Source organism: Gorilla gorilla, chromosome Y (assembly GCF_029281585.2).
Source record: "Gorilla gorilla gorilla isolate KB3781 chromosome Y, NHGRI_mGorGor1-v2.1_pri, whole genome shotgun sequence".
Taxonomy (NCBI): domain Eukaryota; kingdom Metazoa; phylum Chordata; class Mammalia; order Primates; family Hominidae; genus Gorilla; species Gorilla gorilla.
The window spans coordinates 27,092,477-27,236,655 of NC_073248.2; the positions used below are offsets into that span (position 1 = coordinate 27,092,477).

Sequence of the window (144,179 nt, forward strand, 5' to 3'; positions counted from 1 at the left end):
GAGCGAGACCATATCTCCAAAAAAACAAACAAACAAAAAAAAGAAAAGGCAACATTTGAACAGGAAAACAGAAATTCAAATTCTTATAAGGTAGATCTCATGCTGAAAATAATCTTACTTCTTTATTTATGTAGCTTAATTTGACTAGATAATTTTTTATTGGAAATTTTTTTCTTTAAAATTTTGAATAGAAGTTCCCTTCTTTACTGGCTCAGAGTTTCTACTGAAAGGTCTACCGTTAACCCGAAGGAGTTTCTTTTGTAGGTAACGTTACTTTCCACTTCTGTCTAGCTGCCTTTAGCATCTTTTTTTTTGTTTGAAACTTGCAGGTTCTGATAACTTTGTGTCTTGGGAATGGTCTCGTGTATTTTACTGGGGTTTTTTTTGCATTTCCTGAATTTGAATTTTGACCTAACTAGTGGGTTCAAAAAAATTTTCATCTTGTTATAATGAAATATATTATCTAAGTTGTTGCTGTTTCTCCCCGTTTTTCAGGAATGTCAATGAGGCATAGATTTGGTCTCCTTGCATAATCGCTTATTTCTCAAAGGTTTTATTTTTCTTTAGGCTTTCTTTATTTTTTCTGAGTTACTTCATAGATCAGATTTTTACGTTCTGAGATTCTTTCTCAGATTGGTGAATTCTGCTTGTAATACTTCATCGTATTCTGAAAATTTTAATTTTAATACATGATTGAATTCTGATATTCTTGGCCACTTTAATAATAGGGTTTTCTTAACCGTGAGAGTCCCCAGCTGACAAAAATGTACTGAATTTGCAGTGTCCACTGGAGGTTTTTTGCATTCCCTGAAGTACCAGGGGTTGACAAGAAAAAGGAATACAAACATTGAGCTTTACTCCCAGTTATGCAACGAATAAAAAACACTTTTATATGATGCATAGGTGTCTCATGCTTTCTATTAGCATTCATGAAATTAGAAGGTTAATACGTTGGCTTAAGAAATGAGTAAAATCTAAGAACCTTCATATTTATTGACAGTTTGGGAAATGAGATTGGGTTGTTGAGAGAAAAATGACTTTTTGGAAAAGAAATGGACACAGATCTTTGCAGGCCTGCTAAGGGAATATGAGAGGGCTCCCCAGGACCAGTAGTAAATTCTCTCAGGCAAGCGGTGCACAAGATGGGATAAAGAGCCCCACACTGTACTGTTAATGAGGCTTACGTGTATGTGAGGTAGGATTGAAACAAGGAACCCGAGTACTTTTGTTATTGTTTATTTTTCTCCTCCTAGGAAAAAGATAAAGGAGTCTCCAAAGCTGACCCTGAGTCTTTGGTGAATCTAAAGCTGTGGTAGTTGATGTGGTTGGAAATATGCCTTGTTTACCCGCATAGAGGTGCCCACTTTCTCAGCACTCCTTAGTATCTCCCTCCCTCTGTATCTAACTTTGTTAATCTTAAAGATTAAACTAAATTTAAATGGCTTTTTGACAGAGTGGAATAATGCAAACATTTACAGTTCTATTTGATACATGTGCCCAATTAAGCACCCTGTGTAGTCCCCCGGGATGCACAGGAGTTGTAGACGCTGAAGACTATAGGGTCTAGAGTGCTTCCAAGCAGGCAGAATGAACTAAGTTCTTGATCCTGGGTACTCTCAAAATGCTGGATGTACAAAGGAGAGAAGGCAGCACAGACCTGAGAGAAAAAAACAATGATGACCCAAGCCCTCTCCCCCATGCTAGCCCGTTCTGGACTCTTGTGTCCCCATGCCCTTGCCAAGGAGATGGTGCAATCCTATGACAACCCCTGACTAGACAAATGTTAACCACCATGGTCTATTTTTCCACAGAAGGAGTTAATCATAGAATGAATTGGGCTATGTTAAGAGTCATTCATGACTCTGTATACTAAATGACAAATTTGTTTGGGTGTCATATGAACATAAGAGTTTTAATTGGCATTATATGGTAATAATGGTTCTTGTATGATAAAGTACATATTCAATGAATTCTAAGCACAACTCCTATAGCATTTATTTTATTCTTAGGTCATCCTAGCAAAGTCAGCAAAAGTCAAGCCAGGTCCTTCTGCTTTGACTGGTGGTAGAGAGGCAGAGAGTGTGTGAGTCACCAGGGACTGAGGAATGGAGAGGAGCCAGCATGTGCTGTAGTTCACTGATATAACTGTCTTCCTCCTCTCATAGTCACTCTACAAAGTTCAGCAGTGTGGTTTTCACACCCTGTGACCCAAGGGATCAGGAGTTATGTGAAGACCCAGCTTGGCTACATCTTCAGGAAACACAATTAAGCATCTGACATGTACAGAAAAAGACGTATGCAGCTATTTATTAAGTACAAACTCAGTGTCAAGCACTGCAGTGAGCAGTTTACAGTCTCAAGTTGACTTCTGCTTGGGAGCAACTCAAAGATGAATAAACTCATTATCCCCATTTTACACGTGAGAAAAGTGCCACTTAGAAAAAATGAATATGAAAGATTACATGGCTGCTAAGTGGAAAATGGTATCTCGAAGTCAGACAATCTTATCCTGTACTTCAGATGAGCTGGGCAGCCTCTTACCAGCTGTCTTTGTAAAGGCCAGAGGCATAAGAGGGTGGCATTTGAGCCTTTGATACAGAGGTACAAATCTCAAAATTTGGTGCTGAAGGTAAAGGGGTTAGATAACTACACAACTTGATAAGATACCATTTTTTTAATTTAATGCAGCCCATGAAAATATTCATAAGACTTACATATGTTTTGAGACTATCACTTGGGACAGCATTTATTCAGAAAATATTTTCTAAGACATGTGTTTAGCCACTGATAACTCTATGTAGCTCTACAAAAAAATGTGATCATTAGGTAGATGGTGTTTCATCTAAGAATGAGATGGATAAAATTGTGTTTCTAAGAAAATATACTTATAAATAATCCCAATCATAAATATTTAATTACTAACAAATGGAACACGTGTCTGGGACAAGGATACATACATACATACACACATATATATATATATATATATATATATATATATATATAGACACACACACATATACATACACACACATATAATGTATATGTATACTTTAATAATATATAACATGTAAGTATACATCTACTATATTTTATTACATATACATTATATATTATATATATTTTTTATTACAATACTATATATATATAATTACAATATTACAGCACTTTCTGTTGCTATTGTGGGCTTCATTGCCCATCAGCTCCAAGATGTTGCCCATCAGGTGCAAAGTTGCAGCAAGAAGAACAGGTGTGGATGAGCTCAGGCACTGGGCACAGCTGATCTCCCACGAGGTGTCCACATGGCTTACAGGAACTGTAGTTCTGCTCATGCTGAGAGGGGGCAAGCCTGCTTCCTATGTCTTTGAGAGCTACAACATTTCTTTTTCCTAGTTCTGTAGTTTTGTGAATGCTATGATTTTGATGTAGACTGTCTACAACAAAACTCATTTTGAAATTCAATTCTCCATGGGACAGTGTTGTAAGGTAGGATCTATTGGAGATTTGGGGTCATGGGTGTGGATTCCACATAAAGAGATTGATGTATTCCTGCATTGTAACTTCTTGCTCTCATTTCCTGCAAGAATGGGTTGTTAAAGAGTGTAGATTCCTTGGTTTCTCTATCTCTCTTTCTTCCCCTCTTGCCATGTGTTCTCTTTGCACACACCGCTTTCCTTCCACTTTTCAACTTGAGTGGAAGCAGCATAAGTAGTATAAGGCCCTCCAGAAGTTAAGCAGGTGCCAGGGTTGTACATCTTATTTATTATTATTATTTTTTTGAGTCAGAGTTTAACTCTTGTTGCCTGGGCTGTAGTACAATGCTGTGACCTCGGCTCACCACAACTCTTGTCTCCCAGGTTCAAGCGATTCTCCTGCCTCCGCCTCCTGAGTAGCTGGGATTATGCACCACCATGCTTGGCTAATTTTGTATTTTTAGTAGAGATGGGATTTCTCCATGTTGGACAGGCTGGTCTTGAACTCCCAACCTCAGGTGATCTGCCCTCCTTGGCCTCCCAATGTGCTGGTATTACAGGCATGAGCCACTGTGCCCAGCCAATCTTGTAATTCTTAGGCTGTAGATCCATGGACTAAATAAACCTCCTTCCTTAATAATTTTTTTAGTCTCAGCTTCTGTTACAGCATCATGAAAAGGACTAAGTGAACTTTGCTCCAGTTGACCCAACTTGACTCTCCACGTGGCCTTGGAGTCTCAAGACAGCAGTGCTCAGTCCCACCCACTGTGTATCTCTGGGCCAGCCCCTCACTGGTTAGGGATCAGCCTTTGTGACACCCTAGACATTGGGATGCCATTGGTATTCATTTGGCCATGATCAGATCTGGGACTAGAAGTTCCCATGATAAAAACCTGGTCACCTTAATGATGGTACCCTGTTCTTGAGAAAACTGTAACTTTTCCACTTGACTTTTTATAGTAGAAATGTGTTCGTCAATGGTAAGCCTGAGCCTGTCTAAACGACACCACTCCAGGTTATATGATTCTAGCCTGCAATGCCATTGAGTGCTTTTACAGACCTTTGTAAGTTTTAGGTCACTGTCAGATGAGCATGGTGTCTTGTCCAATCAATTGTCTCTCCTTTCACCCTATAATGAAATGAGTTTTCCCTGCATTTTTACATTCACTTAGATATTCATGAATAATACTCTTCTGGCTGATAGTGCTTTTAAAAAAGAAAAAAAAAGATTATCATATCTGTTGGTCCTTCATTAGTGAAATATTATTTTACCATATGTTCTGAGTCTTATGACATTTTTTTAAAAATTATTTTTAAGAATATTTTACATTGCACAGATATACCTAGTTGATTCATCTACCAAGACCAGGTATATTTCTATGACACAGTTGCACTAAATACATGGTTGAAGCCTGAGTGTGTCTATTTTTGGCTTTCCTAGGTTACCCCAAAACACTAATACAACCTTGATGACTCGGCTTTGCTCATTTTAACTTTTCATTCTGTTCATTTAATGTTTCTCTGTGAGTGTGTGTGTGTGTGTGTGTGTGTGTTTTCTACACTTACATTTGCAGCTGGAAAGATGGTCTGCATTTTGACAACAATTATCTTGTTTATTTTTAAAAATTCATTTTATTGATATTAAAATCATATAACAAAAAAGGTGATCATGTTAAAATTTACAACTTAGTGTTTCTTGATGTATTCACAATTGTTAATATGAGTTAACTCCAGAACAGTATAATCACCCCCAAAATAAAAACCATACAAATTAAGCAGTCCCTTCCTACTCTCATTCCCCAAGCTGGCAAAAAATTAATTTATTTTCTGTTTCTATGAATTTGCCTGCTCTGGGTATTTTATACAAATGGATTCATAAAGCACCTGGCCTTTTATGTGTTGCTTGTTTCATTGAGCATGTTTTCAATCTCCATCCATGTTACAGCTCATATTGGCACTTCATTCCTTTTTATACCTAAATACTATTCCATTGTATGAATATATCACATTTGTTTATCTATTCCTCCACTGATTGTCATTGTGGATTGTTTGCACTTTCGGCTATAATAAATAATGTTTCTGCGAGCATTTATGTACAAGTTTTTGTGTGGCTGTATGTTTTTGTTTGTATTGGGCATATCCTTTGGAGTGGAATTTCTGGATTATATGGTAACTCTATGGTTACCTTTGGAGGACTTGTCAAAGTGTTCCCAAATGGCTGCATCATTTTACCATTTCACCAGCATTGTATTAGTCTCTACTTATCTCCACATCCTCACCCACATTTATCTGTCTTCCTAACTGTACCTATACTACTAGCTATGAAGTGATATCTCATTGTGGTTTTTATTTGTATTTTCCTAATCAATAAGGACGTTGAACATGACTTTATGTGTTTCTTGGGCATTTTCATTGGTTATTTCCATATCCTGATGTGCTGCCATCATGAAGAGTTGAAATGTTCTCTGTTAATTTTTTTCTAAGTTAAATTGCTTAGAAACAATGTATAAGTGTATAAAATGATTTCCTCAGTGAATGTACTTGTCTCATTTAATTTGTAATGTATTTGATGATATGATTTGATCCTCTTACTGGTATATCGTATAATTCTGAAATAAACCATTTGCTATTATTTGTATACTTAGATACTAGTTTTATATCCAAGTCCATAATTTATATTGGCCTAGTTTTAAATCTTGCATGTTTTGAGTGTAATAGCCATATAAAATCTTTCCATGGCTTTTCCCGTTTTCCTGATTAGTAAAACTGCTTTGAATAAGGAATACCTAGACCTTAAAAATGGAAAAAGAATCATTTAAAGTAATGAGAACTTTTGATTAATACTTCCAAATATTTAAAATTTGTTTTTTGAGTCCTCGTTTATTCTTACTCTGGTTTTGGTAGCCTATAATTTACAGAAATTATTATTGTCTCTAGTTTTCTAATTTATTCCTATGTTTGTTTTCCTTAATCTCTAGGGGTTTTACAAACTCTATCAATAATTTTAATGCTGTTTATTCTTATTAAGTTTGTCTTTTCACATTTTCCTCACCATTGCACTATGTGAATTTTATCTTAATTTTATTTTTGTATAAAATGTAATTATTATTCTAAATGTTATTATCTAAATTATAATGTATTATTACATATTACTTGTATTCAATCTATACTTCATTTAATAAATTTCAAAGATTTACCTATAGCACATATTGTCAGGCATCTATTATTATAGTACTTAAATTTGTAGCTATCTTATTTGCCTAAATACTATAGAATACAGTTCACAGCTTTGATATGGAGAATCTCTATTGTAATTTACAAACAAAGTAATTATTCATTACAAGTGTCCCAGTTTCAATTTTTACTATTTAAGAAATTTAATACAGCATTTCAAAAATATTATTACTTAATGGGTAGTGAGGCTATATTCTATAATTAGAAGGTTATAATTTGTTATATAAAATGTCATAATTTGTTAAAATTTTTGAGATGAAATAATTGACCCATATGTACTGAAAAACATAACACAAACCTCAGGTTCAATATATGTCAGTTTAGGACAAGGCTTTTTGTTGTTCAAATTTTTGAATGATCAGTAAATTTTATTTGTATTATGTAATGATAATCAAAAAAAGGTCTGTTAAAATTTTTTTACTATGGTCAAATACACACATACCCAGTTTAATTTTTTCAAAAATTTTTTTGAATATTTCAAACCAAAAATTATTCCTCCCCCTGCTGAAAAATGGTGCCATGACCTTCACCCCCAGATACTTTGTGCTCCACTCGTCCATGGACAGTGAGCAGCTCCAACATAGATTTACCTCCCAAAGTTCAGAATATGCAGTCCATCCTGCTCCTGCCTTTCAGAATAGGTTAATGGAGATTATCGCGTGATACAGAACACTTTGATGTCTTCCAAAAACCAGTTGGTTTTCTTTATAATTATCATATTTATTAGATGAAAATTTAATTATAGTTAAAACCTCTCAATGTGACCCTTGTGCTCACTTTGTTCTATGTCATTTTCTTCATTTTTACCTAAAATATTTTAAAATATGCTAATCTGCTAGAATATTTAAAATATGCTAAATCGCATATTTCAAATGACAAACTTTCTTCTTAAGACTGAAAGTAAATGGCCACCCCCATTTGCTGGTGTATGTATGTGTGAACAGATCTTGCTTTTGGTTGCCTACCAGCATGCATGTGTGTGCAACCTGCTGTGCCACTGCTGTTGGTGTCAGTGCATTTCACACCCTCCACTGGACTGCCACTGTCATCAGAGTGTTGGAGGGAATGAAGTCCACCAGTCCTGCCCCTGCCAGTGCTCCAAACCTGAAACAACACTGTTGCCAGCATAAAAGTAGGCACAGAAAACAGTGCAACCTACCACATCTGAGTGATCACCACTGCCCCCACAAATGCACAGAGAGGGCACACACAGTCCTGCATCCAAAAGAAACCTGCCCCCATGCTAACACCCACCAACACTACAAATATGCACACAATCACCAACTGCCCTCCACATAACCTCCCATAGTGTGCTGCCACTGTCAGTGCTGCATATGCTTTCATGGAGACTGGAAACCTAGCACCCACTGACACCCTGGCACAACTGATGAATGTGCACCCCATCATGCTGCCACTGCTGCTGCTGGTGGCATGTGAGCACGAGGATGAATCCTGCTACCACCAGCATATGAAGCACATTGGCTACTACCAATCATTAGAGTGTTGTGACCATTTGTCTGAGAGCATCTTGGTCCCTCCAGTGCAGAAGATTTCTAACCTCAGGGTGTAAAGGAACAAAGCCAAAGCTCATTCCCAGTCCCCAGAGTTACAGAACACCATCCAGAAATCCTGAGATAAAATATCTTTAAAATATTCTAGAAATAAAGCCAGTTGATTGAATTCACTGTTGCCACAAACCAACCCACTAAGTTATTAAATAGGATTTTTTCAAAAATCCAAAAGACAGCAACCTCAAAGACTGAAGAATAATCAGCCCATACAGATTAAAAAAAAAAAAATCAGCTGGGTGTGGTGGCTCATGCCTGTAATCTCAGAACTTTGGGAGGCAGAGGCAGGCGGATCACCTGAGGTCAGTAGTTCAAGACCAGCCTGGCCAACATGGTGAAACCTCATCTCTACTAAAAATGCAAGAAATTAGTCGGGTGCGGTGGTGGGCGCCTGTAATCCCAGATACTCAGGAGGGTGAGGCAGGAGAATCACTTGAACCCAGGAGGCAGAGTTTACAGTGAGCTGAGATCACCCCACTGTACTCCAGCCTGGGTGACAAGAGCGAAACTCTCTCTCAAAAAGAAAAGAAAAGAAAAGAAATCAGTACACAAACTCTGACAACTGAAAAATCTAGAGTGCCTTTTATTCCCCCCCAAATGGCTGCACTACCTCTCCAACAAGGATCCTTTACTGAGCTGAGATGGCTGAAGTGACAGAAACAGTATTCAGACTATTCACAGGAGCTAAGACCACTGAGATTGAGGAGGATATTGAAATCCAATCATAAAAAATTAAGACTAAAAATAGAAATAAACAAAAATAAAACAAAACAGGCACTGACGGAAAAAAATAGCCAGTATAAAAAGGGACATAATCGTTTGAAAGGCTGAGGTGAGTGGATGAGGAGTTCAGAAGTTCAAGACTAGCCTGGCCAAGATGGTGAAATCCTGTGTCTACTAAAAATAGAAAAATTAGCCAGGCTTGGTGGCAGGTGACTGTAATCCCAGCTACTTGGGAGCCTGAGGCAGAGAATTGCTTGAACCTAGAAGGCTGAGGTTGCAGTGAGCTGAGATCGCGCCACTGTACTCCACTCTGGGTAACAGTTAGACTCTAAAAAAAAAAAAAAAAAAATGGACATAATCAACCTGTTAGAGCTGAATGACACACTATAAAAATTTCATAATGCACTTGCAAATATCAAAGCAGAACAGACTAAGCTGATAAAAAAGGACTCAGAGGTCAAATACTGGCTTTCCAAAATAAGACAACAATAAAGAATAAAAACAATGAACAAAATCTCTGTAAAATATGTGCTTATGTAAAGAGACCAAATCTATGACTCACTAGCATTCTTGAAAGAAATGAGAAGAATAGAAACAACCTGAAAAACATACTTCAAAATATTATCTATAAGAAATTCCCCCATGTAGCTGGAGAGGCCAAAATTTAAATTCAGAAAACATAAAGAACTTCAAGAAGACATTTCACAGAAAGATCATTCCCAAGACACATAATCATCAGATTCTTTAAGGACAAAATGGAACAAAAAAATATTAAAGGTAGCTAGAGAGGCAGGTGAGGTCACCTACAAAGGGGAGCCCATTAGACTAACAGAATAGTTCTCAGCAGAAACTCCACAAGCCAGAAAATATTGAGGGCTTATACTCAATACTCTTAAAAAAATTTCAACCAAGAATTTTACATATGCTATATTTTATATATTCTATAAAGGCAAATTAAGCTTCACAGGTGAAAAATAAGATCTTTTTCAGAGAAGCAAATCTTGAGAGAATTCATTAGTACTAGACCTGCTGTATAAGATCTCCTAAAAAAGCACTAAGTACAGAAAGCAAAGACCATTATCAGCCACTGAAAAAACAACAACAATAACAACAACAACAAAAACTCTTGGCATACACAAACCAATGACATGATAAAGCAATAACATAAACAAGACTGCATAATAAGAAACCAACAACATGACAACAGGATCAAATCCACAAATATCAATACTAACCTTGAATGAAAATAGGCTAAATATCCCAATGACAAGGCACAGAGTGGTAATCTAGATAAAGAAGTAAGACCCCATTTTGTGCTCTGTTCAAGAGATACATCGCACATGCAAAGATATCCACAGGCTCAAGTAAAGAGATGGAAACAAATCTACAAATGAAATGGAGAACCGAAAAAGAGCCCAATCCTAACTTCAAACAAAACAGACGTTAAACCAACAAAAATTTTTTAAAAAAAGATAAGGGCATTACATAATGGTAGGTATTGTAAATACATACTAAGCCAGGAGCACCTAAATTCTTTTTTTTGTTTTTTGAGATGGAGTCTTGCTCTGTCACCAAGGCTGGAGTGCAGTGGCGCAATCTTGGCTCACTGCAACCTCCACTTCCTAGGTTCAAGTGATTCTCCTGCCTCAGCCTCCCAAGTAGCTGGGATTACATGCTCCACCACACCTGGCTAAGTTTTGTATTTTTAGTAGAGACAGGGTTTCACAATGTTCAAGACCAGGCTGGTCTTGAACTCCTGACCTCAGGTGATCCACCCACCTTGGCCTCCCAAAGTGTAGGGAGTACAGGCATCAGCCACTGCTCTGAGCCAGGAGCACCTAAATTCTTAAAACAAGTTATTAGAAATCACTATAGAGATGTAGACTCCCGCACAACAACAGTAGGAGACACCAACATTCCCCTGATAAAATTAGAGAGATCATCAAGATAAAAAATTAACAAAGTTATTCAGGACCTGAACTCAACATGGAGCCACACGGATCTGACTGACTCCCCCAAAAACTCTTCAATCTGAAGCAACAGAATACACATTTTTCTCATCACCATCTACTCTAGAGTCAACCACATATTTGGATACAAAACAATCAGCAAATACAAAAGAACCAAAATCATATCCAACATACACCGAGGCCACAGTTCAATTAATAGAAGAATACAAAAAAACTCATTCAAAATCATGCAATTACATGAAAATTAAACAACAAGTTTCTGAATGACAGGTAGGTAATTATATTAAGGCAGAAATTAAAAAGTTATCTTAAGAACATATACAACATAATACCAATTCTGAGATATGGCAGGCCAGTGTTAAGGGGGAAATTCATAGCACTAAATCCACATCAAAAAGTTAGAAAGATCTCGATTTCACAACCTAACATCACAACTAATGAAACTACAGAAACAAGAGGAAACCAACACTAAACGTAAAGAAGACAAAAAATAACCAAAATCAGTAATCGATGAATTCAGGAGTTGTTTTCTTTTGAGAAATTAATAAGATAAACTACTAGTTGACTAATAAAGAAAAAAGAGAGAAGATCCAAATAAAGACAAAAACAACAAAATGCATGTTACCACTAACAACACAGAAATACTAACAACCATCAAAGAATATTACAAAAAACTCTATGCACACACATAGGCCCGTGATGCCTGCCTTAGCCTCAAAACCAGCAAATTTTTATTAAGGCTTTCAAAAGGGGAGAGGGTGTAAGAACAGAGAGTAGGTACAAAGATCACATGCTTCAAAGTGCAAAAAGCAGAAGTACTGATAAGGGTCCAACAAAGATCACAAGGCAAAGGGCAAAAACAGAACTACTGATAAGGGTCTATGTTCAGCAGTGCACATATTGTCTTGAAAAACATCTTAAACAACGGAAAACAGGGTTCCAGAGCAGAGAAACTGTCTGACTACAAATTTACCAGGGCAGAGTTTTTTTCCCCACCCTAGTAAGCCCGGGGGTACTGCAGGATACCAGTGGGTATCTCCATCCTTATCTCAACTGCTTAGGACAGACATTCCCAGAGCAGTCGTTTATAGGCCTCCCCCCAGGAATGCATTCCTTTCCCAGGGTATTAATATTAATATTCCCTGCAAGGAAAAGGATTTAGTGATATTTCTCCTACTTGTACGTCCATTTATAGGCTCTCTGCAAGAAGAAAAATATGACTCTTTTTGCCCAACCCCACAAGCAGTCAGATCTTAAGGCTGTCTTCCCTTGTTCCCTAAAAATTGTTGTTATTCTGTTCTTTTTCAAGGGTCACTGATTTCATATTGTTCAAACACATGTTTTACAATCAATTTGTACAGTTAACACAATTATCACAGTGGTCCTGAAGTGACGTACAGCCTCAGTTTACAAAGATAACAGGATTAAGAGATTAAAGAGAGGCATAATAAATTATAAAAGTATTACTTGGGAAATGATAAATGCCCATGAAATCTTCACAATTTATGTTCCTCTGCCATGGCTCCAGCTCAGATCTGATCCTTGACAAAGTCAACAAGAACAAGCAATAAGGAAAAATCTCCATACTCAATAAATAGTGCTAGGATAACTGGCTACTTATATGAAGAAAATTGAATTGAACCCCTTGCTTTTATCATATACAAAAATCATCTAAACATATATTGAAGATTTCACTATAAGCCTAAAAATTTAAAAACCCTAGTAGAAAACCTAGAGAGTATCATTCTGTACATAGGCCCTGGAAAATACTTCATGACAAAGATTCCAAAAAAAAATTGCAACAAACACAAAAATTGATAAGTCAGACCTAATTTAACTGAAAAGCTTCTGTATAGCAAAAGAAACTGTAAACAGAGTAAACAGACAACCCACCCAAGGTGACAGCATATTTGCAAACAATGCATCTGACAAAGGTTTAATATCCAGCATCTATAAAGAAATTAAATTGCCAGGCGTGGTGGCTCATGCCTGTAATCCCAACACTTTGGGAGGCCGAGGTGAGCGGATCACCTGAGGTCAGAATTTCGAGACCAGCCTGACCAACATGGAGAAATCCCGTCTCTACTAAAAGTATTAAAAAAAAAAAAAATAGCCAGGCATGGTGGTACATGCCTGTAATCCCAGCTACTCGGGAGGCTGAGGCAGGAGGAACCCAGGAGATGGAGGTTGTGGTGAGCCAAGATCACGCCATTGCACTCCAGCCTGGGCAACGAGAGTGACACCCCATCTCAAAAAGAAAAAAAAGAAAAGAAATTAACTCACAGAAAACAATCCCATTAAAAATGGGCAAAGGACATATACAGACACTTCTATAAAGAATACATACATGCAGCCAACCAGCATATAAAAATGCTCAACATCATTAGTTATTAGAGAATTACAAATCAAAACACAATGAGAGGCAATCTCACACAAGTCAGAATGGCTATTACTAAAATACCAAGAAATAACAGATGCTGGCAAGGTTGTGGAGAAAAAGGAACATTTATACACCGCTACTGATTATGTAAATTACTTCAGGCATTGTGGAAGTTTGTTTGACGATTTCCCAAGTAACTTAGAACAAAACTAACTTTGACCCAGCAATCCCACTGCTCAGCATATACTCAAAGAAATGGAAATTATTCTATGATAGAAATACATATACACATGTGTTCATTACTGCACTATTTGTACTAGCAAAGACATGAAATTAACCCAGGTGTCCATTAACAGTAAGCTGAATTTTAAAAGTACATACATAAAAATAAATACATGCACAATGGAATACCAGACAGCATAAAAAAAGAATAAAATTATGTCCTTTGCAGCAACATGGATGTAGCTGGAAGGCATTATCCTAAGCAAATTAACACAGGAAGAGAGAACCAAATAGCATGTTCTCACTTATACGTATAAGCTTAAAACTGAGTACGCATGGAAATAAGACAATAATGGACACAGGATCTACTTCAGGGCGGAGGGCCAGAAGAGGCTGAGCAAAGAAAACTGCTTACAGCATACTGTGCTCATTATTTGGGTAACAAGATAATCTGTGCACCAAATCTACACAACTTGCAGTTTATCCATGTAACAAACTTGCATCTGCATCCCTTGAACCTAAATGTTTGAAATCTGAAAAGTAAAAAACAGAAATGAGCAACAAGTCATCTGAAGTTATAAAACTCAATGTTACTAGTAAATACACAAGTAGAAAATACTGTAATGTTACAATCATGTTGTCCAAACCACTCATATCTTTAGTAGAAAGACTAAAGAAGCAATATGTTAAAACTGATGATTACATCATTTAAAAGACAGATAATATACAAAGACAAGACAACCAAAAGACATAAAACAGAGGAGAATATAGTTAAAGTGTAGAGATTTTTACTTTTCTATGTTTTAAAATTTTGATTATAGTTGTTTTTATTTAAAATAATTGGTTATAACATGTTATATGTAAGCAAACTAGTAAGCACATATACAAAACCTATAATTGATACACAATACATAAAAATAAAGAAATTAAACCCTAGAAGCAGAAAAAAAAAGTCACTTGTATAAAACGACATGAGGAAAAAAATGACTAATAAAAAAATACTAATAAACATCAGTAGTTAAGTCCCTGCTCATCTATAATAATGAATGTAAATAAACTAAATTTTTTAACCAAAAGATGTAGAGTAGGTGAATAAATGAAAAGGGAAGACAACTACATGCTGTCTACAAGAGAATTTACCTCACCTTATAAGGACACAAATATGTGCCAACAGAAACCAAAATAGAGGAGCAGTAGCTATACTTATATCAGGTAAAATAGATTTTGAGACAAAAATGAGGCCATTAAATGATGATAAGGGGATCAATTCAGCAAAAAGATATAACAATTTTAAATTTACATGCACCCAATGCTGGAGAATCAAGATTTACAAAGCAAAGATTATTAAGCTAACGACAGAGATAGACCCCAACACAATAATAATTGTCGACTTCAAAACCCCACTTTGGGCATTTAATGGATCATTTAATGGATCATCTAAATAAATACTTAAACAATAACAACAACATGAGTAACAAGTGGCCAAGTGAACCTCCCCTAACACAGGGAAGTGGTGAGCCAATGTACACCCTGGGAAATAATGCTCGATGCTTCTCCTAAGGATCTTTTAACACTCCAGTTAGGAGATCGCCTCATGATCCCACTTCACTAAGGCCTTGGGTTTCATGCACAGAGCTGTGTGAAGTCTTGGCAGAATAGCTGCTCAGGTACACACAGAGTATCAGGAGAGGTTGGCACACTTTGGGTCCAGGATCACCAGCAAAGGTAGCTGCAACTCAGGCAAAGTGAGAGATGAGATTTTTGTACATAACCTTAGGAAGAGAGCTGAATCCAGGAAGCTGAGCAGCATCCTTCTGTGGGCCCCACTTTCATGGCACCTCACAGGATAAGACTCACCAGCTTGGAATTCCAGCCAGCCCCTGGCAACAGTGTTGGGCCAAGCTTGAATGGGGCAGAGTTCTTAGGAGAAAGGGAAGGTTGTCATCCTTGCTGTTTGGATGGCTCAGCTGTTCCAGCCTGCGGGTTTAGGAGAGCGCAAACAAAACTGACCAGGGGATGAAAGGGACTCCCTGGCACACCACAGCTGCTCTACCAAAATGTGGCTAGACTGCTTCTTTAAGTGGGACATTGAACTGCTTCTTATCTCTGGGGAGGGCCGGGCCTCCCAACTGGGGCCTCTAGCCACCCCCACCTATATTCTCCAGCAGTTTCAATTTCTCCCTGGGACGGAGTGCCCGGGGGAGGGGTGGGCCATGATCTTTGCTGTTTGGAAAACTCAGCCATTCCAGCCTGTTGTCTTAGCAAAGTCCAAACCATGCAGGGGCAGACAGTACCCTAGTACACACAGCACATTATCTCTATGAAAGCATGGGCAGAATTATTCTCTAAGCAAGTTCCTATGTGTTCCTCCTTACTTGGTGGGACTTCCCATCCAGGGCCTCCAATCACTCCCACTGATGTTCTCTGGCCAAGAGAGGTTTGAAAACTTCCTGGGACAGACTTCCTAGAGAGAGGAGAAATTGACTTTTTTTTTGCTTTTTTGTCATCTTAGCAATTCTGCCCTGCAGGCTTCACAGAGTCCAACCTGATAAGTTCTGCAGAACTCTGCATCAAAACACAACAGAATATACATTCTTCTCATTGTCACATAGCACTTCATCTAAAATTGATAAAATAATTAGAAATAAAACACTCGTTAGCAAATTCAAAACAACTGGAAATAAACAGTCTGTTAGACCACAGCACAATCAAATTAGAACTCAGGACTAAAAAATTCACTCAAAGCCATACAATTTGCATAGACATTGAACGGCCTGCTTCTGCATGACTTTTGGGTAAATAATGAAATTAAGGCAGAAATCAAAAAATTATTTGAAACTCATGACAACAAACCTACAATGTGCCAGAATCTTTTGGATGCAGCAAAGGCGGTATTAACAGGGAAATTTATAGCATAAATGCCCACTTTTAAAAAAAAAAACAAAAAATGGTTGTCAGGTTAACAACCTAACTTCATAACTAAAGGAACTACATAACCGACAGCGAACGAACCCAAAAGTTAGCAGAAGACAAGAAATAACCAAAAATTCTTTTGAGGTCAGGCCAAATGTTCCTATTCAGTCAGCCAAGATGGAAGAATAGGAACAGCTCCGGTCTGCAGCTCCCAGTGTGAGTGACGCAGAAGACAGGTGATTTCTGCATTTCCATCTGAGGTACCGGGTTCATCTCACTAGTGAGTGCCAGGCAGTGGGCTCAGGACAGTGGATGTAGCACACCGTGCATGAGCCAAAGCAGGGTGAGGCATTGCCTCACTCGGGAAGCACAAGGGGTCAGGGAGTTCCCTTTCCTAGTCAAAGAAAGGGGTGACAGATGGCACCTGGAAAATCGGGTCACTCCCACCCTAATACTGTGCTTTTCCAATGGGCTTAAAAAACGGTGCACCAGGAGATTATATCCCGCACCTAGCTCGGAGAGTCCTACGCCAGTGAGGTCTCACTGATTGCTAGCACAGCAGTCTGAGATCAAACTGCAAGGTGGCAGCGAGGCTTGGGGAGGGGCGCCCGCCATTGCCCAGGCTTGCTTAGGTAAACAAAGCAGCCGGGAAGCTCCAACTGGGTGGAGCCCACCACAGTTCGAGGAGGCCTGCCTGCCTCTGTAGGCTCCACCTCTGGGGGCAGGGCACAGACAAACAAAAAGACAGCAGTAACCTCTGCAGACTTAAATGTCCCTGTCTGACAGCATTGAAGAAAGCAGTGGTTCTCCTAGCATGCAGCTGGAGATCTGAGAACGGGCAGACTGCCTCCTCAAGTGGGTCCCTGACCCCTGACCCCAGAGCAGCCTAACTGGGAGGCACCCCCCAGTAGGGGCAGACTGACACCTCACACGGCTGGGTACTCCTCTGAGACAAAACTTTCATGGGAACGATCAGACAGCAGCATTCACAGTTCACGATAATCCGCTGTTCTGCAGCCACCGCTGCTGGTACCCAGGCAAACTGGGTCTGGAGTGGACCTCTAGCAAACTCCAACAGACCTGCAGCTGAGGGTCCTGTCTGTTAGAAGAAAAACTAACAAACAGAAAGGACATCCATACCAAAAACCCATCTGTACATCACTGTCATCAAAGACCAAAAGTAGATAAAACCACAAAGATGGGGAAAAAACAGAGCAGAAAAACTGGAAACTCTAAAAAGCAGAGCGCCTCTCCTCCTACAAAGGAGCGCAGTTCCTCACCAGCAACGGAACAAAGCTGGATGGAGAATGACTTTGACAAGCTGAGAGAAGAAGGCTTCAGACGATCAAATTACTCCGAGCTACAGGAGGAAATTCAAACCAAAGGCAAAGAAGTTAAAAACTTTGAAAAAAATTTAGACGAATGTATAACTAGAATAACCAATACAGAGAAGTGCTTAAGAGCTGATGGAGCTGAAAGCCAAGGCTCGAGAACTACGTGAAGAATGCAGAAGCCTCAGGAGCCGATGCGATCAACTGGAAGAAAGGGTATCAGTGATGGAAGATGAAATGAATGAAATGAAGTGACAAGGGAAGTTTAGAGAAAAAAGAATAAAAAGAAATGAACAAAGCCTCCAAGAATTATGGGACTATGTGAAAATACCAAATCTACGTCTGATTGGTGTACCTGAAAGTGATGCGGAGAATGGAACCAAGTTGGAAAACACTCTGCAGGATATTATCCAGGAGAACTTCCCCAATCTAGCAAGGCAGGGCAACATTCGGATTCAGGAAATACAGAAAACGCCAGAAAGATACACCTCGAGAAGAGCAACTCCAAGACACATAATTGTCAGACTCCCCAAAGTTGAAATGAAGGGCAGCCAGAGAGAAAGGTCGGGTTAACCACAAAGGGAAGCCCATCAGAGTAACAGTGGATCTCTCGGCAGAAACTCTACAAGCCAGAAGAGAGTGGGGGCCAATAGTCAACATTCTTAAAGAAAAAAATTTTCAACCCAGAATTTCATATCCAGCCAAACTAAGCTTTATAAGTGAAGGAGAAATAAATTACTTTACAGACAAGCAAATGCTGAGAGATTTTGTCACCACCAGGCCTGCCCTAAAAGAGCTCCTGAAGGAAGCACTAAACATGGAAAGGAAGAAGTGGTACCAGCCACTGCAAAATCATGACAAATTGTAAAGACCATCGAGGCTAGGAAGAAACTGCATCAACTAACGAGCAAAATAACCAGCTAACATCATAATGACAGGATCAAATTCACACATAATGTAAATGGACTAAATGCTCCAGTTAAAAGACACAGACTGGCAAATTGGATAAAGAGTCAAGACCCATCAGTATGCTGTATTCAGGAAACCCATCTCACGTGAAGAGACACACGTAGGCTCAAAATAAAAGGATGGAGGAAGATCTACCAAGCAAATGCAAAACAAAAAAAGGCAGGGGTTGCAATCCTAGTCTCTCATAAAACAGACTTTAAACCAACAATGATCAAAAGAGACAAAGAAGGCCATTACATAATAGGGATCAATTCAACGAGAAGAGCCAACTATCCTAAATATATATGCACCCAATACAGGAGCACTCAGATTCATAAAGCAAGTCCTGAGTGACCTACAAAGAGACTTAGACTCCCACACATTAATAATGGGAGAATTTAACACCCCATTGTCAACATTAGACAGATCAACGAGACAGAAAGTTAACAAGGATACCTAGGAATTGAACTCAGCTCTGCACCAAGCGGACCTAATAGACATCTACAGAACTCTCCACCCCAAATCAACAGAACATACATTTTTTTCAGCACCATACCACACCTATTCCAAAATTGATCACATAGTTGGAAGTAAAGCTCTCCTCAGAAAATGTAAAAGAACAGAAATTATAACAATTGTCTCTCAGACCACAGTGCATCAAACTAGAACTCGGGATTAAGAAACTCATTCAAAACCGCTCAACTACATGGAAACTGAACAACCTGCTCCTGAATGACTACTGGGTACATAACGAAATGAAGGCAGAAATAAAGATGTTCTTTGAAACCAACGAGAACAAAGACACAACATACCAGAATCTCTGGGACGCATTCAAAGCACTGTGTAGAGGGAAATTTATAGCACTAAATGCCCACAAGAGAAAGCAGGAAAGATCCAAAATTCACACCCTAACATCACAATTAAAAGAACTAGAAAAGCAAGAGCAAACACATTCAAAAGCTAGCAGAAGGCAAGAAATAATTAAAATCAGAGCAGAACTGAAGGAAATAGAGACACAGAAAACCCTTCAAAAAATTAATGAATCCAGGAGCTGGTTTTTTGAAAGGATCAACAAAATTGATAGATCGCTAGCAAGACTAATAAAGAAGAAAAGAGAGAAGAATCAAATAGAGAGATTCTCTATTTGAGAATAGAGATAAAAAAATAGAGAGAAGAAAAATAGAGAGAAAAAAATCTCAGGACCAGATGGATTAATAGCTGAATTCTATCAGAGGTACAAAGAAGAGCTGGTGCCATTTCTACTGAAGCTATTTTTAAAAACTGCAAAAAAGGATCCCTTCCCTAACTCATTCTATGAAGTCAGCATCACCCTGATACCAAAATCAGGCAGAGACACAACCACCACCACCACCACCACCTCAGGCCAGTATCTTTGATGAACACCGATACAAAAATCCCAAACAAGATACTGAGAAACCAAATCCAGCAGCATGTCAAAAAACATATCCACCACAATCAAGTAGGGTTCAGGCCCAGAATGCAAGGTTGGTTAAACATATGGAAATCAATAAATGTGTTTCATTGCATAAACAGAACTAAAGATTAAAACTACATGATTATCTCAATAGATGCAGAAAAGACTTTTGATAAAATTCAATATCACTTCATGTTAAAAACTCTCAATAAACCAGTTATGGAAGGAATGTTGTAGGATTCATTAAAAAATTACTATAAGCAGATGGGAGGGAAAGGGGTCCTTCAGAAGTTTTTTTTCTTTGAAAGCAGCTCCAGAAATGTTTCTTGTCTACCTGAATAGCCCCTGCTCAGAGAGCCGGGCAGCAAGCTATGATATGAAAATGCTGCCCATCAGAAACTGGGTCCACCCAAACATAACAATTCCTGCCCTTTTCTTCCTTTCCCCTACATGTGCCTGGCAAAATGACCACCCCCACATACCCTACGTGTGTAGAACATCATGGTGCCCTACATTTGCATATTAAAAGGCTAGGGTGGAAGGGCCAGATTTTTTCTGGGCTATGTAAATGGCAAGCCTGGTCAAATCAATCTCCTGAACCCTATGCAAATCAGACACCACCTCCACCAGCTTTCCCATATAAGCAGCAACTTTTCTCTGCACACAGGATTTTCTCTTTGTTAGAATCCTTCTTCCCCAACTCCATCTCTGTAAGGGTACCTGTTTGCTTCTTCCTTGCTTCTTTCTTATTAAAGTTTCCACTCTTTAAAACCACTCACGTGTGTCCGTGTCATTTTATTCAATTCAGTGCAAGAATAAGGATCCTAGTGCTACTCCACTTATTGGGGCCATATCTGGAACATACTTCAAAATAATGTAATGAAAGTCATGTATGAAAAACCCACTGCAAACATCATACTGAAAAGGCAAAAGCTGGAATCATTTTCCTTGAAAACTGGCACAAGACAAAGATGTCCTCTGACACTACTTGTATCCAATATAGTATTGAAAGTTCTGGGCAATCAGGCCAGAGAAAGAAATAAAAGATACTGAAATAGGAAGAGAGGAAATCAAATTATCCCTGTTTGCAAACAATATGATTCTATATGCACACAAATCCATCATCTCAGCCCCAAAGCTTTTTAAGCTGATAAACAACTTCAGCAAAATCTCACAATACAAAATCAATGTGCAAAAATCATTAGCGTTCTTATACACCATCAATAGTAAAGCCAAGAGCCAAGTCATGAACAAACTCTCATTCACCATAGCCACAAAAAGAATAAAATACCTAGAAGTACAGCTAACCAGGGAAGTAAAAGACCTGTACAGGAAGAACTATTAATACAAATCACTACTCAAATAACTAAGAGATGACATAAACAAATGGAAAGTATTCCATGCTCACAGATAGGCGGAATCAATATCACTAAATGGCCACTCTGCCCAAAGCAATTTATAGATCCAATGCTATACCCATTAAATTAGCATTAACATTCTTCACAGAACTAGAAAAATCTATTTTAAAATTCATGTGAAACCAAAAAAGAGACTGTACAGCCAAGGCAATTTTAAGCAACATAATCAAAACTAAATTCATCATGCTACCCAACTTCAAACTACACTACAGAACTACCGTAACCCAAACAGCATGGTACTGATAAAAGAACAGACACATAGACCAAAGGAATAGAATGGAAAACCCAGAAATATGACTACATGCTTACAAGTATCTGATTTTCAAGAAAATTTACAAAAGCAATGGTGAAAAGACTCTCTATTTAATAAATGGTGCTGTGAGAAACTGGCTAGCCATATAGAGAAAATTGAAACTGGACCTTTTTATTACTCCATATACAAAAATTAACTCAAGATGGATTAAAGACTTAAATGTAAAACCCAAAACTATAAAAACCCTAGAAGCAAATCTAGGCAAAACCATTCAGAATATAGGCACGAGTAAAGACTTCTTGAAGAAGATGTCAAAAGCAATTGTGACAAAAGAAAAAATTAACAAATGACATCTAATTAAACTAAAGAGCTTCTGCACTAGCAAATAAACCATCAACAAATTAAATAGACAACGTACAGAATGGGAAAAAATTGTAAACTATGCATCTGACAAAGGTCTAACATCTAGCATCCACAAAGAACTTAAACAAATTTACAAGGAAAAAACAAAGAACCTCATTAAAAAGTGGGCAAAGGACATGAACAGACAATTCTCAAAAGAAGACATACACAAGTAGACAACAAACATCTTAAAAAGCTCAACATCACTGATCCTTATAGAAATGCACATCAAAACCACAATGAGATACTATCCCAAACCTGTCAAAATACCTATTATTATAAAGTCAAAAAATAACAGATTCAGGTGAGGTTCTGGAGAAATAGAAATGCTTTTACACTGCTGGTGGGAGTGTAAATTAGTTCAGCATTATGGAAGACAGTGTGGCAATTCCTCAAAGACCTAAAGACAGAATTATCATTCAACCCCACCAGTCCCATTACTGGGTATATACTCAAAGGATTATAAATCATTCTGTTATAAACATACATGCACATGTATGTTCACTGCAGGTATTCACAACAGCATATGTACATTCACTGCAGCTATTCACGAAAGCAAAGACAATGGAATCAGCCCAAATGCTCATCAGTGATAGACTGGATAAAGAAAATGTGGTAAATATACACCATAGATTTCTATGCAGCCATAAAAAAAGACAAGATCATGTCTTTGCAGTAACACAGCTGGAGACCATTATCCTTAGCAAACAAATGCCAGAACCGAAAACCAAATACTGCATGTTCTCATTTATAAGTGGGTGAGTGGAGCACAGGAGAAGGGAGAGAAGCAAGAAATATAACTAATGGATATTAGGCTTAATACCTGGGTGATGAAATAATCTGTACAACCAACCCTATCACACAGGCTTACTTATAAAACAAACCATCATATCCTGCACATGAACCTCTGAACTTAAAAGTTAAAAAATATATGTATTACAATAAATGAAGTTAGCAAGGTGGCAGAACACAAGATTAACATACAAAAATCAATCATATTTCTGTGTATCACTAACAAACCCTTAATAGGGGAAATCTTTTAAAAATTTGATTCATAGTAGCAGAAATAGAATAAAATAATCTGAAGTAAATTAATTTCAAATATATATAATACATACTAAATACTAATATATGTAATATACCAAAAGCTATAAAACTTGGTTGCAGGAAACCAAAGAAGACCTAAATAAATTGAAATACATGCTTTGTCCATGTATAGGAAACTTAGATGGAAATATTTCCTAAATTTGTCTGTAGATTCAACATTTCTGTCTCAATCCCAGCTTGCTTGTCTGTAGAAACCCCAGCTTGTTTCTCTGTAGAAACAGGCAAGGTAATAAAAATACAAGAAACAAATAATAGCCAAACAGTCTCGAAAAAAAACAAGAAGAAAGTTGGGATTACTCACTTTTCCCAATTCAAACCTTCCACAAACTACAGCAATAAAAACAATATGGCATTAGAATATATACATACATATAAATATGGAACGGAATTGAGAGTCCAAGAAAAAACCCATACATTTATGGCCAACGGAATGTTATCAAGAGTGCCAAGAACAATTAATGAAGCAATAATAATGTTTCCAACAAATTCTGGGACAACTAGATGGCAACACGCAAAAATATTGAGTTGGATCATTACTTCACAGTGTTTACACAAGTTAACTCAAAATGTATCAAAGACTTTAATGTAGAAGCTAATATTATAAAGGTCCTAGAATAGAGTATAAGAGTACATCCTTGTGATTTTGGGTTAGACAAAATCCCCTCAGAGGCAACACTGAAAGTACAAGTGACAATAGAAAAAAGCAAACTGGATAAAGATCAAATTAGAAATCTTTCTGTTTAAAGTTTACGATTAGGAAAGAGAAAAGCCAGCTTACAGAATTATTTTTTATAAAAATCAAATATTTGATAAGAGAATAAGATAAGATTACAACTAAACAAAAAAAGACAAACCAATGTGAAAAGAGCCAAAAATTTTGAATAGACATTTCTCCAGAGAAGGTATATAAAGCATATGAACAAGCCAACAACCTTACAAAAAGATGCTCAACACTATCGTATCATTAGTAATTCAAGAAGTCCAACTCAAAACTCGATGAGATCTCATACACATTGTAATGGTCAAATCATAAGTCATGTAATTATAGTATTGCTGAGGACATGAAGAAACTAGAACGGTATTCCACTTTTGATGGAAATTAAATGATGAAAATGCTTTGGAGAAGAAAAGTTTAAACCTAAAGTTCCCATATAACCCACTAATTCTACTTGTAGGTGTATACACACGAGAAATGACCTAAGCATGCACACAAAAACCGGTACACAAATGCTAATAGCAACATTATTTATAATAGCTAAAAGTAGAAATTGAAATATCTATTTACTAATGAATTAATAAAATATAAAGCTGTATTATAATGAATTATCTTGAACTGAGAAAAAAGATCTGATCATTTGAAATAATACAGGCTTTATAACTAATTTTATGAAATAGAACTCTATAACTCTAACTATGAAATAGAAAAAGTATGTAGATAAAACTGGGAAAATGAAAGCAGAAAATTAAATAACAACTTTTGAAACAGGAATATACATGTAATGTAGCATAATCAACTCATGAAGCCGATAATCTAGATGAAATGGATAAATTGTTAAAAAAAAAACGGAAATGCCAAGAATCGTACAATACGAAACAATTGTTAAACTATCAAACGTTAAGGCACTTCTGGCAGTGCCCTTCCAAATAAAATCTACCATTTGATTTTTAAAACTTACCTTTTGTGTATTTTTCAAAAATATATGGAGAACAAAAAGATACTACAGTAGTGAACTGATTAAAAAAACAGAATAGCAATGTAGGGGGATTTTTACTCAACAGGTGTAAATACTGTAAATAAAATTATAGGAAATAAAGTGTAACATCTTGTTTTGAAATAAAACATCGCAATAAAGTATAATTTCCCTTAAAAACAGCATGATATTTCCACATCAAAAAACTGATCATTAGCAGTGTGTTTCTTTTGATTTATGGTACGTGTGTTTAGCGATGTTGAAGGTTTACTGCAATCTGTCCAGGTCTTTGTGATCATTTTAAAATTTAGGGTGCTCCTAGGTAATTTTTAAGGGATGTTTATCATGTGCAGTAAAGGTTTTATTCAAAAACATTTAGCACTTCTTTTCCCCGTCCTAAAGTCCAAGCTCGAGTTGGTAAAAAATCCAACGACAAATGTGCCCACTTGAAGTGCACTGTTAATGCAACAGTTTACAAGAACATAAATACATTGTACCGGCATCCTGCCTCCTAAACGTCTTGTGACAGGAACGTTCTCGAGCTGAGAACCCAGTGAGTCTTCAGAGAATGTTAGTAAACACTTTCACATGAACGGATATCGCCGGCGGTTTGTCCAGGCAGAAAAAAAAAAAAGGTGCGTTTCTACCGACACTTCCGCAAAAGAGGAATTTTCTCCGAGAAATCCTTCGTTGATCAGCACCACAGCCTTTTACGGTCCTTCCCTGCAATACGCAGGCGTAACTTGCGCAGTGGTCCCATTTTAAAAAAAGATCCGGCCATACTATTTTTATCTTGCTCTTTCGTTCTGTCGCAGTGCTCTTTAATATGAGTCCAGCGACTGCTCTGTGACTGTTTTCCTCTGGTAAAATCGCTCTTGCGTCCTCAGCGTTTATCTCAGGTGCAGAAGGTCTCACAGGTTTGGAAATAGCGCCGGAAAATCGATCCGCGGAGTGAGACGGCTCGTACCACACCGCAGGGCTCGGAGGTCAAGATGGTGGTTGTAAGACTAGGATCCCTGACGATTGGTAAGCAGCTACGGGATTAAAGTAACCTTGAAATTCTCAAGAAAATGAAATTTTCCTAGGCCTTTTAGTAGGAGGAACCAGCGCGTCATTAAAGACAATGTGATTCTTATTTTACAGCTTAACATTAAGGCCCGACATGGAACCGGGGTGTGACGAGTTCCTGCCGCCGCCAGAGTGCCCGGTTTTTGAGCCTAGCTGGGCTGAATTCCAAGACCCGCTAGGCTACATTGCGAAAATAAGGCCCATAGCAGAGAAGTCTGGCATCTGCAAAATCCGCCCACCCGCGGTAAGTCTTTGAAACAAAACTTGGGAATGGGTAGCCTTTGGTTTGAACGTTGGGGCAGTTTACCACTTGGCGAGGCGTTATTTACACTTATGACCAGAAACCCTTAGCACCAAATTTCTCATTTAACTTTTCTGACCAGAACAAGCTGGCATCAGAATATTAGTATCAGATCGCCACATTCCACGGGGTTCTAAAGATCTGACTGCTGTAGGGACAAAAATATAAGATTCAAATATTTCTACGTTCTGCTGTTATTAAATATAGTTTAGGCATACACAAGCTTTTATTACATTTAACCGCAAAAAAATTGCTTCCTCTGAAGTACTTGATCTATGACAGAAGCAAGTTATATAAGCTTGTGTGTTAACCACTTGGACTGGTGTTTTCTTTCTTTGATATGATCTTAGATGTATGTAGCAAATATAGCAAATAATGGGAGTGATGTGGCATCCTTTGCCATCAATTAAATTTATATTATTAAACGTAGACCATTTTGGTTTGCTATACTGAAAACTACTAAATGAACCTCGTAGAAGTTTGACTGAATTAAGAATGTAAGCTGAAATGAGCCTGGGCTGTCGTCGTAAACAACTAACAAAATATTCAGAGAAGTCAAAAAGTTTTCGCAGAGCATACAGCTTTTTTCTCATATATTGAATCAGGCTGCAACGTTATTTTTATGTGGATGTTCGCACTTCTCAGCATTTGCAATTAAACTTTTTCGTACTGCTGGGAGTGGGAAGAGATAATGGCTTAGGTTTTAAAAAATGAAACAATTTTTTATGTGCATTACATTTATCTTCATTTTAGTAAGGACTCATAACCCAAATAGCATAGTGTTTGTTCAGATGTGCGTCATTCCTTGGAAGTCGAGTCGCTTTCTAGCCTTGAGATTTTAGAGGGTTTTTTTTTTTCGTCTGTTACGAAGGACACATATCAAGGAGAGTTTTGGATTTGCAGGGTTTTTCCTTTTTTTTTTTTTTTTCCCCAGTTAATCTTGATTATGAAGAAGGAATCATTTGAGGCCCTTGTGTACACAAATGGTTACCAGAAGACTTTAAAAGAGTGGGAACAAATGATTGTGGTTTTCACTATCTTCATCCTTTACTGTGCCATAGTTACCAGGTCCTTACACTTTCTTCTAGGATTGGCAGCCTCCTTTTGCAGTAGAAGTTGACAATTTCAGATTTACTCCTCGCATCCAAAGGCTAAATGAACTGGAGGTAAGATTGGGAGGCACACTTTTTTTAAAGGAATCTGATCTTTAATCTTGCCGTTGTAATTTCATAATAATGTAGAACTTAAGTTTTGAAATCTAATGTATTAAATTTGAATCCGAACTCCACCATTTTCCAGAATACTGATGTTGGAGAAAGTCTTCTATAAAATACGTAATTTATGTCCACAAAAATGGTAGAATACAAAGGCTTTAAATTTCTGAGGAAGAATGATGCATTGTTTTGCTGTTCAATAGTTTCAGGTTAGAACTATCAAAATGACAGTACCTTTCCCATTTTGTCTTCTTGTACTCACATATTTAATGAATGAATTTTTTTTTTTTTTTTTTTTTTTTGAAACAGAGTCTCACCCTGTCTACCAGGCTGGAGTGCAGTGGCGGGATCTCGCCTCACTGCAACCTCCACCTTCCAGGTTCAAGGGATTCTCTTGCCCCAGCGTCTCAAGTAGCTGGGATTACAGGTGCACACCTGCATGCTCGGCTAATTTTTGTATTTTTAGTAGAGATGGAGTTTCACCGATTTGGTCATGCTGGTCTCCAACTCCAAAGGTTAGGTGATCTGCCTGCCTTGGCCTCCTAAAGTGCTGGGGTTACCGGTGTGAGCCCCTGCACCAAGTGTGACTAAATTTTTTTTTAGTTCTTTAACAGAAGCAGAGTTCAGACAAGAAATAGGATCTTTTAAATATCCAGCAACAGAGTGATGGTATTACATATGTTCTGCTTTAATAAAATCTCAGAGGCAAAGCTTGCTTTTTAAAGCAGTCAACTCAGTCTTCACAGTTTAGTATTCAATATAGAAAGTATATGAATGATTTGTCATTTTCTTTTACTCTTAGGATTTTGACTATGATCAGTAGCTAGAAGCTGTGTATGAGTTAGGGTAAGAAAGCAGTGATTCAGAAACTGGTTTTGTGTCCAGCTCTTTTACATGAACTAGAAAAATATTTTAATTCTTTGAATTATATATCAGCACATTCTAAGTGAGTGTCTTGATGATATTGAGTCTAAATACTGTTGGAGCCTACATATTTTTGGTCAAGCCACCTTTAAGTCCAAGAATAATTCCTTAAATTTAGATATGATTTTGATTCTAAGACGGCACATTCTTAGCTCTTTATAGATTAAAGACTCAGCTTATTTGAACTTTTTGTGGACCCTGCTGGTGAGATAAGACAGTGAAGCTGGGGCTCCGGCACGTTGGTAGAGAAGTGTAGATAGCATAGAATAATACTTGTTCATTTACTGCATACTCGATGAAGTCAGGTTAAGGAGTATGCCAATCTTATAAGGCCCTCTCTTTCCCAGGCCCAGACTAGAGTGAAATTGAACTATTTGGATCAGATTGCAAAATTCTGGGAAATTCAAGGCTCCTCATTAAAGATTCCCAATGTGGAGCGGAAGATCTTGGACCTCTACAGCCTTAGTAAGGTAAGAGTAGTCTACTTTCTAAACGAAAAACAAAAAGCCTTGCCTCAAGGATCTTCTGTGGTAGAAACAATAGGCAGGAAAGGAAAGAACACAGAGCCTGGCAGCGTTTCTTGACGTAATCTTTGAGTCTTGGAATGATTGGTGTTGGGGGAAGGGCACAGCCCCCCATATTCAAGTCTCATTGCTGTGTTGGTAGCCCTTTCCAGTCTGTTCACAGTTCATCCATATTGTTTCTTATACTTTCAGATTGTGATAGAGGAAGGTGGCTATGAAGCCATCTGCAAGGATCGTCGGTGGGCTCGAGTTGCCCAGCGTCTCCACTACCCACCAGGCAAAAACATTGGCTCCCTGCTACGATCACATTACGAACGCATTATTTACCCCTATGAAATGTTTCAGTCTGGAGCCAACCATGTGGTGAGGGCCCTTAAACTGGTTTGTGGCCTGATGTGATTTTGTTTTCTTTTGTATTTTTTCTTTGGATTGGACTTTTCTCTTGAGTAGTCAGGGTCTATAGATTCTAAATCTCTAGAGTGAAGATGTTCCAGGAATTGGCCCTAGAAAATACTTTGCAGCTTCTTTATGTAGCATAGTTTTATTCCTGCTATACATAAGTAAGAACTAGAGTGACCTTTCTATCTTATGAGGTTGATGTTTACTAAGATCTTTTTATGGAGAAGATCTTAAACTAGAAATTAGAGGAAACCATTCCCTATTTTAAGTATCTTACATGAAAAAGATAATCTTTTTTTTGAAATGGAGTGTTGCTGTGTTGCCCAGGCTGGAGTGCAGTGGCAGCATCTTGGCTCACTACAAGCTCCTCCCGGGTTCTCGCCATTCTTCTGCTTCAGCTTCCCAAGTAGCTGGGACTACAGGGGCCTGCCACCACGCCTGGCTAATTTTTTTGTATTTTTAGTAGAGACATGGTTTCACCATGTTAGCTAGGATGGTCTTGATCTCCTAACCTTGTGATCTACCTGCCTCGGCCTCCCAGAGTGCTGGGGTTACAGACATGAGCCACCATGCCTGGCTGAAAAAGATAATGATGTTCCTAAGCTTTCATGATGCTGGTTCACTTGAAGATAGTTTAGGTTAAAAGCTTGGTGTGACTTGGGTTTAACTCAGGGTGTGGAAACTGATTTAGCAGGGTATTTTTACATAATAAGTTTTTAATTGTTTTTGTTTGTTTGTTTGTTTCGTTTTTGAGGCAGCTTATCACCCTCGCCAGGCGGCCTCCACCTCCTGGATTGAAGTGATTCTCCTGCCTCAGCCTCCTGAGTAGCTGGGGCTACAGGAACGTGACTATGCCCACTCATTTTTGTATTTTTCTTAGAGATGGGGTTTCACCATGTTGGCCAGGATAGTCTCGATCCTTTGACCTCGTGATCCACCTGACTCAGCCTCCCAAAGTGTTGGGATTACAGGCATAAGCCACCACGACTGGCCAGTTTTTAGGTTTTATTATCCATAAAACTTTAAAATATTTTATAAAAACTGTGTATTTATGTTTATAAACACGTTTCACTTAGCGTACATAATTCTAAAGATTCAGTATGTTTTGTTTTGTTTTTTGAGACAGTCTCACTCTGTCACCGAGGCTCTACTAACTTTTGTATTTTACCAAGACAGGGTTTCACCGTTTGGCCAGAATGGTCTTGATCTCTTGACCCCATGATCCACCTGCCTCGACCTCCCAAAGTTCTGGAATTACAGGCTTAAGCCACCACACTCAGATTGAGTATTTTTATTACTTGTTTTTCATCCAGGAAATTGAAGCACAAAGAGAGAGGTTCAGTATGTTTGCTGAAAGCACACAGAGAATAAGAGTAAAAACCCAGATTGATATCAGGACAGTCCAAAGACCATGTTCTTTCATATTCTGTGCTGCTCATTCATAAGCAACGGCACGAAAATTGTCAGGATATGTGTTCTATCCAAAGAACAAGAGGAGTGGACCTGTGTAATTTAGAAAGAACTACAGCTTTATTTGCTAGGGTTGTAAATGAAGGAATCACTTATTACAAATATGACTCAATTTCTGATTCTATATTTTTTTTTCTCTCTAGCAATGTAACACACACCCGTTTGACAATGAGGTAAAAGATAAGGAATACAAGCCCCACAGCATCCCCCTTAGACAGTCTGTGCAACCTTCAAAGTTCAGCAGCTACAGTCGACGGGCAAAAAGGCTACAGCCTGATGTGAGTGACTGTTATTCCTGTTGTTCTTCCTATAGCTGAGAAGGTTCATCTAGACCTTGATATTGGGGAAAATTCATTGCTGAATGCATTGTTTTACCTATGCCCGGTTCAAGATAAAATTAATTGAAATGAATTATGAGTTAATTTGTTCATAGGTATGGTTTATAATATTTTGTCTTTGTAGTTTTGCTTTTATAAATTTTAAAAGAAAACGTATTGCTATTGTTTTAAGTGATGGGGTCTTGCTGTGTTGCTAGGCTATTCTCGAACTCCTAGGCTTAAGTGATTCTCCCTCTACAGCCTTTGAAGTAGCTGGGGTTACAGAGGTTAGCTGCCATGCCCGGTTATAAGGTATTGTTAATTTCTGTGAATCTTGGAATGATTTTTGCAAAGCATGCTGTACAAATCAGTTATTGTTAACTGTTGGTTTTATTCTATGGTCTTCCATGTGATGGTCAGTAGGTGTGACCACAGAGACTCAGGAAAGCAAAGTTTATTATTATCACAGGCCTTAGAGAGGTAGTCACTATATGCTACACAGTGCTAGAGGGGAAAACCTATCTTGGACATGCAGAAGAAGCAGGAACAAGAAAAGCACCTAGGCCATAGGCTATACTGGGTTTACCAAGGGAAAGGCAAGACAGAGCAGGATAAGAAATATGGGATTGGCTAGTTTGAATAATTTTGGCAGGCTCTAGGCTACAGCAGTATTCCCTAGTTGCCTGACCCTAGAATTAAAGCACAGGAACTTTGCCTCATAAATTGTATGGGCTGAATAGATAAGGATTAGCTTTGGAATTGTCAGTGAACGTATTAAAGACACATTAAAGTCATACTCCTGGGTGAGCCATTTGGTATTTGTAGGAGTAGCTAACCCTGGGAGGACAATCTGTCATAGCCAGAAAGATTTAAGATGTTAAGACATCATAATATTCAGAAAATGAAAATATAAACTATATATTTTTAATAACTTTTATGTAAGTGTGTTTTCACTGCTCCATATGCAACATTTTCATAAGATTTGGATGTTTTTATTTCTGAAATACCTTAAATAAGACAACGCTGTATATCTTTAGGTGTTTTCTGGATAATTCTAACTATTTAAATTTTGAGATATTGTAATATTAGAAATTAGACCAAAGTGAGAAATTTTATCTAGTTAAGAGTATCGAAATGCAGATGGATTGTGTATTAGTACTTTAGTTCTTTATAGTAAGAATTATGTCTGGAAGAAACTGAATAAGAAAAATGAACATGTAATAACTAGGAAACCAGTAAAATTTGTTTCAAGTTGTAAATACCAGTAGAAGGTCTAAACATTTTTCCAGATAAAATGGATCCTTAGACACTTTTTTGGCAGGGAGAGTTCATTGTCCACTTTGTAGGAAAGGTTTTAAAAATTGTTGGGCCAGGCACAGTGGCTCATGCCTGTAATCCCAGAATTTTAGGAGGCTGGGTTGGGTGGATTACCTGAGGTCTGCAGTTCGAGAACAGCCTGACCCATGTGGTGAAACCCCATCTCTACTAACAATATGAAAATTAGTTGGGTGTGGTCGCAGGCAATTGTAATCCTAGCTTCTCAGGAGGCTGAGACATGAGAATCACTTGAGCCTGGAAGACAGAGATTACGGTGAGCCAAGATCATGCCACTGCACTCCAGCCTGGGTGACTGAGCAAGACTCTGTCAAAAACAAAACAAAATTGAAAACTGTACAGTGTACAAAAATCGACAGTACTTCCAAAATATAAAGAAAAAAAAGTTACGAATTCTGCATAAAGCAAGAAAGGAGAAATAAGGACTAACACATCTTTTCTATTTTATGTGTGTTTGTAATTCAAGAATGGGTAGTAGACTGTCCGAAATGTAGAGTAGTATGGTATTACTTTATTCTAAAACAAGCAAATATCAGCTCTTTTAAAAAGTATTTAATGGTTAGAAATAACCTATGTAACATTAATGTAAAATATATAATGTACATACTATAATATTTCGTGTATAAAATTATATATTGTGCTTAAAATTGTAGAAGCACAAAACTGATTGAATCTTTTCCTTTTTATCATAGCTTATTTTCAGGTTTCCTTTTCTAGCAACCCTGATGAATAATAAATCAAAAGTGTTTAACCTCACTTATAAATTGAAAATATGAAGTAACCACATATCCCTTTCACATAACTGGTTAGGAAATGGCCAAAATGTGTCAAGGATATGAGGAACTAGGCATTGTGTGCACTCTTTGTAGTAGTGAAGGGTTGTATTAAAATTAAACTTTGAAGTTACTGAAATTTTAAATGTTTACGTCCTCCTGCTTAACTTCTGTTAATTATCTTTTGAGAAGAATAATGCAGCAAGTACATGGGTACTAGTGATTTTTGCCTGAGTCTTAATTTATAGACATGATTGAGTAATGGTGAGATGGAGAGGTCAGTGCTAAAAGTTTAATGTTGCTGACTGTTTCTTTCCAAATGAGATGTACAACATACCCCACAGAGCCACAGTAGTCAGTCAGGAGGTAAAAGGTAAGGTGAAAGGCACAGGTCACAGCCTTTATTGGTATTTCTGTGAGACAGGCAAGGCAGGGCAATCAAATGTCAGAATTGGCTAGTTTGTTAGAATAATCCCAGGGATCTGTGGGGCATAGTGGATGCCAGTAGGTTTCTGGTACATGGCTCTGAGTTGGTTTACAGGAGGGGAAATACTGGTTGTATATGATAGTTAAATAAAGCAAATAGTTAGAGGTTTGGACTCGGGATTGTTTGGTTTATATGGTAAAGGTATGGTTTAGTTTAGTTTAGCCAGCTCTGAAAGAGCTGGTCTCCCTAGCCTACAAGGTACCCCAGAAATGTCAAAACAATATAAGGAATATAAAATAAAAATTAGATTAATACAGTTAGTTACTTAGCTCTTCAGAATGTCAAAAAGTGGGAAACAGCCTCAATGTTGTATAATTAAAAAGTTAGTTAAATGATTGCTGGAACAGTATTATAATAAGCAATGTATTCTCATAGACGTAATGCAATATACGTTTCTGCTTCCAGAAATTGTCGTGGGAATAAAAGCATAAAATATGTTACTGTGTCTCTCTGTGTATACATGTATGTGTGTTTATGTAAATAGAAGAAAACTTACCTCTGTGTAGAAAATTTGTAAGAATAAACCTTTAAAATAAACGGAAAATGTAATAGAGCTTAATTTCAAAATATAACATTATTTTAAACAATGATAAAATATATTTTACAGTGTCCTCTAAGAAGAGACAAGTGCTGAAAATGGTATATAATATATGTGGCATATGATTTGTATTTTGATACTTAATGAGTTTCCATTTTCCCAGGTTTGTGATTATATTGTGGTCTGAAAGCAGTTATGATTCTAATGATATGAGTTTAAACGGAATAGAATTTTTCCTGTCTTAACCATTTCCATCTTGAACTCAGTTGGAGAGGTGGGCTTATTTTTAATTACAAAATTCTCTATTGTAAGGTATAAATTTCTGACATTTAAGCTTCACTAGCCTTGGAAGCCTTGGATTATTTTGTCATTTTTTTCATAACATGAAAAAAGTTGAGGAAATTCATTACTTTCCAAATTTATCCATTTGCTCCTACCTAGCCATACCACACTCACAGTAAAAATGTGGTTAATAAACACTCAAAAATGGATAAAGGATGTTAGTTGATTTTAGCCCATTTGACTTGTCCAGACCTTGCCTATAAAGTATTTATACCTGCATAAGTAAAGCTAACTTCGTTGTTTGAATCTTTTTTAAAACAGCCAGAGCCTACAGAGGAGGACATTGAGAAGAATCCAGAGCTAAAGAAGTTACAGATCTATGGGCCAGGTCCCAAAATGATGGGCTTGGGCCTTATGGCTAAGGATAAGGATAAGACTGTGCATAAGAAAGGTGAGGAACTTTAACAGATTGGGGAAGTGTGAGGGGTAAAATAGTAAAGTTTCATGGGAGAAATAGTTTGGTAATCTTGATGCAGGAGAGGATTGGTTTCATAGTTGTTTTTTACTTCCCTAGTCACATGCCCCCCAACTGTTATGGTGAAGGATGAGCAAAGTGGAGGTGGGAACGTGTCATCAACATTGCTCAAGCAGCACTTGAGCCTAGAGCCCTGCACTAAGACAACCATGCAGCTTCGAAAGAATCACAGCAGTGCCCAGTTTGTAAGGACTCATGATTTTGTAATATTGTACTTTGAACCGTCAAGATTATATTGAACCTAAAATGAATTCATCATACTTTTCTTTTTTTCTTCCTTCCTTCTTCTTATTTATGAGCCCTTTTATCTGAAGAGACGGGTGGCTAGAAATGGGAGGAAATCTTTTCCAGATAGCTAAAGTCAAAAGCAAAATTTTTATGTGTTTTTAGATAGAACTTTTCACCAAACTATACTCTGTTTTTCAACTCTATTAGCATTTTCTGAACTTCTACAGCTTAATATAGAAGATAATGTGATCCGATATAAATTATGTTAAAGAGCTGTTTATTTGTTTTTGGCAAATTCCTCCAGACTCTCAAATCATCACATTTCATATAGTAGTGACAGTTTTCTATTATCTTCTTTTACTTTTGTCCCTTGTATGTTTACATCTTCTTTTATTCTTTCTACATCTCACTTGGAAGATTTTTATAATGTCTTACATATTTAAGTCTGCACTACAAGGAAAAAAAGACAAAAATTCCTACCTTCCTCCTTACTCTTTAGCTAATCTCACCCTGTTTTGATAATTTTTGTTTGCCTTTCCTTTATGTAAATGATGTTTCCAGAAATTTTGTTCTCAAACAGACTTCTGCTTTGAGCTGCAAATTCCTGTGTTTCTCTTAGTCATTTCCACCTGATGATTGGGAGATCATGTTTACTACCACTGTCCTGTTCCCACTTGTCTCACTGTTTTGCATTTTATAGACACAAGGTAGAGCTGTCACCAGTCTTGAAGTGTAGGAGTCATTGATCACTACTTTCTAACCCTTACAGCTAGTAGTTAACTTCATTCCATTGCTTTTGTTTTTATTTCTGTATATCACCCATACACAAAAATATCTGGATTACTTTTACTTGTTTGTGTACTTTCAATTAATCACCTCTTTTGTATTGGCTTCTTCTTTTAGTGGTTCAAAAAATGCATTTATATGGTTCTATTAATGCTCACGCTTGTGTTCTATTAAGTGTAGTTTTGTTAGGCATAGCTTTTTTTCTATCTGTTTTACCATTCAACTTTTGGTAGTTACTAATTTTTGGCTATTTCAAGTAATTCTGTGAATATTAAAGTATATGTTTCTAGGTAACGTATGTAGACATTTCTGTTACCTAGATAGACAGGATTGAATTGCTGTGACTGAGATTATGTATATTTTCACTGGTGGATTATTGTCAGACTATTTTTACAAATGATTGACTAGTTTATCAGCTAGTATTGGATGCCAGTTCTGGTTACCACATGTCCTCACTAACACTTAGAATTGACAGTTTTGTTTTCATTTTAGCCATTCTGGGAGGTGTGTAGTATTTCATTGTAATTTTTATTTGCATTTCCCTGGTTTACAGTTTTTTATATTGAGCATCTTTCATAAGTTTAAAGGATTTTTATTTTATGAAATCTTTTCCTGATAATTCTGTTGAATTTTTTTCTTTTTTTCTGAGATGGAATCCGCTCTCGCCCAGGCTGGACTGCACTGGTGCGCTCTCAGCTCACTGCAACCTCCGCTTCCAGGGTTCAAGCAATTCTCCTGCCTCAGCCTCCCAAGTAGCTGGGTCTATAGGTGCAAGCCGCCACACCCTGCTAGTTTTTTTTTTTTTTTTTAATTTTAGTAGAGATGAGGTTTGACCTTGTTGTCCAGGCTGGTCTTGAACTCCTGAGCTCAAGCAATCTGCCCACCTTGGCCTCCCAAAGTGCTGGGATTACAAGCTTGAGCCACCGCACCTGGCCTCTTATATTTATAAATATTCTGATTTGTCATATGCATGTGTGTATATGCATGCATATGTGTGTGTATATATGCATGTATATATGTATATATACACATATATAATTTGTGTATGTTTGTGTGTGTGTATATTTAAAAATATATTTATATTTTCACAGTTTCTTCTGTTCTTGAGTTATCTTTAAAATTTTCTCTTTATTGATCAGTTTACTTCTAGATTCTTGTAGAAAAGCCCATCCTACTTATTGAAGGTAATTTTTTCAAAATGTAAGTGTACCCTGCTAAAAATCTTATCACCGCGTTTTCTTTTTAAACTGGTAATTATTACTAGATTTTTTTCAATAGTACGTAAGAATCAAGTTATTTAGCCTTTGCTTCATGTTTCTCTTCTGTGACATACTACTTGAGTGACTATAATTCATCACCTAATCTAAGATACCCTTTATAATGAAAGTAGACATCTATCAAACTTTTCACCAGAGGAACAACTATAACTGGATATTAGGTCACTTGACCTTTTTTATGTTCAACTTGCCGTCTGTGCCAGATAAATTTTTAACTGTATGTAATTCTCTGATCTATGCTGCTTTATACCTTTATGATTTTTGTTTACTCCGTTAAGCCTCTATAAAAAGTCTACTTTGCCCCCATGGTTTCTTTATTAACTTACTGTATTATAGTTAATTATTTCCTGTCATAGTTTGCACTAGGTAGTAAACTCATAAATACAACACTGTATAGTTATTGACTAATGATAGATGTTCATGAATGGTCTAGAAACCTGCGATAAGGTGTCATGGAACAAGCAGCTAAATTTTTTACTTTTTTTTTTTTTTTTTTTGGTAGATTGACTCATATATTTGCCAAGTATGCTCCCGTGGGGATGAAGATGATAAGCTTCTTTTCTGTGATGGTTGTGATGACAATTACCACATCTTCTGCTTGTTGCCACCCCTTCCTGAAATCCCCAGAGGCATCTGGAGGTGCCCAAAATGTATCTTGGCGGTAAGATCTGTCTGTCACAGATGCTTTATTTTTGGTTGGTGATTTTCTGTAATCTCCCCTTCTGGGTTTTGGGAAGGTAGTTTCTGCCCTTTTATAAGTTAATATTTGTGTTAGGTTTTGATTAAGCTATCAGTGAGCTACTATACAAGAATGATTGGACACACTAACTCTAGAATGATAGAGACTTGAGTGAACCAGAGGCAAGGTACTATAATTCAAATGGCATGAAGCATATTAGGAAAGATTATAAAATAATGTTTAATACCTACTGAAGAAACAAACCTACCTGGAAACATACAAAAATGCAGAATGAGATATGGAATGTAACATGAAAAATTTATCTCCCCTTAGCTCTCCTGTTTTTTTGGATCTTTATTCCCTTTGTCTTGCTGAAATATATTTTATTTCAGGAGTGTAAACAGCCTCCTGAAGCTTTTGGATTTGAACAGGCTACCCAGGAGTACACTTTGCAGAGTTTTGGTGAAATGGCTGATTCCTTCAAGTCTGACTACTTCAACATGCCTGTACATGTATGTGATCTGAGGGCTGGACTATCGGGATTCTGTTGTTGTAGTCTTAGTTCTCATGGAGACATGAGTCCAAAGTATAGTGGGCTATGATAATCTTTTACACGTGTTTTCACAGATGGTGCCTACAGAACTTGTAGAGAAGGAATTCTGGAGGCTGGTGAGCAGCATTGAGGAAGACGTGACAGTTGAATATGGAGCTGATATTCATTCCAAAGAATTTGGCAGTGGCTTTCCTGTCAGCAATAGCAAACAAAACTTATCTCCTGAGGAGAAGGTAATACAGTTGGTAGTTCATGTTAACATTAACTAGGGAAACTCACTTTAGCATGTAAAATTACTTTCATAGGTTCTCCCACACAGTGTTGTCTTCACATATTTCGGATAATAATGAGGTTTGATGATACTGGTTCATGATCTGTCAGTGAACCAGAATATGGACAGTCATCATATTTTTTTTCTCTTGAAACTCTGATGGAGATAGATAAAAGGAACAGTATAAATCTTGATATTATCAATGAAGAGCCATAGTGTTCCTTCACCTTTCCTTAAATCTAAGTATTGCAAGCTTACCATCTTTTTATGAAAAACAAGTGCTATGACCAGCTTATTTTGAAATATTTGGAAGGGCGGAAAGAAGTATCTTTGTTAAGTGTATCAATTTGTGTTCATGTTGAACATACGGAGTAATGCAGAAACCACTGATTTCATTCTTTATTACAAGGTGATTTCTTGTATTAGTCAAAGAAACCCATACAGCCATCCTAAATTCTAACTCATCACATTTACATTTCTCCTGTAGTGGAGAACCAACAAAAATAATGCCTGAAGTAACATAATTTGGGGAGAGAAAGCTAAAATGTAACCGTCGTTATGCATTATTTGAACATTTGAGAAATTAATTCTATTTGCTGTTTTACCATGTTGGCCAGAACCAAAAGAATTAGTATTTGGCATTGTATATAGATTAGTCTTACAAGAGGGTTGATCCAGACAGAAAAAACAGTGGTTTGAGGGTAAACTTAGCTAATAGCTGTGACTAACATTTTTAGGAGGTTTTACTCTGATTTTTCTGTATATATACTGTTTGTTCATGGAGATGTCTGTATCTGGATAAGCGCTATTTTATAGTCGGTCATATGCTGCATAACAGTTTGAGTTTAATAAAGGAGCAATACTGTACTTTCACTATATCTTTTCTGTGTTTAGAGGTACAGATACTTAACCATTGTGTTACATGGCCTATAATATTCAGTACAATAATGTCGCACTAATTTGTAGCCTAGGAGCAATAGTTATATACTATATAGCGTAGGTATGTAGTAGATTGTTTCTTCTTGGTTTGTGTGAGTATACTCTATGATGTTCAAAAAAAGGACAAAATTTGCCTCTTTTGTTAAGAGATATGTAGCTGAGTATGATAGTGCTTAAAAGTCTTACAGATAGTTTGGTTATAGTTCTTAAAATAGAAGTAAGTTAAAATTACTGAGGGATTGAAACTATAAATTAAGTAATTGGAAGGCAATCACCTATAGCCTCCGTTGGTAACTTTGGTCTGTTTCTAATTCTCTTTTTGAAACAACCAAAAAACAAATTGTATTTTGAAGCCATAGACAAGTCCTTTTGTCGGTATAAAGCATGGTATTAAGTAATATCCCTGAGCTAACTTTTGAACATAAGAATTGAAGTTTTGTGAGATAATATCTCTCCACAGGCTTTTCTGCAAGTCATACCTCCCTCTTTCTCTCCACTAACACCTAAATGTTCCACTGTCATGGGTTTGTCATAATAAAAAAAAGAGTGTAGTGTTTGATTACATATGTGTGTATTCTTAAAAAGAATATTAATTTTCAAGCTTTGTTAATGTTATGTTGTGTGTCCTCTGACTTGTTCTGTCAGTATTGTGTTACGAAAATTCATTTATATTGTTGCTCATACCTTTAAATTATCTGTTTTTTCACAATTACATAATACTGCATGCTGGGATTACATCTCATTTATCTTTCTTTCTGTTGGATTGCTTCTGGTGTTTAGCTGTTACTAACAGTGTATGAGTATTGTTTTACAGGTCTCCTGAAGCAACAGTTTCTAGGTTCTATGTTTAGGAGTGGAATTGAACAATACTCTGAATTGTTTTACAAAAGGATTCTGACAGGTTACACTGAAACTAATGAGAGAACTAGTCATCCATATGTTAAACAGAGCACTTCATACTGTTACCTACTTTTGTGGGTATGATATGTTCCCACGTAGCACTATTTCATTGATTACTAAGGTCAAACACTTTCCATTAGCTTATTCCAATTGCAAGCCTTTAAGAGCATCAGATTATCCCGTCTGCTAAATTATTGGACACACCATGTATGCTTAACTAATACATTAATATGTGTATAGATATTTGAGTATACGCAGAATATGTGTATTAACCCCTTTCATGATGAATTTGTACTGCTATTAATTTTTTAACTTTTATAAAACAAATAAATACCTTGGTCTCTATACTGCCCCAGTCCCATTCCTGCTAGTTTCCTTTGGATCTTATATCTAGTTTATCTCTCTGTATACATAGGCTTTAAATGTTTAACTTGTAACTAATGCAGAATTGATTTTTTTAATCCAGTGAGTTTCTATTTTTTAATTAGTTAATTTTCATTTATTGTGACTGATGATTGCATCCATTTTTTGCTATCTTATTTTGAACTTAGTTTCTGCTGCCTTTTCTGTTATCTTTTTTTGCCTTTCTTATTCCATTTTAGCCACTTGTAAATTTAGCAACTTTTGTATGCTAGTTTTAATACTATTTTATTTTATTTCATTTTATTTATTTATTTTTTTTGAGACGTAGTCTCGCTGTGTCGCCCAGGCTGGAGTGCAATGGCATGATCTTCGCTCACTGCAACCTCCACCTCCCAGGTTCAAGCAATTCTCCTGCCTCAGCCTCCCAAGTAGCTGGGATTACAGGCATCCACCACCACGCCCAGCTAATTTTGTGTATTTTTAGTGGAGATGGGATTTCGCCTTGTTAGCCAGGCTGGTCTCGAACTCCTGACCCCAGGTGATCCACCCACCCGGGCCTCCCAAAGTGCTGGGATTACAGGCGTGAGCCACGGTGCCCGGCCTAATACTTTATTTTACATATAACCTAACATTTAATTTTTTTTTTTAACTTCTCCCAAGTAATATTAGACTATATAACTTACTCTTCGGTTCTCTTCTGACCTATAAAATTTTTGTGCATGTTTTTAAAGCTTTTTGCTCAACAAAATGGATGCTGTTTTTGTTTTCATACTGCATATAGATTTATCCACACATGATTTTTTCTTTTGATTATTTGCCATTCTTGCAACCGTTTTCTTTGTTGCTGAAGTAAATTCTTTAGAAATTTCTTAAAAAGCCCGGGCTCAGTGGCTCACGCCTGTAATCTCAGCACTTTGGGAGGCCGAGGCAGGTGTGAATCACGAGGTTAGGAAACCAAGACCATCCTGGCTAACACAGTGAAAGCATGTCTCTATTAAAAATACGAAAAATTAGCCAGGCGTGGTGGCGGGCACCTGTAGTCCCAGCTATTAGGGAGGCTGAGGTGGAAGAGTGGCATGAACTTGGGAGGCAGAGCTTGCAGTGAGCCGAGATCGCACCATTGCAGTCCAGCCTGGGTGATGGCGTGAATCTCTGCCCAGAAAAGAAAAAAAGAAATTTATTGAACAGAGGCATTTGTGAATTTTTATTCTTATAAAGGTATTTCTCTGTATATATATGGATGTGGTTTGATAATTGTCTTTTCACAGTACATTAGAAATCTGTTTTGGCTTTTGACAAGTCAATTCTGAATCTTACATTAATTTGTAGTAGTCCATTTTGCTTTTTCTATTTGACTGCTATAATATGTCTTTTAGTGTCTTGCAAGTTTCCATGATGTGTGGAATGTGACTTTTTACTTAATATTTCTGGGAATAGACAGGAATTCTCAAACTTGAGAATTCAGCTTTTACCACTTCTGAAAAATTCTTGGTCATCAACTTTTACAGTCTGCAATTTATTTCTCCTGTTAGCTAGAACCATACTGTTCTAAGGTTCTGTTGTATGTGTTTCTTCACCTTTCATTTTTTTTTAATTCTTTTGCTGCTGTTGTCTTTTAAGTAACTTAATTAAAGCAACTTAAAAATGCACCAGTTTTTAAAATACCTAATCTATTAAACAACTTAGTTTATAATTTTTAATGTTATGTTTTCATCTTTAGAATTTCTGATTATTTTTCACTTTCCTGGTTAATATTGAAAACCTTTTTCTGCTTCATACTTCTTTTATCCTCTTATTTAAATTAAACTGATTTTATCTTCAACACCTAGTTATTATAGCATATTCTGAGAACTAATTATAGCTTGATGTTTTCTCAACAAATTTTTACTCATTTTACAACCCCCCCTCCATATTTTATGGCTTTGATTTAATTAGTGTTTTTCGTTGCTGTTGTTTTTGTTTTCTGATGAACTTATATTTCTTTGAACAACATGTATGGGAATTTTTTCAGAAACCTAGATTTTAATGTCCAGCTACAGAATAGACTGTTTCTGTTAAATGTTAAGGATTCTCCTAAGACGATAAAAAATTTTTAGCTTCACATTTCCAAGTAAATATGAATAGTTGTGTTTTCAAGTAAATATGAATTCTTGTGTGGATGGCTGATAGATAAGAACTCTTAGGAGTATCTTTCCTTTTCTTCTTGTGGAAGCAGTACCAAGATAAGGAAAGTATTTAATATCTGTTTCTTCAGGATGTTTTTCAACTCCTTCAGTTTTATAGCTAAAAGGATAATAGTACTGTCGCGTTGTAAGTTAAAGACCCTAATATGACCTTTGGAAGCTCCAAATTTTGTCTTTTATGGTTGACCCAAATTGTCGTCAGTTTCAGAACTTTAATTTGTACATGTTATTTCTTAGTGTTATTCTCTGAGGATTTTCCTTATTTTCTAAGCAGCTGAGCCAAAACATTTAAAAAATACATTTTCTTATCTAGCATGTTGAGGTCCTTTGTGATTCCTCTGAACATCTAACCACAATGTAGTTGAAAATTGAAGTAGTATGTATTAAACTTGTAATTCAGACGTTTTTGAAACTATTGTTTTATAATACTGCAGATAAGTATAATCATATAATTTTCTTAGTTTGTATATTTAGCTTTTTTTGGAATTTTTTTCAAATATATTCCTGTCATGTTAATTATTTCAAATAATAAAACATATTGAACACATGATACTTTTATCAAAAGAAATATAATATGGCCTTTTATTTGACCAAAAATTCTCCTATTATTCTGTAGTTTATTTATTTGTTAATTATACATTAAGTTCTGGGTGCATGTGCAGAATGTGCAGGTTTGTTACATAGGTATGCATGTGCCATGGTGGTTTGCTGCACTCATCAATCTGTGATCTACCTACCTTAGGTATTTTCCCTAATGCTGTCCCTCCCCTAGCCCCCCAGCCCTGACAGACAGATGTTCCCTGCCCTGTGTCTATGTGTTCTCATTGTTTAACTCCCACTTAGGAGTGAGCACATACGGTGTTTGGTCTTCTGTTCTTGTGTTAGTTTGCTGAGAATGCTGTTACCAGCTTCATCCATGTCCCTGCAAAGGTCATGAACTCATCCTTTTTTATGATTGCAAAGTATTCCATGGTGTATATGTGCAACATTTTTTTAATCCAGTCTATCATTGATGGACATTTGGGTTGGTTCCAAGTCTTTGCTATTGTGAACAGTGCTGCATTAAACATACATTTGCATGTGTCTTTATAGTAGAATGATTTATAATCCTCTGGGTGTATACCCAGTAATGGGATTGCTGGGTCAAATGGTATTTCTAGTTCTAGATCCTTGAGGAATCGCCACATTGTCTTCCACAATGGTTGAACTAATTTATACTCCCACCAACAGTGTAAAAGTGTTCTGTTTGTCCACATCCTCTCCAGCATCTGTTGTTTCCTGACTTTTTAATGATTGCCATTCTAACTGCCGTGAGATGGTATTTCATTGTGGTTTTGATTTGCATTTCCCTAATGACCAGTGATGATGAGCTTTTTTTAAATATATTTGTTGGCTGCATAAATGTCTTCTTTTGAGAAGTGTCTGTTCATATCTTTCGGTCACTTTTTCATGGTTTTTTTTTTTATTCTTGTAAAGTTGTTGAAGTTCTTTGTAGATTCTTCATATTAGCCCTTTGTCGGATGGATAGATCACAAAAATTTTCTCCCATTCTGTAGGTTCCTGGCCTGTCACTCTGATGATAGTTTCTTTTGCTGTGCACAAACTTTTTAGTTTAATTAGATCCCATTTGTTAATTTTGGCTTTTGTTGCCATTGCTTTTGGTGTTTTAGACATGAAGTCTTTGTCCATGCCTATGTCCTGAATGGTATTGCCTAGGTTTTGTTCTAGGGTTTTTATGGTTTTAGGTCTCATGTTTAATTCTTTAATCCATCTTGAGTTAATTTTTGTATAAGGTGTAAGGAAGGGATCAAGTTTTAGCTTTCTGCATATGGCTAGCCAGTTTTCCCAGCACCATTTATTAAACCCATTGCTTGTTTGTGTCAGGTGTATTAAATATCAGATGGTTGTTGATGGGTTGTATTATTTCTGAGGCCTCTCTTCTGTTCAGTTGGTCTGTATATCTGTTTTGGTACCAGTACCATGCTGTTTCTCTTGCTGTTGCCTTGTACTATAGTTTGAAGTCAGGTAGCGTGATGTCTCCAGCTTTGTTCTTTTGGCTTTGGATTGTCTCTTGGCTATGCAGGCTCTTTTTTCGTTCTGTATGAAATTGAAAGTAGTTTGTTCCAGTTTTGTGAAGAAAGTCAGTGGTAGCTTGATGGGTATAGCATTGAATCTGTAAGTTACTTTGGGCAGTATGGCCATTTTCACAATATTGATTCTTCCTATTCACGAGCATGGAATGTTTTTCCATTTGTTTGTGTCCTCTCTGATTTCGTTGAGCAGTGGTTTGTAGTCCTCCTTAAGTAGGTCTTTCATATCCTTTGTAAGTTGTATTCTTAGGTATTTTATTCTCTTTGTAGCAATAGTGAATGGGAGTTCACTCATTTGACTCTCTGTCTGTTATTGGTGTATAGGGATGCTTGTGATTTTGGCACATTGATTTTGTATCCTGATAAAGTTGCTTATCAGCTTAAGGAGATTTTGGGCTGAGACGATGGGGTTTTCTAAATATATAACCATGTCATCTGCAAACAGAGACAATTTGACTTCCTCTTTTCCTAATTGAATATTGTTTATTTCTTTCTCTTGCTTGATTGCCCTGGCCAGAACTTCCAATACTGTGTTGAATAAGAGTGGTGAGAGAGGGCATCCTTGTCTTGTGCCAGTTTTCAGAAGGAATGCTTCCAGTTTTTGCCCATTCGGTATGACATTGGCTGTGGGTTTGTCATAAATAGCTGTTATTATTTTGAGATAATGTTCCATCAATACCTAATTTGTTGAGAGTTTTTAGCAGGAAGGACTATTGAATTTTGTTGAAGGCCTTTTCTGAATCTATTGAGATAATCATGTGGTTTTTGTCATTAGTTCTGCTTATGTGATGGATGTTTATTGATTTGTGTATGTTGAACCAGTCTTGTATCCCAGGGATGAAGCTGACTTGATCATTGTGGATAAGCTTTTATTTAAGTTCAGGGATACAAGTGTAGTTTTATTACATAGGTAAACTTGTGTCATGGGGATTTGTTGTACAGGTTATTTTATCACCCAGGTATTAAGCCTAGTACCCATTAGTTATTTTTCCTGATCCTGTCCCTCCCTCCACCCTCCAAACTTCAAAAGGCCCTTATGTGTCTGTGTATTCTCTCATCATTTAGCCCCTACTCATAAGAGAGAACATGCAGTATTTGGTTTTCTGTTCCTGTGTTAGTTTGCTAAGAATAATGGCCTCCAGCTCCATCCATGTCTTAGCAAAGGACATGATCTTTTTATATGCTTGTTGGCCACTTGTATATATTTTTAAGAGGAGTGTCTACTGATGTCCTTTGCCCATTTTTACTGGAGTGATTGTTTTTTGTTTGTTGATTTGTATAAGTTTGCTGTAGATTGTGAATGTCAGGATTTTATCAGATGTATAGCAAATATCTTCGCCATTCTATAGGTTGTTTATTCTGTTGACAGTTTCTTTTGCTGTGGGAAGCTCTTTCACTTAATTAGGTCCCACTTACCTATTTTTGTTGCATTTCCTCTTGGGGGCTTAGCCAAAAATGATTTGCCAAGGCCACTGTCGAGAAGACTGTTTCCCTAGGATTACTGTAGTTTGAGGTTTTACGTTTAAATAAATCTTTGGTTCATTCCAAGTTAATTTCTTTTGAGACATGATTTCTCTGTCACACATGCTGGCGTGCAGTAGCACAGTCATGACTCACCTTATTGCAGCCTAGAACTTCTGAGCTCAAACACCCCTCACACTTCAGCCTCCCTAGTAGCTGGGAGCTATCACAATAAAAGTTTTATAAAATAAGAAATTTTTACAAAGTTATTATTTTTTACATTAGTAGCTATTATACTTTGCTAATATTTTTAAAATTTTTTTTTAGAGACAAAGTCTCACTGTGTTGACCAGGCTGATCTCAAGCTTCTGGGCTCAAGCAGTCCTCCCACCTTGGCCTCCCAAAGTGTTGGGATTACAGGTATAAGCCATCATACCTGGCCTTGAGTTAATTTTTGCACATGGTGAAGTATAGGTGTCCACCCTCAGTCTTCAGCATGTGGGTAGCCATTTACTCCAGCAGCATTTATTGAATAGGAAGCCCATTACTTACTTTTGTTGGCCTTGTCAAATAACAGATGGTAGTATGTGTCTGGCTTTATTTCTGAGTGTTCTGTTCTGTTTCATTGGTCTTTTGTTGGTCTTTGTTACAGTACCATGCTGTTTTGGTTACTGTCACTTCATATTATAGTTCAAAATTTGGGTAGTGTGATGTCTACATCTTTGTCTTTTGGCTTAGGTTTGCTTTGGCTAGTTGGGGCTCTTTTTTTAAGTTCCAAATATATTTTAGAATTTTTTTCAACTTCTGTGAAGAATGATGTTGGTGGTTTGATAGAAATAGCGTTGAATCTGTAAATTGCTTTGGGTGGTACGGCCATTTTAATTATATTGATTCTTTCAATATATGGGCATGGAATGGTTTTCCATTTACCTGTGTTATCTCTGATCTTTTATAGCAGTGTTTTCTGTATTTCCTGGTAGAGATTTTTCACCTACTTGGTTAGCTGTATTTCATAGTATTTCATTTTCTTTATCTTTTGCTCATTTTTAATTAGTTTTTTTTTTCCTATTGTATTTGTTAAGTTTCTTACGTTTTGGATATTAACCTTTTATGAGATGCATAGTTTGCAAATACATTTTTCCATTCTGTAGGTCGTTGCCTTATTCTGTTGATGTTTCCTTCATTATGCAGAAGCTTTTTAGCTTAATGTAATACCATTTGTCTGTTTTTGCTTTTGTTGCTTATGCTTTTGAGGTCTTAATCCACAGAATTCTTGCCAAGATCAATGTCATGGAGCTTTCCTCTTATGTCTTCTTTTAGTAGTTTGATAATTTTGGATTTTACATATTTTACATTTAAATTTTTACTTCCTTTGGGGTTGGTTTTTGTACATGGTGAAAGACGGGTCAAGTTTCATCCTTTTGCATGTGGATATCCAGGTTTTCCAACAATGGATACTGAAGAGACTTTCCTTTCCTCTCTGTGTGTTCTTGGTGTCTTTGTGGAACTTCTGTTGGCTGAAAATGCAGAGATTTATTTTTGGGCTTTTATTTTCCATGGAGCTGTGTGTTTGTTTTTAATGGCAGTACTAAGCCCTTTTAGTTACTATAGCTTTGTGATATAATAGTAAATTAGTGTGAATACTCTCAGCTTTTTTGTTTGTTGGTTTGTTTTGTTTCACATATTGCTTTGGGTATTTTGAGTCTTTGGGGTTCCATATCTATTTAAGGGTTGCTTTTTTGAAAATTTCTGTGAAGGATGCTGTTATTTTTGACAGGGATTAAATTGAATTTCTAGATCAGTTTGGATAGTATGGACATTTTAGCAATATTAATTCTTCTGGTCTGTGAGGACAAGGTGTCTTAAAATTTGTTTGTGTGTTCTTCAGTTTACTTCATCATTATTTGTATAGTTTGCAGTGTAGTTTTTTTTACCTCTTTAAATTTATTGCTAGAGTTTTTTTCAGCTGTTACAAATGGAGTTTTTATTTTATTTTTTTCAGATAATTTTCTACTAATGTATACAAACACCACTGATTTTTATATTGATTTTATATCCTGCAAATTTACTGAATTTGTTAGTTCTAACACCATTTTTACGGAGGCCTTAGCATCCTCTTAAAGAAGTGTTTTCTTTAAGACTTTCTTATAAATCTTCAAACAGGGATAACATAACTTTTTCTTTTCCAATTTGAATGCTTTTTAAATTTCTTTTCCTGCCTCATTGCTCTGGCTGGGACCTCCGGCACTGTGTTAGTTGACAGTGGCAAAACAGGGCATTATTTTTGAGTTTACAATATGGACCTCTTGAATGACCAGGAATACCAGAGGCAGCATGTTCTAAGACACAGTTGTCTTCTTATGTATGTTTTGCTCAGTTTGCCTCTCCTCACCGTATCCTACTCCCTACTCACTCTGGCAAATCTCTGACCCAACAGGAGTATGCGACCAGTGGTTGGAACCTGAATGTGATGCCGGTGCTAGATCAGTCTGTTCTCTGTCACATCAATGCAGACATCTCAGGCATGAAGGTGCCCTGGCTGTATGTGGGCATGGTTTTCTCAGCATTTTGTTGGCATATTGAGGATCACTGGAGTTACTCTATTAACTATCTGCATTGGTGAGCATGACCCCAGTGGCTCAGTTGGATATCAAGACTGCCCTCATGTGCAATGATGTATATAGACTTGACATGTCTTCTGTCTACGTGAGCAGGGGTGAGCCAAAGACCTGGTATGGTGTACCCTCCCTGGCAGCAGAGCATTTGGAGGAGGTGATGAAGATGCTGACACCTGAGCTGTTTGATAGCCAGCCTGATCTCCTACACCAGCTTGTCACTCTCATGAATCCCAACACTTTGATGTCCCATGGTGTGCCAGTGAGTACCAAGGATCAAAACAATTTTAATTTCATTCCCTGGGGTGAGAAGGGAATGAGAAAGAACTTAGTTTTGGAGGAAATAAAACCATATCCATTTTGCTATGGAGATTAGGCTTAGCATCACACCTCTTTGCCTTCCCTTGCTGACTTCAAGTTGCAGGTCAGTACCGTTAGCTGGGACACTTAAGAGAACAAGTAAAAGAGAGATTAGATAATTACTTAACAGAATAGAAGTTAAAACTTGGATCCTGGCCTTTTTATCTGCCTTCTAGTCTAGGATTGGTTTTCTCTTAATATTTCTGAATATAATTCTTACTTTGCAAAACCCAGGAGGGACTGGTTTCAGACTTTTGAGTATTTCTAGGAGTGAATTGTATCAGCTCATTTTGCTAAAGAATAAGCTAGCAATGTGTATGTGGTACATGGACTGGGTCACTGTCTTGTTACATGCTATGCCTTTTCTCCTTTGAAATTCTGTAAGCTTTGAGTTAACCGCTTTATAAGCTTTTATAACTTTCCTGGCCATCTTCCTCAGTTTTTTCATCTCAACAAAATGTGCTTCATGTCTCCAAAGGCCCTCTTCGTTTCCTGACATTTTCTACATTTTATGAATTCTAACTTGTACCTTTTTTTTTCTAGTATTCCTCATCTCACAAGAAAAATATATTGATGATAATGAGCTCATCAAGCAATCTAATTACACCATTTGTCTTGCTTTCTGATTCTAGTTCTGAACTATTTTTTTTTGTCTCTTGTGCTGTATATGTAATACTGACTTTTATATATTTTTTTATAGTTGCCTTTCTCAGGGGTATTACTTTCTTTATATAGCTCTGAACTACTCAGTAATATCCTTTCATGTCAGCCTGAAGGAGTCCTTCTGTATTCCCTGTAGGCACATCTTCTGGAGACATACTTCCACAATTTTTAATTCTCTGTCAATTTATTTAATTTTTTTTCCCATTGCATGACTTTAAACGTGTCATCCAACTGGCTTCTGGCCTCCGTTATTTCTAATGAGAAATCTATTGATAATTCTATTAAGCATCCATTATATGTGAAGAATCATGTCTGTCATACTGCTTTCAAACTCCATCTTGGTGTCTTACCTTTTGATGGTTCGACTCTGTTGTGTCTCCTGGAGTTTATCTAGTTGGAGTGCGCTGAGCTTCTTGGTTGTAGACTTTCAGGGCTTTCCACAAATTTGGAAATTGTTTAACCATTTTTGCTTCAACTGTTCTGCCTTTTTCTTTCTCTTTTCTTATGAAATTCCCATTCTGCATATATGGGTGCACTCGATGGTGTTACACAGGTGTCTTAGGATCTGATTAATATTCTTCTCTTTTTACCCCCTGCTGATTTATTTCAATTGACATGTCTTAGAGTTTTCTGATTCTTTCTTCTGCCTGCTCAAAGCTCCTGTTGAAACCATCTTGTGAGTTTTTCACTTCTGCTATGGGACTGAGAGCTTCAGAATTTTGACTTGTTTCATTTTTGTAATTTTAGTGCCTTTCTTGAAACTCTTATTTGGAGGGACATTATTCTCCTGATACCCGTTAGTCCTTTGCACGTTGCTTCTTAAGGCATTTAAGCCTGTTTGAGAGTTGATAGACTTTAGTAAGTAAGTAAGCCTGGGCTATCTGAGAGCTTTTTTCTTTTAACCGAAGGGCTATACTTCTTTTCTTTGTATGCCTCCTAATGTTTTAAACTGAACACTTTTCAGAGTATTGCTTCACCTCTGAAAATCGTATTATCCCCCTTGTCTTCTCTCAAAAAATTTGTTGTTGCTTTTATGTACAATAGTTGTTGTTTGGTTAGTAAATTTTCTGAACTGGTTTTTTTGGAGGATAGGTTTTAAAGGTGAAATTCACATAACACAAAACGAACCATCTTAAACTGAACAGTTTGGTCTCATTTAGTACATTCACAGTGTTGTGCAACCACCGTGTCTACTTAATTCTAAAACATTTTAATTTCTCCAGAAAAGTCTCAATACAATTAAGTTATTTCTCATTCATCCCTGCTTCTAACCTTGGACCACAGGTTTACTTTCTGTTTTTATGAATTTATTCTGCGTATTTCTTATAAATGGAATCATACAATATGTGATCTTTTGTATCTGATTTCTCAAAGTTCATCTGTGCTATGGCATGAGTCAGAGTTTTATTCCTTTTCCATGGCTGAATAATATTGCATTGTATGGACAGATCACAGTATACTTATCCATGGGTCTGTTAAAGCACGTTTGTGTTGTTTCCACCACTAAGCTATTGTGAATATTTCTACTGTGAACATCTGTGTGCAGATATTTGTTCAAGTTCTTCCTTTCAGAGTTTTGGGTATATACCCAGAAGTGGTATTGGACAGTCATATGGTAGTTCTCTGTTTCAACTTTTTGAGGAACTTACTGCTTTCCATAGCAGTTTCATAGCCATTTTGCATTCTTACTAGCCATGCTCAAGGGTTCTAATATGTCTGCATTCTTGCCAACACTGTTATTTTCTACCTCTTTTTGTATGGCAAGAAATAGTATCTTGTGTGGCAAGAAATAGTATCTTGTGGTTTTGATTTGCATTTTCCTAACAACTAAAGATAGCAATTCTTTGTATACATGAGTAATCTTTTAGTTTTATGTTCTTTTTCTGCTTTCTGTTAGCCTGTTGGTCATCTGCCAACCTAACAAACTCTTTCTTAAGCCATAATGATAATAACTAATAATAGTATTAACCACCCAGTCTTTGCAGATTGTGTCTGATTGGTGAAACTTTTTCGGGGCTATTTTAAAAACTATTTTAGACTCCACCTTCTGCTTAGGAAGAGCATGAAAGTCAGATAGACGTGACGTTAGGGTCTTAGATCTTTTCTGAGCATGTATCTTGCCCTGGGTGTTTAATATGGCTTTCTCAGTTCTGAAATACTACGTGGAAGCTTTTTTAGAATGCCTTTTTCCCGAAATATCTCTTTCTCTAGGATTTGCCTCCCAGGCACTTAAAATTATCTGTTGTTTTTCTAGTCTCTCTCTTTCTCTCTCTCTTTCTCCTCCCCACTCCCACCACCCCATTTTAAAGCTGGAGGTGGCTGTGACTAATACGGTTGCTTTTTTATACTTTCCAAAAACGCAGCCTGGGAAGTCTCCTGTCTTCTAAGCGAACTGTCAGGCAGGTGAAAGAAAATCAGGCCCTTGAGGTAGTCCTCCAGGAAGCCACCAGACAAGTCAAAACACACCACCTTAGTTCTTCGGGAAAAAGGTTCACATCATGGTTCCTGGCACCAGTCAGCTGCACCAGCATCTCAGGTCGCTTTCCCACAGTAGCTGCTGACATAGGAATTGGGGCAAGTGTGTGTATGCAGGGAACTTACTGCATTATAGCACTCTTGTACCACAATGTAAAAACTTTTAAAAATCCATTAAGTGTTCTCCTGATTTGGGTTTTTTTTTTTTTTTTTTTATTGCACTGCTCTGAACATTTCAGCACTAGGTCATTGTTTGAGTAGAGGGACAAAGTTGTGGAGTTTCCAACTTCATCATTTTTGGTGACTTAATTCTATGACTTTAAAAATTTGCATTTCTTTGATTATAGAAGCAAAGAGTCTTTTCACTTGTTCGTGGACCCCTCTATATTTGTTTCTTGAATTACACATATTTTGAGTACTTTTCTATGAATACTACTTTTAAACTCACAATCTCATTTTTCTTTTAGGACACGTACTTGAAGATAGAGCCTTTCCACTCTTCCTACATCTGTTACAGCATCTAGAGACATCTTTGAGTTCACATCTGGCCCATTAGTTCTGACCCACACCTCTTTCTGCTTTTTTCTCCTTTTTAGGTTGTCCGCACAAACCAGTGTGCAGGGGAATTTGTCATCACTTTTCCTCGTGCTTACCACAGTGGTTTTAACCAAGGCTACAATTTTGCTGAAGCTGTCAACTTTTGTACTGCTGACTGGGTGAGTGAGCATGCAGTGGGTGTGCAGGTAGAAAGTATAAAGAATATGGGTAAGGATTATTGTGGAGAAGCTATGCATTGTGGTCTCCAGATAGCCACACACAATGTTGAACGCACTTGCAGCTACCTGCTGGACGCCAGTGCATTGAACACTACCGCCGGCTCCGGCGCTATTGTGTCTTCTCCCACGAGGAGCTCATCTGCAAGATGGCTGCCTTCCCAGAGACGTTGGATCTCAATCTAGCAGTAGCTGTGCACAAGGAGATGTTCATTATGGTTCAGGAGGAGCGACGTCTACGAAAGGCCCTTTTGGAGAAGGTGGGTGGTCAAGAGCCGAGCTTAGGGATTTAGTCACATATATTACGTTACAGAGACACAGACCAACATTGAGTAACCACTGTGTGCCTGATCTTTAAGTCATGCATTTTGAAATGTAAAGACAGAGTCTGTATGTGTTTATATTTTTTCTTCCAATTTCTCTACAGCTGTCCTTACAAGGTTGAGTCCACATCAGGGCTCAGTGTTGGCTGAGGTGGGGTGTCCACAACCCTACTCCTAGTCTTTACAGTATATGTGGGTTGAACACCCCCAGGGCGTCACGGAGGCTGAGCGAGAGGCTTTTGAGCTGCTCCCAGATGATGAACGCCAGTGCATCAAGTGCAAGACCACGTGCTTCTTGTCAGCCCTGGCCTGCTATGACTGCCCAGATGGCCTTGTATGCCTTTCCCACATCAATGACCTCTGCAAGTGCTCTAGCAGCCGACAGTACCTACGGTGAGCATGGGAACACTGTGGGGACGTGGAGGAGGTTTTAGAGCTGGGCCAGATGTGTACCCTTCCCGGCTTTCTTCCTCTAGGTATCGGTACACCTTGGATGAGCTCCCCACCATGCTGCATAAACTGAAGATTCGGGCTGAGTCTTTTGACACCTGGGCCAACAAAGTGCGAGTGGCCTTGGAGGTGGAGGATGGCCGTAAGCGCAGTGAGTGACGGGAAATGGAAGGAAGCCTTATGTAAGCCTTATTTCTTTATTTTGGTTATTCTCAACCTTCCTTTTCTGCTAACACTGCATACCTGTTGCAACTTACACTCTCCAGGCTTTGAAGAGCTAAGGGCACTGGAGTCTGAGGCTCGTGAGAGGAGGTTTCCTAATAGTGAGCTGCTTCAGCGACTGAAGAACTGCCTGAGTGAGGTGGAGGCTTGTATTGCTCAAGTCCTGGGGCTGGTCAGTGGTCAGGTGGCCAGGTACGTGAGAGGAGAAGGCAAAGAAGGGTGTCAGTGTGTGAAAATGAATAACAAAAATGGATAGACTATAAACACACAATCCTGTTTGAGGCTGAGGCAGGAGAATTGTTTGAACCCAGGAGGCAGAGGTTGCAGTGAGCCGAGGTGGGATCATTGCACTGCAGCCTGGGCAGCAAGAGCAAAACTCCATCTCAAAACAACAACAGCAAAAAAAAGAAGCACAGACTCAGATTTTACGGAGAAAGAGTAGATAACACATGGACAAAAAGCAGTATAATATGAACTAGAAATTACTGAACTAAACAGTTTCTAACAAAATAATGTGGCAATAAGATATAAATATATACTAGCAAAATTGCAGTTTTTTCCTACTTCTTAGGAAATCTCATAGCATTATGCAGACATCAGAATTTCCACAAACTTTACTTTTTTGGCTGTATAGTTAGGTAAAACTTTAGAGGTTAAAATAATCCTAGAAATTTATTTAACTGTTAGTTTCCAAATGTGTAAGACGATAAATACATATAGTTTTTAGATTGAAAAATAAGTGATTATGTACCGTCAGGCATCACTTAATGATGGAGATGTGTTAGGAGAAAAGCGTCATTAGGCGGTTTTGTCATTGCTGCATACGCACCGTCTACTTACATAAACCTGGATGCTGTAACCTCCTACACACCTAGGCTGTGTGATAGAGCCTGTTATTCCTAGCCTGCAAACCTGCACAGCGTGATACTGTACTGAATATTGTTGTCAGTTGTAACACAATGGTGAGTATTTGTGTATCAAAATACACAAATGTAGAATTACTACAATAAAAGAATTGTGGAAGACATAAAATATGGGGCACTTACCATGAATGAAACTTGCAGGACAGGAAGTTTCTCTGGGTGAGGAACCGACTGGTAAGAGAATGTGAAGACCTTGGACATGACTACACTAGTGTAGACCTAATAAACGCTTTACACTTTGGCTGTGTTAAATTTATATAACAGTATCTTAAAAAACGGTAGTAAATTAGCCTCAGCTACTGTAAATTTTTAAAACTTTTTCAGGGTACATGTGCAGGTTTGTTATATAGGTACATTTGTGTCATGGGGGTTTGTTAACCCCATGTACATGGGGGTTTTATCACCCAGGTATTACATTCAGTACCCCTTAGTTATTTCTCCTGATCCTCTCTCTCCTCCCACCTTCCACTCGGTGATAGTCCCCAGTATGTGCTGTTCCCTCTGTGCGTGCGTCCATGTGTTCTCATCATTTATCTTACACATATTAGTGAGAACATGTGGTATTTGATTTTCTCTTCCTGTGTTAGTTTGCTAAGGATAATGGCCTCCAGCTCCATCCATGTTTCTTCAGAGGGCATGATCCTGTTCTTGTAATATCTGCCTTGTAATTCCGTGGTGTATATGTACCACTTTTTCTTTATCCAGTCTATCATTAATGGTCATTTAGGTTGATTTCATGTTTTTGCTTTTGTGAATGGTGCTACAGTGAACATAACACGTGCATATATCTTCATGATAGAACAATTTATATACCTTTGGGTATATACCCAGTAATGGGTTAGCTGGGTCAAACGGTATTTCTGCCTCTAGATCTTTGAGGAATTGTCACACTGTCTTCCACAATGGTTGAACTAATTTTACGCTCCCGCCAATCCTGTATAGCAGTTACTTTTTCTCCGCCACCTCACCAACACCTGCTATTTCCTGACTTTCATAATTGCCATTCTGACAGGTGTTATCAGGTGGTACCTCACTGTGGTTTTGTTTTGCATTTCTCTAATGATCACTGATGCTGAGCTTTTTTTCATATATCTGTTGGCTGCATGTATGTCTCCGTTTGAAAAGTGTCTGTTTATGTCCTTTGCCCACTTTGTAATGGGGTTGTTTTCTTCTTGTAAATTTGATTAGGTTCCTTTATAGATGCTGGATATTAGACCCTTGTCAGATGTATAATTTGCAGAAACTTTATCCCATTCTGTAGGTTGTCTGTTTACCCTGTGTGTGGACAGTTTCTTTGTGCAGGAGCTCTTTAATTAGGACTCGTGTCAATTTTTGCTTTTGCCGCAGTTGCTTTTGGCATCTTCATTGTGAAATCTTTGCCCATGCCTGTGTCCGGTTGTCTTCCAGGGCATTTATGGTTTCAGGTTTTAAATTTATGTCTTTAATCGATCCTGAACTGATGTTTGTATAAGGTATATGGCAGGGGTCCTGTTTCAGTTTTCTGCGTATGGCTCAGCCAGATTTCTCAACAGGATATACTAAATAGGGAGTCCTTTCCCCATTGCTTGTTTTTGTCAGCTTTGTCAAAGATCAGATGGTTGTAGGTATGCATCCTCATTTCTGGGCTTTCTATCATGTTTCATTGGTCTATGAGTCTGTTTTTGTAAACTGTTTATTTTGTAAACATTTAATTTATATTTGAATGTTTTACTCTTTTCTAATAATGGTTAGCTTAAAACACAAATGCATCGTAGAGTTGTACAAAAATATTTTCTTTCCTTATATTGTCATTCTGTAAACTTTTCTGTGTAAACAATTTTTAAGTTTGTTTTCCATTTTAAACATTTTTGTTAAAATCTAAGATGTAAAGACACACATTGGCCTGGGCCTACACAGAGTCAGATTCTGAATGTCACCATCTTCCCCCATCTATATTTTATTTTAATGGAAGGTCTTCAGGGCACTGACACACGTAGAAAGGGATCTGTTAAGATAACCATGCCACTTCCTGGAATACTTCCTGAAATACTTTTGAGGCTGCCTGACAGTTAACTTTTGTTTATAGTAGGAGTATATTCTAAAATAATAGTTTAGAAAAATATGGTGTCAAGCATTAGCCAGTATATGGCTGTTTGTTATCAGGTATTATGTGATGCATGTGCTAGACAGACTCTTACATGACGGACAGCGCATTGGGTTGTTTACATCAGCATCACCACAGACACATGAGGAATGTGTTGCTACTTTACAACTGCTACGATGTCAGCAGGTGATAGGAATGTTTCAGTACTGTTGTAATCTTACAGGCCCACTATCATACATGTGATTTGTCATTGAAATGTCATGTGGTGCATGACAATGTTAAGTCATGTATTTGTAAAAACTCTATTTAAAAAATAATAAAGCTGTGTTAGTAGGAAGGAATTTTAGATAAACTATTTTAAAAAAATAAAGCTGTGTTAGTAGGAAGGAATTTTAGATAAAGAAGGCATTTTTTTGTCATTAGGTTTAAGGGTCAGAATAAAGGTATCAAGACTCTAAAGCAAGGGTATACATTTGAACCAGTTTCCACTTGAGAATATAAGTAACTTTTTCAATAAACTTTAAGAAAACATAGAAAGATTTTGAAGTGGAGAAGTACATAGCAAAATGGATATTTAAAATTTATTATTTTGGGCCTATTTGGAGGATAGGTCCCACAGGATGTGGCATGGTCTGATTTAAATTAAATAAACTGATGAGGAAGCTTTTTAAATAGTCCATCACATAATTATTAGCCTGAGCTATAATTTGAGATGCTAGATTGCCTTTTTGGCTTTTCTGTGCCACCTAGATATTCAATGACCCATGCTTACTCAGCTTAGTTTCTTGTGTTTTGTCTTCATTCTCATGTCTGTCATATTTTAGAGACACATTATTTCAAATATTCTTTTTTCTTTTTTTGAGACGGGGTCTCACTCTGTCACCCTGGCTGGAGTGCAGTGGCACGATCTCAGCTCATTGCAAGCTCCACCTCCCGGGTTCAGGCCATTATCCTGCCTCAGCCTCACAAGTAGCTGGGTCTACAGGTGTGTGCCACCACACCCGGCTAATTTTTTTGTATTTTTAGTAGAGATGGGGTTTCACCATGTTAGCCAGGATGGTTTCAATCTCCTGACCTCGTGATCTGCCTGCCTTGGCCTCCCAAAATGCTGGGATTACAAGCATGAGCCACCGCGCCTGGCCCGTTATTTCAGTATTTCCTACTTGTTCTTAACCTTTTTTCTCATTGCTGCCTTTCTTTAAAATATGGAAACTTAAAATTTTAGAATAAATTTCACTTTTCTGGATAACTCCTTTCCCTACTGTGGTTCAAGAGAAATAAGGCTTTTCCAGATTGAACCCATGATACCCAAATAACATGCCCTGGATTTCCATTTTAATCTGCCTCAAGTTTTCCTCATGCATTTAACTTCCTGGCCTCTTCAGTTTTCTTTGTCTTGTAGGCAGTTGGAACCAAAGAGTAAATCTCTGAAGTTGTCATCCTGTAGTACTGTGTTGCTTCTGACATAATGAACTCTCATTTCTTGTCTAGAATAAATTTATTATTCTGACCATACTTATCATGACTTAGCCCTCCTTCCTTCGTAATCCTCCCATTGCATTTGTACTTCAGTTTCTGGCTTAATAGATGTTTTGTCTCACTGTGAAAGCTACTACTTCTGAATCCTAATGGCTATTTTTACATCTCTTCCTCATTCTTTAACTCTTAACGGGATGACTGATGAAAATGTAACTTAAACTATCCGGGGGCCTTTTCACATTTTGTTTTCTCTTGCCCCACCTATTTGTATTTATTTCTGTTCTTCTGTCGAATGGTACTAGCCAGCTAGTACCGTGGTGGCATGGTATTAGTAGCCATAGTGGTAGCAGATTAATACTGTTACGTTTTCTCAGGAAGCTGGACTCTCTCTTTGATATCTGTAGTCTTTATTAACTGCTGTCAAATGCCTACGGGTGTATTTTCAAATCTTAACTTGTCAGTATCGCTGAACTTAGAAAAAAACCTTTGTGGGTATTACTGAAATATGAAAGGGAAGGAAGTATGTTAAAAGTCTCAGATTGTTTGAAATGTGGCATTACGAGGTGTTCCTTCTGGCTCCTACAGGATGGACACTCCACAGCTGACCTTGACTGAACTCCGGGTCCTTCTTGAGCAGATGGGCAGCCTGCCCTGTGCCATGCATCAGATTGGGGATGTCAAGGTAAGGAGGGGCCTGGAAAGATGGAATTTTTGTTAACAGCAAATACTCAGGAAGTCTGACATGTCAGGAAAACTTGAGAACCTAATTATTCTAAACAACCTTCTCATAATAACAGGTTCTTTCCTGGAAGTGGCGGAGATATGTGTTCCCATACCATCTCTGTCTTTACAGCATGCAAGGAAATATCCTTCCAGACTGAAATAATTAAAAACTCTAAACTGGGCCTACATAAGACACTGGCTCTTGCGAATGGGATGGAGAGGACTGATTGGTTGGTTGGTTGATTTCCCTCCAGATACTAGAGTCTTAGAAAGCTTACTAGACAGATAAGGTTGTATTAAAGTGGGTTTGGAAAAAGAAATTTAGGTAATTAAAGGAGAAAAATGTCATTCTAGGTAAACAGAGGGCCTTTGTTATTATCAAATAGATCATGTTTTAGGATGTGGTTGAGAATAAGTGTTAAGCAATAGGAAATGCCTGTAAGAGAATATGAGAAGTGGAGCAAATCTAGGTGGTTGAGTATTTATGTGGCTAAAGAATCTGCATTTTATCCTATGTCCTTGCAGGATGTCCTGGAACAGGTGGAGGCCTATCAAGCTGAGGCTCGTGAGGCTCTGGCCACACTGCCCTCTAGTCCAGGGCTATTGCGGTCCCTGTTGGAGAGGGGGCAGCAGCTGGGTATAGAGGTGCCTGAAGCCCATCAGCTTCAGCAGCAGGTGGAGCAGGTGCAATGGCTAGATGAAGTGAAGCAGGCCCTGGCCCCTTCTGCTCACAGGGGCTCTCTGGTCATCATGCAGGGGCTTTTGGTTATGGGTGCCAAGATAGCCTCCAGCCCTTCTGTGGACAAGGCCCGGGCTGAGCTGCAAGAGCTACTGACCATTGCAGAGCGCTGGGAAGAAAAGGCTCATTTCTGCCTGGAGGCCAGGTGGGGCATAGTCTCTCCCTGTCTGTATCTTGACTATAATCCTCAAAGTTTTGGGTGACCCTAAGTATTTCTGTGGTGACCGTTGGGCAACAGACTCCCAGTTGGGCATCTACTAAACTCTAAAGGATTGGCATGACATATCATGTACTCCCATCTATATGACATGTCATGTTGATGTTTCACTGTCGTAAAGGCAACAACTGGGGAAATGTTCTTGGATGACTTAGTTCTCAGGTGAATGGATGCAGCATGTGACTTACAAGAGACCTACATAGCCCCCTGCAATGTTAGAGAGTTCCTCAGTATGGCTTCCTTACTGTGTCACGCAACACTTTTTATTGCTTATGTTTTTAGCAAGGAAACCTAGGACTTAAAAAAGGGGCATGTATACCTGTAACATGTAATGATAGATTTCTCTTTTTCAAAAAAAATTTAGGCAGAAGCATCCACCAGCCACATTGGAAGCCATAATTCGTGAGACAGAAAACATCCCTGTTCACCTGCCTAACATCCAGGCTCTCAAAGAAGCTCTGACTAAGGCACAAGCTTGGATTGCCGATGTGGATGAGATCCAAGTGAGGATCAGTATTTCTGCTTTACTGCGTCACGCCAGCAGTTAGAAGAGAGATAGATATACTTTATAGTTTTTACTCGGTTGGGTTGTGCTAGAAAGTGAAGGTGGGAAGTTGGAGGATTCCTTGAGTACCTGAGCATGTCAGAATAGGAACCAAGGGAAGAGAAGCATGAATATGGGTGTAGACCTAAGCAGAGACTATTGATATATAGAAGTGTACAGAGGAAGCAGGTTACAACAGAGTAACTTGCATAGGTGGAATTTTTGGTCTGAGCCAATGAAAGTAGGGGTTCTGAGAGAAAAGAGTTTCTATCACATTTTTCTGTTGCAGAAAACATCTCCAGATTTTCAGCCCTGGGATTATGCAGTATAATACCCAGTATTACTTAGGACAAATTTAGACACAATATTGTTGACATAATTTAAATAAAGTTTCTTTCCCCTATTCCAGAATGGTGACCACTACCCCTGTCTGGATGACTTGGAGGGCCTGGTGGCTGTGGGCCGGGACCTGCCTGTGGGGCTGGAAGAGCTGAGACAGCTAGAGCTGCAGGTATTGACAGCACATTCCTGGAGAGAGAAAGCCTCCAAGACCTTTCTTAAGAAGAATTCTTGCTACACACTGCTTGAGGTGAGGTCTGAGACCCTGACCCACAGCCTCTTCTTCATCTGGCCTGGCTGCTGTGAGATGGCGCGTATAATGAGAACATAGATTTTTTTTTAGGGGGCACCTGGGTAGGAAGGAGAGGGTGTAGGAGGTGAGGGAAGCCTGGTCATTTCCTGTATGTCTGCCTGCCTGCCTCAGGTGCTTTGCCCGTGTGCAGACGCTGGCTCAGACAGCACCAAGCGTAGCCGGTGGATGGAGAAGGCGCTGGGGTTGTACCAGTGTGACACAGAGCTGCTGGGGCTGTCTGCACAGGACCTCAGAGACCCAGGCTCTGTGGTAAGGAGCATGGCCCAGATGGGGAAAAGATGGGTTCTGGGTTTCTCTCTGAAAAGAGGAGGGCCGCTGATGATAGGGTGTCTGAGCCCTGTTACAGGTCTCCTGGTTTGGGAGCTGGGCATTAGGATGCCAGACAAGGGCGAGGGTGGACTGCTGACCTACTTTCCCCCTCTTGACATGGCAGATTGTGGCCTTCAAGGAAGGGGAACAGAAGGAGAAGGAGGGTATCCTGCAGCTGCGTCGCACCAACTCAGCCAAGCCCAGTCCACTGGCACCATCCCTCATGGCCTCTTCTCCGACTTCTATCTGTGTGTGTGGGCAGGTGCCAGCTGGGGTGGGAGCTCTGCAGTGTGACCTGTGTCAGGACTGGTTCCATGGGCAGTGTGTGTCAGTGCCCCATCTCCTCGCCTCTCCAAAGCCCAGTCTAACTTCATCTCCACTGCTAGCCTGGTGGGAATGGGACACAAAATTCCTGTGTCCACTGTGTATGCGCTCACGACGGCCACGCCTAGAGACGATCCTAGCCTTGCTGGTTGCCCTGCAGAGGCTGCCCGTGCGGCTGCCTGAGGGTGAGGCCCTTCAGTGTCTCACAGAGAGGGCCATTGGCTGGCAAGACCGTGCCAGAAAGGCTCTGGCCTCTGAAGATGTGACTGCTTTGTTGCGACAGCTGGCTGAGCTTCGCCAACAGCTACAGGCCAAACCCAGACCAGAGGAGGCCTCAGTCTATACTTCAGCCACTGCCTGTGACCCTATCAGAGAAGGCAGTGGCAACAATATTTCTAAGGTGAGCTTTCCAGGCCAGCCATTGTCCTCATATTTCTGTCTTCTAGCCCCTGTCCTTCTTGTAGCTCCAGTCTTGTCCCTGTTCCCCAGTTTTCGATCTCCTTTGGCCTAGTCCCTTTGCTCCATTCTGTACCTATCCAGATCCCTAAACTCTGATCCCTGTTGGAAGCCTGTGTCTACTCTGCTTCAGGAGATAGAGGCTCCCAAGTTTTGGAGCTGTGGGAGGAAAGATAGGACCTGGTTCATCAGCTCAATTATTGTTACCCATTCTTTTTTTCCCTGATAGGTCCAAGGGCTGCTGGAGAATGGAGACAGTGTGACCAGTCCTGAGAACATGGCTCCAGGAAAGGGCTCTGGTAAGAAAGGTGTGGTTTGGGTAGGCTGTTGGCTAAACATAACTGAGTGACCCATGTATTTGTCACCTCTGTTGTGGCCATGGAGGATAAGACCAAGAGTGGCCTCTAACCCAGTCTGTCCCTGCACCCTTCACCGCACCACCTTCCGCCCAGACCTGGAGCTACTGTCCTCACTGTTGCCGCAGTTGACTGGCCCTGTGTTGGAGCTGCCTGAGGCAATCCGGGCTCTCCTGGAGGAGCTCATGATGGAAGGGGACCTGCTTGAGGTGACCCTGGATGAGAACCACAGCATCTGGCAGCTGCTGCAGGCTGGACAGCCTCCAGACCTGGACAGAATTCGCACACTTCTGGAGGTAGGAAGCGGGGTCACGGGCAGGGCAGGAGATCAGGTCCAGCAGGCAGGGATCCCAGTACTGACGTTTTTTGCCTTGTGTGGGTATGATTGCAGCTGGAAAAGTTTGAACATCAAGGGAGTCGGACAAGGAGCCGGGCTCTGGAGAGGCGACGGCGGCGGCAGAAGGTGGATCAGGGTAGAAACGTTGAGAATCTTGTTCAACAGGAGCTTCAGTCAAAAAGGGCTCGGAGCTCAGGGATTATGTCTCAGGTGGGCCGAGAAGAAGAACGTTATCAGGAGAAAGCAGACCGTGAAAATATGTTCCTGACACCTTCCACAGACCACAGCCCTTTCTTGAAAGGAAGCCAAAATAGCTTACAATACAAGGATTCAGGCTCTTCAGCTGCTTGTCCTTCTTTAATGCCTTTGCTACAACTCTCCTACTCTGATGAGCAACAGTTGTGACAGTGGCACCAAAGGTCATTTGTGGTTGTTTTTGTTTGTTTGTTTGTTTCTTAAATCCTACTGTCTCCTGGCCTGGACCTCAGAAGGAGCTTATTGCCTATCTGTAATTTTTCACTGCCAATTTTTGGTATCTTCTCTCCTAGAGTTACTGTTAAAAGGTTGGTTCTTAAAGTCCACACCCCGATGCTCAGAAGTGTCTTGCCAGCAGCATTCCTGCTAGCATACAGGAGTGATTTTCTAAACCAGTTTCATTCTAGTCTGAATAGGGACAAACAAATCTTGAGGAAGGCCAAGTGCATACCTTTATTTTTGCCCCCACCACCCTCTTTCTGTACTTCAATTTTTGTTTGTTTTTTGTTTTTTTGTCCCTGTCATAAAATATTTTGGTGCTTCAAAACTTGTACCTTCATTGTACATCCTTTTCTTTTCTCCCGTTGGGTCTTATTATAAAAGAAGACAATGTACGTTGTAATTACTTGTAAAGACCAAAAAGAATAGAGAAAAACAAGAATTTCATGACTCTACCTGTGGTCTATTTTTAATTTCATTTCTTTTGTTAAAAATAAAACAATGAGTATGTTTGGATACTATGAATATGATTTGAACTTCTTAAAGTGTACGAGTGAAGGACTGAAGTTAGGAAACAACAGTAGCCTGGGTCAACGTAATTTTTAATAGTCTTTTTCGGGGGAGTGGGGAAGGGTAAATTTTACTTAGAAAACATACATGAGACTTAGGCCAAGGTTAATGTTTTCTCAAAGGATGTCCAGTTGACCCAGCACCAGCAATAGAAAACTTACCTGTCCTACACTTAATTGCTTTGTGCTTTTTATTGAAAATCTGTTGGCTGGACTTGCGTGTGCCAATATCTGAGTTAACTTGTTGGATTGCATCATTGAACTATGTGTCTGTCCCCTGTGGCCAGATCACAATGTCTTGGTTACAGTCACTTTATAATAAGTCTTACATCAGGGTAGACAGATTCATCTCACTTTTTTGTTTTTCAGATTGTTTTAGCAAGTTAAGTCACCAGCTCTCTTTTTCATTATGTAGTTGCTTTTGTGTCCTAAATCTGATTGAGTTGCACTGACACAAGTTATCTCCCTCAGTATTTTCTGTTCTTTCAACTGGTGAATACAATAGCTAATCTAAATCATTTGTTGTAAGAATTCAGTAGGATTGATGTGTAAATATTTCAGGTAAAACCACTATATTAGTATACCACTAATTCAATTCACGGTTCTTGTTTTGTATGTCTCTGGGTGATCTAATAATATAGACTGTATTATACTTCTCTTAATCCCTTTTAGTGAGCACATTCTGTCATCCTGGATTGAATCTCTCGCTTTTCCACCTACTCCTTGCTGACTTGAGTCAGTGTAGATCACGTGATTACCCATAGCATTTCTCATGCCTATAATCATATCCACCTTCCTTATTGTCTACTCTTTTCACCTCTTTCTTTCTTTGATACTGTCATAGGGAACTATAATTAGCTTTCCCAGTAACAAAGCTATGCTTGGTGATGACCTAGTAGAGTAGAAATTGCTTCACCTGTCCAAGTACAGTGTACTCTACCTTACCACACCATAGGGACCAGGTAAAATATATAGAAAATCCTGAGATAATTTATCTAAATCTGAGAATTGTCTTCGAAATTTCTTTTTTCTCCTCTTCCATAAATAGGAGGAAAGTCATGATTCTCAAGCCATTACAGATTCTCTGACACTTGTTAACGGAAAATTCTGATGAGGCATGATGAGAACTTCTGCCTATAAAAATCTCACTGAAGTTCTGAGTCACAGATTGTTCACATACTTCACAGCAAGCAGGCAATCCAAAGTCAGGACAGTTGTACACCTTTCTTAGGTTACCTCCCCTAATTGGGGCTGTATTTGACATGAGGGGCCAATTTTGACACTTTTAAAACCATACACAAGGATGCAGCACTAAGTTTTTGCACATAGGCAAGAATTTACCTTGTGATTAGAAGTTATGTGTTAAGAAACATGACGAAATCTGCAGCAAAAATTGAATTTCACAGGCCATTCAGTGTTCTCTGCGATAATTCTAATTCAGAAAAAAATTTAATCTTGGTTTAAAAAAATTGTAATAAAACTTTACCACTGGTAAGCCAGCTGTCTTGGTCTCTTCTGCTGTGAGAAAAAAATATCTCAGACTGGGCAATTTATAAACTTAAATATATTGCTCACAGTTCACATTGTAAACATACACAGCACAAACTTCTGGAGGGACCTGCGCCACACCTGGGCCCATTTCAGCCACAGCTAACAGAGCCAAGGAGTGCTGCACCAGAATTCCGGAAATCAAGGTTTGGGGTGGTACTGTGCAGTGAGCCCCACGTCCAGGGGCACTTTGGGCCTCCCCTTTAAAACTGTCTACTTTCAAGACCCTAACTAACACTCTGGGCCTGTGATGGGTATGACATCAAAGAACTCCAAAATATTTTATGGTAATTCTTGTTAGGATGAATACCATCTGACTCCCTTATGTCTGCAAATCTTAATGAAATGTTCCCATGGACACACGCCTATTTTCTCCTGAACACACTTTTTCGTTCTTAACATGGCCCAGCTGAGAACTTTCCAAATCTTTAAGTTCTGCTTCTTTTTCAATTACAAATTTGATCTTTAACTTATTTCTCCTCACATTTTACTGTAAGCAATCATGAGAACCATGCCACACCCTTAACTCTTTGCTTAGTTACTTCTTCCACATGTGTTAGTTTCATCACTGTTCATTTCTGCCCTTCAGAAACACTAGGACACAAAACTCTGCCAAGTTCATTGCCACTTTCTAACCAGGATGGCCTTTTTCCAGTTTCCAATAAGATAATCTTTATTCATCTAGCATGCCATCAGATTTTTTTCTTCACCCAGTTTTTTATTTTGAAAACTTTCAAGATTTCATAATTTGAACAGGACAATGAACATCTCTGTCCTTCACATAGATGTACCAGTTAATATTCTGTGCCCATGGACTCACTCCTCTCTCTCTCTCACTCTCTTTCTCTCTCCCTCTTACATGCACAAACACACACATAACACACACACACATTTTTTGATGAACCATTTGTAAGGAAGTTCCAAAAACCATGTAATTCACTCCTAACTTCTTAATTATCTCCTAAGAACAAGAACATTCTCCTACCTGTTTTCATTCATCCTCAAGATAATGGTGTTCAGCTCGCAGATGCTATGATTCTCATAAGCCAGTAAGAAAAATGGTGTCTGTTTTCCCTGTAACACAGGATTCACTCAATGGAATTAATTCTACTCTGCCTACTTCACAGGGCGCATTGCCAGAGGTCTGCTCTCTGTAAGCCTCTCGAAGAATAGGAAAGTATTTCTGCCTTCCAAAAGCTTACGGTGCTGTGGAAAATGTTGGCAAATCAGATGAAATAATACATATGCAAGTACTTAAGTTTTATCAACTTTTAATGCCATTATGTACATGAAAGATACTATTTTTCTCTCAAAGAAAATGGGATTTAGGAAAATGGGAAAGCATCAAAAAACATCTGAGGGACTGTAGTAGCATTTGGAAAACAATGACAGTTTTTTTAAGATGTTCGAAGGCATAGTGAGTATGTCTTAAAACTATTATCTTTTTCTTATCAGAGGAATATAATGTGATTGTACTGCCTTGTAATTTCAAGTATTGTGCACCCTGTTAACTGGTGTTCTTTTTTTAAAATATTTATTTCTCTGCATATAACCTTGCTTTTTTCCTTCAACTTTTAAGTTCTGGGGTACATGTACAGGATATGCACGTTTGTTACACAGGTAAACATGTGCCATGGTGGTTTGCAGCACACACCGTTCCATCACCTGGGTATTAAGGCCTGCATGCATTAATTCTTCCTGATGCTCTCCCTCCCTGATGCCGGAACCCCTTGCGCTGACAGGTCCCCGTGTGTGTTATTCCTCTGTCCCCACCCATGTGTTCTTACCATTCACCCGCCACTTGTGAGAATATGCAGTGTTTGGTTTCCTGTTCCTGCATTAGTTTGCTGAGGAAAACGGCTTCCAAGTCCATCCGTGTCCCTATAAAGGATGTGATCTTGTACTTTTTATGGCTGCATAGTATTCCACGGTGTATATGTACCACATTTTATTTAGTCTATCATTTATGGGCATTTGGGTTGATACTACGTCTTTGCTGTTGTGAACAGTGCTGCAGTGAACATACATGTGCATGTATCTGTATAAAAGAATAATTTATATTCCTTGGGGTGTATGCACAGTAAGAATCATGATACTGACTCTTCAATCCATGAGCATGGAATGTTTTTCCATTTGTTTCTGTCCTCTCTGATTTCCTTGAGCGGTGGCTTGTATTCTCCCTGAAGAGGTCCTTCACTTCCCTCGTTAGCCATTTTCCTAGATATTTTATTCTCTTAGTAGCATTTGCGAATGGGAGTTCATTAATGATTTGACTCTAGGCTTACCTGTTGTTGGTGTATAGGAATGCTTGTGTTTTTCACATTGATTTTGTATCCTGAGACTTTGCTGAAGTTGCTTATCAGTTTAAGTAGCTTTTGGGCTGAGACTGTGAGACAATTTGACTTCCTCTCTCACTATTTGAACACCCTTCATTTGTTTCTCTTGCTTGATTGCCCTGGCCAGAACTTCCCACACTGTGTTAAATAGGAGTGGTGAGAGAGGGCATCCTCTCCTTGTGCAGGTTTTCAAACGGTATGATACTGGCTGTGGGATTGTCTTAAATGGTTCTTACTGTTTTCAGGTCTGTTTCTTCAATACCTAGTTTATTGAGTTTTTAATATGAAAGGATGTTGAATTTTATTGAAGACCTTTTCTGTGTCGAGGTAATCCTGTGTATTTTGCCTTTGGTTCTGTTCAAGTGATGAATTACATCTATTGATTTGCATATGTTGAATCAACCTGGATCCTGGGAATGAAGCTGACTTGGTAGTGGTGGATGAGCCTTTTGGTATGCTGTTGGATTTGGTTTACCAGTATTTTATTGAGGATTTTTGTGTCGATATTCATCAAGGTTGTTGGCCTGAAGTTTTTTTGTTGTACCTCTGACAGGATTTGGTATCAGGATGATGCTGGCACTGGCTGTATTTCTAGCAGACTTCTGGTCACAACCATTTAGATAATGTCTAAGAAGACTGAGGCTGTGTCTACAGCTCTCTTTTTTTTGCGTCCTTATGAGAATCATCCTCATGGTCTGTTCATGGCAAAATAGGCTTTCTGCAACATGTTCCTTTATATTTTTCCTGCCTCTTCCCCATAACTCCTTTTGAAGTTATTTCCATATTTTCATATAGCAACACTTCACTCTGCTTACCAATATCTGCCTGAGTCTCTTCCTGCTGCTATAACAAATTGCCTTACATAGAGTCATCTCTATGTAAGCAGCTTGTTGGTCTGGTGAACGGTGCTCTCTCCTTTCACAACAGTGCGTTGAATGCTGTGTCCTCACCTGGCACGTGGACAGGCAAGAGTGTGGGGAAAAGAAAGAGAGATCAGATTGTTACTGTGTCTGTGTAGAAAGAAGTAGACATAAGAGACTCCATTTTGTTCTGTACTAAGACAAATTCTTCTGCCTTGAGATGCTGTTAATCTATAACCTTACCCCCAACCCTGTGCTCTCTGAAACATGTGCTGTGTCAACTCATGGTTAAATGGATTAAGGGCTGTGCAAGATGTGCTTTGTTAAACAGATGCTTGAGGGCAGCATGCTCGTGAAGAGTCATCACCGCTCCCTAATCTCAAGTACCCAGGGACACAGACACTGCAGAAGGCCGCAGGGACCTCTGCCTAGGAAAGCCAGGTATTGTCCAAGGTTTCTCCCCCATGTGATAGTCTGAAATATGGCCTCGTGGGAAGGGAAAGACCTGACCGTCCCCCAGCCCAACACCCATAAAGGGTCTGTGCTGAGGAGGATTAGTATAAGAGGAAGGTGTGCCTCTTTGCAGTTGAGACAAGAGGAGGGCATCTGTCTCCTGCCCGTCCCTGGGCAATGGAATATCTCCATATAAAACCCGATTGTATGCTCCATCTACTGAGATAGGGGAAAACCGCCTTAGGGCTGGAGGTGGGACATGCGGGCAACAATACTGCTCTGTAAGGCATTGAGATGTTTATGTGTATGCATATCTAAAGCACAGCACTTAATTCTTTACCTTGTCTATGATGCAGAGATCTTTGTTCACGTGTTTATCTGGTGACCTTCTCTCCACTATTATCCTATGACCCTGCCACATCCCCCTCTCTGAGAAACACCCAAAAATGATCAATAAATACTAATGGAACTCAGAGGCTGGCGGGATCCTCCATATGCTGAACGCTGGTTCCCTGGGTCCTTATTTCTTTCTCTATACTTTGTCTCTGTGTCTTTTTCTTTTCCAAGTCTCTCGTTCCACCTAACAAGAAACACCCACAGGTGTGGAGGGGCAACCCACCCCTTCACAAGAGGACTAGCTAGGTTGTTCCTTCAGCCCTTGTATAAGGTAGTTAATCCTTTTATGAAGGCTCCACCTTGATGAACTGGTAATCTACCACTTAATATTGTCATATTGAGTTTCCAGTCTCAAAATGAATTTTGCAGGGGACAAAAATATTCAAATCAAATCCTGTCAAACTGTATGGTAGGTAAGTAGGCTATTTCAACTGGTATTTTGATGAAAATTTATGGAATGGATGATGTTTAAGTTGATAAAAGTGAGTACACAATTAATGCTGTTGTTACACAAACAGATGTTAGGCTTAAATATTTTCTGCATAGTGCCTGCAGATAACTGAAATACAGTGAACAACTATTGGCTTTAAACACCACATATTTTCACATGGCTTGTAAACTGTTTTGATTGTTTTTTGTGTTTTGTTTTTGTTTTTTGCTACAGTTTCTAGCTCATCTTAGCATATACGACTTCAGATTCTAATGGTGGACACTTATGGGAGCCTCCATATCTTAGCTACTGTGAATAGTGCAGTACTGAATTTGTGTTCTCTCAGCTTCTTTAAAAATATTATCAGCTGCTATAGATTAAATATGTACCCCCAAGATTCATATGTTGAAGGCTAATCCTTAATTTGATGGCATCTGGTGGTGGGACCATTGGGAGGTGGTGAGGTCATAAGGGCAGAGCCCTTGTGAATGGAATTTGCACCCTTATAAAGACACCCCAGAGAGTTCCCTGTCCCTTCCACTGTGTGAGAACACAGTGAGATCCACTGTGAACCAGGAAGTTCACACTCCACAGATACCAAGTTTATCATCTCTTTGCAGTTGTCAACAGTTGGAACTATGAGAAATAAATGCAGCATCCAGAACTGTGAGAAATAAATATCTTTTGCTTATAGGCCACCTAGTCTAAGGTTAAGTTTTTATAACAGCCCAAATGGTGTAGTGTGTTGCCTATTACTGTTTCATACAAAGCATACAAGGCTAATTCCATAGTTACTTCCAGCTTTACAATGGCTTCCCAAATGCAAAAATGAGCAATATTAGTAATGTCTGTCAACTTAAAAGTGAAGGAAATTAATTTGCCATTATTTATTTTATTTTCATTGCATTTCTCAGTGTTTTCAACTCTTCAATCAGCTGTTTTTTCCAAAACACTAATTGTCATTATTTTCTCGGGACACAGTTCTGAAGCTGCTTTAATCAAACACAGTGTAATAGATTCAATATTGGTAAATTGCCATGCCTCCTTGGCCACCAAATCGGCTATTTGTAAACATACTTTAGTTCCATGCTGATACTCATTTTTTATTTTTGTGCATAAATTCTGCTTTGATGAGATACAAATTTTCTGCTTTTTCTAACGACAGCTTTCCTATGAATTGAAAATATGAGTGCTTAATTGGTGGTCTCCTTTTTTCTTTTCAGTGCTTCTCTTTTATTTCTTTCCTTTTTTCTTTTGTTTGCCCTACCTACTATACTTGCATTCCTTTATTTACAATGTCTTATTTATTACAATTCCCATTTTGCACAATAGGTTACTAAAACTAACTGCACCTGTTTAAAACTGTATCCCACATTGATCAACGTATTTCTTTTTTCATACTCCCCCTCCACCCACCCTTTGCCTTCTGGTAACCATCAGCTCTTTACTTATATGAGTTGAACTTTCTTAGATTTCATGTATAAGTGAGATACTGTGATATTTGTTTTTCTGGCTTATTTGTTTGTCTGGCTTATTTCACTTAACATAATATCCTCCAGGTTTATTCTTGTCCCAAATGAGAGAATCTGTCTCTGCCCCCTATTTTAAGGATAACTAATAATTTCATTGCAAATACTATTATATAATATTATTCCATTACTGTCAGGAATACATAAATGTCCACCATCACATGAATGGTTTTCTAACGGTGGACACTTAGGGGAGCCTCCATATCTTAGCTACTGTGAATAGTGCAGCAATGAATATGGGAGTACAGATATATCTCCAACATAACCAATTTCATTGTTTTCACATGTACCGAGAAATGGCATTGCTGAATTATTTGGTAATTCTATTTTTATTTTTTAGGAAATTTAATGCTGTTTTTCGTAGTGACTGTATTAACTTCCATTCCCACAAATAGGACACAAGAGTTCCCTTTGCTCCGCACTTTCACCAACACTTCTTATCCTTTGTCTTTTTTATAATAACCATTCTATCAGGTATGAACAGTAATAACTCACTGTAGTTCTGACTTGCATTTTTGTAACAATTAGTTACAATGAGCGTTTTGTCATATACCAGTTGCCTTTCCTATGGCTTTTTGGAGAAGTGTCCCTTTTTGTCCTTTGCCCATATGTTGATTGGCTTATTTTATTGGCATTAAAGATGTTTCAGTTTTTTATACATTTTGGATACTAGCCTCATACCAGATGTATGGCTTGGAAACATTTTCTTTCATTTGATGGGTGGTCTCTTTAGCCTGTTGTTTTCTTTACTGTGCAGAAGCCATTTTGTTTATTTTTGCTTTTGTTCTCTGTGCTTTGAGGTCATGTCCAAGAAATGCTTTCCCAGACCAATTGTGGAGCATTTCTTCTCTGTTTCCCTTCAGTGCTTTCACGGTTTCATGTCTTAACTTTAAAAGTCTTTAATCCATGTTCCATTGATTTTCCTATATGGTATGAGATAAGAGTCCAGTGCTAGTCGTCTGCTCATGGGTATCAAGTTCTCCCAACACAGTTTCTTAAAGAGACTGTGCTTTTCTCATTTCATGGTCTTGACATCTGTCAAAAATCACTCCATCACAAATGCATGGGTTTATTTCTGGGCTCTACATGTGTCTGTGTCATACTAATACCATGAGGTTTAGTTAACCGTTCCTTTGTAATCATTTTTGAAATCAGGTGGTATGATTCCTCCAGCTTTGTTGTTTTTGCTCATGATCGTTTTTACTATTTGAGGTCTTTTGTTACATACAAATTTGGGGTTCATTTTATTCTATGTCTGTGAATAAAGACATTTGGAATTTTGATAGGGGTAGCATTGTGTCTGAAGACCTCTCGGGATAGTATAGAAATTTTTCTTTTTTCCTTTTTTTTTTTTTTTTATCATGGAGTTCACTCTTGTTGCCCAGTCTAGAGTGCAGTGATGCAATCATGGCTCACTGCAACCTCTGCCTTTGCCATTCTCCTGCCTTAGCGTCCCAAGTAGGGATTAAAGGTGCCTGCCACCACACGTAATTTTTGTATTTTTAGTAGAGATGGAGTTTCATCGTGTTGGCCAAGCTGGTCTTGAACTCCTGACCTTGTGATCTGCCCACCTCAGCTTCCCAAAGTGCTGGGATTACAAGTGTGAGCCATGGCGCCTAGCTAATAGTATGGACATTTTAACATACTTTTTCCTGACCACAAAAGGGGTATGTTGTATATTTGTATCATCTACCATTTCTCTTTTCAATGTTTTATAGTTTTCAGTATGCAGATTTTTCACCTTCTTGGTTAAATTTACTGCTAGGTATTTTTTAAGATGATGCTATTATTCAGGTAGTTTCTTTTTTAAAAAAAATAATTCTTTATTACTGTGCAAAAATGCTGTCGATTTTTATGTATAGATTTTGAACGCTGCAACTTCACTGCATTCACTTATCAGTTCCAACAGTTGTTTAGGGGAGGCCTTAGGGATTTCTATACACCAGATTATGTCATTGACAGAGACCATTTTAATTTTTCCTTTTCTATCTGAATGTCTTCTATTCCTTACTTTTGTTGGTGGTGGTTATAGTGAGTGTCCAATTGCTGTGATTAGATCTTCCAGTAAGGTGTTCAACACAGTACCACCACTTCTATTCAATACATTAGAATACAAGTGATGAGAGTGGGTATCTTTGTTTTGTTGTTGATCTTCCAGAAAAAAAACCTTGTTTCACTGTTGAGTATTATGATGAGTAAGCTGTGGGTTTTGTATTCTTTTGTTCCTTATTTATTGAGAATTTATATTTTGAAAGTATGAGGAATTTGTTGAAATGCTTTCTTTACATATAATGAAATGATTGTATGGTTTTTTTGTTCTTCATTATGTTAAAATGGCGTATCAGGTTTTTGCTTTGCATATGTTGAACCACTGTTTGCATCCCAGGGATGAATCCCACTTGATCATGGTGAATGACCCTATAGGTGTGCTGTTGAATTCAGTTTTCTAGTGTGTTCTTGAGGATGTTTACATCAAACTTTATCAGAGATACTGGTCTACAATTTTCTTTTCTTGTAGTGTCCTTCTTTGCCCTTTATATCAGACTGGTATCTAGCCTTATAAAATCAGTGAGGAAGTCTTCCTTCAGTTTTTTTGGAAAACCTTGAAAAAGATTGGTCTTAGTGAGAGACCAGACTAGCTGGATTTCCTAGGCTGACTAAGAATTCCTAAGCCTAGCTGGGGAAGTTGACTGCACCTACCTTTAAACATGGGGCTTGTAACTCAGCTCACACCCAACCAATCAGGTAGTAAAGAGGGCTCACTAAAATACAAATTAGTCTAAAAGCAGGAGACAAAGAAATAGTCAAATCATATATCACCTGAGAGCACAGGGGGAGGGACAATGATTGGGATATAAACCCAGGCATTGGTTTATATCCAATGGGCGACCCCTTTTGGGTCCCCTCCCATTGTGTGAGAGCTCTGTTTTCACTCTATTAAATCTTGTAACTGCACACTCTTCTGGTAAGTGTTTGTTCAGGCTCGAGCTTAGCTTTCATTTACCATCCAGTCCAGCACTGCTGGATGCTGTGACCCACCATTGACTCCCACCCCTCCAGATCCAGCAGGGTTTCTGCTGTGAGGTGCCCATTGCTGCTCCTAATTAGTCTAAAGGTTCACCATTGTTCCTGCATGGCTAAGTGCCTGGGTTCATCCTACTCAAGCTGAACACTAGTCACAGGGTCCCACGGTTCTCTTCCGTGACCCACGGCTTCTAATAGAGCTATAACACCCACCGCATGGCCCAAGTTCCATTCCTTGGAATCTGTGAGGCCAAGAACCCCAGATGAGAGAACAAAAGCCTTGCCTCCATCTTGGGAGTGGCCCGCCTCCATCTTGGGAGCTCTAAGAACAAAGACCTACTGATAACATTAGGTCCTCATTAAACGTTTGGTAAAATTTACTCATGGAGTCACCAGGCTTTGCTTTAGTGGAAGACTTGTATTGGTAATTCTGTCTCCTTATGTATATGATCTGTTCAGATTTTCTGTTTTTTTCTGATTCAGTTGGTAGATTTTGCTTATCTATGCAATTACCCATTTCTTGAGGATTTTCCAATGTAGGAGCATATAATTGTTCATGGTAGTCTCTTATGATTCTTTGTGTTTTTGTGGTATCAATTGTAATGTCTTCTCTTTTGAATTGTGTTCAAGACATCTTTTTTCTTCTTTTTAAGTTAGTCTGGCTGACGTATGCTGTTTTATCATCTTAGTGAACCAATGCTTAGTTGCTTAGTTGCATTGATCTTTTCTGTTGTCTTTCTGCTCCCTATTTGTGTATTTCTGTGCTTTCTTACTTTCTTCCTTCTACTGATTTTCGGTTGTTTCGGTTTTTCTTTTTTATATTCTTGAGATGTAACAGTAAGTTATCTATTTGATATCTTTTTGGATGTAGGTATTTATTGCCATAAACTTCCTTCTTGGAACTGCTTTTTCTTCATTCTTTAAATTCTGATGTGGTTTTATTGTATTCATCTCATAAGACTTACCTTTTACAGTTCAAATGTTCTAATTTAAGCTGATAGTACCTTAATTTTATTACCTCATGAAGACTCTTCATTTGTTTCATATTTTGCTTATTCTGCTGTTGAAGGGAAAATTCTATTATCTGGTAGGTATATCTAGTCTAAAGTGTTGTTCTAATTCACTAATTCAATAGAACTGTTGGTTCTATTCAAATGCCCCATTGTTACTAAGTGGAAGTTCGTAGAATCTTTCCAATCGATTACATCGTTATATATATAGGTATGCTGATGAAGGGAGTGCGCATTTTTACAATTGGTACAGAATTTTAATTAATTGACCCCATTATCATAATATAATAATATTCCCCCACGCTCCTTAGAGGTTTTGACTGGAAGCCTTTTTTTCTGATATGAGCATAGTAACATCTCCTCTTTTGCTTGGAATAGCTTTTTTAATCAGCTTTTTTTAAAAATAGCTGTTTTAAACATTTAATTTTAATGTTGATTCCAAGCAAATCAACATTTGCTTGGAATAGCTTTTTTAATCTCTTTACTCTCAGTCTCTGTGTGTTGTTAAGTCTAATGTGAGTGTCTGGTTAGTGGCGCCATATTGTTTAATATTTTTTGTTTTTTTTTTTTAAATCTAACTTGCCTTTCTGTGTCTTTTGATTGAAGAATCCATATAGTTAACAACTTACTACTTGCATTTTGTTAATTTTTGACTGACTGTTTTGTTCTCTTCTACACTTGCAGTCTTTGTTTTTGATTAGTTGTGTTTTATCAGTGGTATATTTTTGTCTCGTGTAACTACTAGAGATTTTTTTTCTATTACCTAGCATGGTTCTTATGTAAAACATCTTGTATTGTTCTAATTTAAGCTGATAGTACGTTAATTACTATATGAAGACTCTACCTTTTCATTTCCCACCTTTTATGTTATTAATATTATACTATGCAACTATTTGTATTGGTTATCCACTAAGGAGTTCTGTATAGTATAGTTGTTATTAATACATTTGTTATTTATATTTGTATACTAATTTTAATAGTAATCTAAACATTACTTTTAGAGTAGGAGAGAATACTGTATTGACTGTTCATTTAACTTTACTGGAGAGCCATATGTTTTGTTATTATTATTTATCATGCTTTTGTTTCACATGGAAAAACCCTTTAGACATTTCTTGTAAGTCTTGTCTGATGGTGACAAATTCTCAAATTTTGTTTGTGTTAAAATGTACTTACCTGTTTTTTATTGCTGAAATACAGCTTTGCAGTTTAGAGTATTTTTAATAAGCTTTTTTAAATTTTATTTTAGCACTTTCAACATGTCATCCCACTTTCTCCTCACCTGCAAGTATTTTGTTAAGAAGTTTCCTGATAGCCTTACCTAGAAGACCCCTTTGAGTTTATCCTCTTGCTGCTTTCAAGATTCTTTTCATCTTTGATATTTACAATTTGATTAATGTGTCTTGGAGTATTCTCTTTTAAATTGATCCTAATTGTGGCATTTTGAATTTCTTGAGTTCATATCCTGCCTAGAATTCGGGAAGTGTTTGTACAGTACATATTTAAATAAGCTTCCTGGTCTTCTTTCTCTCCTCTTTTGGGTACACTCATAATTGTTATATTTGTGCATGGATGTGGTGCCACAGATCACTTTTAACCTTTTCCTCTTTTTTTTTTTCCCAATCATTTGTTGTTGTTGTTCCTCTAATTGGCTAATTCTCATCTGACTGCTATTTGAGCTTGTCAGTTCTTTCTTCTGCATGATCAGCTATGCTGTTGTAACTATTGAAATTTTAAATCTAATATTAAATTGTAAATATTTAAAATTATTTCTTTGCATTTATGTAGCTGTAGGGGTCCTGGTTCTTTTTTTAAAAATCTGTTTCTTAATTTTTAAATTGTACTCACTCATTCTTTCCTTAATAAACTATTTTTTTTTGAGACGTGTTTCTGTCGTCCATGCTGTAATGCAGTGGTGCAACCTCGGCTGACTGCATTGCTGCAACCTCCACCTCCTAGGTTCAAGTGATTCTCCTGCCTCAGCCTCCCGAGTAGCTGGGACTACAGATGTTTGCCACCACTCGTGGCTAATTTTTGGGGCTTTTTTGTTTGTTTCTTCTGAGTAGAGATGGGATTTCACCATGTTGGCCAGGCTGGTCTCGAATTCCTGACCTCTGGTGATCCGCCTGCCTTAACATCCCAAAGTACTGGCATTATAGGTGTAAGCCATCACTCCCGGCCCCTAATAACCTTTTATTGTCTATTTGTATTTTTTCTCATGTGTGGAGCTTTTTAAGACTCGTTTTGAATTCTTTCTCAGGAATTTCATAGATCTCCATTATTTTATGTCAGTTATTGATTATGTCAGTTACTGATTTGCTTTGTTGGTATCATTTATACCTGTATAGCTTGTGTTGTTGTTTGTGCATTTGGAGGAGCAAAACAACACTGAATCTCACACAGTGATTTTGGTTAAAGTCTTCTTTTGTTAGGTCTATGAGCTGATAATTTTGCGTCTGAGATCACAGTTGAGTTGGTTTGACATAGATCTTCTAGCTGATACTGGGTCCAAAGAAACTGACTTTGCCAGGCCTATCTTGGACACTACTTACAGCCTCGTACTGGAATCCCATGATTCCCACAGAGAGACAAGAGACTGTAAATGAGAGCAGAATTCGTTTTGTTGTGATGGGATATGAGTGGGTGACCTTTTATCTGACTACTGTCACCCTCTATCACCATGGCTCACACTTGTAATCCCAGGACTTTGGGAGGCCAAGGTGGTTGGATCAGATGGTCAGGAGTTTTAGACCAGCCTGGCCAACAGGGTGAAACCCCGTCCCTACTAAAAATATAAAATTAGACTGAGGCTGACAAGATGGCCGAATAGGAACAGCTTTGGTCTGCAGCTCCCCGCAAGATCAACCTAGAAGGTGAGTGATTTCTGCATTTCCAACTGAAGTATCCAGCTCATCTCATTGGGACTGGTTAGGCAGTGGGTGTAGCCCATGGAGGGCAAGCCAAAGCAGGGTGGGGCGTCACTTCACCCAGGAAGCAAAATGGGTCAGGGATCTCCCTCCGCTAACCAAGGGAAAACATGAGGGATTGTGCCTTGAGCACTCTGCCCCTGGGATTCCAGCACAAAACTGGGCGGCAATTTGGGTAGGCACTGAGCTAGCTGCAGGAGTTTTTTGTCATACCCCAGTGGCTCCTGGAATGACAGCAAGTCAGAACCTTTCACTCTACTAGAAAGGGAGCTGAAGACAGGGAGTCAAGTGGTCTAGCTCAGTGGATCGCATCCCCACTGAGCCTAAAAAGCTATGCTTTACTGGCTTCAAATTCTTCTTGCTAGCACAGCAGTATGAAGTGGACCTGGGATGCTTAAGCTTGGAGCGGGAGAGGTATCCGCCATTACTAAGGCTTGAGTAGGTGGTTTTCCCCTCACGGTGTAAACAAAGCCATGGGGAAGTTTCAGCTAAGCAGAGCCCTCTACAACTCAGCAAAGCCACTGTAGCCAGACTGCCTCTATACATTGCTCCTCTCTGGGCAGGGCATCTCTGAAAAAAAAAAAGGCAGCAGTGCCAGTCAGGGTCTTAGAGATAAAACTCCCATCTCATGGGACAGAGCACCCGGGGGAAGGGGCAACTGTGGGCACAGCTTCAGCAGAAGATCTGAAGAAAGCAACAGGTCTCCCAGCACAGCATTTGAGCCCTGCCAAGGGTAAGACTGCCTTCTTAAGTGAGTCCATGAATCCCATGTTTCCTGACTGGGAGACACCTCCCAGCAGAGGTCGACAGTGCAGGAGAGCTCTGGCTGGCTTCTGGTGGGTGCCCCTCTGGGAGGAAGCTTCCAGAGGAAGGAACAGGCAGCAATCTATGCTGTTCTGCAGCCTCTGCTAGTGATAGCCATGCAAACAGGGTGTGCAGTAGACCTCTAACAAACTCCAGCAGACCTGCAGCAGAGTGGCCTGATTGTTGGAATGAAAACTAAGAAACAGGAATAGCATCAACATCAACAAAAAGGACATTCACTCAGAAGCCCCATTCAAAGGCCACCAACATCAAAGGCCAAAGGTAGATAAATCCATGAAGATGAGGAGAAACCAGCACAAAAAGGCTGAAGATTCCAAAAACTGAAACACCTCTTGTCCTCCAAAGGATCACAACTCCTCACCAGCAAGGGGACAAAACTGGATAGAGTACAAGTTTGATGAATTGACAGAAGAAGTCTTCAGAAGGTGGGTGAGAACAAACTCCTCCAAGCTAAAGGAGCATGTTCTAACCCAATGCAAGGAAGCTAAGAACCTTGAAAAAAGGTTAGAGGAATTGCTAACTAGAATACCCAGTTTAGAGAAGAACATAAATGACCTGATGAAGCTGAAAAACACAGTAGGAGAAGTTCACAAAGCATATAGAAGTATAAATAGCCAAATAGATCAAGTGGAAGAAAGGATATCAGAGACTTAAGATCAACTTAATGAAATGAAGTGTGAAGAAAATACCAGAGAAAAAAGAAAAAAGGAATGAACAAAGCCTCCAAGAAATATGGGACTTTCTGAAAAGACCCAAACTATGTTTGATTGGTGTACCTGTAAGTGACAGGAAAAATGGAACAAAGTTGGAAAACACTCTTCAATATATTATCTAGGAGAACTTCCCCAAACTAGCAAGACAGGCCAACATTCAAATTCAGAAAATATAGAGAACAACACAAAGAAGGAACTCCGCAAAGGGAAACACATCAAACTAACAGTGGATCTCTCTGCAGAAACCCTACAAGCCAGAAAAGGGTGGGGGCCAATATTCAACGTTCGTAAAGAAAATAATTTTCAACCCAGAGTTCATATCCCACCAAACTAAGCTTCATAAGCAAAGGAGAAATAAAATCCCTTACAGACAAGTAAATGCTGAGATTTTGTCACCACCAGGCCTGCCCTACAAGATCTCTGGAAGGAAACACTAAACATGGAAAGGAACAACTGGTACCAGCCAGTGCAAAAACAGACCAAATTGTAAAGCCCATCAACACTATGAAGAAACTGTGTCAACTAATGGGCAAAATAGCCATCTAGCATCATAATGACAGAATCAAATTCACACATAACAGTATAAACCTTAAACGTAAACAGCTGAATGTCCCAATTAATAGACACCAACTGGCAAATTGGATAAGGAGTCAAGATGCATCGTTGTGCTTTACTCAGGAGAATAAAGCATGCAGAGACACACATAGGCTCAAAATAAAGAGATGGAAGAATATTTATCAAGAAATGGAAAGCCAAAAAAATCCTAGTCTGACAAAACAGACATTAAACCAACAAAGATTAAAAGAGACAAAGACATTCCATAATGGCAAAGGGATCAATGCAACAAGAATAACTATCTTAAATATATATGCACCCAATACAGGAGCACCCAGATTCATAAAGCAAGTTCTTAGAGACCTACAAAGATGATTCCCACACAATAACAGTGCGAGATTTTAACACCCCACTGTCAATATTAGACACATCAGCGAGACAGAAAATTAACAAGATTATTCAGGTCTTGAACTCAGCTCTGGACCAAGTGGACCTAATAGACATCTACAGAACTCCCCACCCCAAATCAACAGAATGTACATTCTTCTCAGCACCACATTTTACTTACTCTAAAATTGGCCACATAATTGGAAGTAAAGCACTCCTCAGCAAATGCAAAAGAACTGAATTCATAACAAACAGTCTCTCAGACCACAGTGCAATCAAATTAGAACTCAGGATTAAGAAACTCATTCAAAACTGCACAACTACCTGGAAACTGAACAACCTGCTCCTAAATGATTACTGTGTAAGTAACAAAATGAAGGCAGAAATAAAGATGTTCTTTGAAACTAATGACAACAAGGACACAATATACCAGTATCTCTGGGAATCCAAGAGTTTGTTTTTTGAAAAGATCAACAAAATAGATAGATAGACCTGTGGCCAGACTAATAAAGAAGAAAAGAGAAAAGAATCAAATAGATGCAATAAAAAATGCTACAGGGGATATCATCACTGATCCCACAGAAATACAAACTACCCTGAGAGAATACTATAAATACCTCTATGCAAATAAACTAAAAAATCTAGAAGAAATTGACAAATTCTGGGACACATACACCCTCTGAGTCTAAACCAGGAAGAAGTTGAATCCCTGAATAGTCCAGTAACGAGTTCTGAAATTGAGGCAGTAATTAATAGCCTCCCAACCAAAAAAAGTCCAGGACAAGATAAATTCACAGTTTAATTCTACCAGAGGTACAAAGAGGAGCTGGTACCAGTCCTTCTGAAATTATTCCAAACAATAGAAAAAGAGGGACTCCTCTCTAACTCATTTTATGAGGCCAGCATCATCATGATACAAAAACTTGGCAGAGACACAACAAGAAAAGTTTAAGCCAGTATCCCTGATGAACATCGATGCAAAAATTCTCAATAAAATACTGGCAAACCGAATCCAACAGGACATCAAAAAGCTACCCAACATGATCGAGTCAGCTTCATACCTGGATGCAAAGCTGGTTCAAACATACAGAAATCAATAAATGTAATCCATCACATAAACAGAATCAATGACAAAAGCCACATGTTTATCTCCATAGATGCAGAACTGTCCTTCAATAAAATTCAATGCCCCTTCATGCTAAAAACTCTCAATAAACTAAGTATTGATGGAAAGTATCTCAAAATAATAAGGGCTATTTTATGACAAACTTACAGGCAATATTATACAGAATGGACAATAACTGGAAGCATTCCCTTTGAAAACTGGCATAAGACAAAGCATAAGACAACATAGTATTGGAAGTTCTGGCCAGAGCAGTCAGGCAAGAGAAAGAAATAAAGGATATTAAAATTGTAAGAGAGGAAGTCAAATTGTCTCTGCTTGCAGATGTCATGATTGTATATTTAGAAAACCCCATCATCTCAGCCCAAAATCTCCTTAAGCTGATAAGCAACTTTATCAAAGTGTCAGGATACAAAATCAATGTGCAAAAATCACAAGCATTCGTATACACCAATAATAGCCAAATCATGAGTGAACTCCCATTTACAATTGCTACAAAGAGAATAAAATACCTAGGAATACAACTTTCAAGTGATATGAATGACCTGTTCAAGGAGGACTACACACCACTGCTCAATGAAATAAGGGAGGACACAAACAAATGGAAAAACATCCCATGCTCATGGATTGGAAGAATCAATATCGTGAAAATGGCCATACTTTCCAAAGTAATTTATAGATTCAATGCTATTCCATCAAGCTACCATTAACTTTTTTTTCACATAATTAGAAAAAGCTACTTTAAAATTCATATGGAACCAAAAAAAGAGCCCACATGGCCAAAGCATTCCTAAGCAAAAAGAACAAAGCTGGAGTCATGACACTACCTGACCTCAAACTACACTACAAGGTTACAGTATCAAAAACAGCATGGTACTGGTACCAAAACAGATACATAGAACAGTGTAACAGAACAGAGGCCTCAGAAATAATGCCACACATCTACAGCCATCTGATATTTGAAAAACTTGACAAAAACAAGCAATGGGGAACGAATTTCCTATTTAATAAATGTCGTTGGGAAAACTGGTTAGCTATATACAGAAAAGTGAAACTGGACCCCTTTCTTACACCTTATAAAAAATTAATTCAAGATGGATTAAAGACTTACATAAGACCTGAAACCATAAAAATCCTAGAAGAAAACCTAAGCAGTACCATTCAGGACATTGGCATGGGCAAAGACTTCATGATTAGAACACCAAAAGCAATGGCAACAAAAGCCAAAATTGACAGATGGGATCTAATTAAACTGAAGATCTTCTGCATAGCAAAATAAACTATCATCAGAGTGAAAAAGGCACACTACACAATGGGAGAAAATTTTTGCAATCTATCCATCTGAAAAAGGTCTAATATCCAGAATCTACAAAGAACTTACCCACATTTACAAAACAGAACAACTCTATCAATGAGTTGTTGAAGGATATAAACAGACACTTATCAAAAGAAAACATTTATGCAGCCAACAAACATGAAAAAAAGCTGATCACTGGTCAGTAGAGAAATTCAAATCAATACCACAATGAGATACCATCTCATGTCAGTTAGAATCACAGTAATTGAAAAGCCAGGAAACAACAGGTGCTGGAGAGGATATGGAGAAATAAGGACACTTTTACACTGTTGGTGGGAGTGTAAATTAGTTCAACCATTGTGGAAGCCTGTGGTGATTGTTTAAGGATCCAGAACCAGAAATACCATTTGACCCAGCAATCCCGTTACTGGGTATATATCCAAAGTATTATAAATCATTCTACTATAAAAAGAAACATGCACACGTTTGTTTACTGTGGCACTGTTCACAATAGCAAAGACGGGGAATCAACCCAAATGCCCATCAGTGATAGTTGATTTACATCATGGAATGCTATGCATCCATAAAAAAGGATGAGTTTATGTCCTTTGCAGGGACATGGATGAAGCTGGAAACCATCATTCTCAGCAAACTAACACAAGAACAGATAACCAAACAATGTTCTCAGGCATAATTGGGATTTGAACAATGAGAACACATGGACGCAGGGAGGGGAACATCACACACCGGGGCCTGTCAGGACATGGTGGGCTGGGGGAGGGAGAGCATTAGGAGAAAAACCTAATGTAGATGACGAGTTGATGGGTGCAGCAGATGACCATGGCACGTGTATACCTATGTAACAAAACTGCACATTCTGCACATGTACCCCAGAACTTAGTATAAAAATTAAAAATAAAAAAATTTTCCTTGGGTGCTTGTCATCCCAGATATTTGGGAGGCTGAGGCAGGAGAATTGCTTGAAATCGGGCAATCCGACAAGAGAAAGAAATAAAGCATATTCAAATAGAAAGAAAAAAAGTCAAATTGTCTCTGTTTGCAGATGACATGATTGTATATTTAGAAGACCCCTTCATCTCAGCCCAAAATCTCCCTAAGCTGATAAGCAACTTCCAAAGCCTCAGGATACAAAATCAATGTGCAAAAATCACAAGCATTCTTATACACCAATAAGGGAGGCAGAAGTTGCAATAAGCCCAGATTGCTGCCACTGCCCTTCAGCCTGATGACAGAGTGAGACTCCATCTTAAAATATATATATATATATAAATAATATAAATACTATTATGTCATGGAATTACACAATAAATATATAGATTTGCCATCTAACAACAAAATAACTCCCTCTGCAGCACATTTGACATTTTTCATCCAGTGTGTGTGTTTGTGTATGTGTGAGTGTGTGATTGCTATACAGTATTTAGAAGGAAGAGATTAAATGAAGCCCTATGTGATACATAGGCCTTTGAATACATATGACCTTTGAAAGATTTTTGAGTTATAACTGTGGGGACTACTCAACTCTCCATATATAACTGGAGATATATATTCCAATATAATTCCAATATAATTTTAGTTATGACCATGTAATTTGAATGTAATGAAAATAAATGATTATGTGTTGGAAATGAATTTTTTTGTTTTTTTCCCCCCAACCATTTTAAACTAGAAAATATTCTTTATTTCTTAGGCATTAAAAATAGCTGGTGGGAGAAGTGGCGGCAGGCCAACATTTTGTGACTCCTTGTCTAAGAGATCAAAGAATATAACTAAATATCACAAACTGTCTTTGTCATGACAGCAGATTTCTTAAGAAGACCTAACAAAGTTTGTATTTCATTTCGAAATTTGTTTCCTTTTTCCTTTAGAAACTGTGGGCATTGTTTCTCTCGCAGTTTTCTTTGGTGGTGATAATTACCTGCAAGGTAAATGCAAGTTTTCCTTGCCTTTCAGTGGTTCCCCCCACAAATAATTTTACCTCTTGTCTAAAGCTTTCCACATCTGTTAAGCATATGCTTTTGCTACCTCTGAATTAAATACATATGGTAAAATTGCATCTTATCCCCATCCAAGCCATAACTACTGTTTTTTTTTGGTTTTTGTTTGTTTGTTTTTGTTTTTCTGAGTGCCAGCCCTATCTAGTGTTGCCTTTGTTTTTTCCTCCCAGTCCTGAACAGCATCCTGTGGTTCTGCTGTTATTGCTAAAATCTTATTTATAAATAATTGATATGTAAATGAGTTAAAATAGTCTTTGTGTACTGGCCCTAAGTTGTCGTTAATTTTTTAATGCAAATTGTGAGCTGGTTGTTCAAACCCCACTAGCACAAGACTCCAATTTTAATACAAGTTATATATTTAAGATAGCACAAATAAACAAAATCTAGTCATTATATTTTCCTAGTGTGCAACTGAAAAACTTTGCTCAGCATCTGCTGCAGATAAAATATAACTTCTGCTTGTAAGACCCCAAACCAGCACTTAACACAGAGCTTTTGGAACTGAATTCCTGGTAGGCCTGTTGAGCAACTCATGTATACATTCTTCCTGTTTGAACCTCCTATCCCCCAGAAATCACCTTCTACTTTTCCGCATCTGAATAGTAATCCCTGCACCTTAATCCTGTGTACAGTTTCCTACTATGAATGTCTCCTTTCATGCTACCCTGCATAATAGAGACTGTTACTGCCTCCCAAAATATCTTTTTCTCTGACCAGCTTCCAGATCCTTAATCCCCCAAAATGATTCTTTTTTACACGTCACAGATACATTGCCAAATTCAGATATTTACACATGATTTTTTTTAGTGTGTAAACAACAGGTCTTAAGCATTATACTTCTGCTTTTGATACCCCACAAGCTTTACCCAGCATCTGCTGGCTGTTGATAATATGTTGCTAAGTGGCATCACCTAGATATAATTCTCTTCTTGGATACTCCTTTCCATGGGAGTTCCCTTGCCCTCCTCCCCTTCAGGATGATGATCCCTCTTCTGAGAGAAGAGGTAGAGAGAAGATACAAACGAAAGGAGCAGCGAGACCAAAGCTGACCACTGTGATATAAGAGCTGCCCTCTTCACCAGTTTCTCCCTCAGAAGCTCTGTCTTCTTCCACTGGTGATGCCCACCGCAAAGTCATATCCCTTGATGTTATCACTGGGAAAATTGAGCAAGAAAAACAGGGAGGGGTTAGCAGAACAAAGACTGTAGGAGGACTCTCCTTTCTGGGTGGGTGGGTCAAGTTGGGGTCAGACAGAAACAACATCCAGGAGCTTAACTGGGCTATGGTGTTGGCCGCTGGCGTTTGGAACCCCCTGCCACAAATACATGAGCGTGGCATCTGCCTTAGGACCTCAGAAACCTATCCACAGCTGACTTAGTAAGTCTCTGGATTAGACATAGTAGTGACCACAGTCTGCTAGAGCACTCTTCTTCCTGGAATTTGCATGGCACTTCTGGGACTGGCGTTTGCCCAAGAGGGAGGAGAACAAGGAAGAAGGTAGGGGTAGTGATGGGAGAGCATTTGGATCAAGTCAGAAGGAGCAGTGCTTTGGCCATGTCCATAAAGAAGCTACCCGGCCAACCATGTTTTGCTTCAGGCTTCTGCCCCTCCACCCTTTACCCTTGCTTACCAGTCCCCCCCAGGAAGTCAGTGTCTTCCCTGCTTAAGCACAGGTAGAAGCAGAATTACCATCCTTAACAAGGCCCAGCCCAAGCATAACCATATGCTGAGTTTTTCTTTTCCATCAGAACTTTCCATGAGAAGTGCTGTAGGGCAGTGTTTGATGAGGTAGGAGTTCTGCGGAGTTCTGAGGAAGGGCAACAGAACAGCATAGAGACCCTCTAGGGCACTGGCAGCTGATGGAGAGAAAATCAATATGATACCTAGAAGAGTGATGGGCAAGTGCTGACCTGGGATCTCTCCAGGGTTCCAGAAAACTTCAAGGACTGTGGGCCCCAAACTCTGAGCATTTTTTAAATTGTGGGATTTTGGAAGTCAAGCAAAAATGCATTTAATCAATGCCCATATAGGAAACAGCCTGAAGTCTCTGATGTCAAATGCTTTTGGTTTCAGATATAGGACTCTGTCTGGGATACCTTCCAGCCAACTTCTCCATGGATACACAGTGAAAGTGGCATGCAGGTGACATGCCAGCTGTTTGGTGCTGTGTTCTGACCTGTTTTTTTAGGCCAGTCTGGAGTGAAGTCTTCTGGATAAGAATTCCTTAGCTCAGGTCCACTGTCCTGGGGATTGCAGGGTCACATATCATAGGCACTTGCATATGGAATGGGACTATGGATGTCTATGGCCTTAACACCCTGAATATATTGGTTCTGTTGTATCTTCTGGCCTCAGAAGATAAGCAGAATCCCAACACCTTGACGTCCTAGGTGTTTGGAATTTCGCCATGTGGCTTCCAGCTGTAGAACCCTTCTCTGCATAATGTGGCACTTCCAAAATATCTTCCTGACATGTTTTTCTTTTCTTTTTTCCATCATTGTCTGGAGGAAGATCCTAGTCAGCTGACAAGGTCTCCTTTGTTTACTGATAAGAACTTCTTCGCTTGCAGCTCTCCTGCATACCATATCTTGGCAATATGCACCCTTGCTAAAGGACCAAATGAGACACTGCTGGCCCCAATGTCCCCCAGTGTGAACTTTGTTTCTACCTGATATTGACTGCTTTTTCAGTAAATGACATTCTCTACCCACCGTAGGGAATCACCTGGTTAACAATCTTCTCTTTGTTTCTGTACCCAATCCTACAAAGTGTGTAAACACTCAAGACTCCAGGTCACTAAATAGAGCCTGTCCCTGATGGCAAACTAATCTCTAGGTCTCTCAGAGAAGGTCAAAACACTTTCAGCAAGTATGTAGTCTCCTCACAGAGGCAGAAAACACAAAAGAAAACAAAAAGAAACAAGAACTATCTCAGAAGACACTCATATTTATGATACTTATTGACATAAATAGGTCCAAAGGCCTCCAGAGGTCTTTGCTAAACAATCTGGTTCCACTCCCCAGGTCCACTCAGGTTACTTTCAGCCCCAGGTCAGAACCTTCATGTGCTGGCCAAGCCCTGAGCAGGACAACCCTTCTTTGAGATCTGCCCTTTTCAGCAGAGCCTATCTCCCAAAGAGAGAGAGGCACCGAGGAAGGGTCCTGGTCTCAGTTGGTGGTACTCGGGGTGCTTCTGAGGAAGGGTGAAAGGATGAACCAGTATTCCTTAGCCCCTCTAGTGTCTCCTGGTGAGTGCAGCAGATTGAAGCTGGGCAGAAAGTAAAGCCACAGCCAGGGGAGCGCTGAGCTGCATACGTAATCTCTGGGATCACTGAAGCCAAGCTTCCAGAGGCTTCAAAAAAATTATGATGGGAGACAGCTGTAACCTAAATGCTGGAGTGTTTCCCCTGAGTGGGCAGAAAGGCACTGCTAGGACTGAGTCCTCATGCTATTCCGCTTCACTGCTTTAGTCAGGGTGTACACTAGCAAGGTATAAGGAACAGTGCATCTGTCTAAGCATGGAGTGGCCAGCCTTGTGGCAGCGCACTGCTCTCATTAGAAGTGGCCTAATAGAAGTGCCAGGCAGACTGTACCAGGTGATAGGCAGCTAGTGGAGATGCTCTGTACTGCAGGACCACAGGGGCAATAGCAGTGGGACATAGCAGGTCAGGGTCTTGAGGCTCTCAGTCAGAATAACTAATATTTCAGTAGGTATTGCCCATGTATACCTAATCAAATCAAGAGCAGAGTCTCATCTATCCAGCCACGACTTAGATGGGAAATCATCTGGTAACACTGCATATTTTGCCTTCAGCTAGCATCACAATAGCTATCTGCTGAAGCAGAGATGCCTCCAAATACTTGCTGACTTGTGCTAGTACCCACCAAGATTTCCAACAGGTGGTTGGTTATCTGAAGCCCGCTGTAGCAGTCAGTTGGCAGCACTCAAGCCCTTCGAACTTGCACGACCGCTACTTCCCAGTACCCAGGGCCAACCAAGGGTGGGTAAAACTGAGACTCCACGAGTGTGGGCTCCCTAGTTTTAGGTCTGTTTGTCATACATACTGGACACTGGGAGTTGACAGGCAGCCACGAAGGTCAAAAACAGGAACTTCCTGCCCCAACTTAAGGCAGAGTAGTCCTCTATACAAGTTCTCAGCTACTTTTCAGAAAGGAATGACAGTTTTTTTTACACCAAGGGAAGAGCCCTGGAATTTGTACCTGCGCCGCATTGTTCCCTTCAGTATGCACTGCTTACTGCAGAAACTCTGCCAAAGTTACATTTCGCATGATCATTGCCACTACTCTCAACAAAGGATAATGCTTATTCATTAGTTGTGCACTTTATGTAGAAAGAGGAATAGCAAAGTAAAGAAATAATTACATCCCAAGAAATAATTGTACCATGTTTATCAGAACCACCAAGGAAGAGGAAAGAAAATGCCTGCATGCAGAGGCATCACTGCTGTTCTTTGGTTTTGAGGGCAACTGCCAACCCAAGGCAAATGACTTTTTGTCCCGGCCTAGTATAGGCACAGCCATGCTTCTTACTAAGTTGTTTTTATCAGGAGTGCTTTTATTTTTCCAACTACTGGCACTCACAGGTAAGACTTTGATACCGGTAGATGGTGTGGAGTGGTTCTGAAAAAATGTTCCTGGGTCAGTGACCTTTGTTCTGAAAAAAGGTTTCTGGGCCAGTGACCTCTGTGTAGAGTATCAGTGCATTCTGAAATGTTAGGGTTGGCCAGGAGGTTTGGCCTAGCGTTGAGCTGAGCTCTACCTATGACAGAAGAAGACTGTGAGGGTCCTGAATTTAGGTGTTAGGTTCTCAGGCCAAAGCCACTAATTTTGCAGAATCTGATCAGCAGTAGGGAGGCCTAGTTGTATGATCCATGTGAATACATATCTACCTTAGGTTCTCCATGAGAGGGAGTAGTGGAAGCATTTTGGCCCCACTGTGACTAGCAGGTTATTGCTGGTTGGCTTGCCTGCAGCTTTCCCCTAATGCTCCATCTGGGCTGTTAGAAGCTAATGAGGGTCTCAAGGAAACTTTTGAATAAGTCTTTGGGCCTTCTGGGTCAGAGGGCTGGTAGTGGTGCAGGAGTGGTAAGTTTTTTCAAGACCCCTTACACAGTGGTTGCCTAACACCTTCTGATCCTGTGAAGTTAATACTTTGAAATACAGTCGTGTGTCAAATGGCTAAATATAGGTCAATGGCTGACAGCATATACCATGGTAATTTCATATGACTATAATGGAACTGAAAAAATTTTGTTGCCTAGTGACATCATACTTATTGTGAGGTAGCAATTTATTTTTCACATAACATTAATGTAAAAAGCACACTGTGCTGCTAAGCATAAACTGGAAGACAGCTTCAGAGAAGTCCTCCAGGTGGTTTCAGAAGGAGGCAGTGTTACATGTGATAACAGTTCTATGAGTGTTACTGCAATGAATACCTTTCCACTGGAAAAGATGTAGAGAGCGTAGATAGTGATATTGATGATTCAGTGTAGGCCTAAGCAATATGTGTGTTTATATCTTAGTTTCTAACAGACATGGAGCTCATTTAATCCCCATACCTACCAGGTTATTGCACCTTGCCAGGTAGTTCCTAGGAAGATTGAGAGTTGTTTTTTTTTTTTTCCTGAGTGACATCAAGTAATGCTGATGAAAATTGTCCATACTTCCAGCATCTTTGTTTCTTACTAGAGTGTGATTGGTAACAGGTCAGGAAAGTTCTAACCATTTTTCCTCTGAGACAAGGCCTATGTGGCTATTTGGGAAAAAAAAAATGTCAGGAAGATAAGTAGATAGCCTATGCTATAAATGATGTACAGGTGCTAGAGAAAATGAGCCAGAAAATAGTTTTTTATGATAAATAACAAGGAGGGGCCACTGGGAGAAAGAAAGTATAACCAAATTTATAGTACAGTGTGGGAGAGGGTCAAATGTGGTTTTGATTTAGGATCAAGCCAGCTCATTATCTGCAAGTATGTTCCAGAAGAGGGAAAGCGGAGGCTTACTCAAAACTGGGAAATGAAATGGCAACACTTTATGTCTGTAAAAAATAAAACCATGGGTTGCTAATCTCTCATCAGAACTCCTCCACCCCGGCTAGGTCAATACCAAGTCAGTTTCCATTGTTACTTTTCCAAAGCCTTCTTTCCAACTCCATTAGAATCTCATCATCCCTAAACTTCTGCGTTTTGTTGACATTGTACTTTCTCATTCCCCTCCGGCTATGGAAGAAACAGTGCTGTGGAATAGACAATGGTTTAGATGGAGGAAGCCACTCAGCTCCATGCAGTATTTGTTCAGGTTGAAGGAAAAAAGTAATAATACAAAACGTCAGAATTATATTTCCTGACTACCAAGCTAATGTTCTCCCATTGTATAATTATAGATGTGTCTGCAAAGAAGAAAGTGATAGTCTATGAGAGGTAGGGTTATATGATTTCATAATTAAAATAAGTTTAGAACAGCCTAGAAATAACTTAGACCCTGTATCTCACTCTACTAGCTGTGCTGAGTGTGGAAACCAGTTATTTCCCATACAAAATTGTTTTCCTGAATTTCTAAGCAATAACACTGCAGTTAGTGTACTCTAGAACCCTGAGATATTCATGTGGTAAAGGCTGATTAAGCCCAGATAATAGTTTATTTTATATTGATATATATCTCCATGACCTGCAGGTGGTTCAGAGGCAGCTTCTACCATCCAAAAAAGGGAAATTTTGGTTGTGTATTCTCTTCCTGATTCTCTTCTTCATCCTCTCCCATTTTTATCACTAACTTGTATGATATTCTGCCTTTTGTCCTGAAGGGATTTTTTTTTTCAATTTTTGTTATTGCAGACCATGTCCTCCTGCTCCTGCTCCAGCAGAGTGTGACTGTCATTCATACTCTGGACTGTCTGCTGTTTGAATAGAACTGTGTGTTGGGTCACTGTTGGAGGAGATAGACCAGTTTGCACTGAAAACTCTTTATTCCATACTACAGAGGGTACCTTCACTGCTTTGTCCATCTGGTCCAGTGTACTTAGATATTTAATACACTCCTCTGGGTCATTTGGAAAATAGACGTTTTCTGTCTAGTTTTGACACCAAAGACTGTTAATGTGGCTTTACTTTTGGTTTGACTCTTCTTCAAGATTTTCTATGCCTTACCCTAGTGGCTTCACACATTTATAGATGAGTATTGTCGATCTGAGATGCAACAGTAGAAAGCCTGACTTTTAGAGGTGGCCAGGTGTTAAGACTGGGAGGTCTTATTTCTTGAGTTGACGTTGGAGTTCAAGTCTGTGTTGTTGGTTGAGATTGGAGACATTTCCCTGGCATTGCTGCAGTCACAGTCATTGATTGTGAGTTTTTCTTGGGCTGTGGTTGCTCTTTGAAAAGACCCTGATCGAGGTTGATAATCATGCACTTCTCCAGATACTGGAGCCTCTTTTGTGCTGAGTTGGTGTTTGGCTTTTTTTATACTTGTGGCTTGCACACTAGAATTGTGTGCTTTAGGGCTTCATAGAAGACCAGATGTTTAGTGATGGCAGTAATGGCCACAGATTACAGATTCTATGAATAAGGTGACTCTAAGTCTCTTGACAAACTGATTGAGATGCGAAGGTGATTCAAATGGCTTGGGAGGGCTTGTGGTCCTCTAGGACAGGGGTTCCCAACCACCAGTTTATGGCCTGTTAGAAATCAGGCTGCACAAAAATAAGTGACCTTCCTGCATTGCTCCCAGAGCTCTGCATTTTGTGGGATCAGCAGCGGCATTTGATTCTCAAAGGAGCATAAACCCTATTAATTGCACATGTCAGGGATCTGCATTCTAAGCCCTTTATGGGACTCTAACACATGATGATCTGAGGTGAAACAGTTTCATCTGGAAACCAGTCACCCCCTCACACCATCTGTTCATGGAAAAATTGTCTTCCACAAAATTGGTTGGGGACCACTGCTTTAGGATGCCGCATGGCCACTCCAGCCAAATGTCCAAGTTTAGGAGAGTAGGTGGCTGATAAGACAGTATAGCTTTGTAACATTTTTGAAGCAATGACCAGCAATTCCTATGGCAATACCTGATTATTTATTAGGACTTTTGGAACAGATTTTGCTAAGACTGGAAGAGAGTTAAGTTTTCTTATCCTGAGGTAATTTTTTCTTAAGTGTCTCTCTTCTGCTACTGTTTTTTAAACAAAGAGACAAAGTGATACTCAGTATTCCATATTGCTTTCTTGGAATGTATTTATGTTGCCTCTGAAACATGGGGGAGCTACAGGTCAGTCAGTGATTGGAGGGCATAGAGAAGTTTCTTGGAAATCATCAGGGAATGGTGTGACTTGTCAAACTAAGCATAGTTCTTTCTCAGCTTCCTTTCCTGTGGGATCTATGTATAAAAACATAGTAAGCCTCTTAAAAAAAACTAGTATATGATTGTATTACTCTATCTAGACTTCCATAACAAAATATCACCTTCTGGATGACTTAAATAACATATACTGTCTTACGGTTCTGGAGGCCAGAAACCCAAAAAACAAGATGGCATATTTAGTTTCTCTCTCAGATTTTAGATGACATTCTTCTTTCTGGCTCTTCATATGAACATCCTTCTTTTTATTTGTTGTTAGAGTCACATTCCTCTGTATTCCTAAAGACATCAGTTATACTAGGTTAGGAGACATCCATCTGCCATCATCATTTTACCTTAATTCTCTGAGTAAAGGCACAGTCTACAGAAAAAAAAAAAAGGCACATTTTGAGGTTCTAGATGTGAGGGATCTGACATAAGGATGTGCAGGAAACACAGTTTAGCCTGTTGTATGTTTCTGTCTTCCCTAACACCTGATGGTGCTAGATCTATGTCTCCCTTGCAGGGGACTTCAGGTCAGATAAGCCTTCTCTTCATCTAGAAAGTAGCTTCTTTTGAAGAGCAGTTGGTTTCGGTAAAAGGTAATTAAACATAAAATATCCTGCCAACCCAGAAATCTCTTTACGAAAGTAGAGAAGGAAAAATGTTTTATATTTTAATATGCATTCAATTGTAACGTGATACACATCAGAGGCAATCCACTTATGAGATTTGATAGAAGAAAATGCATTCTTTCAAATAACCAGTCACAGAAAACCTGTTATGTACTTATTTTTGAGATAATTACTGATTTTAAATAAGAACTTGAGAGAAGCTTTTGTCACACATAATATAGTATAAATTCTCCTTGGAATGAGGGTCGCCATCTGTGTTTGCTTACTGACTTTACATAGAGAAAAAAAATATATATATATCTTTAAGATAGTCTCAAAGTGAGGTACCTACTGGAAATAAGGTTTTGCAAAGTTGAAAGATAGGGGTTTTGTCTTCCTTGATGATGTTACTTTAAAGAGCTGTGTCTCAGGTCCTTGAGAAGAACATTCATTACTTGAAAAGCTTATAAGACAGTCCTTTATATTTTAAAAAGATTTACATACACTAAGTCTTCACTTAATTTATCAATAGATTTCAAAAATGTAACTTTAAAGAAAAGGAAGTATAATTTAACCAGTTTTACCATAGCCTAACTGATATAAACAAGACAGGATCCCATGGAATTGTCCTACTCACAGAAACATCACCAATATTCAAACAAAAAATGCAGAATACTTGTGCTATTAAAAACTAAAATAGTAGCTCATGCCTCTGATCCCAGCACTTTGGGAGGCCAAGGTGGGTAGATCACGAGGTCAGGAGATTTAGACTATCCTGGCTAACATGTGAAACCCTGTCTCTACTGAAAATACAAACAATTAGTCTGGCATGGAGGCATGCGCCTGTAATCCCAGATACTTGGGAGACTGAGGCAGGAGAATCACTTGAACAAGGGAGGCAGATGTTGCAGTGAGCCAAGACCATACCACTGTACTCCAGCCTTGGCGACAGAGTGAGACTCCATCTCCAAAAAAACAAAACAAAAAAAAACTCAAATAAATGTGAGCTCTTGTGTACATTTAAGATTAATTTTAAAAATCAACATATATATATTTACACACACACACACACATATATATATATGTTTAATTTAATTTTAAGTTCTGGGATACATGTGCAGGACCTGGAGGTTTGTTACATAAGTAAATGAGTGCCACGGGGGTTCCTGCACATATTAACCCATCACCTAGGTATTAAGCCCTGCATGCATTAGCTCTTTTTCCTGATGCTCCCCCTTCCCCAGCATCCATGACAGGACCTAGTGTGCATTTTTCCCCTCCTTGTGTCCATATGATCTCATTTTTCAGCTCCCACTTATAAATGAGAACATGCGGTATTTAAATGGATTTCTGTTCCTGTGTTAGTCTTCTGATGACAATGGCTTCAAGCTCTGTCTATGTCATTGCAAAGACATGATCTCATTCCTTTTTATGACTGCATAGTATTCCTTTGTGTGTATGTACCACATTATCTTTATCCAGTCTATCATTGATGGGCATTTGGATTGGTTATATGTCTTTGCTATTGTGAATAGTTCCGCGTTGAACATGCAGTTGCATGTATCTTTATAACAGAATGATTTATATCCCTTTGCATATATACCCAGTAATGAGATTGCTGGGTCAAATAGTATTTCTGGTTCTAGATCCTTAAAATTGCTATACTATCTTCCACAAAGGTTGGAATTATTTAAATTCCCACCAACAGTATAAATATATTCCTATTTATCCACAGCCTCACTAGCATCTGTTGTTTCTTGACTTTAATCATCGCAATTCTGACTGGTGTGAGGTGGTATCTCATTGTGGTTTTGGTTTGCATTTCTCCAGTAATCAGTGATTTTGAGCTTATTTTCATTATTGGCCACATGAATGTCTTCTTTTGAAAAGTGTATGTTCATGTCCTTTGCCCTCTTTTTAACCAGGTTGTTTTTTTCTTGTAAATTTGCTTAAGTTCTTTGCAGATTCTGGTTAGTAGACCTTTGTCAGATGGATAGATTGTAAACATTTTCTTCCATTCTGTAGTTTGTCTGTTCACTCTGATGAGAGTTTCTTTTGCTGTGCAGAAGCTCTTTAGTTTAATTAGATCCCATTTGTCAATTTTTACTTTTGTGGCAATTGCTTTTGGTGATTTCCTCATGAAACCTTTGGCCATGCTTATGTCCTGAATGGTATTGCCTAGATTTTCTTCTAGGCATTTTATAATTTTTTATTTTACATTGAAGTCTTTAATGCATCTTGAGTTAATTTTTGTATGAGGTGTAAAGAAGGAGTCCAGTTTCAATTTTCTGCATATGGCTAACCAGTTTTCCAGGCGTTATTAAATAGAGTATCCATTCCTTATTGCTGTTTTTTGGTCAGGGTTGTCGAAGATCAGATGGTTGAAGATGTGTGGTCTTATTTCTGAGATCTCTATTTTGTTCCAAAGTCTATGTGTCTTTTTTTTGTATTAGTATCATGCTGTTTTCGCTACTGTAATCCTGTAATATTGTTTGAAGGCAGATGGCAGGATTCCTTCATCTTTGTTCTTTTTGCTGAGGATTGTCTTAGCTCTAAAGGCTCTTTTTTGGTTCCATATGAATTTTAAAGTTTTTGTTTTAATTCTGTGAAGAATACCACCAGTAGTTTTATGGGAATAACATTGAATCTGTAAATTACTTTGGGCAGTATGGCCATTTTCATGATATTGATACTATTTATGAGCTGGAATGTTTTTCCATTTGTTTGTGTCCTCTGATTTCCTTGAGCAGTGGTTTATAGTTCTCTTTGAAGAGGTCCTTTATTTTCCTTGTTAACTATATTCCTAGGTATTTTATTCTCTTTGTAGCAATTGTGAATGGGAGTTCATTAATGATTTGGCTTTCAGCTTGCCTTTTGTTAGTGTATAGGAATGCTTGTGATTTTTGCATGTTGATTTTCTATCCTGAGAATTTGCTAAAGTTCATTATCAGTTTAAGAAACTTTTGGGCTGAGATAATGGGGTTTCAAGATAAAGGATCATGTCGTCTGCAAACAGAGACAGTTTGACTTCCTCTCTTCCTATTGCAATATGGTTTATGTCCTTCTCTTGCCTGATTGCTCTCACCAGCACTTTCAGTACTATGTTGAAAAAGAGTGGTAAGAGAGGGCATCCTTGTCTTGTGCTGGTTTTCAAGGGGAATGCTTCTAGCTTTTGTCTGTTCAATATGATATTGGCTGTGGATTTCTCATAGAGGTTTATTTTTTCAGGTACATTTCAATACCTAGTTTATTCAGAGTTTTTAACATGAATGTACATTGATTTTATCAATGGCTTTTTCTGCATCAATTAAGATAATCGTGGTTTTTGTTTTTGGTTCTGTTTATATGATGAATTACATTGATTGATTTATGTATGTTGAGCCAGCCTTGTATCACCGGATGAAGCCAATTTGATTGTGGTGTATAAGCTTTTTGATGTGCTTGCTGGATTTGGTTCACTGGTATTTTATTGAGGATTTTTGTACTAATGTTCATCAGGGATATTGGCATGAAGTTTTCTTTTTATGTTGTACCTCTGCCACATTTTGTTATCCAGATGATGCCGACCTGATAAAATGATGTAGGGAGGAGTCCCTCCTTTTCAATTATTTGAAATAGTCTCAGAAGAAATGGTACCAGCTCCTCCTTGTACCTCTTATAGAATTAATCTGTAAATTCCCCTGGTCCTAGGCTTTTTTTCTTTGGTAGACTATTTGTTACTGCCTCAAGTTCAGAATTTCTTGTTGGTCTATTCCTGCATTCAGCTTCTTTCTGGTTCAGTCTTGGGAAGGTGTATGTGTCCAGGATGTATCAGTTTCTTCCAGATTTTCTGGTTCATTGGCATAGAGGTATTTATGGTATTTTTGATGGTTTTTGTGTTTTTTTATGGGGTCAGTGGTAATTATGTTTTTTATCATTTTTATTGTATGTTTTTTATTCTCTCATTTCCTTTTGATTAGTCTAACTAGCAGTCTGTCTATTTTATTAAGGTTTCAAAAAAAAAACGCTGGATTCATTGATTTTATTAAAGGGTTTTTTGTGTCTCTATTTCCTTCAGTTACACTCTGATCTTGCTTATTTCTTGCCTTCTGTTAGCTTTGGCATTTGTTTGATGTTGGTTCTATCCTTCTGTTAGTTGAGATGTTAGGGTGTCAATCTGAGATCTTTCTAACATTCTGATGTGGGCATTTTAGTCCTGTAAGTTTTCCTCTTAACACTGCTTTAGCTGTGTCCCAGAGATTCAAGTACATTGTCTCTTTGTTCTCACTAGTTTCACATAACTTCTTGATTACTGCCTTAATTTCATTATTTACCCAGGAATCATATTCAGAAGGAGGTTGTTTAATTTCCATGTAGTTGTGTGCTTTTGAGTGAGTCCTTGAGTTCTAATTTTATTGTGCCATGGTCTGAAAGACTGTTGGTTATGATTTCAGTTATTTTTCATTTGCTGAAGAGTGTTTTACTTCTAAGTATGTGATCAATTTTAGAGTAAGTGCCATGTGGAGTAAGAAAAATGTACATTCTATTATTTTTGGTTGGAGAGTCCTGTAGATTTGTATCAGGTCCACTTGATCTAGAGCCGAGTTCAAGTCCTAAATATCCTTGTTAATTTCCTTCTCAATGATCTGTCTGACACTGACAATGTGGTGTTAAAATCTCCCAATATTATTGTGTGAGAGTCTAAGTCTTTTTTTAGGTCTATAACAACTTGTTTTATAAATCTAGGTGTTCCTGTATTGGGTACCTATATATTTAGGGTAGGGAACTGTTCTTATGAAATTAATCCTTTTACTATTATGTAATGCCCTTTGTCTTTTTGATCTTTGTTGTTTTAAAGTTCATTTTGTCAGAAACTATCATTTCAACCTTGCTTTCTTCTGCTTTCCATTTGCTTAGTAAATTTTTCTTCATCCCTTTGTTTGGAGCCAATGTGTGTCTTTTTTTTTTTTTTTTGATTTTTTTTTTTTTTTTTACTGTTTTTTTCTTGCTGTCACTTAAAAAAAAATTTTTTTTTATTATTATATTTAAATTTTAGGGTACATGTGCACATTGTGCAGGTTAATTACATATGTATACATGTGCCATGCTGGTGCACTGCACCCACTAACTCGTCATCTAGCATTAGGTATATCTCCCAATGCTATCCCTCCCCCATCCCGCCACCCCACAACAGTCCCCAGAGTGTGATATTCCCCTTCCTGTGTCCTTGTGATCTCATTGTTCAATTCCCACATATGAGTGAGAATATGCAGTGTTTGGTTTTTTGTTCTTGCGATAGTTTACTGAGAATGATGATTTCCAATTTCATCCATGTCCCTAAAAAGGACATGAACTCATCATTTTTTATGGCTGCATAGTATTCCATGGTGTATATGTGCCACATTTTCTTAATCCAGTCTCTCATCGTTGGACATTTGGGTTGGTTCCAAGTCTTTGCTATTGTGAATAATGCCGCAATAAACATACGTGTGCATGTGTCTTTATAGCAGCATGATTTATAGTCCTTTGGGTATATACCCAGTAATGGGATGGCTGGGTCAAATGGTATTTCCAGTTCTAGATCCCTGAGGAATCTCCACACTGACTTCCACAATGGTTGAACTAGTTTACAGTCCCACCAACAGTGTAAAAGTGTTCCTATTTCTCCACATCCTCTCCAGCACCTGTTGTTTCCTGACTTTTTAATGATTGCCATTCTAACTGGTGTGAGATGGTATCTCATTGTGGTTGCACTGCCCAAGGTAATTTACAGATTCAATGCCATCCCCATCAAGCTACCAATGACTTTCTTCACAGAATTGGAAAAAACTACTTTGAAGTTCATATGGAACCAAAAAAGAGCCCACATCACCAAGTCAATCCTAAGCCAAAAGAACAAAGCTGGAGGCATCACACTACCTGACTTCAAACTATACTACAAGGCTACAGTAACCAAAACAGCATGGTTCTGGTTCCAAAACAGAGATATAGATCAATGGAACAGAACAGAGCCCTCAGAAATAACGCCACATATCTACAACTATCTGATCAAACCTGAGAAAAACAAGCAATGGGGAAAGGATTCCCTATTTAATAAATGGTGTTGGGAAAACTGGCTAGCCATATGTAGAAAGCTGAAACTGGATCCCTTCCTTACACCTTATACAAAAAGTCAATTCAAGATGGATTAAAGACTTAAACGTTAGACCTAAAACCATAAAAACCCTAGAAGAAAACCTAGGCATTACCATTCAGGACATAGGCATGGGCAAGGACTTCATGTCTAAAACACCAAAAGCAATGGCAACAAAAGCCAAAATTGACAAATGGGATCTAATTAAACTAAAGAGCTTCAGCACAACAAAAGAAACTTCCATCAGAGGGAACAGGCAACCCACAAAATGGGAGAAAATTTTCACAACCTACTCATCTGACAAAGGGCTAATATCCAGAATCTACAATGAACTCAAACAAATTTACAAGAAAAAAACAAACAACCCCATCAAAAAGTGGGCAAAGGACGTGAACAGACACTTCTCAAAAGAAGACATTTACGCAGCCAAAAAACACATAAAAAAATTCTCGTCATCACTGGCCATCAGAGAAATGCAAATCAATGTGTGTCTTTACATGTGAGATGTGTGTCTCATATAGCACACTGATGTGTCTTGGCAGTTTATCCAGCTTGTCATTCTGTATCTTACACTTGGGACATTCAGTCCATTTACATTTAAGGTTATTATTGTTATGTGTGAATTTGATCCTGTCATCAAGATCCTAGCTGGTTATTTTACAGACTTGTTAATGTAGTTGCTTCATAGTGTCATTGATATGTGTACTTTCGTGTGTTTTATTAGTGGCTGGTAGTGGTTATTCCTTTCCATATTCATTGCTTCCTTCAGGAGCTTCTGCAAGGCAGGTCTGGTAATGGATTCCCTAAGCAACTGCTTGTCTAAAAGAATCTTATTTCTCCCTCTCTTTCGAAACTTGGTTTGACCAGATATGAAATTCTGGATTGGAAATTCTTTTGTAAGAATGTTGAATATTTTCCCCTAGTCTCTTTTGTCTTGTAGGGTTTCTGCTGTGAGTTCTGCTGTTAGTCGGATGGGCTTCCCTTTGAAGGTGATCTGGCCTTTCTCTCTGGCTACCCTTAACATTTCTTCTTTCATTTCAACCTTGGAGAATCTGATGATTATGCATCTTGGGGTGGATCTTCTTATGGATTATCCTACTAGGGTTCTCTGGATTTCTGAAATTTGAATGTTGATCTGTGTTGTTAGGTTGGGGAAGTTCTCCTGGATTGCATTCTGAAGCATGTTTTCCAAATTGGTTCCATTCTCCCTGTCTCTTTCACATACCCCAATCAGTCATAAGTTTTGTCTTTTTATTAATACATAATCCCAAATTTCTCAGAGGTTTTGTTCATTCCTTTTCATTCTTTATTCTCTAATCTTGTTTGCTTATTTCAGCAAGATAATATTTACGTTCTGAAATTCTTTCCTCCACTTTCTCTATTCTGCTATTGATACTTATGGTTGCATTGTAAAGCTTTTTTTTTTTTTTTTTGCATTCTTTGTTCTCTAATCTTGCTTGCCTTATTTCAGCAAGGCAATCTTTAAGTTCTGAAATTCTTTCCTCCACTTTGTCTATTCTGCTATTGATACTTATGGTTACATTGTAAAGTTTTTTTCTTGTGTTTTTCAGCTTTATCAGCCCATTTATGTTTCTGTCTAAACTGGTTATTCTGGATAACAGGTCCTGGAATGTTTTATCATGATTCTTAGCTTCTTTGCATTGGGTTAGAACTTTTAGTTCAGCAAAGTTTGCCAGTTCCCATGTTCTGAATCCTACTTCTCTCAATTCATCCATTTCAGCCCATATTGGCCCTTCCCTACAAGATACTTATTATCAGACTTTTGGTAAACCAGTGGGTGATAGTAATTATAGTAGTGGTAGATTAAATAAATGAAATAATGTTCACAAAGTAAACATTATAAGGAGCATCTCCTACTACTGTGTAGTTCAAAAACAAACAATAGCAAGTGTGGTGGTCTTGCTGAGTGCTTACATACCCATTGTTGTTTACATACTCGTTGTTCATTGTTTATTGTGCATTTCGCAGATTATTCTATACTTCACAAATTTTTAATTTACAATAACTTGTACTCATTATTCCTTCATTTGTTTTTATTATGCTTGTTTCACTTCAGGGTTGCAAGTGGCTGGAGCTTCTTCCAGCAGTTTAGAACACAAGGTTGGAGCCAAGCCTATATAGGATGCCATTTTCACACAAAGTAAACACACACACATGTACTGGGACAGTTTAGACATGACAATTAACCTAAAATACACATCTTTGAGATGTGGTAAGAAAGGAAAATACCTGTGAAAAGTTCACACAGATGTGGGAAAAATATGCAGACTCCACACTGATAAAACAAACCTTTTACACAAATTAAACTAAACAGAGTTTAGTTGAAGAAAGAAAAATTCGCTAATTGAGTAGTCCCCAGAACTTACTAGTAGTTTTATAGTGACCCCATGGTTGCTATATGGACAGATAACATTTATGTACAGGAAAAGGAAACTGACTGTGGAGGCTTAAATTCTTCCATCTTTAATGCTAGTCTGCAATGCCTACTTCTGATTAACACCAGCTCAGGAAATGTCTAAGATTTCTACTGTACTTACTTTTGCATGTACTTAATATAAATCCTGACCTTAGGTCAAACAACTCTGATATTACTGCCAAAATTGCAGAATATTTTTTATATAGCATTCTTATCTTTTCCTGAATGTTTAATTGTTATGCAAAATTTTATAGAGCACATAGACACTTTCCCTATAGTGTTTGATACTTGAGTTTGGGGGTAACAGCACCTCAAAGTACCAGACTTGTAGCCACCCAAGACTGTGTTCTGTTTGTTAGTCCCCTCCAAAATCAACTCCCATTGACAACCTGGATTTGTCTGCCTGATTCTTCATTTTTAGGCTACTTCTGCATTTAGGAATTGCTTTACATATATAGCCCTTTCACAAGACAACTGGCAAGGTAGGCAGCAGGAAACTAAGAACCAATGTATGGACAAGTGGAAAAAGTGATCAGCAGGGGAAATCTCTGGGTGGTTATCATCTGGGTAGGGTGGTGTTGCCCATTTTCTAAATGCAAGTGGACCACTGCATGAGTATGGAGTTGTGCTAAAAATGCCAGGCAATGTAGAGCACTTGTTATTCGAAAACTAAATGGCACACAGAAAGGAAGATGGCTGTACAATGACAACACTGGGCTTGTTCTTTTGAGCTGTGAGTGATCACACAAGCACAGTTAGCAGCTGAGGTGATGATGTGAAAGTTAGAGGAAGAATTACAGTTAGACAAGGATATGAGGGCCTCCATGTCTTTGTTAGTGTCTAACTTGGTAAATAAACTCAAAACTCCAGAAGAACATTTGGAAGCTCGTTTGCCAATTTTGTATTACTGGGAGTTTTGTAACTTTGTTGAGCAAAAGTACTAACCTGGATTGGGATATTAAGACCTGGAATCATTGGGAATGAACTATTGAGTCAGATGATGACATAGATGTTACCTTGAAGCAGGAGGAGGATCATCCTCCCATTTTATAATTAAGAACACTAATCCAATGGAAAGCAAAAGCCCAGCAGAAGCAGCTGAACAATAGTGAACAGTCTTTTCAAGAAACCTTCATTTTCTGAGAGTACACCTTGACTTTCATTGTTATGATTATTTGTCTTTGTATCATCTCTAGGCATTAAGAATGATGTGGCATATAGAAATCCTCTGTAATTACAATGTGCTCTCAATGACTGCTTCTGAGGTATTTCTTTAATGAACTTTGAAGTGTCCCTCATGTCTACATTCTACAAAATTGTGTGACATTAAATACATTAACTTCTGCACAGGAGATAACTAGTGTCATTATTAAGAGTGGAAGTTGTGTACACATTCCTGAGAGTTGTGGCAATAAAACTATAACCCTACAAACATATGGATAAAAAAATAATAGCAATCTCTGACTCTACAATTTCTGTATTTTTTTTTTGCAGTTTTTTTTTTTGTCGTTGTTAAGTCCTGATGTACGTGTGCAGAACGTGCAGTTTTGTTACACACACGTGCCATGGTCATTGGCTGCACCAATCAACCCATCACCTACATTAAGTATTTTTCCTAATGCTATCCCTCCCCTAGTCCCCGACACCCTGAGAGGCCCCAATGTGTGATGTTCCCCTACCCATGTCCATGTGTTCTCCTTGTTCAACTACCACTTATGAGTGAGAACATGTGGTGTTTGACTTTCTGTTCTTGTGATAGTTTGCTGAGGACGATGATTCCCAGCTTCATGTCCTGCAAAGGACAAGAACTCATCCTTTTTTATGGCTGCATAGTATTACATGGTGTATATGTGCCACATTTTCTTTATCCAATCTATCATTGATGGACATTTGGGTTGGTTCCAAGTCTTTGCTATTGCGAACAGGCCCACAGTAAACATACTTGAGCATGTGTGTTTATAGTGGAATGATAATACTTTGGGTATATACCTAGTAATGACATTGCTGGGTCAAATTGTATCTCTAGTTCTAGATCCTCGAGGGATCATGACACTGTCTTCCATAATGGCTGAACCAATTTACACTCCCACCAACAGTGTAAAAGTGTTCATATTTCTCCACATTCTCTCCAGTATCTGTTGTTTCCTGACTTTTTAATGATCCTCATTCTAACTGGCATGACATGGTATCTCATTGTGGTTTTGATTTGCATTTCTTTAATGACCAATGATTATGAGCTTATTTAAATAGGTTTGTTGGCTGCATAAGTGTCTTTTTTTGAGAGGTGTCTGTTCATATCTTTTGGCCAATTTCTGATGGCTTTTTTTTTTTTTTTTGTAAAGTTGCTTACGTTCTTTGAAGGTGCTGGATATTAGCCTTTTGTCAGATGGATAAATTGCAAAAATTTTCTCCCATTATGTAAGTTGCCTGTTCACTCTGATGATAGTTTCTTTGGCTGTGCAGAAGCTCTTTAGTTAAATTAGGTCCCATTTGTCTATTTTAGTTTTTGTTGTCATTTTTTTTTAGGTGTTTTAGATATGAAGACTTCGCCCATGCCAATGTCCTGATGGTATTGCCCAGGTTTTCTTTTAGGAGTTTTATGGTTGTACATCTTGCATTTAAGTCTTTAATCCATCTTGAGTTAATTTTTGTATAAGGTGTGAGGAAGGGGTCCAGTTTCTGCATATGGCTAGCCAGTTTTCCCAACACCATTTATAAACAGGGAATCTTTTCCACATTGCTTGGTTGTGTCAGGTTTATCAAAGATCAGATGATTGTAGATGTGTGGTGTTACTTCTGAGGCCTCTGTTCTGTTCCTTTTGTCTATATATCAGTTTTGGTACCAGTACCATGCTGTTTTGGTTACTATAGCCTTGTAGTATAGTTTGAAGTCAGGTAGTGTGATTCCTCCAGTTTTCTTCTTTTTGCTTAGGATTGTCACTTATGAAGCTTATGAAGTTTGGCTGGACATGAAATTCTGGGTTGATAATTCTTTTCTGTAAGAATGTTGAATATTGGCCCCCCCCTCTTTCCTGGTTTGTAGGTTTCTGCAGAGAGATCCACTGTTGGTCTGATGTGCTTCCCTTTCTGGGTAACCCAACCTTCCTCTCTGGCTGCTCTTAACATTTTTTCCTTCATTTCAACCATGGTGAATCTGAAGACTATGTGTCTTGGGGTTGCTCTTCTCAAGGATGATCTTTGTGATGTTCTCTGTATTTCCTGATTTTGAATGCTGGCCTGTCTTGCTAGTTTGGGGGAGCTCTCCTGGGTAATATTTTGAAGGGATTTCCAACTTGGTTCCCTTTTCCACATCACTTTAAGGTACATCAACCAAACATAGGTCTGGTCTTTTCACATAGTCTCATATTTCTTGAAGATTTATTCCTTTCTATTCGTTTTTCTTTAATGATGTCTTCATGCTTTATTTCATTAAGTTGATCTTCAATCACTGATACCCTTTTCTTTCGCTTGAATGATTCAGTTATTGATACTTTTGTATGCTTCATGAAGTTCTCCTGCTGTGTTTTTCAGCTCCATCAGGTCATTTATGTTCTTCTCTAAACTGGTTATTCTAATTAGCAATTCCTTAAACCTTTTTTCAAGGTTCTTAGCTTCCTTGCATTGGGTTTGAATATGTGCCTTTAGCTTGGAGGAGTTTGTTCTTACCCACCTTCTGAAGCATACTTCTGTCAATTCGTCAAACTCCTTCTCTGTCCAGTTTTGTTCTGACTCTACAATTTCTTTCCCCCAATGGCTCTCTTTTTGATTTGGATCCTGGGGATTTTGGTGGCATAAAGTATTATTAATTTTTTGTCTAATACTTGACATTGGTATTTTTACCTGCTATTGTCTATGGTGTTGCTGTGACCTCTGCTTACAAGCAGAAAACAAATTGATGAAACATATCACCCACAGTGCCCTACCCAACTCAGAGACTCAGGGACCATCACCATAAAGGAGGGTGCACAAGAGTGTCATGTGGCTTGGCTGTATCCCCACTAAATCTCATCTTGAATTCCCATGTTTTGTGGGAGGGCCCAAGTGGGAATCATGGACGCAGGTCTTTCTCATACTGTTTTTGTGAGAGTGAATGAATCTCACAAGATGTGATAGTCCTACAAGGAGGCATTTCCCCACACAAGCTCTGTCTTTGCCTGCTGCCTTCCATATAAGATGTGACTTGCTCCCTGCCTTCTGCCATGACTGTGAGGCTTCTCCAGCCACAAGGAACTGTAAGTCCATTAAATCTCTTTCTTTTGTAAATTGCCTAGTCTCAGGTGTGTCTTTATTAGCAGCATGAAAACGGACAAATAGAGTATAAGAACCTTATTAGATGGGTGGAATGTGGAAGCTAAAGTAACTATATCTTTGATACTAATTTGCCATCCTCACTTCTGCTGGGAACAGGACCCCAAATCTGGCCATAAACTGGCCCCAAAACTGGCCATAAACAAAATCTCTGCAGCACTGTGACATGTTTGTGATGGCCATGACACCCACGCTGAAAGTTGTGTGTTTACCCGAATGAAGGCAAAGAAGACCTGGCTCACCCAGGGCGGAAAACCACTTAAAGGTGCTCCTAAACCACAAACAATGGCATGAGCGATCTGTGCCTTAAGGACATATTGCTGCTTCAAATAACTAGCCAGAGCCCATCCCTTTGTTTCCCGTAAGGAATACTTTTAGTTAATCTGTAGAAACAATGCTTATCACTGGCTTGCTGTCAATAAATATGTGGGTAAAACTCCATTTGGGGCCCCATCTCTGAAAGCTGTAAGTCCCCTGATATCCCACTCCACACTCTCTATTTCTATGTGTGTATCTTTAATTCCTCTAGCGCCACTGGGTTAGGGTCTCCATGATGAAGCTATTCTCGGCAAGTGGTTTCCATGCATGGGGCTTGAACCCAGGTCAAAGGGTCACCAGAGTGATGATTTGAGAATGTGGAACTAAGCTGGAGGACACCCAACTACTCTTAAGCTGTCCCTGTGGTGAGTAAGAAGGGGAGCTCGGAAGCATCAGAGTAACAATGGGACAACTGTGTGCTCCGGTTTGTTCCCCCTTGGAACCTTTTCACACTAATGAAGAGGAGGAAGAAAAGTAAAATGAAGTAACAGAAGAGGTAACAGCAGGTTTGTTTGCCAGCTAAAGCTAAAGTGTCAAAGGAGGAAGAGGTCCATTCCTACCCTTCTTCACATCCTCCTTATTTTGAAGAAAAAGCGTGGCCTGAACCTCCATATCATTCTTTTCCAGAGGACACTGGGTGAAAAGTAGTTTCCCCAGTGACTGTTCAAGCAGCACCTCAAGCGACCGCTCTCAGTTCTATTCAGGCAGGAATTCAGCAAGCTAGATGAGAGGGTGATATAGAGGCATGGAGGTTCCCTGTTAGAATACACCCCCTAAATCAAAAGGGAAATATAGCTACATTCGAACCTTTCCCTTTTAAATTACTCAAAGAATTTAAACAAGCTGTTAATCAATATGGACCAGGTTTTCCTTTTATTATGGTACTGTTAAAGAATATTGCTGTCTACAGTCAGATGTTGCCAATGGGGATGATAGGATTACTTCTAGGTTGATATATTTAAATTAAAAAGGAGTGCAAGTACATACAGAAGTCATTGATTCAGATTATAATGGGGAAATTCAAATTGTTATACCTACTTCTGTTCCCTGGAAAGCAGAGCCAGAAGAGCACATAGCACAACTTCTGATTGTGCCATATGTGGGAATGGGAAAAAGTGAAATTAAATGAACAGGAGGATTTGGAAGCACAAATAAAAAAGGCAAAGCAACTTATTGGGTAATAACAATTAACAAAGGAGGCTGAGGCAGAATTATAGCTGATTCAAAAGCAATTCCATAAAGCTCAAACAAACAGAATAAATCCAGAGAAGACTCTAGATTTGCTAATTTTTCCAACTCATCATTCACCTACTAAAAGGTGTTATTGTTCAAGAGAAAGATCTTTTAGAGTGGCTTTTTCTTCCACATACTAATTCACAGACTCTAACTCCTTATTTGGATCCAAGTGGTACTATGATAGGAAATGGGAGAACTTGGATTGTTAAATTACATGGATATGATCCTAGAGAAATTATTTTCTCTCTCAAGAAGGCACAAATACAGCAAGCTTTTATAAATAGTCTTACTTGGCAAACCCATTTAGCTGACTTTGTGAGTATTCTCAATAATCATTTTCCTAAAATGAAACTGTTTCAATTTTTGAAATTAACTAATTGGATTATCTCTGAAATAACTAAATTTAAACCAATTAAAGGTGCTGAGAATGTCTTCACAGATGGGTCTAGTAATGGTAAAGCTTCTTATTCTGGATCAAAAGGTAGAGTGTTCCAGATGCCCTAAACTTCAGCTCAAAAAGCCAAGCTTGTAGCTGTAATTGAGGTATTGACTGCTTTGATATGCCTATTAATGTGTTTTCTGATTCTTCATGTGTGGTTCATTCCACACAATTAATTGAAAATGCTCAGTTATGATTTCATGTAGATGAACAACTGATGACTTTATTTATTCAATTGCAAACAGCAGTTAGGAGTAGAATACACCCTTTTTACATCAATCACATTAGGGCTCATACACCACTTCCAGGACCTTTGCAGGGAATCAAATGGCTGATCATCTAGTTGCTACTGCAATGTCTAATGCTAGACACTTTCACAACTTAACCCATGTTAATGCCTCTGGTCTCAAATGCAGATACAGCATTACCTGGAAAGAAGCTAAAGTGATTATCCAGTGATGCCCATCTTGCCAAATGGTACATTCTTCATCTTTTACAGAAGGAGTTAATCCTGGAGGATTGAAACCTAATGCTCTTTGGCAAATGGTTGTCACACATGTTCCCTCATTTGGGAAACTAGCTTATGTACATGTATGTGTGGACACTTTTTCTCACTTTGTCTGGGCTACCTGCCAATCAGGAGAGTCTTCTGCTTGTGTTAAACATTACCTTTTGCAGTGTGTTGCAGTGATGGACATTCCAGCTTCTATTAAAACAGATAATGCCCCAGACTATCCTAGCCAAGCTCTAGCTACATTTTCTCTATATGGAATATTAAACACATTACTGGTCTCCCATATGACTCTCAAGGACAAACCATAGTAGAAAGAATGAATCTCTCCCTGAAACAGCAGTTAGCAAAAACAAAAAAAGGGGGAAACAGGGGCATCACATATATAATTGAACTTTATTAACTCTAAATTTTTTGAGCCTGCATAAAGGCCAGATGTTATCAGCAGCTGAACAGCGTCTACAGAAACCAGCTGCAAAGACAGAAGCATAACAACTGCTTTAGTGGAGGGATCTGATAACAAATAGTTGGGAAATAGATAAAATAATAACTTAGGCTAGAGGTTATGCTTGTGTTTCTCCAGGCCAGAACCAGCAGCCAATTTGGATACCACCAAGACACCGGAAACCTTATCATGAGCCAAACGCCAAGGAAGAGATTCCAGGAGGATCCTGAGGACCCCACGGTTGCAGCCATGTCAAGACTGAGGCTGAGGAGGACCCCAACTGTCACAACCAACACCCGTTGAACACAGCCACCTATGTGGGGACAGATCAAGAAGCTGTCACAGATGGCAGAAGAAAACCTGAGGAAAGAGGGACATTGAGCCTTCCAATCACAGTGATTAATTTAATGATAGCTATGATAGCGGTGATCACCACCGGCATGAGTATTCCTTCAACAAGGGCTGACACAGAGAACAATTATACTTATTGGGGATATTTATCAACCTTGGCTGGCAATAATGCCTGGATGTAATCACTCCATGACACAGTTACACATACTTTCTGGTGTCAGTATTTACCATAATAAATCTGCTTCTATAATTGAAGCATACCACCCTCAAAAACCTATTTGTAAACAGAATTGAACCTGGCCAGAAATAATAAATGTACTTGTTTAGGAAGATTGCAATGCAGAACAGGCAGAGGTGCTGCACAACCATTCCTATGGAATCATTATTGATTCATCCCCTAAGGGGATGTTTAGCTTGAATTGCACTTCTCACACTGTGTGCCATGGTGACACTATGTTCAGCTGCTTGAACAAAATGATCAGATGGTAGAAATGGTAAGAAACACAGCAAGGGTTCCTATTATCTGGAAACATGGTGGTATAGTGGCACCTCAGCTTCAAATGTAATACTAGCAAACTGAATCCAGTAGCACATGAGAAAGCTACTCTGCCATGATCAAGAAAGACTGATGTTTGTAGTGCAAGGATGGTTCAAAACTTGCAATTTAGTAAATGTGATTAGCCACATAAACCAAACTTTTTAAAAAAGATTATTTTGGTAGATTCAGAAAAGGCTCTTAGAGAAATTTGGCATCTCTTTCTGTTAAAACCTCCATAAACTAGGCATTGAAAAATAACATCTCACAATAATAAGAGTCATCTATGACAAACCCACAGCCAGCGTTATACTAAATGGTTAAAAAAAACACAAAAACCAAAAAACAAACAAACAACAACAACAACAACAACAAAAAACTGGAAGAGTAGGGAAGAAAGGATGTTTCCACACACCACTCCTATTCAACATATACTGAAAGTTCTAACCAGACTAATCAGGCAAAAGAAAGAAATAAAAGCATTTAAATAAGGGTAAAGAAAGTCAAACCATCTCTCTTTGTGGATGATGTGTCTACACTTAGAAAACCCTCTAGTCTCTGGTAGAAAGCTCCTAGACACAAAAAACAATTTTAGCAAAGTTTCAGAAGAGAAAATTAATGTACAAAATTAGTATCATTTTTAAAAATCAACAATGTTCAAACTGAAAGCCAAATCAAAAATATAATCTCATGCACAGTAATTACAAAAAGAATAAACCACCTAGGGATACAACTAAATCAGGTAGATAAATGATCTCTGTACCGAGATATACAAAACACAATTCACTGGTGACATAAACAAATGAAAATTTTGCTATGGTCACAAATAGGATGAATCAATATTATTAAGATGGCCAAACTGCCCAAAGCAATTACAGATTGAATGCTATTTCTATTAAACTACAAATGACATTCTTTATAGAATTGGGAAAAAAAAAACTATTCTAAAATTTACATGCAACTGAAAAACAGCCCAAACAGAAAAAAAGTTCCTGTGCAAAAACAAAGCAAAAGCAAGAGGCATCACACTACCTGGCTATAAAATATACTACACTACAGTGTATATACAAAACATACTACAAGGTTATAGTAACAGCATAATACTGGTATGAAAACAGACATATAGACCAACAGGAGAGTTTAGATAATACAAACAAAGCTGCATATATACAACCATCAGATCTTAAACAAAGTTGTCAAAGATATGCAAAGGGAAAAGAACTCCCTCATCAATAAGTAATGAGATAACTCTCTAGCTATATGCAGAAGATTAAAACTTCACTCTTTTCTCACTCCATGTACAAAAAAATAACTCAAGATGGATTAAAGATTAGAATGGAAAACCTAAAACTGTAGAAACTCTGGAAGATCACCTAGACAATATTCTGGCATAGAAATAGGAAAAGATTTTATGATGAGGAAACTAAAAGCAACAGCAATGCAACCAAAAATTGACCAATGAGATGTTATTAAAATAAAGAACTTCTGTATAGTAAAAGTAACTATCAACAACACAAAAAGCCTATAGAATAAAAGAAAATATTAGCAAACTATGCACCTCACAAATGTCTAATATCCAACATCTGTAAGGAACTTATGCAAATTAACAAGCCAAAGACAAACAACCCCATGGAAAACAGACATATTTCAAAATAGAATATGCATGTAGCCAAAAGCCATATAAAAAGAAGCTCAATCTTACTGATCATCAGAGAAATGCAAATCAAAGCTACAATTAGATGACATCTCATACTAGTCAGAATGGCTATTAAAAAGTCAAACAATAACTGGTGCTAGTGAGGTTTTGGAGAAAAAGAAATGATTGTGTACTTTCAGTGGGAGTGTAAATTTGTTCAACCATTGTGAAAAACAGTGTGGAAATTTCTTGAAGACCTAAAGAAAGAACTACCATTCAACCCAGCAAGCTCATTAATGGGTATATAACCTAAGGAGTATAAATCAGTCTTTTATAAAAATAAATGCATGTATATGTTCATTGAAGCATTATTTACAATGGCAAAGACATGGAATGACTGAAATACCCATCAAGGGTAGACTGTGTAAAGAAAATGTGGTACATATTTGTGATGGAATACTATGCAGACATAAAAAAGAAATGAGATTATGTTCTTTGTATGAACATGAATGAAGCCGAAGGCCATTATCCTGAGCAAATTAATGGAGAAACAGAAAACAAAATACTGCATGTTTTCATTTTTAAGTGGGAGCTAACCAATGAGAATGCATGGACATACAGAGAAAAAGAGACCCCAAGGCCTACGAGATGGTGGAATATGAGAGGAGGGAGAGGAGCAGGAAAAACTACTAATGGATAGTAGCCTTAATACCTGGGTGATGAAATAATCTGTAGAACAAACCCCCAAAACATAAGAGTACCTAAATAATAAATCTTCACATTTACTCCTGAACATAAAAGTTTAAAAAATTGAGGAGGACACCAAAAAAATGGGAAAATCTTCCAAGTTCATGAACTGATAAAAAAAATTATCAAAATGTTCGTACTACCCAAGGAAATCTACAGATTAATTGCAATACCTACCAAAACACTAAGGATATTCTCCATGGAAATAGAAACAGATTTGTAAAATTTGTATGGAACTACCAAAGACCCAGAATAGCCAAAACTACCCTGAGCAAAAAGAGCAAAATTGGAGGAATTACATTACCTGACTTCAAAGTACACTACATAGCTATAGTAATCAAACAGCGTGGTACTGATTTGAAAACAGATGCATAGACTAGTGGAACAGAATTTTAAAACTAGAAGCAAATCTATACAGCATATGCAAATCCATACGTTGGAGGAATGACCGTCTATTCAATTAATACTTCCGGGAAAACTGGATTTTCATATGCAGAAGAATGAAACCCTCTCTCACCATATACAAGAATTAAATCAAAATAGATTAAAGACTCTAAGACTTCAAACTATGAAGCTACTGCAAGAAAAAAATTGGAGGAATCTCCAGGACAGTTGCTGGGGTTAAAAAAATTACTGAGTAATGCCCCACAGGCATAGGCAACAAAATCAAAAATGGACAAGTAGCATTACATCAAGTTAAAAAGCTTCTGCGCAGCAAATGAAACAGTGTAGTGAAGAGACAACCCACAGAAAGAAAGAAAATACTTGCAAGCCACCTATGTGACAAGGGATTAAAAACCAGAACATATAACTAACCCAAACAAATCTGTAGAAAATATCTAATACTTCTATTTAAAAATTGGCCAAATATTTAAATAAACGTTCATCAAAGGAAGACATACAAATGACAAGCAGGTGTATGTAAATGTGCTCAACATCACTGATCTTCAGCCAAATGGAAATCAAAAGTATAATGAGATATTATCTTGCTGCAGTTAAAATTGCTTATATCGAAAAGATAGGCAATAACAAATAGCAGAGAGGATGTGAAGAAAAGGAAACATGCCAACGCTGTTGAAGTTTATGTACATTCAGACAACCACTATGGATAAGAGTCTGGAGATTCCTAGAAAAAAAGACTCAATATTGAGCTTCCATACTATCCAGCAATCACACTGCCAGGTATATACTCCAAAGAATGTCAATCAGAATATTGAACAGATATCTGCACTGTCATTTCTTGCAGTACTCTTCACAATAGTCAAGATTTGGAAGCAATCTAAAGGTCTATCAAGAGAGGAATGGATGAAGAAAATGAGAAACATATACACAATGGATTCCTATTCAGCCATAACAAGAATGAGATCCTGTCACTCACAACAACATGAATGAAACTGCCAGTCAAGTGAAATAAGTCAGGCAAAGAAAGGCAAGTTTTGTATGCCCTCACTTATTTGTGGGAGCTAAAAATGAAAACAATTGAACTCATCGTAATAATAAAAGTATGGTTACCATAGACTGGGGAAGGCAGTGGAGAAATTGGGGAAGTAGGGATGGTTGATGGGTACCATTAAAAAATAGCTACAAAGAATGAATAAGATCTAGTGTTTGATAGTACAGTAGGATAACTATAGTCAATAATAACTTTGTACATGTAAAAATTAAAAACTATAATTGGATGTTTTTTAACACAAAGGCTAAATTTTTGAAAGGATGCATATCACATTTGTCATGATGTGATTATTAGGCACTGCATGTCTGTATCAAAATATGTCATGTACCTGGTAAGTGTATATTCCTACTGTGTACTCACAAAAATTAAAAATGTAAAGAAAAAAGACTTTATAATAACGCTCATTATTAAAGATAAAATTGTCCAAAAATTTTGGTTATTTTTGTGGATTATAATTAAACAAGAACCACAATTATAACTGATAACATAGTCCAAGATGTCAGAATTAGAAGAGTCTCAAATAATTTTTGAACACATTTTTATCTGTATTAGTTAATAATTAATATTATTAATAATATATTCATACAAATACCACCTTTTAAAAGGTCAAGTAAGAGGCAGTCAAGATGGCTGACTAGAAGCAGCTATTGTGCACCTTGAACTGAAACATTCAGGTACTCATGGTGGGACTAATCAAGGAAAGAACTTGATTCATGGAGAACAAAGAAAAGCAAGACAGGATGATGACACACTTGGGAGCAACACAGGGCCAAAGGTACCTCCTCAACCCAGAGTAGCCATAAATAAACTCACACATCTTTCAAAGTTCTTTGCAACCTCAGGTCAGGGGACCCCCTTGAGCCCACTTTACCAGGTCCTTCAGAGCTACATGGAGTCTTGGTAGAGCAGCTGCTCATGCACACGTGGAGACCCAGGAGCCTTAGATACTCAGGTCCTCATGGCTTCCCAGCCAAAGTAGCTGCAACTCTGGCACAGTGGGAGGTTAGCCACTGATACATACACCTAGGAAAGAGGCTGAATCCAGGGGGCTGAGCAGTGACAGTTTGCAGATATTACTTCCATGGCACCTCAAAGGAAAATACACTCTGGCTTGGAATTCCAGACTGCCATCAGTAGCCACATAAGATGGAGCTCCTATCAGGAGAAGCAGGCCACTGTCTTTACTCCTTGGGTCATTCCAGCCTTCAGGTTTTGGAGAATTCAAGCCAACTGATGGTGGAAGGGACTGCCTAGTACAGCAAGGCTGCTCTATGAAAACATGGCAAGACTGCTTTTTAAAGTAGGTAGCCAATCTTATTCCTCCTCACTGGATGGGACCTACTAAATGGGGCCTCCAACCATGAACACCAGTGTTCTCTAGCTGACAGAGATTAGAAACTTCCCTGGGATGGAGCTCCCAGAGGGAGGGGTAGGCCACCATCTTTACTTTTTGGGTGACTCAGCCATTCCAGCCTTCAGGCTTTGGAGAGTCAAGTCAACCAGAGGCAGAAGAGATCTGCCAGTACAGCAAAACTGCTCTACAAAAACTGCAAGACTGTTTTTGAATGTTGGCCCCCATTCCTGTTCCTTCTCATTGGTTGAGATCTCCCAACTGGATCATTCAGTCACCCCCACTGGTATCCTGCAGTTGATAAAAATTTGAAGACTTCCTGGGACAGAGCTCCCAGAAGGAGGGGTGGGCTGCCTCGTTGTTGTTGGGGTGACTTAGCCATATCAGCCATCAAGCATTAGAGTCCAGGCCAGCCAGGAGCAGAAGTGGTACCCATTTTGTAGAGCAGCACAGCATGGCTGCTCTACAAAAATATAGCCAGACTTCTTCTTTAAGTGGGTCTCAACTTCCATTTCTCCTCAATGGGCAGGACTCTCAATTCAGGCATCCAGTCATCCCTGCCAATGTTCTTCAGCTTATGCACATTTGAAACTTCCTTGGGACCCAGCTCTCAGAGAGATGGGCTGGCTGCCATCTTTGCTGTTTGGGCAACTTAGCCATTCCAGCTTTTGTGCTTTGGAGACCCCAAGTTTATCTGTTGTGGAGGTGATTTCTCAGCACAGCACAGCTCTTCTGTGAAAATGTGGCCAAGCTGGTTTTTTAGGCAGGTCCCTGATTCCACGTTGCATTCACATTTTCAAACACCTTTATAGCAATGCCCCACTTCTCTGGTACCAGCTTCTCTTTTCTCCTCTCCAATCCAGATTTTCTCGTCTCCCATAGCATGACCATGATGGGTGATGGGAAAGTCCTTAACATTTTAGTTTAGTTTCCTTGGGGAAACTTGCCATTTACTCACACTCATGCCTTTTTAATTATGCCTGGGAATCTCACTCCTTTACTAGGTAGACATATTTTAGTTAGTATTCCAGCTAGCCTATATGGGATATTCTAGCCATCAACCTTATGGCTCCAGGACAGACTCTTTGTCTTCCCTTAATGGAAACCAATATTAACCCAGAGGTGCAAGTCAAGGTAAAATTGGCCAGTCTGCAGCTTTTCCAGATTTACCTTAAGGATTCCACATTCTTCCATAACCAGAAGAAGTACCCCCCAAAGGCAAAGCTAGAAAAGAACTAGAAGCCATTATTAATCATTTTAAAGCACAGGACCTTCACAAATCTTGCAACAGCCCTTTCAACAGTCCAATATTAGGGTTACGGAAACCTGTTATGGAATGGAGGAGACTAGTTCAGGATCCTCGTCTCATTAATGACGCTGTAGCTCCAATCCATCTGGTAATTTCTAATTCTTATTCTTTGCTAACTCAAATACCCGAGGCAAATAAATAGTTCACTTTTGGACCTAAGGAATGCCTTTCTTTGCATACCATTGCACTTTGACTCTCAATACTTACTTGGTTTCAAGGATCTCTCCAACCACGCTATCCAGTTGATTTGGGCAGTACTGCCTCAGGGATTCTGAGACAGCCCCCACTTGTTTGGGCAAATATCATCAAATGACTTCTATGAGTTTTCTCATCCTCAGGTAGAAGTTTTACAATATGTAAATGATATTCTCCTCTGTTCCCAACTGAGGGAGTTTCTCAAAAATGCTCTGAGGCACTTCTTAACTTACTAGCAGTTAGAGGATATAAAATTTCCAAATCTAAAGCAAAGCTTTGTAAAACTTCAGTAAAGCACATACATCTAGCCTTGTCAGAAGGGAGCAGAACATTAGGAGATGAGAAAAATAAGCCTATTTCCTCCTTTCCCCTTCTCAAAACCCTCAAACAGCTAAGAGAATCTTGGCGCATTACAGTTTTTGCAGATTGTGGATTCCTGGGTACAGTGAAATAGTTCATCATTTATATCACTTATAAATAAAAAGCTAAAAGTCATTTATTCACATGGGAACCTGAGGCTCAGAAGGTCTTTAATCAGCTAAAGCAAGCCTTACTTAAAAGACCTGCCCCCAGTCTTCCCATAGGAAAGGCATTAAATCTTTATGTCACAGAAAGGAAGGGAAGAGCCCTGGAGGTGTTAACTCAAGTGCAAGATTCAGCCCAACAGTCAGTCAATTACCTATGCAAGAGCTTTATTTGGTGGCTACAGGATGGCCAGCTTGCCTCCAAGCAGTTGTAGTGGTGGCTTTACTGGTGCCAGAAGCCACTAAATTAACCACGGGGAATAACTTGACTATTTATGCCCCCCATAATATAGCAGGACTGTTATCTTCTAATGGAAGTCTTTGGCTAACAGATAATCACCTCCACAAATATCAAGCATTGCTGATGGAGGAATGTGCTGCTTGCTAAAAGACATGTCCTTGCCTGAATCCAGCCACTTTCCTCTAAGAGGAAACCTAAACATAATTTGGAACAAATTGTGGTGCAAACCTATGCAGCCAGAGAGGACCTCAAGAAAACTTCCCTAGAAAATGCAGACTGGATTCTCTTTAAAAATGAACTATTTAGTAGAACAAGAAACTCATAGGGTAGGGTATACAGTTATCACCCTGGATGACATCATTAAAAACACACCTCTCTCATCAGATACAAATGCTCAATTAGCTGAAATAATCATCCTCACAAGGTCTCTTGAACTAAGCAAAGGAAAGGCCATTAACATACCTACTGATTCTACATATGCTTTCCTGGTTCTTCGTAATCATGCCGTTATTTAGAAAGAAAGACCCTTCCTGACTGCTAATGGGTCTCCCATTAAATACCATCAGGAAATAGATTGTTGTCTTAGTTTTACTTCCATAGGAAGTGGCAGTAATACATTGCTAAGGACACCAGAAGAGGATGGATGAAATAGTTGAAGGATATAGGTTAGCAGACCAAACAGCTAAGTCATTAAAAAGATAACCCCAAAGTTCAAGTGCATTTGAAATCCTTCTAATTTGGGAGGTCTCTACAGGGAAAATAAATCCTCAGTATTCCCCAGCAGAGATAGATTGGGCCGCCTCTTGAGGAAACACTTTTCAATTCTCAGGATGGTTACAATCAGAGAATGGCAAACTTTATTTGTCAGCCTCTAGTCAGTGGAAAGTTATAAAATCTTTCACCAATCTTTTCATTTAGAAAAGGATAAAACTGGGGCCAGGCGCGGTGGCTCACACCTGTAATCCCAGCAGTTTGGGAGGCCGAGGCAGGCAGATCACAAGGTCAGGAGATCAAGACCATCCTGACTAACACAGTGAAATGCTGTCTCTACTAAAAATACAAAAAATTAGCCGAGCATGGTGGCAGGGGCCTGTAGTCGCAGCTACTCAGGAGGCTGAGGCAGGAGAATGGCCTGAACCTGGGAGGTGGACTTTGCTGTGAGCTGAGATTGTGCCACTGCACTCCAGCCTGGGTGACAGAGCGAGACTCCGTCTCAAAACAAAGAAACAAACAAACAAACAAAAGTTAAAACTAATCAACTAGCCGACAAATTTTTGGGTAACTATTTACCAAACACAAATGGATTGTTAATGCTTGTGAGATGTGCCATGGAAACAATCCCCTCAACAGACAGCTTGTCCCCACACAAGTCAAAAAATGAGAAGTTTCCCAGGGGAGGACTGGCAAATTAATTTTACCCATATGGAAAAGAGAAAAAAGATTTAGTATCTCCTGGTGTAGGTGGATATCTTCACTAATTGAATAGAGGAATTTGCATGTTGAATAGAAAAGGCCTCTAAGGTGATGAAAGCATGAGTCAATAAAATAATTCCTCACTTTAACTCCCTAAATACCTCCAAAGTGACAATGGCCTTTCATTTAAGGTGGCTGTTACCCAGAAGGTCTCAAAAGCACTGGACATACAATACCATCTTCATTGTGCTTGGAGACCACAATCTTCAGGGAAGGTGGAGAAAACAAATGATATCATTAAAAAGCACCTCCAGAAGTTGTCTCAAGAAGCAGTCCCGTAGACTACCCTCCTCTTTACAGCCTCAGTGAGTGTGAGGAAGACCCCTTTAAATTTGAGGTTGAGCCCTTTTGAATGATACGTGGATGGCCTTTGCTTAGTAATGATTTTATAATAGATCAGGAAACTTCTGAATTGGTTAAACATATAACCTCCCTGGCCCACTTCCAGCAGGAATTAAAACAGCTATTAAAAGTCCAACCCCAATAACTAGGATCACCTCCCTTTAATCCAGGAGACTTGGAACTGGTGAAGGCTCTTCCCTCTCTTTCCCCCTCTTGAGGTCGCAAATGTTAGAGACCTTACACCATCCTTCTCTCCAATCCCTTGGCAGTGAAGATTGCAGGACTCCACTCTTGGATTGATCATACTCATGGCAAGGCCGGAAATGCAGAGGGAGAAAGAGTTGACAGCTCAGAGGAGCATCCCAGATATCAGTGTGAAGATGTAGTGGTTTCAAACTGAAAATTACAAAAGATAAGTAAATGAATGAGAACTATCTGTTCAGCTCTACCCCATGCTTATCTTACTAATACTTTTAGTAAGATTTTAAATGAAACTTGATTATACCATACTTGCGGGAATTGTGGTACTTCGCACTTTGCAGTACGACTACATGTTGTGGCACCTTCTGAGTAAAACATCCGGCAAAACGTCTCAATTGTCATAATTTTTTGCTTAGTTATTATTCTTATAGCAGGCATAATAGTCACAGATAAAAGATAAAAATGACGGTTTTGTTACTATCGTGTTTACTAACATTCACTGTTAAATGTAGCAATGCCTCCCAACATTTTTCCCTTACAATATTAGCCATTGCCCAGATGGATTGCTGGGTTTTCCCTAAATGATTTGCTCAGTTTAATAACATCAAAGGACACTTTGATGACCCAGAACTCACTAATTTAGTGTTCCCTTTGCTGGCTTTACCTTTAACCATTAAGTAACCATTAAGGATTTAATAGGTGTAAATGGAACATGGTATGGGACCATTTTTAACCTCACCCAGAGAGACACACTCCCTGAGGGTAAAACTCCCACCCTTAAACTAGGCAAAGTTAATAGAATGATACCAAATGCTTTAATCTGCTTTAACAGCAGAAGAAAAGGACTATACTTGGGAAACCTTAAATATTGTAACACTATGCTCATAATTGGTAAAGGCACAGAAATCTGGAGACTAAACAGGAACGAGATTAACACCAAACATTGGGAAAGACCATGGAAAAAATTTAACAATCTAGGCAGACCTCCTGGGTGGAATTCCCAATGGGAATAGCTACCCCGGGCAAAAATGTTGCCGCTTGACACCTTCACTATCAGGTAATAAATAATGCATGGTCCTTCCCAAACATCCCCATACATGGAATTCCAGAACTTTGTATAATATTTAACAATGGCAGCTATCTGCAAATTTGTAGACAAACAAGGAATTTCTGGACCAGTAGCCCCTGTAAGGAGGGTTGTCTAAGATACCTGCCAGGACCTATTGTGTCCCTAATTTTTGAAACTCTTTTTGTCAAAAAAAACTCTTCCCATCCAGCATGTAAAGTTCTAAATGGTACTGTGGATGACTACAATTAGTATGAATATCATTATCCTAAAGATATTCCCATTAGATGTAGGGAAGGCAGCCTTATAAGGCCTAGACTAAATCTAGCTGGAACTCTCATAAACTAAAACTATGAGAACCATCCCTTCAGGAGATGGGGCCTTACTTTCTCTGTGGTTCCTGGCTCCACTAATATTCCACAGACACTGGAAAGAAACATGCACTACAGTAGCAATGGTCCTAATCTGTTATTTTAAAACTCCACTGACATGATAACATCATCAAGTGACATCTCCAATTTGGGCTTTTTTGAAGAATGTATTTTCTTATGCACACCAGGAGATTATATCCCATGCCTGGCTCAGTGGGTCCCATGTCCATAGAAACTTGCTCATTGCTAGTCCTAGATCAAACTGCAAGGTGGCAAGCCTGACTGTGGGAGGGGTGTCTGCCATTGCTGAGGCTTGAGTAGGTAAACAAAGCAGTTGGGAAACTCAAACTGGGTGGAGCCCACTGCAGCTCAACTAGGCCCACCTGCCTCTGTAGATTCCACCTCTGGGGCAAGGCATAGCTGAACTAAAGGCAGCAGAAACTTCTGCAGACTTAAATGTCCCTGTCTGACAGCTCTGAAGAGAGCAGTGGTTCTCCCAGCACTGTGTTTGAGCTCTGAGACTGGACAGACTGCCCCTTCAAGTGGGTCCCTGACCCCTGTGTAGCCTAACTTAGAGACAACTCCCAGTAGAAGCTGACTGACACCTCATACAGCCAGTTGCCTCTCTGAGATGAAGCTTCCAGAGGAAGGATCAAGCAGCAATATTTGTTGTTCTGCAATATTTGCTGTTCTGCAGCCTCTGCTGATGATACACAGCCAAATAGGGTCTGGAGTGGACCTCGAGCAAACTCCAACAGACCTGCAGCTGAGAGGCCTGACTGTTAGAAGGAAAACTAACAAACATAAAGGAATAGCATCAACATCAACAAAAAGGACATCCACACCAAAACCCCATCTGTAGATCACCATCACCAGAGACCAAAGGTAGATAAAACCACAAAGATGGGGAGAAACCAGGGAAGAAGAGCTGAAAATTCTTAAAACTAGAGTGCCCCTTCTCTGCCAAAGGATCGCAGCTCCTCGCCAGCAATGGAACAAAGCAGGACAGAGAATGACTTTGGTGAGTTGACAGAAATAGGCTTCAGAAAGTCGGTAATGACAAATTTCTCTGAGCTAAAAGAGGATGTTCAAACCCATCACAAGGAAGAAAAAACCTTCAAAAAAGATTAGACAAATGGCTAACATTTAAGGTCTTCTCTACACCTGATTGAGCTGAAAACCATGGCATGAGAACTACATGATGATGCACAAGCTTCAGTAGCCGATTAGATCAAGTGGAAGAAAGGGTATCAGCAATTGAAGATCAAAATAATGAAATGAAGCAAGAAGAGAAGTTTAGAGAAAAAAGAGTAAAAAGAAACAAACAAACCTAATAGATATCTACAGAACTTTTCACCCCAAATCAACAGAATATACATTCCTCTCAGCACCACACTGCATTCATTCCAAAATTGACCACATATTTACAAGTAAAGCACTCCTCAGCAAATGTAAAAGAACAGAAATCACAACAAACTGTCTCTGAGACAACAGTGCAATCAAATTAGAACTCAGGATTAAGAAACTCACTCAAAACCACATAACTGCATGGAAACTGAACAACTTGCTCCTGAGTGACTACTGGGTAAATAATGAAATGAAGGCAGAAATAAAGATGTTCTTGGAAACCAGTGAGAACAAAGACACAAAGTACCAGAATCTCTGAGACACATTTAAGGCAGTGTGTAGGGGAAATTTATGTCACTAAATGTCCACAAGAGAAAGCAGGAAAGATATAAAATTGACACGCTAACATCACAATTAAAAGAACTAGAGGAGCAAGAGCAAACAATTCAAAAGCTAGCAGAAGGCAAGAAATAACTAAGATCATAGCAGAACTGAAGGAGATAAGAGACACAAAAAAATCTGCAAAAAAATCAATGAATCCAGGAGCTGGTTTTTTGAAAAGATCAACAAAATTGATAGACTGCTAGCAAGACTAATAAAGAAGAAAAGAGAAGACTCAAATAGATGCAATAAAAAATGATAAAGGCTATATCACCACCAATCCTACAAAAATACAAATTACCATCAGAGAATATAAGCAACACCTCTATGCAAATAAACTAGTGAATCTAGAAGAAATGGATAAATTCCTGGACACATGCACCCTCCCAAGACTAAACCAGGAAGAAGTTGAATCTCTGAATAGACCAATAAAGACTCTGAAATTGAGGCAATAATTCATAGCCTACCAACCAAAAAAAATTCCAGGACCAGACAGATTCACAGCCAAATTCTACTAGAGGTACAAAAAGGAGCTGGTACCTTTCCTTCCAAAACTATTCCAATCAATAGAAAAAGAAGGAATATTCCCTAACTCATTTTATGACGCCAGCATCATCTTGATACCAAAGACTAGCAGAGACACAACAAACAGAGAATTTTAGATCAATATCCCTGATTAACATCCATGTGAAAATCCTCAATAAAATACTGGCAAACCAAATCCAGCAGCACATCAAAGAGCTTATCCAGCAAGATCAAGCTGGCTTCATCCCTGGGATGCAAGGCTGGTTCAACATATGCAAATCCATACATGCAATCCATCACATAAAAAGAACCAAAGACAAAAACCACATGGCTGGTTCAACATATGCAAATCAATACATGCAATCCATCACATATCCATCACATAAAAAGAACCAAAGACAAAAACCACATGGCTGGTTCAACATATGCAAATCAATACATGCAATCCATCACATAAAAAGAAGCAAAGACAAAAACCACATGATTATCTCAATGGATGCAGAAAAGACCTTCAACAAAATTCAACAGCTGTTCATGCTAAAAACTCTCAATAAACTAGATATTGATGGAATGTATCTCAAAATAATAAGAGCTATTTATGGAAAACCCACAGCCAGTATCATAGTCAATGGGTTAAAATTGGAAGCATTCCCTTTGAAAACTGGCACAAGACACGGATGCCCTCTCTTGCCACTCCTATTCAACATAGTGTTGGAAGTTCTGGCCAGGGCAATCAGGCAAGAGAAAGAAATAAAGGGTATTCAGTTAGGAAAAGAGGAAGTCAAATTGTCCCTCTTTGCAGATGACATGATTGTATATTTAGAAAACCCCATCGTCTCAGCCCAAAATCTCCTTAAGCTGATAAGCAACATCAGCAAAGTCTCAGGATACAAAATCAATGTGCAAAAATCACAAGCATCCTTATGCACAAATAACAGACAGAGAGCCAAATCATGAGTGAACTCTCATTCATAATTGCTACAAAGAGAATAAAATATGTAGGAATCCAACTTACAAGGCACGTGAAAGACCTCTTCAAGGAGAACTATAAATCATTGCTCAACAAAAATAAAGGAGGACACAAACAAATGGAACAATATTCCATGTTCATAGATAGGAAGAATCAATATCATGGAAATGGCCATACTGATTTATAGATTTATCGATTCAATGCCATTCTCATCAAGCTACCAATGACTTTCTTCACAAAATTGGAAAAAACTACTTTAAAATTCATATGGAACCAAAAAAGAGCCTGCATTGCCAAGACAATCCTAAGCAAAAAGAACAAAGCTGGAGGCATCATGCTACCTGACCTCAAACTATACTACAAGTGTACAGTAACCAAAACAGTATGGTACCAGTACCAAAACAGAGATATAGACCAATGGAACAGAACAGAGGCCTCAGAAATAACAACACATCTATAACCATCTGACCTTTGACAAACCTGACAAAAACAAGAAATGGGGAAATGATTCCCTATTTAATAAATGGTGATGGGAAAACTGGCTAGCCATATGTAGAAAGCTGAAACAGGATCACTTTCTTACACCTTATACAAAAATTAATTCAAGATGGATTGAAGACTTAAATGTTAGACCTAAAACCATGAAAAGCCTTGAATAAAACCTAGATAATAGCATTCAGGACATAGGCCTGGGCAAGGACTTCATGACTAAGACACCAAAACAAATGGCAACAGAAGCCAAAATTAATAAATAGGATTTAATTAAACTAAAGAGTTTCTGCACAGCAAAAGAAAGTACCATCAGAGTGAACAGAAAACCTACAGAATGAGAGAAAATTTTTGCAATGTACCCGTCTGACAAAGGGCTAATATCCAGAATCTACAAAGAAATTAAACAGATTTACAAGAAAAAATCAAACAACCCCATCAAAATTGGGCAAAGTATATGAACAGACACTTCTCAAAAGAAGACATTTACACAGCCAACAGATGCATGAAAAAATATTCATCATCACTGGTCATCAGAGAAATGCAAATCAAAACCACAGAGATACCATCTCACACCAGTTAGAATGGCAATCACTAAAAAGTCGGGAAACAACAGATGCTGGAGAAAACAACAGATGTGGGGGAAAAGGAAGGTTTTTACATTGTTGGTGGGACCTGTAAACTAGTTCAACCATTGTGGAACACAGTGTGGCGATTCCTCGAGGATCTAGAACCAGAAATACCATTTGACCCAGCGATCCCATTACAGGGTATATACCCAAAGGATTATATATCATGCTACTATAAAGACACATGTACACATATGTTTATTGAGGCACTAATTCACAATAGCAAAGACTTGGACCAACCCAAATGTCCATCAATGATAGACTGGATTAAGAAAATGTGGCACATATACACTGTGGAATACTATGCAGCCATAAAAAAGGATGAGTTCATGTCCTTTGCAGGGATTTAGATGAAGCTGGAAACCGTCATTCTGAGCAAACTATAACAAGGACAGAAAACCAAACATCGCATGTTCTCACTCACAGGTGGGAATTCAATGATGAGAACACTTGGACACAGTGCAGGGAACATCACACACTGGGGCCTGTCGTGGGTTGGGGGAATGGGGAATAGATAGCATTAGGAGAAATACCTAATGTAAATGACAAACCCACATGGCGCATGTATACATATGTAACAAACCTGCACATTGTGCACATGTACCCTAGAACTTAAAGTATAATAATAATTAAAAATAAATTGACAAGAAAGAATTGTCTGTATGGCATACAAAAACATAATAATCATAAGTATAATTGATAACATATAACAAGACAAAGTAATTTTAGGAATCTTTTACAATTTTGGAACACATGCTAATGATGTATTTGTAGAAATATAAGTCAAAAAGTTAAACTTTTTTTTTATTTGAAAAGGCTTTCCATATGACTTTAACATATCAAGTAAGACTATCATATCTCTTTTGGACTTTTAGGAGCCCTAATATATAAGAAGGTAATTTAAGGTTCACAAACGTAAATGTATAATTTGAAATTTCATTTTGAAAAGTTTGTCAGATATCAAAGGTTTAAAACACTTGCTAAAAATTGTATCACAGGTAACTGTAAAATGATTGTCATTTAACCAAAATGATAAGTTAAAGATTTTGAAAAGCATAGGCATTTACACTTTGATAACTAAGAGGTTCAGTTTCTCAACAAAAGATTTAATAAAGTGTAGTGACTAAATCTATCTCTTCCTATCTCTCCTCATTTTTTTTTCATTTAACTCAAAAGTTTTTTAAAAAATATTTCCTAAAGAGAGGGTCTGACTCTGTGCAAAGGCTGGCGTGATGTGGTATAATCAGGCATCACTGCAGCCATGAGCTCCTGGGCTCAAGCAATCCTCCCATATGAGCCTCCTGAGTAGTTGTGAATACAGGCATGCTCCCTACACCCAGTTACTTATTTTTATTTTTTGTAGAGATGGGGTCTTCCTGTATTGCCTAGGCTGGTTTTAAATTCCTAGGTTCAAGGGTTCCTTCTGCTTTAGCTTCCAAACATGCTGGGATTATACACACGAGCCACCACACTTGGACTAAAAATTTTTTCTAGGATGATTTTATTCTAAAGAGAAAAACAAATTTTATGTCCATATTAGTGCATTAATATATTAAAGGTAATTTCAATAAAACTTTATAAGCAAATTTAATCTCAGTTAGCTATTGACCACATAAAATTTGTATAAGCCTTTTAACCTCATCATTTTTATTTTCCTACTTAATGTTTACTTAGTTTGAACCAGAATTTTCTTTTTATTTTGAAACATTTCTAATATCCTATGAACTACATTTTTAGGTTTCCAAGACGGTGCATCGAAAGCATTCTATTAGCATGCTTCTCCAACACGGAAAGACAAAATAGTGTATAGATATTCACGCTGAATTTTTTTTCTAGAAGTAACACAGGAATTTAACAGAAAAACTGAATAACACCACACCACAGAACCTTGGGAAAAAAGTGGTGGGCCTACATCATGAGACAAGAAAAAAACTTTGAGTCTCCAGAGGATAAGAGGGAGAGGGACTGTCACCATAACACACTCCCACTGGTGAGCTTGGCAATCCAGACCATGAGAGAAGGCCTTAACACTACCTAGTCCTGAGCCTTATTTAATGAGTGGTGGGGAATATGTGAGGAGTGGCATCAGCACATGCTTTATGTGCACTCACAGACTTCAGTGAGCACAGAAGGAAGCCACTCCTGATCCTAACTATCAGGGAGCCTAATGGAAGTTTGCCAGCTAACTCAGGTAGTGGTCACAAGTTGAGCGAAGCCCTCAACTAATACTGATAATATAATCTTGAGTAGGAATGAACTCCCTTTGCAGAACCAGGGGGTGAGTAAATAGTGTGCTACAGCCACAGGTACAGATGCTGGGCACCCCTGCTTCATGGGTGAAACAAGAGGGCATGGCATAAAAGCTATGGTTTTAGTCTTAGCTGGAGTGACTTATAGTCTGGGGAAATTTTGAGTTCTAAGGATAGATTGCCTGGATGGAGCTCAGCTAATTGTTGCTATGGAAACATTGAGTCTAAGACCTGCCATGACAACTTCATTGCAGCTGACTTTGGCTTACTGCCACCTGCTACCCCACTTCCTTGTGTGACTTCTTTTGTGCAGCAGAGGCATCTGTGATTCACATTGGAACATTTCCCTCACAGTCAGTTGTACTGTCCTGATTCCCAGTGGAACTGGTACTTGCACCTGCACATAGGGAGCCAGAGTACAGAATTTATGGCTCCATCTATTGCTTGAGACACCAAAGTATATACACTGAGTAACATAACAAACAGAAATTCCACCATTATTATCACAGCTGGTGCTGTTTTGCAAGGGCCATCTCCTGGTCTGATGCCAACCAGCAAAGTCCATTACACCTGCAGGGACAGTAACACAGAACCCAGGAAGAAGAAATTTTTTGCAGTACTTCAGCTATCACCATTGCCTGCATCACACTGGCTACTCAGGAGATATTCAGTCTTTCCACAGGCTCACTATATAGCTGATAATTAAGAAAGTCAACAAATTAAGGGTTTTTATAACTCAAGAAAATATGGCAGTCTACATTGCTCCGCTTCCACACTCAACAGAACTGGTTCTGGTGCTCACTGCTGGAAAATGAGAGGACAGGTCACATCACTAGGTCACTGCAGACATTTCCCAGGAAAAGTCTGGATATGGCAGCCATCCTGGGTGGTTAGAACCAGAAGAGAACATTCACAGTAGTCTGGCCCTCAGAAACTTCTAAGGCAGGGGTAGGAGGAGTGTAGCATATCAAGGGAGCACCCCAGACTGCAGGAACCGAGTCCCAGAACTTTCCACTTGTTAGAATTTTTTTTTTTTTTTTTTTTTGAGACGGAGTCTTGCTCTGTCGCCCAGGTTGGAGTGCAGTGGCGCCATCTCAGCTCACTGCAAGCTCCGCCTCCTCCTCCCGGGTTCACGACATTCTGCCTCAGCCTCCCGAGTAGCTGGGATTATAGGCGACTGCCACCACGCCCTACTAATTTTTTGTATTTTTAGTAAAGACGGGGTTTTACCGTGTTAGCCAGGATGGTCTCGATCTAATGACCTCGTGATCCGCCCACCTCGGCCTCCCAAAGTGCTGGGATTATAGGCGTGAGCCACTGCACCCGGCTGTTAGAAATTTCTTGCAGCAGAGGCACAAGTGCAGTGCGGGGATCGGTGAAGAAAGTCTATGGCTTTAACCCAAGAGGCAGCCCTGATGCTTGTGAAAGGTCTTGGAGAAGGAGACTTTTCCCTGTCACCCGCCACTGCGGACAGAGGCGGAACTTCTTCCATAGGAGTTTGGCGTGGATTCACTTGTAGTCAGACTTTCTGAAACATTTTAGGGTGACTGCATTGCCATAAAAGGAGTGTTATAAAGGTTCAGGCTTGCATGAAGGTGAGTCGCAATCCCTCTCGACATGGAAAATTAACATGTCTGCAGATAAAAAGAAGTACCTGTCTGATTTGAAAAGCTGGAACACTGGGTTAGGAGTGTGACTGGGAGGTGGACTGCATTCTTGCTGACTCAACACGGGAATTGAGGTGCCTTCCTTTTTTGTTTCTGAGAAGTCCCCATTGTGTTTCACTGAGAGCTCCTCTGGCTACCTCTGTCAACTGGGACTTCTGCCCACCATTTGGTATTGCATTTACCCACCTGCTTTAGATGCAGCCGATTCTTACCCATGGACAATTTCTACTTTCCTGAAGCCTAAACTGTTTCACCCAGTAAATGAAACACTGGTGGAAAAAGGAAAAAAATTAAAAAATAAAACTATTGTGGAGCTTCAAGAGACCTCTGTTATTTCAGCCACAGAGAAAACAGTAAACCTGCCCACAAACTGAGCACATCACTGCTATAACCAGCATCTGAGAAAGCCATCACAAAAAGATAATCTATAACCAAGAAACTCATATAGAGTCTTTACCACTGAAAGCACCCAGAGCTGAATCTAGGTGATGGTAAGTGGAAAACATTAAAGGCACAGCCTCAATGGGAAAAAAGAAATTTAAAAAAACACAGTTGAATAAAAAATAAATACAAAAATAATTATAGAAAAATGAGAAGAAAACAAAAAAATCATTCTGGGAATATGAATAAACAGAGTTCAATAACATCCATTACAGGACACATTAGTTCTTTCACAATGAATACAAACCAAAAGGAAGTCTTTGAAATACCAGATAAATAATTCAAAAGTTCATTTATAAGTTACATAAGGAGCTACAGGGGAAAGATAAAAACTAACAAAAGAAATTTCAAAGGAATTCAGAATATTAGTAAAAAAGTTTCTAGGTATGACTATTTTAGAGAAAAACCAATCAAAACTTATAGAAATCAAAGACACATTTAGGAAATTTTAAAATGCTTTGGAAATTTTTAACAAGTAGAAGAAGGAATTTCAAATCTTAAAGAAAAGGCTTTTAAATTAGCCCAGATTAAATGAAGAAAATATAAATTTATAAGAAATATAGAATTATGTAAAATGGCAAATCTAAGACATATAGCTATTCCTGAAGAAAAAGAAGAAGAAAAAAGTTGGAGCAACCCACTTGAGAAAATTATTAAGAAAATCTTTTCTGGCTTTGCTAGAAATTTAAACGTAAAAATACAAGCAGCTCAAAAAACTTCTGGGAGATATATTGCAAAAAGGGCATTAACAAAGCATATATTGAATACACTATTTAAATGCAACACGAAGAAAATTCAACAGCAGTGAAATAAAAGCATTAGGTAATATAAAAAGGAAAGTTTTTCAGACTAACAGCAAAATTTGCAGTGGAAACATTACAAGCAAGGAAAAATTGGGGTCCTATCTCAAGTCTTCTTAAGCAGAATAGCTTATCAGCCAAAGAATTTTGTATCCACCAAAACTAAGCATAATAAATGAAGGAGAAACAGTCCTTCTCTGACCAGCAAAAGTTGAGAGGATATTGAGGGAGTTTGTCAATATCAGGTAAGCCCTGTTAGAAATGCTGAAATGAGTTCTAAATCCAAAACAAAAGTTTGGTATGAAACAGAGTGGAAATACCTCAAAGCATAAAATTCAAAAGGCTTAAAAAATAAAATGCTATGAATAAAACAAAGTCACTAAGTAAGAATCAATGCAATGAGTGGAACAGTACCTTGCATTACAGTATTGATGTTGAACATAAATTATAATAATGCTCAATTTAAAATATATGAATTTACAGATTGCATAAAAAAATTACAAACCAACTATCTGCTGTCTTCAGGAGACACACTTAACACGTAAAAATTCTAATTCTTATAGACCCAAGGCAAAGGTGTGGCAAAAGATACGTTATGAAAATGGAAACCAAAAATGTGTGGGAGAATCCATTCTTAGATAAAACAGACTTTCAAGAAATAGTGTAAAAAGACAAAGAAGGTTACCATATAATGATAATAGAATCAACCCAATGAGACAATATTACAGTTCTAAATAAATATGCTCTGAACTATGGAACTCACAAATTTATAAAACAATTAGTAATAGGCCAATTAAAATAGACAGCAATACTATAATATGGGAAGACTTCAATGCTCCACTGACAGCACTAGACAGATCATTGAACCAGAAAATTAACACAAAAATCTCTGGCCTTAAACTGCACTGTAAAACAAATGGACGTAACAGGTATTTACAAAATATTCACCCAAGTAGAAAAAAAGGATTCAACATGCACAATTAGAAATTAAAATAGAGGCCATACAGCCAATATTACAAAATACAAAATATTGTTAGAAGCTACTGTGAACATATCTTTGCACACAAACTCAAAAATCCAGAGGAAATAGATACATTTTTGGAAACATACAACCTTCCTAACTTAAAATCTGGAATAGAAATATATTTTCTTCTCATTAGTACACATAGCATTCTCTGAGACAGACCATATGATAGGCTAGTAAATGTCTCAATAAATTTTGAAAATTGAGATCAGATCAAGTTCTCACACCACATTGGAAAAAAAAAATCAATTCCAAAAAAGAAATACCTCTTAAAACTACACAAAAACCTGAAAATTAAACAATGTACTCAAATATGATTTTGGGATAAACCATAAAATCAAAATAAAAATTAATTTTTTTTTCAAAATGAAGAATAACAGTGACACAAGCTACTAAAACCTGTGGATGCTGCAAAAGAAATGCTAAAAGGAAAGATTATAGCACTAAATGCCTACATCAAAAAGTCTGAAATATCACAAATTGACAACATAATACCACACCTCATGAAAGCAAACAAAGAATAACAAACCAAATCCAGTGCTAGTAGAAAAAAAAGAAATGACAAAGATCAGAGTGGAACTAAATGAAATAGAGAAAGAAAATCCAAAAGACAAATAAAAAAAATGTTTTTTTAAAAAAAATAGAATTAGTAGGCTACTAGTTAGACTAACAAAAAAAAGATTCAAACAAGCTTCATTAGCAATGAAAACTGTGACAATACAGCAAACACTACACAATACAAAATATCTTTAGAGACTACTATAAACATGTATTTGCACACAAACTCAAAAATAGAGAAAATTGATAAATTTCTGGAAACATTCAAAATTCTTAAATTAGGAATAGAAATTCTAGACAAACCAATAATAAGCAGTGAGTTAGAATCAGTAATAAAAAGGAAAACCCAATAACAACAATAAATGCACATGTCAAAATGGATTCACAGCTAAGTTCTATTAAGATCAGGCTTTTGGTGGAGCCAAGATGGCCGACAAGGAACAGCTCCAGTCTAGAGCTCCCAGTGTGGGTGACACAGAAGACAGGTGATTTCTGCATTTCCAACTGAGGTACTGCACTCATCTCACTGGGGAGTGTCAGAAAGTGGGTGCAGGACAGTGGGTGCAGTGCACCCAGTGTCAGCGGAAGCATGGCAAGGCCTTGCCTCACCCAGGAAGTGCAAGGGGTCAGGGAATTCCCTTTCCTAGTCAAAGGGTTGACAGATGGCAACTGGAAAATCAGGTCACTCCCACCCTAATACTGCACTTTTCCAGGGGTCTTAGCAAATGGCACACCAGGAGATTATATCCCGCACATGGCTCAGAGAGTCCTATGCCCACGGAGCCTCGCTCATTGCTAGCACAACAGTCTGAGATCAAACTGCAAGGTGGCAGCAAAGCTGGGAGAGGGGCACCCACCATTGCTGAGGCCTGAGTAGGTAAACAAAGTGGCCAGGAAGCTCAAACTGCATGGAGCCCACCTCAGCTCAAGGAGGCCTGCCTGCCTCTGTAGACTCCACCTCTGGGGGCAGGGAATAGCCAAACAAAAGGCAGCAGAATCCTGTGCAGACTTAAATGTCCCTGTGTGACAGCTTTGAAGGGAGCAGTGGTTCTCCCAGCACCAAGCTGGAGATCCGAGAATGGACAGACTGCCTCCTCAAGTGGGTCCCTGACCTCTGAGTAGCGTAACTGGGAGGCACCCCCCAGTAGGGGCAGACTGACACCTCACATGGCTGGGTACTGCTCTGATACAGAAATTCCAGAGGAATGATCAGGCAGCAACATTTGCTGCTCACCAATATCTGCTGTTCTGCAGACTCTGCTGCTGATACCCAGGAAAACAGGGTCTGGAGTGGACCTTCAGCAAACTCCAACAGACCTGCAGCTGAGGGTCCTGACTCTTAGAAGGAAAACTAACAAACAGAAAAGACACCCACACAAAAACCCCATCTGTACATCACCATCATCAAAGATCAAATGTAGATAAAACCACAAAGATGGGGAAAAAACAGAGCAGAAAAACTGGAAACTCTAAAAATCAGAGCACCTCTCCTCCTCCAAAGGAATGCAGCTCCTCATCAGCAATGGAACAAAGCTGGATGGAGAATGACTTTGACGAGTTGAGAGAAGGCTTCAGACAATAAAACTACTCTGAGCTAAAGGAGGAAGTTCGAACTCATGGCAAAGAAGTTAAAAACCTTGAAAAAAAATTACATGAATGGCTAACTAGAATAACCAAGGCAGAGAAGTCCTTAAAGGACCTGACGGAGCTGGAAACCACAGCATGAGAACTATGTGATGAATGCACAAGCCTCGATAGCCAACTTGATCAACTGGAAGAAAGGGTATTAGTGATGGAAGATCAAATGAATGAAATGAAAGAAGAAGAGAAGTTTAGAGAAAAAAGAATAAAAAGAAATGAACAAAGCCTCCAAGAAATATGGGACTATGTGAAAAGACCAAATCTATGTCTGACTGGTGTATCTGAAAGTGATGGGGAGAATGGAACCAAGTTGGAAAACATTTTGCAGGATATTATCCAGGAGAACTTCTCCAATCTAGCAAGGCAGGCCAACATTCAAATTGAGGAAATACAGACAATGCCACAAAGATACTCCTTGAGAAGAGCAACTCCAAAACACATAATTGTCAGATTCACCAAAGTTGAAATGAATGAAAAAATGTTAACAGTAGCCAGAGAGAAAGGTTGGGTTACCCACAAAGGGAAGCCCATCAGACTAACAGCTGATCTCTCAGCAGAAACTCTACAAGCCAGAAGAGAGTGGAGGCCAATATTCAACATTCTTAAAGAAAAGAATTTTCAACCCAGAATCATATCCAGCCAAACTAAGCTTCATAGTGAAGGAAAAATAAAATCCTTTACAGACAAGCAAATGCTGAGAGATTTTGTCACCACCAGGCCTGCCCTAAAAGAGCTCCTGAAGGAAGCACTAAACATGGAAAGGAACAAACAGTACCAGCCACTGTAAAAACATGCCAAACTGTGAAGACCGTTGAGGCTAGGAAGAAACTGCCTCAACTAATGAGCAAAATAACCAGGTAACATCATAATGTCAGGAACAAATTCACACATAACAATATTAACCTTAAATGTAAATGGGCTAAATGTGCCAATTAAAAGACACAGACTGGCAAACTGGATAAAGTGTCAAGACCCATCAGTGTGCTGTATTCAGGAAACCCATCTCAGGTGCAGAGACACACATAGGCTCAAAACAAAGGGATGGAGGAAGATCTACCAAGAAAACAGAAAACAAAAAAAGGCAGGGGTTGCAATCCTAGTCTCTCATAAAACAGACTTTAAACCAACAAAAATCAAAAGAGACAAAGAAGGCCATTACATAATGGTAAAGGGATCAATTCAGCAAGAAGAACTAACTATCCTAAATATACATGCACCCAATACAGGAGCACTCAGATTCATAAAGCAAGACCTTAGAGACCTACAAAGAGACTTGGACTCCCATACAATAATAATGGGAGACTTTAACACCCCACTGTCAACATTAGACAGATCGATGAGACAGAGGTTAACAAAGATATCCAGGATTTCAATTCAGCTCTGCACCAAGCGGACCTAAGAGACATCTACAGAACTCTCCACCTGAAATCAACAGAGAATACATTCTTCTCAGCACCACACCACACTTATTCCACATAGTTGGAAGTAAAGCACTCCTCAGCTAATGTAAAAGAACAGAAATTATAACAAGCTGTCTCTCAGACCACAGTGCAATCAAACTAGAACTCAGGATTAAGAAACTCACTCAAAACCGCTCAACTACATGGAAACTGAACAACCTGCTCCTGAATGACTACTGGGTACATAACAAAATGAAGGCAGAAATCAAGATGTTCTTTGAAACCAATGAGAACAAAGACACAGCATACCAGAATCTCTGGGACGCATTCGACACATTCAAAGCAGTGTGTAGGGGGAAATTTATAGTACAAAATGCCCACAAGAGAAAGGAGGAAAGATCTAAAATTGACAACCTAACATCACAGTTAAAAGAACAAGAGAAACAAGAGTGAACACGTTGAAAAGCTAGCAGAAGGCACGAAATAACTAAGATCAGAGCAGAACTGAAGGAAATAGAGACATAAAAAAATCATTTAAAAAAAATCAATGAATCCAGGAGCTGGTTTTTTGAAAAGATCAATAAAATTGAATTGACATACTGTTAGCAAGACTAACAAAAAAGAAAAGAGAGAAGAATCAAATGGACACAATAAAAAATGATAAAGGGGATATCACCAAAGATCTCTCTTTTTTTTTCCTAGTCTGGTTAAAGATTAGACAATTCCATTTATATTTTCAGCACAACCAACTTTTTGTTTCATTGATCTTTTGCATTTTTTTCGTTTCAAATTCATGTATTTCTGCTCTGATCTCTATTATTCCTTTTTTCCACTGATTTTGCATTCTGTTTGTTCCAGCTTTTCTAGTTTTTCAAGATGAATTATTAGATTATTTATTTGAGATTTTCTTATTTTTTGATGTAAGCACTTAGAGCTATAAATATGCTTCTTAGTACTGTTTATTGCTCTATTTACTTTGCTGTCTTTATTGACCCACTGATCATTCAGAAGTATGTTGTTTAATTTCCATGTGTTTGCATAGTTTGAAAAATGTTTTTGTTATTCTAGTTTTATTCCATTGTGACAGATACAATTCTTTATTACTTTAATGTCTTAAGACTTTTTTGTGACCCTACATGTAATTTATTACTGAGAATAATCCATGCACTGAAGAAAAGATATCTATATTCTACAGCCATTGGACAAAAAGTTTTATAAATATCTATTACCACAATTTGTACTAAAGTGCAGATTCAGATCTCTTTTTTTTCTTCATTATTTTTCTTGGAGATATGTCCAAATGCAACATGGGGTGTTGAAGACTCTAGTTATTGTACAAATTAAGGTGTATCTCTCTTTCTCTGTAGCTCTGCAATACAAATTAATACAGGTTGAGCTCTATCTCTCTCTTTAGCTATAATAATATTTGCTTTATATGTCTGTGTGTTCCGGTGTTGGATACATACATACTTACATATACATGTATAATATAGGTGCAATTATAATATTCTCTTGCTGCATTGACCCATTTATCAGTATAAAATGATTTTCATTGTCTCTTCTTAGAGTTTATGTCTTAAAATATATTTGGTCTAAGTATAGCTATTCCTGCTCTTTTTTATTTTTTGTTGCCATAAAATATCTTTTTTATTCCTTTATTTTCAAAGTATGTGTATGACTATAGGTAAGTGTTTATTGAAGACAACAGACTATTGTATATTGTTTTTTCTTCTATTCAGCCACTCTATGTCTTCTACTACAGCATGTGGTCTATTTACATTCAATGTTATTATTATAATTAAGAACTTACTCTTGCAATTTTGTTGTGAGTTTTCAGGTTGTTTTGTGGTCTCTTCTATCATTCCATTCTGCATTCCTTTTAGTAAAAGTGATTTTCTCTGGTGGCATACTGTAATTTCTTGCTTTTAATTTTTTGTGTATCCATGGTATGCTTTTCAATTTAAGCTTATTGTGAGGCTAGTAAATTGTTAAAATTTTTAATTTAAAAATATGTATTTAATTTAAATTGTACTAAGTAAACAAATTCATTTTTTATAAATTTAATCTTATTAAAATTTATACAAATTATTTATAAGACTTATTTATGAGGAGGTTCTAAGATGGCCAAATAGGAATAGCTCCAATCTGCAGCTCCCAGCATGAGTGACACAGGTGATTTGTGCATTTCCAACTAAGGTACCCGGTTCATCTCCCTGGGCTTGTCAGACAGTGGGTGCAGCCCACGAGCAGGGCAGGGCATCACCTCAACTGGGAAGCTCAAGGGGTCAGGGAATTCCCTTTCCTAGCAAAGGGAAGGCATGACAGACAGTACCTGGAAAATCGGGACACTCCCACCCTAATACTGTGCTTTTCCAATGGCCTTAGCAAATGGCACAACAGGAGATTATAGCCCATGCTTGGCTAGGAAGGTCCCATGCTTGGCTAGGAAGGTCCCATGCCCACAGAGCCTCACTCACTGCTAGCACAGCAGTCTGAGATCCAACTGCATGGCAGCAGTGAGGCTGGGGGAGGGGTGTCTGCTATTGCTGAGGCTAGAGTAGGTAAACAAAGTGGCCAGGAAGCTTGAACTGGGTGGAGCCCACCTGAACTCAAGGAGGCCTGCCTGCCTCTGTAGACTTCATGTCTAGAGGCAGGGCATAGTTGAACAAAAGGCAGCAGAAACTTCTGCAGACTTAAACGTCCTTGTCTGGCCGCTTTGAAGAGAGTAGTGGTTCTCCCAGCACAGAGTTTGAGATCTGAGAATGGACAGTCTGCCTCCTCAAGTGTGTCCCTGACCCCTGAGTAGCCTAACTGGGAGACATCTGCCAGTAGGAGCCAATTGACACCTCATACAGCTGGCTGCTCCTCTGAGATGAAGTTTCCAGAGGCAGGATCAGACAGCAACATTTGCCATTCTGCAATACTTGCTGTTCTGCAGCCTCCGCTGGTGATACCCAGGCAAACAGGGTCGGGAGTGGACCTCCAGCAAACTCCAACAGACCTGCAGCTGAGGGTCCTGACTGTCAGAATGAAAACTAACAAACAGAAAAGACATCCACACCAAAACCTCATCTGTACACCATCATGAAAGACCAAAGGTAGATAAAACCAAAAAGAGGGGGAGAAACCAGAGCAGAAAAACTGAAAATTCTAAACATCTGAGTGCCTCTTCTCCTCCAGAGGAATGCAGCTCCTCACCAGCAACGGAACAAAGCTGGACAAAGAATGACTTTGATGAGTTGAGAGAAGGCTTCAGACAATGGGTAATAACAAACTTCTCCAAGCTAAAGGATGGTGTTCAAAACCGTCACAAAGAAGCTAAAGACCTTGAAACAAGCAAGATTAGATGAATGGCTAACTAGAATAAACAGTGTAGAGAAGCCGTTAAGTGAACTGTTGGAACTGAAAATCATGGCACAAGAACTACATGACACATGCACAAGCTTCAGTAGCTGATTTGATCAAGTGGAAGAAAGGGTATGAGTGATTGAAGACCAAATGAATGAAATGAAGCAAGAAGAGAAGTTTAGAGAGAAAAGAGCAAAGAGAAATGAACAAAGCCTCCAAGAAATATGGTACTATATGAACAAAGCCTCCAAGAAATATGGGACTATGTGAAAGACCAAATCTATGTCTGATTGGTGTACCTGAAAGTGATGGGGAGAATGGAACGAAGCTGGAAAACACTCTTAAGGTTATTATCCAGAAGAACTTCTGCAACCTAGTGAGGCAGGCCAACATTCAAATTCAGGAAATACAGAGAATGCCACACCTCGAGAAGAGCAACTCCAAAACACATAATTGTCAGATTCACCAAAGTTGAAATAAAGGAAAAAATGCTAAGGGCAGCCAGAGAGAAAGGTCAGGTTACCCACAAAAGGAAGCCAATCAGACTAACAGCAGTTCTCTCAGCAGAAACTCTACAAGCCAGAAGAGAGTGGGGCCCAACATTCAACATTATTAAAGAAAAGAATTTTCAACCCAGAATTTCATATCTGGCCAAACTAAGGTTCATAAGTGAAGGACAAATAAAATACTTTATAGACAAACAAATGCTGGCAGATTTTGTCATCACCAGGCCTGCCGTACAAGAGCTCCTGAAGGAAGCAATAAACATTGAAAGGAACAACAGGTACCAGCCACTGCAAAACATGCCATTGCAAAGACTATTGATTCTAGGAAGAAACTGCATCAACTAACAAATAAAATAACCAGCTAACATCATAATGACAGGATCAAATTCACACATAACAATATTAACCTTAAATGTAAATGGGCTAAATGTGACAATTAAAAGACACAGTCTGGCAAAGTAGATAAAGAGTCAAGACCCATCAGTGTGCTGTATTCAGGAGACCCATCTCATATGCAGAGACACACATAGTCTCACAATAAAGAGACAGAGGAAGATCTACCAAGCAAATGGAAAACAGAAAAAAGCAGGGGTTGCAATCCAATTCTCTGACAAAACAGACTTTAAAGCAACAAAGCTCAAAAGAGACAAAGAAGGACATTACATAATGGTAAGGGGTTCAATTCATCAAGAAGAGCTGACTATCCTAAATATTTATGCACCCAATACAGGAGCATCCAGATTCATACAGCAAGTCCTTAGAGACCTACAAAGAGACTTAAGACTCCCACACGATAATAATGAGAGACTTTAACACCTCACTGCCAACATTTGACAGATCAATGAGACAGAAAGTCAACAAAGATATCCAGGAATTGAACTCAGCTCTGCACCAAGTGGACCTAATAGACATCTACAGAACTCTCCACCCCAATTCAACAGACTATACATTCTTCTCAGAACCACATAACATTTATTCTAAAATTGACCATATATTTGGAAGTAAAGCACTCTTCAGCAAATGTAAAAGAACAGAAATTATAACAAACTGTCTCTCAGACCACAGGGCCATCAAACTAGAACTCAGGATTAAGAAACTCACTCAAAACCACTCAACTACATGGAAACTGAACAACTTGCTCCTGAACCACTACTGGATACATACGAAAATGAACGCAGAAATCAAGATTTTCTTTGAAACCAATGAGAACAAAGACACAACATACCAGAATCTGTGGGACACATTTAAAGCAGCATGTAGACAAAAATTTGTAGCACTAAATGCCCACAGGAGAAAGCAGGAAAGATGTAAAATTGACACTCTACCATTACAATTAACAGAACTAGAGAAACAAGAGCACACACATTCAAAAGCTATCAGAAGTCAAGATAAAACTAAGATTAGAGAAGAACTGAAGGAGTTAGAGACACAAAAAGCCCTTCAAAAAATCAATGAATCCAGACTTTTTTTGAAAAGATCAACAAAATTGATAGACCACTAGCAAGACTAATGAAAAAGAAAAGAGAGAAGAATCAATTAGATGAAATGAAAAAATGATAAAGGGGATACCACCACCAATCCCACAGAAATACAAACTACCATCAGAGAATAATATAAGCACCTCCATGCAAATAAACTAGAAATTCTAGAAGAAATGGAAAAATTCCTGGACACATATACCCTCCCAAGACTAAAAAAGGAACAAGTTGAATCCCTGAATAGACCAATAACATGTTCTGAAATTAAGGCAATAATTAACAGCCTACCAACCAAAAAAAAGTCCAGGACCAGATGGATTCACAGCTGAATTCTACCAGAGGTACAAAGAGGAGCTGGTACCATTACTTCTGAAACTATTTCAATCAATAGAAAAAGAGAGAATCCTCCCTAATTCATTTTATGAGGCCAACATCATCCTGATACCAAAACTTGGCAGAGATACAGAAAAAAGAGAGAATTTTAGACCAATATCACTAATGAACATCAATGCAAAAATCTCAATAAAATACTGGCAAACCGAATCCAGCAGCACATCAAAAAGCTTATCTACCATGATCAAGTTGGGTCCATCCTTGAGATGCAAGCCTGGTTCAACATATGCAAATCAATAAACATAATCCATCATATAAACAGAACCAAAGATAAAAACTGCGTGATTATCTCGATAGATGTAGGAAAGTCCTTTGACAAAATTCAACAGCCCTTCATGCTAAAAACTCTCAGTAAACTAGGTATTGATGGGACGAATCTCAAAATAATAAGAGCTACTTATGACAAACCCACAGCCAATATCATACTGAATTGGAAAAACTGGAAACATTCCCTTTGAAAACTAGCACAAGACAGGTATGCCCTCTCTCACCACTCCCATTCAATATAGTGTTGGAAGTTCTGGCCAGGGCAATCAGGCAAGAGAAAGAAATAACAGGTATTCAATTAGGGAAAGAGGAAATCAAATTTTCCCTGTTTGAGGATGATGATTGTATAATTAGAAAACCGCATTGTCTCAGCCCAAAATCTCCTTAAGCTGATAGGCAACTTCAGCAAAGTCTCAAGACACAAAAATGCAAAAATCACAAGCTTTTCTATACATGAATAACAGAAAAACAGACAACCAAATCATGAGTGAACTCCCATTCACAATTACTTCAAAGAGAATAAAATACCTAGGAATCCAACTTACAGGGGATGTGAAGGACCTCTTCAAGGAGAACTACAAACCACTGCTCAACAAAATAAAAGAGGACACAAATGGAACAACATTTCATGCTCATGGATATGAAGATTCAATATTATGAAAATGGCCATACTGCCCAAGGTAATTTATAGATTCAATGCCATCCCCATCAAGCTACCGATGACTTTCTTCATAGAATTGGAAAAATCTACTTTAAAGTTCATATAGAACCAAAAAAGAGCCCTCATTGCCAAGACAATCCTAAGCCAAAACGACAACACTGGAGGCATCACGCTACCTGACTTCAAACTATACTACAAGGCTACAGTAACCAAAACAGCACAGTACTGGTACCAAAAGAAAGATATAGAACAATGGAACAGAATAGAGCCCCTGGAGATAATACCACACATCTACAACTATCTGATCTTTGACAAACCTGACAAAAACAAGAAAAGGGGAAAGGATTCCCTATTTAATAAATGGTGCTGGGAAAACT

General features: G+C 38.5%; 1 protein-coding gene and 1 long non-coding RNA gene across 9 annotated transcripts; one reads left to right on the forward strand and one right to left on the reverse strand.

Annotated features, from left to right (window-relative positions):
• Positions 1-11,591: 11,591 nt before the first annotated feature.
• Positions 11,592-26,009, reverse strand: LOC129530196 (uncharacterized). Its single transcript, XR_008675756.2, has 4 exons — positions 25,054-26,009; positions 15,946-16,034; positions 15,428-15,547; positions 11,592-14,103 (listed from the first exon to the last, which is right to left on the reverse strand). It is a non-coding gene; the product is annotated as an uncharacterized lncRNA (long non-coding RNA).
• Positions 25,562-64,987, forward strand: KDM5D (lysine demethylase 5D). 8 transcript variants are annotated; one of them, XM_055377078.2, is made up of 28 exons: positions 25,819-26,094; positions 26,212-26,380; positions 27,526-27,603; positions 28,923-29,045; positions 29,292-29,462; positions 31,112-31,246; positions 35,022-35,151; positions 35,275-35,420; positions 38,029-38,187; positions 38,598-38,717; positions 38,833-38,991; positions 47,293-47,385; positions 49,403-49,584; positions 49,680-49,842; positions 53,675-53,794; positions 53,917-54,111; positions 54,386-54,567; positions 54,651-54,775; positions 54,891-55,038; positions 59,917-60,013; positions 60,580-60,938; positions 61,375-61,513; positions 61,964-62,143; positions 62,318-62,455; positions 62,640-63,239; positions 63,525-63,594; positions 63,748-63,947; positions 64,043-64,987. In XM_055377078.2, the coding sequence occupies exons 2-28, from the start codon at positions 26,231-26,233 to the stop codon at positions 64,391-64,393; spliced, it is 4,713 nt and encodes a 1,570-aa protein (XP_055233053.1). In that variant the 5' UTR covers positions 25,819-26,094; positions 26,212-26,230; the 3' UTR covers positions 64,394-64,987. The 8 variants fall into 8 exon arrangements, with proteins under 8 accessions (XP_055233048.1, XP_055233053.1, XP_063559435.1 ...); XM_055377073.2 differs by lacking the exon at positions 47,293-47,385 and having other exon boundaries at positions 25,562-26,094; XM_063703365.1 differs by lacking the exon at positions 47,293-47,385 and having other exon boundaries at positions 61,964-62,065.
• Positions 64,988-144,179: the final 79,192 nt, after the last annotated feature.

Excerpts from the sequence above, each read along its gene's own strand:
- KDM5D (XM_055377078.2), top strand. The coding sequence starts at position 26,231 with ATGGAACCGGGGTGTGACGAGTTCCTGCCGCCGCCAGAGTGCCCGGTT. Across the intron at positions 38,718-38,832 it reads ACTTCAACATGCCTGTACAT|ATGGTGCCTACAGAACTTGT; the intron begins GTATGTGATCTG and ends GTGTTTTCACAG. Across the intron at positions 54,568-54,650 it reads AGCAGCCGACAGTACCTACG|GTATCGGTACACCTTGGATG; the intron begins GTGAGCATGGGA and ends TTCTTCCTCTAG.